Here is a 123256-nt window from a genome sequence, read left to right as displayed (position 1 = left end):
AAGGACCTACTGTATAGCAAAGGGAACTCAACTCAGTATTCTGTGATAACCTATATGAGAAAAGAATCTAAAAAAGAATGAATATATGTGTATGTATAATTGAATCACTTTGCTGTACACCTGAAACTAACACAACATTGTAAATCAACTATACTCCAATAAAATTCAAATATTAAAAAGACAAAAAAAGCAAGCCTTGATCACAGCTGGGGCAAACAACAGATTAACCAAAAACCTTAAAAGGGAAAAGCTGAAGAATGAATTGACCATAGGGGCTTTGAAAGCTTCAACATATTCCTGGAATCTAGGAGGCCATGTGCATGAGTCAGGCTGTGCACATGCTCAGGAAAGACAGTAAGGAAAAAAAGAAAAGAAAAGAAAAAGGGAATTCCCTGGCCGTCCAGTGATTAGGACTTGGCACTTTCACTATTGTTGTCCTGGATTCAATCCCTGGTGAGGGAACTAAGATTCTGCAAGCCACACCCCACGACAAAAAAAAAAAAAAAGGAAAGACCTGAGAAGGCCCTAAGCTCTCACCTCTGACTGACCTTGAGACTCTGCACAAGCAGGAAGTGAAGGCTAAGATACTGTTGCAAACTGCCTGGCTAAATTTGAAGATATGCTCCCATATAACCACAGAGCTCCTCAGCAAGACTGAGAGATTTATTGGTTTAAGGACATTTTTTGCCTTAAAGAAATCTCTCTCCAGTTATTAGTTGACCACTAAGCTAACTGAGTAAGGACTTTGGTGGCTGCACACAAAAAGGAATATAGACTTTACAGAATCAGTACAGAAGAGTCACTAAACCATCAACAATTACAAGAAGAAACAACAACGAACTGGGAAGAGGAGAGACTGCCTGCCAGAGTTGCTACATTATATTACTTGAAATGCCCAGTTTCTGACAAAATGTTAGGACACATTAAATCAGCTATTTAAAATATTCAAAGAACTAAATGAAAACTTTGTCTAAAGAACTAAAGTTTGAGAACAATATCTCATCAAATAGAGAATACCAATAAAGAAATAAAAATTATAAAAGGAGCCAAACAGGAACTCTGGAGTTGAAAAATATAACACCTGAAAGGAAACAAGCACTAAAGGAAATCTGAGCAGGAATAAGAATCAGCAAACTTGAAGATAGGTCAATTGAGATTATACAGCATAAAGGTAGGAGGGAGTGGAGCTACGTAAGAGCAAAGGTTTTGTAAACTGTTGAAATTTATATTAATCCAAGTTAGATTGCTACCAATTAAGGTGTTAATACTAATCCACAGAGCAACCACTAAAGACATAATTTAAACATATGCTGGGACTTAGTGAGAGAGTAGCATTGACATATATACACTACCAAATGTAAAATAGATAGCTAGTGGGAAGCAGCTGCATAGCACAGGGAGATCAGCTCGGTGCTTTGTGATGACCTAGAGGGGTGGGATAGGGAGGGTGGGAGGGAGACACAAGAGGGAGGGGATATGGGGATATATGTATATGTATAGCTGATTCACTTTGTTATACAGCAGAAGCTAACACAACATTGTAAAGCAATTATACTCCAATAAAAAAAAAAACATGTAGTAAAGAGACAAGGAAATTTAAGTGATATCTACAACAAAAAGGAATGCAGTAATGGAGGAATTGAGGAACAAAACGACATATAATAAGCAAATGGCAAAATGGCAGACATAAATCCTAACATCCTTTTTTTTTCCTTTTAGCTTGTTTATTTTTTAATTTTTTCTTTTTTTTGGAATTTTATTTTATTTATTGTTTTATACAGCAGGTTCTTATTAGTTATCCATTTTATACATATTAGTGTATATATGTCAATACCAATCTCCCAATTCGTCACACAACCCCCCTCCACCCCCCACCCCAGCCGCCTTCCCCCCTTGGTGTCCATACATTTGTTCTCTACATCTGTGTCTCAATTTCTGCCCTGCAAACCGTTTCATCTGTACCATTTTTCTAGGTTCCACATATATGCGTTAATATATGATATTTGTTTTCCTCTTTCTGACTTACTTCACTCTGTATGACAGTCTCTAGATTCATCCATGTCTCTACAAATGACCCAATTTCGTTCCTTTTTATGTCTGAGTAATATTCCATTGTATGTATGTACCACATCTTCTTTATCCATTTGTCTGTCGATGGGCATTTAGGTTGCTTCCATGACATGGCTATTGTAAATAGTGCTGCAGTGAACATTGGGGTGCATGTGTCTTTTTGAATTATGGTTTTCTCTGGGTATATGCCCAGTAGTGGGATTGCTGGGTCATATGGTAATTCTATTTTTAGTTTTTTAAGGAACCTCCATATTGTTCTCCACAGTGGCTGTATCAATTTACATTCCCACCAACAGTGCAAGAGGGTTCCCTTTTCTCCACACCCTCTCCAGCATTTGTTGTTTGTAGATTTTCTGATGATGCCTATTCTAAATGGTGTGAGGTGATACTTCATTGTAGTTTTGATTTGCATTTCTCTAATAATTAGTGATGTTGAGCAGCTTTTCATGTGCTTCTTAGCCATCTGTATGTCTTCTTTGGAGACATGTGTATTTAGGTCTTCTGCCCATTTTTGGATTGGGTTGTTTGTTTTTTTAATATTGAGCTGCATGAGCTGTTTATATATTTTGGAGATTAATCCTTTGTCCGTTGATTCTTTTGCAAATATTTTCTCCCATTCTGAGGGTTGTCTTTTCGTCTTGTTTGTAGTTTCCTTTGCTTTGCAAAAGCTTTTAAGTTTCATTAGGTCCCATTTGTTTATTTTTGTTTTTATTTCCATTACTGTAGGAGGTGGATCCAAAAAGATCTTGCTGTGATTTATGTCAAAAGAGTGTTCTTCCTATGTTTTCCTCTAAGAGTTTTATACTGTCCAGTCTTACATTTAGGTCTCTAATCCATTTTGAGTTTATTTTTGTGTATGGTGTCAGGGAGTGTTCTAATTTCATTTTTACCTGTAGCTGTCCAGTTTTCCCAGCACCACTTATTGAAGAGACTGTCTTTTCCCCATTGTATATCCTTGCCTCCTTTGTCATAGATTAGTTGATCGTAGGTGCATGGGTTTATCTCTGGACTTTCTATGCTGTTCCATTGATCTATGTTTCTGTTTTTGCACCAGAACCATATTGTCTTGATTACTGTAGCTTTGTAGTATAGTCTGAAGTGAGGGAGTCTGATTCCTCCAGCTCCGTTTTTTTCCCTCAAGACTGCTTTTGCTATTTGGGGTCTTTTGTGTCTCCATACAAATTTTAAGATTTTTTGTTCTAGTTCTGTAAAAAATGCCATTGGTAATTTGATAGGGATTGCATTGACTCTGTAGATAGCTTTGGGTAGTATAGTCATTTTCACAATATTGATTCTTCCAGTCCAGGAACATGGTATATCTCTCCATCTGTTTGTATCATCTTTAATTTCTTTCATCAGTGTCTTTGAGTTTCCAGCATACAGGTCTTTTGTCTCCCTACGTAGGTTTATTCCTAGGTATTTTATTCTTTTTGTTGCAATGGAAAATGGGAGTGTTTCCATAATTTCTCTTTCAGATTTTTCATCATTAGTGTATAGGAATGCAAGAGATTTCTGTGCATTAATTTTGTATCCTGCAACTTTACCAAATTCATTGATTGGCTCTAGTAGTTTTCTGGTGGCATCTTTAGGATTCTCTATGTATAGTATCATGTCACCTGCAAACAGTGACAGTTTTACTTTTTTTCCAATTTGTATTTCTTTTATTTCTTTTTCTTCTCAGATTGCCATTGCTAGGACTTCCAAAACTATGTTGAATAATAGTGGTGAGAGTGGGCGACCTTGTCTTGTTCCTGATCTTAGAGGAAATGCTTTCAGTTTTTCACCATTGAGAATGATGCTTGCTGTGGGTTTGTCATATGTGGCCTTTATTATGTTGAGGTAGGTTCCCTATGCCCACTTTCTGGTGAGTTTTTATCATAAATGGGTGTTGAATTTTGTCAAAAGCTTTTTCTGCATCTATTGACATGATCATATAGTTTTTTCGGTGTATCACATTGATTGATTTGCGTATATTGAAGAATCCTTACATTCCTGGGATAAATCCCACTTGATCATCGTGTATGATCCTTTTAATGTGTTGTTGGATGCTGTTTGCTGGTATTTGGTTGAGGATTTTTGCATCTATATTCATCAATGGTATTGGTCTGTAATTTTCTTTTTTTGTAGTGTCTTTGTCTGGTTTTGGTATCAGGGTGATGGTGGCCTCATAGAATGAGTTTGGGAGTGTTCCTTCCTCTGCAATTTTTTGGAAGAGTTTGAGAAGGATGGGTGTAAGCTCTTCTCTAAATGTTTGATAGAATTCACCTGTGAAGCCATCTGGTCTTGGACTTTTGTTTGTTGGAAGATTTTTAGTCACAGTTTCAATTTCATTACTTGTGATTGGTCTGTTTATATTTTCTATTTCTTCCTGGTTCAGTCTTGGAAGGTTATACCTTTCTAAGAATTTGTCCATTTCTTCCAGGTTGTCCATTTTATTGGCATAGAGTTGCTTGTAATAGTCTCTTAGAATGCTTTGTATTTCTGCGGTGTCTGTTGTAACTTCTCCTTTTTCATTTCTAATTGTATTGATTTGAGTCCTCTCCCTCTTTTTCTTGATGAGTCTGGCTAATGGCTTATCAATTTTGTTTATCTTCTCAAAGAACCAGCTTTTAGTTTTATTGATCTTTGCTATTGTTTTCTTCGTTTCTATTTCATTTATTTCCGCTCTGATCTTTATGGTTTCTTTCCTTCTGCTAAATTTGGGTTTTGTTTGTTCTTCTTTCTCTAGTTCCTTTAGGTGTAAGGTTAGATTGTTTATTTGAGATTTTTCTTGTTTATTGAGGTAGGCTTCTATTGCTATAAACTTCCCTCTTAGAATTGCTTTTGCTGCATCCCATAGGTTTTGGATTGTCGTGTTTTCATTGTCATTTGTCTCTAGGTATTTTCTGATTTCCTCTCTGATTTCTTCAGTGATCTCTTGGTTATTTAGTAACGTATTGTTTAGCCTCCATGTGTTTGTGTTTTTTATGATTTTTTTCCCTGTAATTGATTTCTAATCTCATAGCGTTGTGGTCAGAAAAGATGCTTGATATGATTTCAATTTTCTTAAATTTACTGAGGCTTGATTTGTGACCCAAGATGTGATCTATCCTGGAGAATGTTCCGTGCACACTTGAGAAGAAAGTGTAATCTGCTGTTTTGGGATGGAATGTTCTACAAATATCAATTAAATCTATCTGGCCTATTGTGTCATTTAAAGCTTATGTTTTCTTATTAATTTTCTGTCTGGATGATCTGTCCGTTGGTGTAAGTGAGGTGTTAAAGTCCCCCACTATTACTGTGTTACTGTCGATTTCCTCTTTTATAGCTGTTAGCAGTTGCCTTATGTATTGAGATGCTCCTATGTTGGGTACATATATATTTATAATTGTTATATTTTCTTCTTGGATTGATCCCTTGATCATTATGTAGTGTCCTTCCTTGTCTCTTGTAACGTTCTTTGTTTTAAAGTCTATTTTATCTGATATGAGTATTGCTACTCCAGCTTTCTTTTCCATTTGCATGGAATATCTTTTTCCATCCCCTCACTTTCAGTCTGTATGTGTCCCGAGGTCTGAAGTGAGTCTCTTGTAGACAGCATATATATGGGCCTTGTTTTGGTATCCATTCAGCGAGCCTGTATCTTTTGGTTGGAGCATTTAATCCATTCACGTTTAAGGTAATTATTGATATGTATGTTCCTATTACCATGTTCTTAATTGTTTTGGGTTTGTTTTTGTAGGTCCTTTTCTTCTCTTGTGTTTCCCACTTAGAGAAGTTCCTTTAGCATTGTTGTAGAGCTGGATTAGTGGTGCTGAATTCTCTTAGCTTTTGCTTGTCTGTAAAGCTTTTGATTTCTCCATCGAATCTGAATGAGATCCTTGCCCAGTAGAGTAATCTTGGTTGTAGGTTCTTCCCTTTCATCACTTTAAATATGTCATGCCACTCCCTTCTGGCTTGTAGAGTTTCTGCTGAAGAATCAGCTGTTAACCTTATGGGAGTTCCCTTGTATGTTATTCGTCGTTTTTCCCTTGCCGCTTTCAATAATTTTTCTTTGTCTTTAATTTTTGCCCATTTGATTACTATGTGTCTTGGCGTGTTTCTCCTTGGGTTTATCTTGTATGAGACTCTCTGTGCTTCCTAGAGTTGGGTGGCTATTTCCTTTCCCATGTTAGGGAAGTTTTCGGCTATAATCTCTTCAAATATTTTCTCGGGTCCTTTCTCTCTCTCTTCTCCTTCTGGGACCCCTATAATGTGAATGTTGTTGTGTTTAATGTTGTCCCAGAGGTCTCTTAGGCTGTCTTCATTTCTTTTCATTCTTTTTTCTTTATTCTGTTCCGCAGTAGTGAATTCCACCATTCTATCTTCCAGGTCACTTATCCGTTCTTCTGCCTCAGTTATTCTGCTATTGATTCCTTCTAGTGTAGTTTTCATTTCAGTTATTGTATTGTTCATCTCTGTTTGTTTGTTCTTTAATTCTTCTAGGTCTTTGTTAAACATTTCTTGCATTTTCTCGATCTTTGCCTCCATTCTTTTTCCGAGGTCCTGGATCATCTTCACTATCATTATTCTGAATTCTTTTTCTGGAAGGTTTCCTATCTCCACTTCATTTAGTTGTTTTTCTGGGGTTTTTCCTTGTTCCTTCATCTGGTACATAGCCCTCTGCCTTTTCATTTTGTCTATCTTTCTGTGAATGTGGTTTTTGTTCCACAGGCTGCAGGATTGTAGTTCTTCTTGCTTTTGCTGTCTGCCCTCTGGTGGATAAGGCTATCTAAGAGGCTTGTGGAAGTTTCCTGATGGGAGGAACTGGTGGTGGGTAGAATTGTGTGTTGCTCTGGTGGGCAGAGCTCAGTAAAACTTTAATCTGCTTGTCTGCTGATGGGTGGGACTGGGTTCCTTCCCTGTTGGTTGTTTGGTCTGAGGCAACCCAACACTGGAGCCTATCCGGGCTCTTTGGTGGGGCTAATGGTGGACTCTGGGAGGACTCACGCCAAGGAGCACTTCCCAAAACTTCTGCTGCCAGTGTCCTTGTCTTCACGGTGAGCCACAGCCACCCCCCACCTCTGCAGGAGACCCTCCAACACCAGCAGGTAGGTCTGGTTCAGTCTCCTATGGGGTCACTGCTCCTTCCCCTGGGTCCCGATGCGCACACTACTCTGTGTGTGCCCTCCAAGAGCGGAGTCTCTGTTTCCCCCAGTCCCGTTGAAGTCCTGCAATCAAATCCCGCTAGACTTCAAAGTCTGATTCTCTAGGAATTCCTCGTCCTGTTGCCGGACCCCCAGGTTGGGAAGCCTGACGTGGGGCTCAGAACCTTCACTCCAGTGGGTGGACTTCTGTGGTATAAGTGTTCTCCAGTTTGTGAGTCACCCACCCAGCAGTTATGGGATTTGATTTTATTGTGATTGCGCCCCTCCTACTATCTCATTGCGGCTTCTCCTTTGTCTTTGGATGTGGGGTATCTTTTTTGGTGAGTTCCAGTGTCTTCCTGTCGATGATTGTTCAGCAGTTAGTTGTGATTCTGGTGTTCTCACAAGAGGGAGTGACCTAACTTATCCTTTAGTACATTAAATGTAAGTAGATTATATTATCAAAAGGCTGAAATTGGCATATGGCTATATAAAAGGAAAAAAGTGATCCAGTGATATGTTGTCACTTTTGATTCAAAGATGCAAGTAGGCTCGAAGTGAAAGGACAGAAAAAGATATGCCATGAAACAGTAACCAAAAGAGAGCTAGAGTAACTATACTAATATTAGACAATACATACTTTCAGACAAAAATTGTTACTAGAGACCAAAAAAAGGACATAATGACAAAAGGTCAATCTATGAAGAAGAAATAACGATTATAAATATATGCACCTAATAACAGGTCTGAAAAACAAGCAAGAAATGCACAAAATTGAAGGAAAAAATAGACAATTCAACAATAATAGCTGTAGAATTTAATATCCCACTTTCAATAATGGATAGAACAACCACAAGGAAAATCAACAAGGAAATAGACTTGAACAACAGTACATCTAACAGACATCCATGGAACACTTCAACACCCAACAGCAGCAAAATACATTTTCTCTAGTGCATATAAAACATTGTTCAGGATAGAATATATGCTTTTCAACTTCAGAATCTCTATTTAGGTCCTTTAAGAACTTTCTATCCCTTTATTGATATTCTCTATTTGATGAGACATCATTCCCATACATTCTTCAGCTCTTTAGACACGATTTCTGTTAGCTCTTTGATGGTATTTAAAATAATTGACCCAAGGTCTTTATCTAGTAAGTACAACATCTGGGCTTCTTCAGGGACTTTTTCTTTCTTTCTTCCTTTCTTCCTTTCTTCCTTTCTTCCTTTCTTCCTTTCTTCCTTCCTTTCTTTCTTTCTTCCTTTCTTCCTTTCTTTCTTTCTTCCTTCCTTCCTTCCTTCCTTCCTTCCTTCTTTCCTTCCTTCCTTCCTTCCTTCTTTCCTTTCTCTCTTTCCTTTCTTTTTTCTTTCTTTCTGTTTTCTTTCTTTCTCTTTCTTTCTGGCTGTGTTGGGTCTTCGTTGCTGCACACAGGCTTTCTCTAGTTGCAGTGAGCCAGGGGCTACTCTTTGTTGCAGTGAGTGGGCTTCTCATTTCTCATTGTGGTGGCTTCTCTTGTTGCGGAGCATGGGCTCTAGACACACGGGCTTCAGTAGTTGTGGCACATGGACTCAGTAGTTGTGGCTCGAGGGCTCTAGAGTGCAGGCTCAGTAGTTGTGGCTCACAGGCTTAGTTGCTCCGTGGCATGTGGTATCTTCCCGGACCAGGGCTTGAACCCATGTCCCCTGCACTAGCAGGCGGATTCTTAACCACTGAGCCACTAGGGAAATCCCAGAGACTATTTCTATTGATTGTTGTTTTTTTTCCCCCTGTGTATAGGTGATACTTTCTTGTTTCTCATATTTTTTTTTTATTAAACATCTCAAATAATAATATGTGGCAGCTCGGGAAAGCAGATTCTCCTGCCTCCTCAGGGTTTATCATTTTGCACCTTCTTAGACTAGTTATTTGTTTGTTTAGTGGCTTTTTCAAATAATTCCAAAGAATTTTTCAGTGTCAGAGTTTTTCAAAGTCCCTATGGATATCTCATGCCTCAGCTTTTCTTGTTAAGCTTTCTGGTTAGTCTACTGTGTGTGTCAACATCTCAGGCAGCTGTGATGTTGAAACATTCCGGAAAAGCTCTTCCCTCCCTGCCTAAGGTGGTTAGTACCAGGCAAGTTTGTGTGAAGTTGAATAAAGAGCCTTTCTAGTGGTCTTCCAGGGAACTCCTAGCAGATAGATCAAATAATGACATTTCTTTGGGAATGAGATCCTTTCTGCTCCCTGCCAGTATTAGAAATACAGGCTGTTATTTTAAGGCTGCCATGGAACTGGGGGGATGGGACTAAGGTGAGTTAAAATGCCACAAGGCTCATTGCTGTTACCAGGGTTCAGCTCTTTTTCTTAACTAAATGTTCCTTGGATTGCTGAAAGCCTTAGGTTAATTTTGAATTCTAGAGCTGATTCTGACCATTCTTGCCAGGCTTTTTGGTTGCTTTTATGGAGGGACAACCTTTTGGAGGTTCTTACTGTATGATTTTTGCTGAAATCACCTTAATTAGGCCTTTTTGCTCTCATTATTTTTTTCATTCATTCTTATTTATTAAATGCCTACCACAGCTAGACACTGTTCTAAGAGGCCTGAGGATACAGTGTGTTCTTCCCTGGGGCTCACATGTTATATAACCATAGTAATAAAATAGTGGCTGGTGGTATAATGTAATTTTATCCAGTATCTTGCTGTGAAGAATTTGTGTCCTGTTGGTTAAGTAGTCAACAAAAATGTATTGAATGCTTACAATGTGCCCAGCATTGCTGACTTTCCAGGAAAACTTTTGTTCCACTCTCACATCAATCCCTTATAGTCTACTTCTCCAGAAGGAAGGTTATACTTCACAGGAAGCACTTACATCTGTTCTGCTACCTCTCCCCCTCCTCCCCCTCCCCCAAATAGTCCAGTCAGATTAAAAAAGAGTGGCTTAGTATGTATAAGACAGTGCCTCATAGTCAAAATAATATGGTTAGGCCTGAGGAGGAAGGTCCTGACTTTCAAAAAAGAAGATTTTCTTTTGTTGAGGCAGGGGGGTGGTGGGTGGGCGGTAAAGGATTTAAAGTTAAAAAGTAAGAGCGATAAAGGCATAATGAAAACCTGTATGAAAGAGGTTCCCTGAAACTTCTCAATTACACACTGTACTCCTTTGAACTTTTCCTTATAACTCTAACCCAGCCCACAGGTCTGTCTTCTAAATGAGTAATACCTGTAGCATGCTTTAGGTACTAAATCATATGCTATTTAAGGCATTTCTTTAGTATTTTTCTTATTTGTTATTAGACTTTTTGTGTCTATCTTATGTTATGAAATATTTTCTTTGAAGTCAAAGAAAAGGTCTTCAAATATTTCCCCTATTATGTCTGACATGCTGAAGGTGTTTTATATATATAAATCAAATACACACACACACATACACACACACACATGATTTATAATTGGCTCATGTGATTGTGGAGACATGTCCAAAATCTCCAGGGTCAGCTGGCAGACTGGACACTAGCTACAAACACAGTCACACTCTGAGGCACTGATTGGGGTTAGGGCTTCAACATATGAATTTTGAGGGGACACAATCCATTCTATAACATTGATCAATAGATAGTTGTTGAAAAAAAGTCCTTTTCCCAAGTATAATCTGAGCACGTGATCTCTCTGTTTCTCCTTTGCCTCTTTTATTAGGAACTTTCAGTTTTCTTTCATTTCTTGCTTAGGAAACTAAATGCTGGTTCAGGTACTGTCGAAGCTTGGGTGGGGTTAGGTGGCAACTGCATTTGCCCTGATGCATTCATATTTGAACGTTGACATATTGCATAGTTCACTTGAATGGGTTTGGGAAAGAGAGAATTGAACCTATAATTAGTAGGGAAGGGTGGAGGAGAAAGAACTCTTTCAGATAATATATTATAACATCTATTTAGGCTAACACCCTCAAGTCAGGATTCTAATACCCAAACAAAACCAAGTGAGCTAACTCTTTACAAAATACCCTTTAACACAGCTGCTTTATCTGTTTGTACCACATGATATGCCAACCATAAGACTTTATGCAGCCTAACTTTTGGAGATTTTTACACCCTCAACATTTTCCCCCGCCAAATTGCAGGCATATTATCAGGCTGTTAACTACATTTAAATAGATTTTAAAATGGATCAGAAAAGAAAAAAATAATTGGTGGGCCAATTTGACTGACAAGAGCGGTAAAGGAAAATAAACAACTTCCAATGGAAGATCAGTTAGGCTTCTACAGAGGAGCTGGTATTACTGGAGCTGGGCGATTCTCCTTACACAGAAAGCAGAGACAGAGTGATGGACAAAGGAGAGACAGAACTTGCCAAAATCAAGCTTCAATCATGTTCCTATCGCATGCCAGTGTTACGGGCAAACCACATTCATGGGGACTTCAGGGAGTGTTTATGTCTGGAGTTTATTCAAATTCAGCTGCAGTTTGATTGAAATTGAAAGCAGAAATGGAGAGGTTTCCTGATTTTAACTCAAAGTAGTGTATTTGGGCTATATTAGTATTAATATAATACTTAACTAGTGAAGCATGTTTGAAGTTTCTTTTTCTCCCCAACCTTATTGAGATATAATGGATAAATAACAATGTGTATGATGAAGGCATATAATGTGACGATTTGATAAATGTATATGTTGGTAAATGATTACCACAATAAGGTGAGTTACCACATCCGTCACCTCACATAGTTATCATTTTGTGTGTATACGGTGAGAATATTTAAGATCTGTTCTCTTTGCAAATTTCAAATAGACAATACTGTATTGCTAACTATAGTCATCATGCTGTACATTACATCCCCAGAACTTATTCATCTTATAACTGAAAATTTGTACCCTTTGACCAACATCTCCCCATTTCTCCCACTCCCCAGCTCCTGGCAACCACCATTTTACTCTGTGTCTATGAGTTTGAGTTTTTTAGATTCCACACATAATTGAGATAATATAGTATTTGTCTCTCTCCATATGACATTTCACTTAGCATAATGCCCTCAAGGTACATCCATGACATCTCAAATGGCAGGATTTCCTTCTTTTTATGGCTGAAAGTATTCCATTGTGTGTGTGTGTATATATATATATATATATATATATATATATACCACATTTTCTATATCCATTCATCCACTGATGGGCACTTAGGTTGTTTCCATGTCTTGGCTGTTGTGAGTAATGCTGTGCTGAACATAGGGGTCCAGATGAACCTTAGCGATAGTGATTTCATTTCCTTTTGATATATGTGATATATATAAGTGGAATTGCTGGATCATATGGTAGTTCTACTTTTAATTTTTTGAGGAACCTCCATACTGTTTTCCATAGTGGCTGCACCAATTTACATTCCCATCAACAGTGAACAAGGGTTCCCATTTTTCCACATTGTTGCCAACACTTTTTATGTCTTTTTGATAATAGCCATCCTAACAGGTGTGGGACAATATCTCATTGCAGGTTTGATTTGCATTTCGCTGAAGATTTGTGATGTTGAACACCTTTTCATGTACCTGTTGGCCATTTCTATGTCTTTGGGAAAATGCCTATTCAGGTCCTTTGCCCTTTTTTTTTTTTTTGGCCACACTGCACAGCTTGTGGGATCTTAGTTCCCTGACCAGGGATCAAACCCATGCCCCCTGCAGTGGAAGCGTGGAGTCATAACCACTGGACCACCAGGGAATTCCCTCTTTTGCCCATTTTTAAAATTGAATTGTTTTTGCTATTGAGTTGTATAAGTTCCTATATATAGTGGATATTCACTCCTTATCAGATATATAGTTTGCAGATATTTTCTCCCATTCCATAGGTTGCCTTTTTATTTTGTTGATTATTTCTTTTGCTGTGAAGAAACTATTTAATTTGATGTATTGTTTATTTTTGCTTTCGTTACTTATGCTTTGGGTGTCATATCCAAAAAATTATTGCTAAGACCAAAGTCAACGAGCTTTTCCCCTATGTTTTCTTATAGGAATTTATGGCTTCAGATCTTACATTTAAGTCTTTAGTTAATTTCAATTTTTGTGAGTGTCGTAAGATAGTATTCCAATTTCATTCTTTTGCATGTGAATATCCAGTTTTCCCAACACCATTTGAAAAGACTATATCTTTCCCAGTGAGTATTCTTGGATCCCTTGCCAAATATTAGTGACTGTGTATGCATGGGCTTATTTCTGGGCTCTCAATTCAGTTTCATTGGTCTATGTGTCTGTTTTTATGTTAGTACTATACTGTTTTGTTTACTATAGCTTTGTAATGTAGTTTAAAAATCAGAAAGTGTGATGCCTCCAGCTTCGTTCTTCTTTCTCAAGATTGCTTTGGCTATTTGGGGTCTTCTGTGGTTTCATGTAAATTTTAGGAGTGTTTGTTCTATTGCTATAAAAGTGCCATTGGAATTTTGCTAAAGATCACATTGAATCTACAGATTGCTTTGGATAGTGTGGGCATTTTGACAATATTAGTAATTCTGATCCATGTATATGAGCTATCTTTCCATTTATTTGTGTCTTCTTCAATTTCTTTCATTAATGTCTTATAGTTTTCAGTGTACAGATCTTTCACCTCCTTAGTTAAATTTATTGCTATGTATTTTATTGTTTTTGATGCTGTTGTAAATGGGATTGTTTCGTTTTTTTTTAGATAATTTGTTTTTTGAAATTTCTAAAGTCACGACTGGCCCTATCAGCAGTTAGAAAGCTATCTGACACTACCCTTCATGTTCACCTCAGGGAAGGGTAGATAGAAAAGGAAAAGGTTCGTTTAGGATAGAGGCATATACTTAAAAGGAAGTAGTTATTAATAATAGAAAGAAGATGAAATATAGTTCAGGATATCTCAGAATTCTGATTTCATGTTTCTCTAAATTGGTATTCATTATCATATAAACTTTCTGTAGACTATGACTGTATTTGTAATAAAACTGATTATTTACTTAAGAATTTATTTAATGTAGAATAAAACGTAAATTGGATGTACTGGTTTTCCCTTCTGTCCACATCAGTCAGAGCCTGCAAGAATCAACCACAAAACGTTCCATACCTAACAAAAAGCTTTGGCATGTGCATGTATGTGTGTGCCTATTGTGTGTATTTGTCCTAGGATCCCACAAGCCACGCAGTGGCACGGCCCGGGGGAAAAAAACAAAAAACAAAAACCAGCAACAAATACAAAATTGCAACTGAGAAAAGTGTTACAAAAAACTTGTAAGAGATTTTATTAAAGGAATTTGCACAAATAAATGGATGTCAGAGGAGGTCTTTGTGAGCAGAACTTCCCTCAGACCCTGGGAAGTGGGCTCCTGCCCAGGTTCTGTGCCTCAGTGGACCCAAACTTTGGAATGCTTTCCTCAAAAATTTAGAAGTCCCGTTCTGATGCCTGGGACAAGCTGAGGCTGTAGGAATGAGGGGAACATGGACGGATTATTTTAAACTGTAGATAGGAGTTCCCTAGTGCATTCCTAACAAGGAGCTGATGGGATATTTTTGGACGATCCAATCATGATCTCATCAATACCCACCAGTATTGACTGATTAACTGAAGGTTCCTAGGTGCCAGGTACTATATTAAATGTGGGAGATACAATAATTAGCAAAACAGAGTCCCTGCCCTCACAGCCTATATAGTCTGACTGTGCACACTGGAGAGGTTTCCAAATGAATTTAGATGTGACTCTTACATTCTGGGCCTTCGAATGCTAACTACTCCAGGGTGTAGGTTTAAGTTAATGTTCACTGTTTTCCTTATGCATCATTGCTTATATGGATATATCTTAAAGAAAATTGTAGACAATAAAGCACAGAGGCAGCCCTTTGTATTTTTTGAGCAATTCTCCTTTCCCATCAAGGGAGAGTTCATTTGGATTCATTTCACAAAGACCTCATTAATATTGGCATCTTATTTCTTCTATCCCATATGGTTACTATTTTCATTTTATTCCAGGTAGCAGAGTACCAAACTAGAGAAGTCCTGGGAGGACCAAACTACAAGAGACAGAGGATGAAGAGAGAAGGAAGACAGTTTCATGGCCTCTTTCTTTTTTAAAAAAATTTTTATTTTTTAATTTTTTATTGAGGTATAGTTGATTTACAATGTCAAGTTAATTTATGCTGTACAGCAAAGTGATTCAGATATATATATATATATATATATATATATATATATATATATCTTCTTTTTTAAAAATATTCTTTTCCATTATGGTTTATCATAGGATATTGAATATGGTTCTCTGTGCTATACAGTAAGACCTTGTTGTTTATCCATTCTATATATAATAACTTACATCTGCTAATCTCAGCCCCCCACTCCATCCGTCCATCCCTCCCCCAACCCCCTCCCCCTGGAGTCTCTTGGCCTCTTTCTATTGGGCTTTGGTGGGAGCAATGCAGAAGAGAGCTTGACATTCTGTGCCTTTATTATCAGAACTTTGCTCTGAACTCCAGGAAGCCTTTCTGACTAAACTACTCTTAGAGCCAACATTACAGTGCAGTTCTCAAAGTGTGGTCCCTGGACCAGCAGCATTGGCATCACCTGAGAACTTGTTCAAAATGCAAATTCTCAAGCCCAGCTACAGACCAATGAATCAAAAACTCTGGGACTGGGGCCCAGCAAGATGTATTTCAACAAACATTTTTTTGTGTCTCCCTTATTAATAAATCAATTAAGATAGGGTTCTTCTCCCTATAGTATATGAAGTATGTGAAGTTACCTATAAGAAAGAATAATTAGTTAATAATGCCACAAATCATAAAGTCATACCAAACAAGAGCCCCAAAGAGGGAAGGACCATTGAAAGGGTTTGGGAGAGCAGGAGCCAAGTGAATTATTTTGAAGGTAGTGAAGAGATAGATAGGATGAGGGATAATTTTTGCCCTTTACTCCTCATTTATGTGTTTATACTGAGTACCCAGGCTAGGAGAAGGAAGACGGATAAGCTTTAATTCTCACTCTAAAGAGTTTGACAGTATGGGTGGGGAAAAGAGGCATGTAAGTAAGTGACAGGACAAGGTAGATAGTGCTGTGGTCAATTCACTAGGTACTGAAGTTTGGGGTAGAGAAGAAAGGAATTAGTTCTGTCTGGAGCAGTGGAGTATATGAGGTGGATTAGAAATGCCTTCATAGAGGTATTAGTTGAATCTGGAAGGACAATGAGAAATTCCCCCAGTAGAGAAGAAAAGGCAATTCAGGCAAAGGGAATGGCATGGACAAAACCATACGTATGAAGAAACAGTCTTTCAGGTTTTTTCCATCTGTTTGCTGTGTCACTCTGCCTTCTGCCGATCATGTGGAACCCTCAATGCCCCAAACAGAAGTAAACATCTTTCTACAAATCTTTTTCTTTTTAATGAAAGTTGCAAGTTTTTTAATTTAAGAAATACTAGAACTAATTTAATTTGTCCTATTTTTTCCAACCTCCAGATCTTTATTGATTATCAATTATTATATTTTAATTTTTAATTGCATTAAAATACATAATATAAAATGTACCCTCTTCACCATTTCTAAGTGTACACAGTTCGGTATATTCACATTGTTATGTCACAAGTCCACAGAGTTTGCCTTATTTTACTCTTCAAAATGTTAATTGCTTGAATGTTGCTAACCCTACGAAAGGGTGCTCCATCATAATTTTTAATAACACTAACGCAAAATTTGCAGAAAGCTTACTATGTGCCAGACACTGTGCTAGGCACTTTCCATTCATCAAGTCATTTGATTTTTATACCAACTCTATAATATAGGTGCTATTATTGTTCTCATTTTATAGATGAGGAAACAAAAGCACAGAGAGGTTAACAACTTGTCATGGGTCACACAACTAATAAATGGCATCCTCTGTACAGATTCTTTGCACAATTATCTTTCTTCTGCAAGATTGGTGTCTTATGGTTGCTGGAGCAGTAAATAGATGTTTTAAATCTCCCTTAGCAGTGAAGTTAACTTCCTAGGTATCCAAGTTAAATACATGCAGTGTAAATAAGCACCCCTCCCTAGCTTAGGTATTACTATTTTTTCATTGCATAGCTAATATATTATTGGACGTGCATAGCTGGAACCATACCTGTCTCCATTCTCACTTCTCTTTTAGATCCACATGGTTGGAAAATGTTCAGCAGAATCCCAAAGTTAAAAAATCTTATAAACTAAAATCAAAGGGCCAGGGTAAAAGAAGATTCTTGGCTGAAGAGAATGAAGGTGTATTTCTGTGATTTTAGAAAAGCTGTGAGAAGTAGACATGTGTAGTGGTGGGCCCTGAACATGTTACAAAGGGAAGAAGAGGGGAAAAATTTAGAATCAGAAAATTCAAAGTAGGAGGAGAGAAGGAAAAGGTGCCAAAGGAAGTATGCTAAGCAGGTTCTAGAAACTTTCTTTCTTCATTTTTCAGTTCCTTTATTTTGACATGTAAAACATTACCTCTACATTACAGCTCAGAATGAATTATATTTTTGCTTTAGGCAGTCATTTATCTTTTAGAGTGATTAAAAATTGATTTAAATGCCTTTTATATTTTATTTGATATCATTTCCAGAGATCTTCATTTATTTGTGCAGTTTCTGTATGGTGTGTTATTCCAGGGATTGGCATTTACTTTTTTCTGTAGATAATCAGATAGTAAATAATGCAGGCTTTGCATACCACATAGTTTCTAATAATCCGGCAAATCTACTATAGCACAAAATAGACACTGATAATATGTAAACAAATGAATATTACTGTGCTCCAATAAAACTTTATTTACAAAACCCGTGAAAGGCTGGATATGACCAACAGGCCATAGTTTGTCAACTCCTGTTTTATTTTCTGCCTTAATTAAGAACTCCCTTTAATATTGCTTGTAGCATAGATCTGCTGGCAGTAAATTCTCTCAGCTTTTGTTTGTCTGAAAAACTCTTTTTCCCCTTCATTATTGAAAGATATTTTTGCTGGGTACAGAATGCTGATTTCTATTTTTTTTTCCCTTCCTTTTAGTACTTTAAAGATGTCAATCCACTGTCTTCTGGATAATATTGTTTTTCATGAGGAGTTTGCTGTAATTCTTTTTTTTTTTTTTTTTAATGTAATGTGCCTTTTTTTCTCTGGCCACCTCCAAGACTCCCTATTTATCTCTGGTTTAGAGAAGTTTGAACATGATGGATTAGGTGTGTTTTATTTTAGCATTTATCCTGCTTGGACTTCTCTATGATTCCTGGATCTATTGTTTGATGTTTTTCATTACTTTTGGAAAACTCTCATGTGTTATCTCTTCAAACATTTCTTCTGCTTGTTCTTTCTCTCTTCTTCTAGGATTCCAATAACTTATACATTAAACCATTTGATATTGTCCCACAGCTCTTGGATACTCTGTTCTATTTGTTTCTCCTCTTTTCTCTTGATGTTTCAGTTTGGGTAATTCCTAATGACCTATCTTCAAGGTAGATATTGGTTTATTATTTCCTCAGCTGTGTCAGGTTTACTAATGAGCCTTTAGGAGGAGCTGCTCATCTCTGATACCATAGTTTTTATTTTCAGCATTTTTATCTGACTTTATCACTTATGTCTTTATTCTCAAATTCCCTATCTGTTCATGGATGTTGTCCACCTTTTTCATTAGATCTTTTATTAAGATTGCTCCCAGCCATTTGAAAGTCCTTCTTTGATACTACTAACATGTAGATCATCTCTGAACCTGGTTCTGTTAATTGCTTTGTATTTTGAAGACAGGTGGTTGTCTTCTTTGTTATTTTTCTTTTGGTAGATTATATAATTTTTGATTGAATGCCAGACATCTTGTGTAGAATAGGAGGGATTTAGGTAAACACTATTTGTGCCTCTTCTCAGGCAGTTTAGCATGGTGGATAGAGTCAATCTAGTTAAAAGGTGAGGTGGAGTTAGGTTTTGCTATTGCCAAGATTACTTCCAGTGCACCATAAGCTTCAAATTCCTCTTACAGTATCTTATGCTTAGGGTGGGGTCTGGAATGCTGGAAAGATTTCTCAGTGTTTGTTCTCTGCCCTCAACTCTCAACCTTCTTTATACACCTTGTAGGAGTATACAGAGGTAGTTTCTCTCCATATTCTTGCTCCTCTGCCAGTGGCAGACTGCTACTACCTGTTACTTGGTGTTTGCTAGGGTAGTGGTGAGGGGTAAGGTGGTTCTCTGTGGTCCTCTTCATTTTCAGTCTTAGGTAGTTTTTATATACCTGGACATTGGAGAATGAGATTTCTCAGGATTCCTGCCTCTACTCCCTGCCTACCTCTGCTGTGTATCTGTGGCAGGTCTTGTGTGGGAAAGATTTTCCTGCCCCTCCTTCAGTTTTAGGAGACCTCTGAAAGTACTGGCCTAGAACTCTTGGCTGAGGACTGTTTCTTTTCCCTCCCCCAGGGTAGATTTTTTCCCCCTCTATCCTTCTCTTGGCAACAATGGGTTTTTACCTGTGCAACAATGGGGGCAACAGTATTTGCTGCTCCTCCCCAGAGGCTTAAGACTTTTGAGAGAAGAGTATGGGCATCTGGGCCCTTTCCTGCAGTGATAGATAATATTGTCCACTCTGCCTGTACTACTAAGAGAGGCTTAATTTAGTCTGTCATCCTCTCCTAGTCTTTCTTGTGAGCACCTGGTCAAGGTCTTGGAAAAGAACCCGTGAGTAACTACAAACTTCCCTTGCTTCTGTGGCACACAGAGGTTTTTTTGGTAGTTACTCAAGCCCACATAGACCTTTAGTAGTTCATCAAAACTTTAGCTGTATTTTTCTTACTTGCTTCTATGATGGCCCAAATACTTCCCATGTTCTGGCACAGATGAGACAGTCCACACATCCAGTCTCTGCTCTGGAGGAACTGTGTCTCCTTAGATTTCAGGCTACTTAGCTGAGCTGCAGCCTTGACTCAGCTCTCAGATTCAACTTTTTGGTTCAAGAAAAGTTGTGATTTTGCAGTTTGTCTGGCTTTTCCTCACTGCCAGGGAGACAGAAATGCTGTCTCCAGTTTTTTACATCTATAAAGGAAGTGGAAATTCCTAAAAATTGTTTTGTATCATATTTCCTCCCCCCACCCCTTCAGTTAGTATTGCAAACAATTCCTTTTGTCCTGAAAACATTATTTTAAATGGCTGAATAGAATTGCTTTGTATTAATATGGCAATTTATTCAACCAAGCTCATTTTATTGGGCATTGTAATAGACTTAATGTTTTATTTTCCCAGCATCTTTACCCCAACTCACTTCTTTCTTCCTTTTTTTTAAACTGTGATTTTCTTCCTCCCTCCCTTCCTTTCTCCCTCCCTCCCTCCCTGCCTCTCTCCCTCCTTCCTTCCGGCTGCACCGGGTCTTAGTTGTGGCACACAGGATCTTTTAGTTGCAGCATTTGAACTCTTAGTTGTGGCATGCATGTGGAATCTAGTTCCCCGACCAGGGATTGAACCCAGGCCCCCTGCAATGGGAGCATGGAATCTTACCCACTGGACCACCAGGGAAGTCCACAACCCACTTCTTTCTTTAGAGAATTTCTCCTCCCCAATTCCATGTGGCTCTATGGGGCTGTCAATCACAGTAGCCTATCACTCAGGCCTCAGAATGACCCAGGAACTCCCAGTCATAGTAGCCTGGCTACAATGATTGATTCGGAAGTGAGCATGTGAAAGGAGGAACAAAATCTTCAGAAATTTCTCTAACTTAGATGAAAATTTTTATCTACCGGGATCCTAGAGCTGGAGATTCTGGATTGAGGACTCACAGCTGCCATCTTTCCCACCACTTGAAGGAAATCCTATGTGCGGCAGGAGATGAGCAAATAAGACAGAAAGATTGGCGGGGGGGGGGGTGGGGGTGGGGGAATGAGTCCTGGCAGGATCAAGACTCTAATTCCAGGTCATAAAGTTTTCAGAGTTTCTCTGGTTCATTTCTTTCTTTGTCTGATCCTCCCCAGTTATTCAACACTCTTTTTTTTTTTTTAAATCAGTCATCAATTTTATACACATCACTGTATACAAAACTCTTTTTTGTTTAAGTTGGCTTGATTTGGGTTGGTCATTGGTCCTAGAAAGTATCCTCACTAATTTATACTTTAGGTGGCTTTCAAGTCTTGCCATTATAAAGAACACTGGGAAGAATCTCAGAGTGGACACATTTTCTGCATACGTGCCTGCTCTCATTCCCCATAAAACTACATTCCCAGAATAGGAGTGACTAGGTCAAAGAATATGCAAATCTGAAAGGCTCTTGATGTATATTGTGAAATTGCCCTTTAAGATTGTCCCCTTTGTATTTCTTCTATGAGTTTGTATGTTCCTATTTCCATACAGTCACAATAATACTTATTATTAATTAAAAAAATTCCCAATTAAATAAATGTAGACTACTTTTGTATTGATACTGCTCCCATTCCTGTGCTCCCAAATATGTCTTTTTTAAAATGATTTATTTATTTATTTATTTTGGCTGCGTTGGGTCTTCATTGCTGCGCATGGGCTTTCTCTAGTTGCAGCGAGTGGGAGCTACTCTTCGTTGCGGTGCGCGGGCTTCTCATTGCAGTGGCTTCTTTTGCTGGGGAGCACGGGATCTAGGCGTGCAGGCTTCAGTAGTTGTGGCTCGCGGGCTGTAGAGCGCAGGCTCAGTAGTTGGGGCACACGGGCGGGCTTCGTTGCTCCGCGGCATGTGGGATCCTCCCAGACCAGGGCTCAAACCCATGTCCCCTGCATTGGCAGGCGGACTCCTAATCACTGCGCCACCAGGGAAGTCCCCCAAATAAGTCTTAATAGAATAATAAAAAGAGAAAAAAGATCCAATGGGGATGGGAATTTGGAATAAAGCCAGAAAAAAGGGAAGGATCTAAAACGTGTTCTGAGAGCTTTACCACTATGAATACTCAGCACGGTTTTTTTCCCCCAAACAGGTTTTATAGACTGGCTGAGCCAGTGTGAATGTTTCAGGGAGAAAGAAATTTGAGGAAGTGAATAGAAGCCCTACCCTGGTATACCACCTCCGCCTGAGGCCCCAAAAGGTGATTGGCTGCGGCATCAGCCATAGCTCCATATATATGTGGGTGAGCAGACCTCTGGTTCCTGGTCCTGAGGAGTCTATCCCACCCACAAAGATGTGGGCTCAACTCCTTTTAGGAGTATTGGCCTTATTGCCAGCCATGGCAGAAAAATGCCTCCTGTAAGTGGATGGTGTCAGCGTTGATTTAGGGCAGGCGGCTTCTTCGTCTATCCTTCTCAAATATAACTATGGGGAACAGGAGATAACCTCTGGTTTATTTTAATTTCCTTCTCATCTTTTCCCTTCTTTGGTTTCACTTGTCCTTTACCCAGAGAGAAAAGGTAAGATGACAGGAAGAAACTTAAAAAAAAAACGATATTAAAATATAGTAGCCTCCCAGTACCCTGTTCTCTGTAAGAGAACTAATTTCCTCCTTGGTACCCTAGGTCCAGGTTCTCAATGATGGTCTACTGGTGGGAGGTTTAAGGCTGTACACTGAGTTATTTGTTGCTTTTCTGCTTCTCCCTTATAGAAAATAAGGTTCATAAAGACAGGGGCTTGGTCTGTTTAATTCATTGCTATATGCTGAGTGCTCAGAAGAGGGATTAATTTTGTATCAAATAGATGAATCATTACTGCCCTGAAATCCTTTTGCTTCTTCAATAGAAACTACCTGGTGACATTACCAGCCCAGCTTAAGTTCCCTTCTACTCAGAAGGTTTGTTTGGATCTGAGCCCTGGGTACAGTGATGTAAATTTTACTATTAATCTGGAGACGAAGGGCAAGATCCACAAATTGATAGAACATTCTGGATCGAAGACGGGGCACTTACATTGCAAGTCCTTTTTGGTAAGTACAGGCGTAGCCCAACTGTAGTCCTCAACTTTCCTATTCTCCTCCCTGGGTATTCACTATAATTTCTCTTTAAGTATGTTTTCTGTAATTTTACTTTTGCCATGGCCTTTAAACCTATCTCTCCTAAACTTCAATTCCTGGACATAACTTCTGATATTATCCCCTGGCAACTTTTTAATGGCTCTACCCTTGCTACCCCCATCTAACTCATTTCTTTCCTTTGATTCTCCCTCTTGGGTTGAGACGGGTTGATTCTGTTCCCCCAGTCTCCTACTCCTCCCAGAGCTCCCTTTTCTTGGCCAGGTACCAGCTCCTTCTGGTGGCATAGAAGAAGTAGCCACGGTCCGGGTGAGAGGAACTGGAAATAAAATCAACTTTGAGGAGAAGAAAAACGTTCTAATTCAGAGGCAGCGGAATGGCATCTTTATACAAACTGACAAACCTGTCTATAACCCAGGGCAGCAAGGTAAGAGGCACACAGATAGGATGAGACAAAAGCCTGGGAAGAGCTGCACCCATCGGTAGAGGGGCTTTGCAGGTTGGTGGCAGGCCGATGGACCAAGGAAGAGAGGGGGGTCTGGAGGGATGAAGGGTTATGGGTGTTGAATACATGCAGTACTACAAACGCAAAAGACTAGTTGGTGGAGTTGCTACTGTGTGTGTGTATCTAAAACAAAATACAGGGAATTCCCCTGGTGGTCCAGTGATTAGGACTCGGTGCTTTCACTGCTGTGGGCCTGGGTTTGATCCCTGGTCGGGGAACTAAGATTCCACAAGCCGAGTGGTGCGGCCCAAAACACAAATAAGTCAATAAATTAAATAAAACAAAATACACATTTCTCTTGGAATGGAATTTGGCAGGTGTTAACTGGATCCCTGGTTCTCACAGAAAGCTGCTTGTGTACAAATCAGAAAACATCATCAAGGGCATTTGGCCGGAGCCCTGTGATTCGTATTTGTTCCTTCTGCCTTAGAAGGGGATTCCATTCTGAGCTTTCAAAGTCAGGAGCCATGAAGAAAAACTGTTTGGGGCGTGAGCTCTCTCTCAGACTAGGTTTTATTACAAAAGTAAAACCTGATGGGATTTTGCTGACTAAGAAGTATGTGTGAGGAAGCATAAAGGGTGGAAGAAAGAAAGATTCTGAGAGGGGAAAAAAAATCCCCTTTGCTAATGATGCCTGTTTCCTTCTAGTGCATTTTCGCATCGTCACCCTCACCAGCAACTTTGTTCCAGTGAATGACCAGGTGAGAATTTAGTTGGGAAGAGGGACAGGGAAAGGGAAAGGGGTGGGGCTGACTGAGAGAGAACCGGGAAGAGGAGAAGAGATTCTTTCCAGGGGGAGAGGCCCTCTAGGTGCAGAACGCTTGTGGGAACTGGAGTTCTAGACTCCCGGCACACATCCAAATCGTCCCCGCCCTTGTCTGCCTGAAAACATGCAGAGGCATCTAGCTGTCATGTTTGATAGCTGAGAACATCAATTAGGTTAACATTCCTGAGAGATGGTTCCATTTGCTGCTGTTTTTTAAAAGAGTTTCTTGCAAACGTCAAGACTTTCCCTCCAGGAGTGACACCTAGTGGCTTTGCAGTTCAAATACTAAGAAATAATTCAGGAGTGTATTTAATAGAAGGAAGAAATAAGAATATCCACCCCTACCATCTTTTTTTTTTTTTTTTTCTTGCTATGAGGCAAGGTAATTTATAGAGCAGACAATTCTTTTAAGGCAAAGTTCTGTTGCCAAAGGTAAAAATGTGGTAACATTTGGTGAATACTTAAATTTTCCTTGAACTACCTGATTGCTAGAATCATTAGCCTTATGATAGGTTTGCTCTCAATTTTTTTTTTCTTGTGTGATTTCTAAGTGCTTTTGAAAGACCTCTCAGACACTCCTGGCTGTCTTCTTTTTCCTTCAGTTACAGCCCATGTATTCAAATGAAAATTTTAAAGATAATTTTGGAGAAAGCATTACTTATATTTCCATCTCCATGTTTTCAGAACTGCTGTTTCCTTTCCCAGTGCACAGGGAAACTATAAGCTTATTATTAATTGGTAGCCTCCTCCAACCACTACTTTCTTTCCCGATTTAGAATTCTTTTCAGTTTCTTCTTCCTATCAGCTGTATTCTTTATCAGTTGGGTGTAATATTAAGTACTTACTTCTTAAACAGAGTGTTGATTCCAGAGCTGAAAAGAGGGTATGCAAGGGTTAAAGTGTAGCCACAGCCAGTTATTTTAGACTCTACTGCCCCCTGGAGATTGATCTCATTAGCTACCCCTGTTACATGATCTTTCCTCAGCTCAAATTGGGCCTAATTGCTGAGAGGTGCCCTGATTTCCATAGCTATGCTCTATTTCTGTTGTCAAATTACTCCTTCCTCCTCACACCATTTCTTTAGTCAGCCCCCGCTCCAAGTTCCAACTTGAAATACTGAAAACTTGAAACACTGAATTTGAAACTCCAAATGAAACACTGAAATTAACTAAACATTTTTTACTAGGTAACAGAGTGGCAAAAATTGTGAGTTTACAAAGCTCAAGATTTTATCCTCAAGCAACTGAAGCATACATGATACTAACTGATTCTATCTAGCTTGGTTGCTACACCCGTTTATTCAGAAACCTCAGGCAGCTTCCAGTGCAAATGCTATCTTCCTAGTTGAACACTTGTTGCCTTCCAGAGACTGCCTGACTGGTGTCCAAATCTGCTTCTTGACTCCCTGTGTGAGAAAAGTACTTTGCTATCTGAGGAACTGGTTTTTTTTTGTTTGTTGTGTTTTTTTTGGAGAATTTATAGCAATCCACAGTAATCTCAGTGATACTTGCCTCCTTATTGTGTAAAGAGCCCGGTTTGTACATGTCCTATTCTTCCCTTCAGGAAGGAGGGCAGAATATTCTCCCCACCCCTTAACTGCCACCCCAAATGTGCCACTTTGGCATGTGGATTATTTTGAGCTGAAGGCAATCAAGGTCCCAGAGAGTCAGGAGAAACTTTTACTTCTTTCTTAAATGCCTAAAAGAATGTAGATGGGGGTGGGGGTGTGTGTATGGGTGGGATTGGGCCAGAAAGAGAGCTATTACCTAACTTTTTTTTACTTTCCAGTTTTATTGAGATGTAATTGGCATACAGTACTGTGTAAGTTTAAGGTGTACGATATAATGATTTGACTTACATCATGAAACAATTATCACAATAAGGTTAGTGAACATCTATCATCTCATATAGATACAAAATTAAGGAAGTAGAAAAAAATTTTCCTTGCAATGAGAACTCTTAGGATTTAATCTCTTAGCAACTTCCATATATAACACGCAGCAGTGTGAATTATATTTATCACGTTATATATTACATCCCTAGTACTTATGTTTCCTGTAACTGGAAGTTTGTACCTTTTGACCATCTTCATCCAATTCCCCATCCCCTCATCCTCTGACTTGGTAGCAAAAAAATCTGATCTTTTTCTTTGCCACGCCTCATGGCTTGCAGGATCTTAGTTCCCTGACCAGGGATTGAACCCGGGCCTTTGGCAGTGAAAGCGCCGAGTCCTAATCGTGTACCGCCAGGGAATTCGCAAATCTGATCTTTTTCTATGAATTTGTTTGTTTTTTAAGTATAATTGACCTACAACACTATGTTAGTACCTGTTACATCACATAATGATTTGATATTGCTAAACATTTCAAACTGATCTCCATAAGTCCAGTTGTCATCTGTCACCCTACAAAAATATTACATAGATTTGGACTATACTCCCCACACTGTACATTTCATACCCATGACTCATTTATTTTGCAGCTGGAAATTTGCACCTCTTAATCACCCTCACCTATTTCTGTCCTTTCTGCACCCCACAGCCCTCTGACAACGACCGGTTTGTTCTCTGTATCTATGACTCTGTTTCTGTTTTGTTATGCTTGTTCATTTGTTTTGTTTTTTAGATTTCACATATATGTGAAATCGTACAGTATTTGTCTTTCTCTGTCTGGCTTATTTCACTTAGTATAATGCCCTCTAGGTCCATCCATGTTGTTGCAAATGGCAAGATTTCATTCTTTTTTATGGCTGAGTAATATGCCATTATATATATATATATATATATATATATATTACATCTTCTTTTTAAAATTTTTTGGTTGCATTGGGTCTTCATTGCTGCGTGGGCTTTCTCTAGTTGTGGCGAACGGGGGCTACTCTTTGTTGCGCTGCACGGGCTTCTCATTGCGGTGGCTTCTCTTGTTGTGGAGCACGGGCTCTAGGCATGCAGGCTTCAGTAGTTGCAGTGCGTGGACTCAGTAGTTGTGGCTTGCGGGCTCTAGAGCACAGGCTCAGTAGTTGTGGCACATGGGCTTAGTTGCTCCGTGGCATGTTGGATCTTCCCGGACCAGGGCTTGAATCCGTGTCCCCTGCATTGGCAGGCGGATTCTTAACCACTGCGCCACCAGGGAAGTCCTGCCCATTTTTTGTTTTTTTTTATCGGGTTGCTTTTTTTGATGTTGAGTTGTATGAAATCTTTGTATATTTTGGATATTAACCCTTTATCAGATGTATCATTTGCAAATATCTTCTCCCATTCAGTAGGCAGCCTTTTCGTTTTGTTGATAGTTTCCTTCACTGTGAAAAAGCTTTTTAGTTTGATGTAGTGCCATTAAAAATTTTTTCCTTTTTCTTCCCTTACCTGAGGAGACATATCCAAAAAATAATTACTAAGACCAATGTCAAAGAGTTTACTGCCTATGTTTTCTTCTAGAATTTTTATGGTTTCAGGTTTAACATTTAAGTCTTTAATCCATTTTGAATTTATTTTTGTGTATGGTGTGAGAGAGTAGACCACTTTGATTCTTTTGCATGTAGCTGTCCAGCTTTCCCAGTGCCATTTATTGAAGAGGATGTCTTTTCCCCATTATATATTCTTACCTCCTTTGTTGTAGATTAATTGCCCATATATGTGTGGGCTCATTTCTGGGCTCTCTATTCTATTCCATTGATCTATGTATCTGGTTTTGTACCAGTACTATACCATTTTGATTACTATAGGTTTGTAGTATAGTTTGAAATCAGGGAGCATGATGCCTGCAGCTTTGTTCTTCTTTCTCAAGATTGTTTTGGCTATTTGGCGTCTATTGTGTTTCCATACAAATTTTAGAATTATTTATTCTAGTTCTGTGAAAAATGCCATTGGTATTTTGATAGGGATTGCATTGAGTCTGTAGATTGCCTTGGGTAGTATGGTCATTTTAACAATATTAATTCTTCCAATCCATGAACATGTTATATCTTTCCATTGTTTGTATCATCTTCAATTTCTTTCATCAGTGTCTTATAGTTTTCTGAGTACTGGTCTTTTACTTCCTCAGATTTATTCCTAGGTATTTTATTCTTTTTGATGTGATTGTAATTGGGATCATTTTCTTAATTTCTCTTTCTGATAGTGTGTAGAAATGAAACAGATTTCTGTATATTAATTTTGTATCTGTAACCTTACCAAATTTATTGGTGAGTTTTAGTTATTTTTTTGGTGGCATCTTTAGGATTTTCTATGTATAGTATCATACTGTCTATAAACAATGACAGTTTTACTTCTTGCTTTCTGATTTGGATTCCTTTTATTACTTTTTCTTGTCTGATTGCTGTGACTAGGACTTCCAATTCTATGTTGAATAAAAGTTTTGAGAGTGGGAATCAATGTCTTGTTCCTGATCTTAGAGGAAGCGCTTTCAGCTTTTCACTGCTGAGTATGATGTTAGCTGTGGGCTTGTCATATATGGCCTTTATTATGTTGAGGTATGTTCCCTCTATACCCACTTTGTTGAGAGTTTTTTTTAAAATTATAAATGGATGTTTAATCTTGTCAAAAGCTTTTTATGTATCTATTGAGATGGTCACATGATTTTTATTCTTCAATTTGTTTGGTGTTTCACATTGATTGATTTGTGGGTATTGAATCATCCTTGCATCCTTAGGATAAATTCCACTTGATTATGTTGTATGATCCTTTTAATGTACTGTTGGATTTGGTTTACTAACATTTTACTGAAGATTTTTGCATCCATGTTCATCAGTGATATTGGCCTTTAATTTTCTTTTTTTGTGATATCTTTGTCTGGTTTTGGTATCAGGGTGATGCTGACCTCATAGAATTAGTTGTAAAGCATTCCTTCCTCTGCAATTTTTTGGAATAGTTTGAGAACTCTTCTCTAAATGTTTGATAGAAGTCATCTATGAAGCCATCTGGTCCTGGACTTCTGTGTGTTGGGAGTTTTTTTAAAATTACTGATTCAATTTTATTAATGATAATTGGTCTGTTCATATTTTCTATTTCTTCCAGTTTAGTCTTGGGAGATTGTACAGTTCTAGAAATTTGTCCATTTCTTCTAGGTTGTCCATTTTATTGAAGGGTGATTATTCATGGTAATCTCTTACAAACCTTTGTATTTCTGTGGTGTTGATTGTCACTTCTCCTTTTTCATTTTTGGTTTTATTAATTTGGGCCCTCTCTTTTTTTTCTTGATGAGTCTGGCTAAAGGCTTATCAATTTGTTTATCTTTTTTGAGGAATCAGCTCTTAGTTTCATTGATCTTTTCTATTTTTTTTTTTTTTTTGCCTCTATTTCATTTATTTCTGCTCTGATCTTTATAATTTCCTTCCACTAACTCTGGGTTCTGTTTGTTCTTCTTTTCTAGTTCCTTTAGATGTAAGGTTAGGTTGTGGGTTTTTTTTTGAGATTTTTCTTATTTCCTGAGGTATGCTTGTATTACTATAAACTTCCCTCTTAGAATTGCTTTTGCTGTATCCCATAGATTTTGTATCATTGTGTTTTTGGTTTTGTTTGTCTCCAAGTATTTTATTTTTTGATTTTTTTCAGTGATCCATTGGTTGTCTAATAACATGTTGGTTAGCCTCCATGGGTTTATGTTTTTTGTTGTTTTTTTCTTGTAGTTGATTTTTAGTCTCATAGTGTCATGGTTGAAAAAGATACTTGATATGATTTCAGTTTTCTTAAATTTATTGAGATTCTTTTTGTGGCCTATCATGTGTCTATCATGCTATAATGTTCAATGTGCACTTGAAAAGAATGTGTATTTGGCTGCTTTTGGATAGAATGTTATATATTATATTATATATATAAATATATATATGTTCATATATATGTTCATTTGGTCTAATAAGTCATTTAAAGCCAGTGCTTCCCTACTGAGTTTCTTTCTGGATGACCTGTCCATTGATGTACATGGGGTGTTAAAGTCCCCTACTATTATTGTGTCACTGTCAATTCCTCCCTTTATGTCTGTTAATATTTGCTTTATTTATTTAGGTGCCTGCATCTTTTAAAAGTGTATCTTAAATAATCATCATATTATTATAACACCTTAGAAAATTAACAATAATTATTTAATATCATTTAATGTTCAGTTCTAATTTTTCCAAATAACTGAGTTTTTTTTTTCCAAACTATGATCTGATCAAATTCATGCATTACATTTGATTGTTACATTTTAAAAATTTCTCTTAATCGAAACAAATCCCCCTTATTTTCATATTAGATTGCTTTTTTTTTTTGAGAGAGAATGAGAGAGAGATCAGACTAGATGACTTATAGAATGTCCCCATTCTGGAATATGATATTGACTTTTGAGGAAGCCTAGTTGTCTTATGGAATATTTGATATTCTTGATTTGCCTGATTATTTCCTTACTGTGTAATATAACTTGTTCCTTTATCTTCTGGAAGTAGCTCTGAAGTCTTAATTAGGTTTAAGCTAAACTTTCGGTAAAAATATTTCGTGAAAGAAAAATAGGTAATGCTGTGAACCTCAAATACATCTCTGGAGGCGCATAATGTCAGGTTGTCCCATTATTAGTGATGGTGAGTTTGATTACTTAGTTAAGGTGATGGCAGCCTAATTTCTCCAATGATAAGGTGTGTCCTTTTTTTTGAAATTAGCAAGTAATTTTGGGGTGACACTTTGACAACTAGCACAATGACTCATTCTCCAATTAAACTTAGTGGTTTTAATGTCCATTTGCTTGAGGAAATGGTACATGATCCTTTGATGGAGCTCTTTTAAACATTTTTTTTAAAAGAAATTATTTTGCAGTACTTGAAAGGTTCTTGCCCACTGGCATTCAGAAAGTGGAGGAGGAGGCCAGGAGAACGTCAGCTACCAAGAAGAGGTTTAAACATGGTGGAGCCTCCAGATGCTAATATTTTCTCTTAGGGCATGTTGTGGAAGAGCTCAGTCACAGAGCACTGACAGATGCTGAGGGTCTGAAGTTCCATTTCTTCAAATTTTTTGGAGACTGGCAATCCCTTTAGGAAAGCTCTTCTTTCTCCTCCCCCAGCCAATAAGCCTTTGCCCCACTGTTACTCTTACCAGGGCACAAAAGAGACATTTAGAAAGGAAGGAGTGGGCAACAGAGAAAGAGAGAGGCCTTCGTGAACTTTTTGCTTTCAGCAAGCCTATCCTTATTGATAGTTCTTCTTTAACCCATATTATCTGGTTTTCCTTTTCAGTATGCCGTTGTGGAACTGCAAGTAAGTAGAAGTTTCTTTTTCTTTTCTGTCAGTTGTGGAGAAGGTGGTTGGTGCTAAAGCTTGAAGTCAGCAACGACTCTGAGATCTTGGCCCAGAGCCTGAGACTCTGCACCAGCACAAAGTACCTGCAATCCCGCCTAAGCTGTGCCTGTTCTCTTGCCTCTGCCCACCCTGCCCCTCTCAGTGTTAAACCTCTGTAAATAAGGACACCAACCTCTATAGTGATGAACCTTCCTACTCTGATGCCTGTAACTTCTCTGCACTGTGTCAATTCAACGAGGGTTGGTTCTGTACTCTTAGTCTTTGGGTTGGCTATTATCACAGACACTCAACCATTGAACATGACAAGAATACCTGTGAGAAGTATTAAGAAGGTGAAATTCCTCACAGCTTCCCCTCCATTTTTCTGTCAAATTACCTATCATTCAGGTATCTTACAATCAGTCCCCTCAGCATTGCCCCACTTAAGGGACCAAGAATAATCACTCTTTGTAAAGGGCATCCTAAAGCCCACTTTCTGAAACATGATAACATTTTAAAGGACTCAGTCTGATCGTTTGAATCCACAAGGGCCCTTTTCTTCCTGGACACAGACCATGGGGGTCACGAGCAATGGGTGGGATTCTTTAGGTTCTTTTTGCTTCTTTACCTGCTTTCTGCAGTGCAGGGTGGGAATCAAAGGGGCAGGCACGTCATGGGATTTCTTTTTAATGGACACAGGATCCAAACAACAATAGGATTGCACAGTGGCTGAACGTGGTGCCCAAGGAAGGCATTGTAGATCTGTCCTTCCAACTGGCACCAGAGGCGACGCTGGGCACCTACAGTGTGGCCGTGGCAGAGGGCCAGACCTTTGGCACCTTCAGTGTGGAAGAATATGGTAGGTGGGAGAATTAGTAGGTCAAAGTGTTGGACATAATCTTGTGTCAAAAGCAGCAAAGGTCAAGTAAAATCTACTATGGAACTAGGTCCAAGATGGCGGAAGATTTGACTTCCAGTGGACCTTGAGCCTCCTTATACGCTCATTGTAATACATTAGCATAAGCTAAGTTGCACACCCACCAGAGCCATGACAGTTCCCAGGCCGACCATCAGAGATCAAAAAGTGGACAGTGGCCCAATTCCTGGAAATCTCTGCCCCATCCCCAAAATAGTTGGAATAATCCTCCCACTCATTAGCCTATGAAATTACCCAGCCCATAAAAACTAACTGCCCCATATTCTTGGGCCTCTCGCCTTCTGAGATGGGCCACACTCTATCTGTGGAGTGTGTTTCTCTCTAAATAAATCCACTTCTTACCTAGAAACAAAAAAAACCCAGAGGGATTATTTATTCATTTTAGTGCTAAACCGGCTAATAACTTCAGGAGCATTTTACCTTAATAATGCCCCGTTAATTTAACTAGCTAATTAATTATCACTGCTTTATACCCCTCTACTTTAAACTACCTTTTGGACCACTACCTATATGGTCAAACCTTCTTCCTCTTTGTTTTCCATCTCTCTCCAGTGCTGCCTAAGTTTAAGTTGGAAGTGGTGGAACCCAAACAGTTATCAATGGTAGAAGACTCTTTCTTAGTGAAAATTTGCTGTCGGTAAGAATAAAGCTCTGGATCCAGTGAGGATTAAAGCTATATTGAGAGATGTTGTGAGGAAGTGTTATGGAAAGAGGGATTGTGGAGGTAGCAGCTAAACCTTGGGATGCCTTATGTAGTCCAGAGTCACGAGTTCTGCAAGAACGCATGTTCTAATTGTGCTTCTGTCCTTACTTTCCACTGCTCTCTCAGCCAGCATGACTGATTTAGTGTCTCCTTTGTACAGAGCACAATATTGAATCCCATGGGGAAATAGGAGTAAGGAAAAAGAAAGACACTGTTGTTGTCCTTTGGATGGTATTTATTGTGAAATGGCAATACTCTTAAGGTTTTGAGCAAAGCAGGGATGTGAATGAGAGCTGGAGAAGGCTAGGACTGTCAGAGTGCTTCCAGAGGTGGGAATGTGAGAGAGAAGGAAAAGTGGTGTTTGGGGGAGGAGGGTTGGATCGTAAATAGAATTGCCCAACTCTGACTCCTCATGCTTTTCTGGGTTAGGTACACCTATGGAAAGCCCGTGCTAGGGGCAGTGAAGGTATCAGTGTGTCAAAAGGTATATGCTTACTGGTTTCGAGAGCCAGAAGGGGAACACCTACCTGACAGATGCAAGAATATCTCTGGAAAGGTGAGTAAATGGAATGTAGAAAAGGAACCTTAATTCCTATGTCCTAAAGAGTAAGTAAGCACCAATATAGAAAAGTGGTTAAAAACAAACAAACAAACAAAAACCCAAAGTAGAAAGCATTTCACATGGTTATTATCCCAGTTCCAAAGAACAAGGCAGTCTTTTTTTATCCCCACAAAAGATAAAGCCTTTTAGAATCTGCCTTGGAATCAAGAAATTAACCTAAACCGTTGGGAGATAAAATTTTCCTGTTCTGAAGTGGGTTCTTTTCTCCTCATATCTTGGAACTTCCAAGTTGCTTTATGATTATATATGTGTGGGTGTATACTTCATGTTATGGGATGGGGTTTCTATCTTAAAAATGGAGAAATGGAAGTAGAGAGACGAGAAATTATTTTCTTCTACAGGAAGAAATGGAAATTTCTTCCATCATGAAATGGAAGTAAAGATTAGGTTATTCATCCTCTCTCTCTCCCTCTCTCTCTCTCTGACTGTGTCACTAGACTGACAAAGCAGGATGCATCTCAGCTTCTGTGGCCATGTCTACCTTCAACCTCACTGATCATTCTTACAGACAGGACATCAATATCGTGGCTACTATCGTGGAGGAAGGGACAGGTAAGTGAGATGCTCCTTGGTTCATTAAGAAAAGAGAAAGGAAAAGAGCTGTCCCAGAGACAGACCTACTCAGAGGACTCAAGACCCACCCTCATTGCTGTTTGGAAGGGACTCTGTTCCTAGTTCACAGTCAAAGGGAAGTGCCAGATTCCCTCTGCCATCCACTCCCTGTTTCTCCAAAAGTTTGGGGAGGAGGAGTTGGTTTGAATCTTTGGCCAGAAATATATTCAGCTTCCTACTTCCAGTGACACCATCCTTTCAGGGATTTTATGTTAAACACGAAGGTGAGGATATCAGGTTTTTAGATCATCATACATCTGGTTTCCCTCTGCAGGAGTGGAGGCCAATACCACTCGGGATATCTACATTTCTTCACAAACGGAATCAATGACCTTTGAAGACACCAATGATTATTATTACCCTAATTTCCCCTTCAGTGGAAAGGTATGTTAAAACCTGTCTCTGCACAGACAAAAAAATGCTTAACCATCCACTGTCACCTCCTTCCTGTACACATATAATAATAGCTAACTTAGCATTGTTCGAAGTACTTTATGTGTATTCACTTGTTTAATCTTTACAACAGTCCTGAGTTAGGCACTCTTATTGGCCCTATTTTACAAATAAGGAGGCTGAGGCACAGAGAGGTGAAGTGATTTTCCCAAGGTCATAAGCTCGTAAGTGTTAACTATGATCAAAGCCAGGCAACCTGCCTCTCGAGTATGTGCTTAACTCCTTGCACTGTGTGTCCTTAATCTCATGTGAGATGTGCCTTGGATATTAATGTGACTTCAGTGCCCTTCCTAATGCCAGGGGTTCACATTCTCATGTTTAAATCTTTGAATTTTAGAGCTGCAGGTTATCTGGAGAGATCATCTAGTCTGAGCTTCTGCATCTAGGCAAGGTTAATATCAAGCTTCCTGTGACAGAGAGCCATTTATAGCTCCTTAAGCATTGTTTTTAGCGATTTAAAAATTGGTAGTGTTTTCTTGCTGATTCCTAGCAATCTAGCCCTCTCTCCAGCTTACTTTCTTCACTTCCCAAACAACTGCTGAACACACGAATGTTGTACATATTTAGATCCATTTATTCCTTAGTCATCTTTTCTCTAGACCAAGAGTAGATGCGGACTTTCTTAGAGCCTAAGGATTATACAATTTAGGAGTGGAAGGGGACTCTCTGTAGGAAAATGAAAGCATAAAAAATGTACAGAGACTTGGCAGGGGTGTATGCAAATGAAGGGCCCTGACGCTTCATAAGCCATGTGGCAAATCTACTTCTGCTCCAGGCCAAGCTACTTCTGTGTGTTTCTCAGTTCCTCATAGATCCTACTTTCCAACCCCTGAATCACATTTACCTTTCTCTGGACTCTTTCCTGAAATGTATTCTTACAGTTTCAAACTTACACTAAACCTGACTCTAATGCCCTAATGACCTTCACCCCTCAGATAAGAGTTAGGGGCCATGATGGCTCCCCCCTCAAGCATCATTCAGTGTTTCTGGTGATTGGTGACAGAAATGGAACCATCAAGCAGACCCTAACTACTGACAACGAAGGTCTTGCTCCCTTCAAGCTGGACACGGTTAATTGGGACAGGAAAGGCATTTCTCTGGAGGTAAGCACTGGGAGGTCCAGCTTTCCAGCAAGGAAGGCCTCCCTGAAGGAAAACATCAAAATTTTCCTTTTCCCCCCACTACACCACCACCCACCACCCCTGGGGAATTCCATCTCCCCCATTCACCAGTCCTGCCCTTCAGTTGACAAAAAGTTTTTCTTAGATCCCATTTTTAATACCAATCAAATAAATGACCTTCAGATAAAAATTGCTATTTCTACTAATTCATTTTATAACTTAACTCCATCTCTATCTGATCCTTTATTTGAAATCAGATTAGGGAGGAAAAAGTGGTTCAGAGTCATCTTCTTCCTCCTATTCCCCTTTTCCCTCTTTCTGTTACTCACTAAAATAACAAAGAAGAGAATTCTAGGTTTTGCATAACTTATAGGGAAGGTTACTTGTATCAGTTATCAATTGCCACACACTACTGCTTAGCAGACAACTACAGATCTTTAGTGTACACAACAGGAAGCGTTTATTGCTCCTGTAGCTGGGTAGAGAGAAGGGCAGCTCTACCGATCTTGGTGGACTTCCTTATGTCTGTGGGTCAGCTGACTGTAGGCTGGCGCTCCACACGTCTCACGATCCACCGAGCTAGCCCAGGTATATTCCCATGGCAGTGAAGAGATGCAAGAGCAAAAGCAGACATGCAAGAGCAAAAGCAGACGTGCAAGGGCTTTTCTAAGCCTCTACTTATCTTGTGTGTGCTAACACCCATTCCCAAAAACAAGTCACATGGTAGGTCCACAGTTAGACTAAAAGGGCACACTTGGTAAAGTGGACTTCCCTGGTGGTGCAGCAGTTCAGACTCTGCGCTCCCAATGCAGGGAGCCTGGGTTCGATCCCTGGTCATGGAACTAGATCCCACATGCACGCTTCAACTAAGAGTTCGAATGCCACAACTAAGGAGCACGCGTGCCTCAACTAAAGGATCAGGCGAGCCTCAACTAAGGAGCCTGCTTGCCCCAACTAAGACCTGGTGCAACCAAATAAAATAAATAAAATTAAGAAAAAAAACCTATAAAAAAGGATGTTGCTATGGGGAGGGATGAAGAATTGAAGCCTTTAATGCAATCATCCAGCTACACTACTCAAGCAAATACGTATTATTTCTGCTGTGGCTAATTTACCTATTTCTGTACTCTAGGCATTGTTCGATCACTCCACTTAGAAATGATTATTATCCTCTATACCTAGTTTTCTTACCTCTGAGATATATCCTTTAATTTCTTAGTCATAGTTATCTCTTCCCTGCATCCGTCTGTGAAGGTATATCATCCACAATTTCCTATTTCCTGTTAACTATAATTCAGCCCTTATTTTACTCCCCTTTGTACCAACATGCTGCTGCATATAACCACTCTTATGGACTCCTCAAATATTCTTGGTTGAACCTCTAGTGAAATATCTACATGCCACTCTTAGGCAGTACAGATTTGAGAATCATAACAAGTCCATGGGGTCAATACGGTTGGGGTACATGAATTTTAAGGCCTTTTTTTCTCTCTCTCTCTTTCTCAGGGCAGGTTCCAATTGGAAGAAATGGCATATCATCCAGAAAGAGGGTCTCATTACTACGAAAATGCCTACCTGTACCTGCAGCCCTTCTACAACACAACTCACAGCTTCCTTGGCCTCCAGCGGCCAAATGGCATCTTGGAATGTGGCCGGCCCCAGGAAGTGCTGGTGGATTATTACATCGATCCAGCTGATGTGGAACCTGACCAGGAAGTCATCTTCTCCTACTACGTGAGACTGGGAAATGGGGATGGGTGAGAGTGTGTTGGGAAGGAAAGGGAATAAAGACAGTGAGCTAGACGGGGTGAACAGACAGTCTGGATAGAGATATAATGCAAGCCACGTAGGTAATTTCTAAATTTTTAGAAGCCACAATAAAAAAATTAAAAGAACAGAGGAAACTAACTTTCAAAATATATTTTGTCTAACCTAGTATATCCAACATATGATCATTTCCACATGAAGTCAACATAAAAAATTATTAATAGATATTTTACATTCTGTGTTTCAGCTGCATTGCAAATCTTTGAAACTCAAAGTATGTATTTTATACTTAAAGGAGTTTGGACTAGTTACATTTCACGGGCTCCAGTAGTCACATGTGGCCAGTGGCTACTGTGTTTATATAGGTATAAAAGGTGGGGGGAAATGGGGAATAAAGAGATTTTGAACAGGAGTCCAGGGAAATTGTGTGGGGAAATAAAACTAGGAATAAATGAGACAATGTTGCTGACCAGGGCTGAAAGGGAGCCGGGTGGATGGGTAGGAGGGAGGATGGGGAGGGGATGGGGACTCAGAATAAATTTCATTCTGTGTTTCACTGGTCAGTATTTTTAAATAGATGACATAGGGTTAAAAATTAACATTGATAGCAGCTCTGCTGGGGATATAAAGTCACAACTTGTAACCTGAAAGAAATATAAAGGTAAGCAGTTTTACTGGTCATCTTGATGATCGTGAGGAACTTAGACTCAGGTGAACTTTGGGTTTGATGGTCCAGAGTCTCTTTATTCCCTTATCATCTCCTTAAAGTCTCTGAGAGAATTTCTCCCCCTGAATCATTCCAGTGTCTTCATCAAGTTAAAACAATCACCCTAAATAACAGAATGAGGAGAGGTAGGTGGGAAACAATAAGGCAGAATGATGATACATGTACTGTCTTCGGGACAGAAGTGTGGCGAGGCCTAGGAGAAAAGTGGAGTTGGGACTGGTCAGTGTGGAGGATAGTCTGAGAAACTGGCCATAGGGCCCTTGACTGGAGCCTGAGATGCCTGCCTGCTTAGAAACCATCTCAGTGAATTCAGTTTCAAGGGAGAGTGAAGAGGAAGGGAGAGTTAAAAAGAGATTTCTCCTCCAGAGAGTCAAATGTCAGAAGGACTCAAGACAATTTCAAGGTATACTCATTTCCACTGAATTTTTAAAAAAAATTTTTTATTGATGTCTAGTTGATTTACAGTGTTGTGTTAGTTTCAGGTGTACAGCAAAGTGATTCAGTTTTATATATATATGTAATTTGTATATATATAAATTCTTTTTCAGATTCTTTTCCCTTATAGGTTATTACAAAATATTTATAGTTCTCTGTGCTATGCAATATGTCCTTGTTGGTTATTTATTTTATATATAGTAGTGTGTATATGTTAGTCCCAAACTCCTAATTTATCCCCAACCCCTTTACCCTCCACCGAATTTTCAATTGAGTGATAATTTTTAAAAGGTTGTAAGAAACAGAAACAGACTCACAGACATAGAGATCAGATTTGTGGTTGCCAAGGAGAGGGGGGAGGGAGAGGGATGGACTGGGAGTTTGGGGTTGGTAGATGCAAACTATTACATTTAGAATGCATAAACAACAAGGTCCTACTGTAGAGCACAGGGAACTATATCTAATCTCCTGCGATGAACCATAATGGAAAAGAATATAAAAAAAGAATGTCTGTATGTGTATAACTGAGTCACTTTGCTGCACAGCAGAGATTGGCCTGACATAGTAAATCAACTACACTTCAATAAAAAAAAATTTTTTTAAATAAAAGGTTGCAAGGATGGATTTTAGTAGACTTTATGTTACAAGGATTATAAAAGAATAAAACTTAGAGATCTTCAAGAAATGGTGTCAGCTGTCTATTCTCTCTGGCTCCGAGGCAGTGGTGGCCTTTGTCTCCTCCCACCCACCCCATGGTTCTCGCAGACCTCCAACTGGAGGAAGAGTCATCAGGGCTCTTGGTACCATCCAACATTTGACAAGCGGAAGGATGCTCCATGAAGTACTGACCTGGGCTCCAGAATGACGAAAGGAGCCTCTCCTTACGGAGAGATGCAGGGATTGGGCCAAGGCTAAACTCCTCTAACTTCTATGTTGTTGATGACTTCTTTTTCTCTTCCTTAGTTAATAGGGAAAGGGAATTTGGAGATGGAGGGGCAGAAACACCTGAAGTCTAAGAGGAAAGGTGAGTGTTCATGCATCTCTTGGAAGACTTAAACTTTACATTTCCAAGAAATAGTTCTTATACTAGAAGCAAGAGTAAGAGCAATGAGAACAGACCATAACAGCAACCACAGAAGAATAGGGTAGTGCGAAGCAACCCGCACCATGAGGCCTGCAGCTGGCTCAGGAAGAAATGCAAACACAGGGTTGGATGTCATTGGTAGGTGAGTGTGTACTCCCATTCCTGAATATCCCCTCTTCCCTTTCAGGACTGAAAGGCTCCTTCTCCCTCTCATTGACCTTCAACTCCAGACTAGCCCCTGATCCTTCCCTGGTGATGTATGCCATTTTTCCCGGTGGAGGTGTTATAGCAGACAGAATTTGGTTCTCAGTGGAGATGTGCTTTGACAATCAGGTAAAATGGCAGTTGAAGAGGGTGAAGGAAATGTCTGGACATAGAGAGAGAGCCTGTGTATGCTGGGGTTGGAGATAAGGCAGGGGCGGGGAAAGAAGGAGTTAATATTGAAGCTGGATATCATGTTCTCTATCTTTCGCATGGTTTGTTGAACTCTCTAGCTCTCCCGCTTCTTTTAAAAGGTCATGCTGGGAAGTCACATGTTCTGTATAGCTATTCCACAAATTCTCTTTCTTTCTACTTTCTGTCTTTGAAACTTTCTACATTATTCTACCGTGCTGCTTAGTTTTTCCAATTGTATTACAAGACACTGTTTCTAAAGGGCAATACTTTACAAAGAAAAATCAGTATAAAAATGAAGGAGTGGGCTGGGGACCGTACTTAGGGCATATGGGTGATGACTGTTTCTCCTCCTCTCCAGGCTGACCTGATCCCCACATTATCCTTTTCTCTTCCCCAGGTTTCCCTTGGCTTCTCACCTTCCCAGCAGCTTCCAGGAGCAGATGTGGACCTGCAGCTGCAGGCAGCTCCCCAGTCCCTGTGTGCGATCCGGGCCGTGGATGAGAGCGTCTTGCTGCTTAGACCAGGGAGCGAGCTGAGCAACAGCTCCGTGAGTGGTCTGCTGATGTGGTGGCAAGAGGGAGTCAACAGAGAAGACAGACTGACCGCATAAGAATTAAGAGATGGATTCCAGGCAGTGGGAAAGAGAGTCTCAGGGAAATATTGCATCTCCACAAGGTGGTAGCAAAGCTGGTGTGGAAATGAAGGTAGAAATGATGATATGGGGACTTCCCTGGCAGTCCAGTGGTTAGGACTCTGTGTTTTCACTGCCGTGGGCCCGGGTTCAATCCCTGGTCAGGGAACTAAGATCCCGCAAGCCATGCGGCATGGCCAAAGGAAAAAAAAAAAAAAAAGAGAAAGAAATGATGATATGAGAAAGACACAGTTAATACGGTCACAGCGGTCAGTATTGGGAAAGATGAAATAGGAGATAAGGGTGACAGATTATGAAAAAAGATGAACTAGAGGAAGGGGTTATGATGGAAGAAATTCTGGAATAATGACGAGAAATAATACAAGAGCAGTAAACTGTGCCACCAGAATCAGAATCTGAGAGAAGTTTCTCAACTGATTTCACTATGTCAATATTTTGTTTTCTTAAGAAAAAAAAAATTTATTTCCTTTTCTGTCTTTTCTCAGGTCTATAACATGTTCCCATTCTGGTACGGTCACTACCCCTATCAGGTGGATGAATATGATGAGTGTCCAGGGTCTGGCCCATGGGACTTTCCCCAGCCCCTCATTGAGGCAGTGCCCGAGGAGCGTTGGCGCAGGCGTTCTACCAGATGGAGGCCTTGGTTCTCTGAAAGCACAGATGTTTTCAGTTTTTTCAAGGTAGATGTTCTTACCCATTTTGTTCTCATAGAAACAATTGTGGTGGGAGGGGGAAAGGAAAGCTCACATCTAATAAAGCGGGCAGAGTCATATGGGCACTGGCAGGGGCAAAATCTTGAAAGAAACTCCTGACGGGTAAGGCAGCCTCACTTGGTCCTCATGCTTGTAGAAGTCACCTACTGTCTGAGGCTATACACTAGTCCTCTCTCTGGGGTCTCCAAACATTGACTTCCATGGGACCAGCCAAGAAGGAAAATGAAGAAAGGTAGACCAGAAGTCTCTATTATGAAAGATACTGCACCTATTTTATCCACAGAAGTTTGGGATGGTTTGGCCCACATCTGACCGGGAGGTCTCCGAGGTCAGGAAGTGGGTCTTGTTCATCTTTGTATTCTCTATAATGCCTGATCCTTCATAATGCTCAATATATTTTTGTTGAATTGATTGAGCTGATATGGTCTCTGCCCTTAGAAAGTTCAGTCCAAATCAAATAATAAGGATACAGTGACTAATATTTGGAAGAAGTATTAAACATATTGAACGATGAAATAAGTGGAATACTACTATTCAGCCAAAAAAAGAATAAAATCTTGCCATTTGCAACAACCTGGATGGACCTTGAGGGCATTATGCTAAGTGAAGTAAGTCAGACAGAGAAAGACAAATATCGTATGATCTCACTTATGTGTGGAATCTAACAACAACAACAACAACAGCAACGAAACAAGCTCATAGATACAGAGAATAGATGGGTAGTTGCTAGAGGTGGGAGGTGGAGGGGGGTAAAATGGGTGAAGGTAGTCAAAAGGTACAAACTTCCAGTTATAAAATCCATAAGTCTTGGGAATGTAATGTACAGCATAGTGACTATAGTTAGTGATACTGTATAGCATACTTGAAAGTTGCTAGAGAATAGATCTTAAAAGTTCTCATCACAAGAAGAAAATTTTTTGTAATTATATATGGTAATGGATGTTAACTAGACTTATTGTGGTGATCATTTTGCAAAAACGTATGTATATGTGTGTATATACATATGCATAATACATCTATCTATCTATCTATATATAAACACAATGAGATAAGTTTAATTGAAAAGCTTTCACACTAGCTGGAATAGAAGTGAACCAATCTTGGTGGCTGAGTATTGGTCTCACAATTAATAGGCAGTGAATGTGTTGGTTTAACCCTTTGAGGGTGAAATTTCTAGGCTGTAGCCCTTGTAGTAAGGGAGAGGACCCCCTTAACTCTTCATTCTCTGGTTCCTTTGGTGCCTATCAGGAGGTGGGCCTGAAAATACTGTCCAACGCCAAAGTCAAGAAGCCAATAGAGTGCAGTTACGAAATTTCAGAATACAGCACTGCAATGGGAGGTAAGCTGCCTCTGTGGCTTGCAGATTCACTGAGATATTTAGCATCATGGAACTCTGAAAGCTCCCTCTTTGCCTCCTATTCTTGCACTGAGCCAGTAGCCAGAATGATAATGGATTGTGGGTTATAGATGAAGGCAGTTTCCCTAGGATCTCACTCTCTCTCTGTCTCTGGGGAGGGCTTTTGAAGCCTGAAGCCCTTATCTACTCATTCCCTGGCCAGACGTCTGTGTCTGTCATTTCCCCTGATAGTCTCATGACCAGTCAGTTCCTCAGTGGTCCTTCCTCCTCATCTCTCTCTTTTTTTCAAAAAAACTAATTAATTTATTTATCTTTTTATTTTTGGCTGCGTTGGGTCTTCATTGCTGCTCATGGGCTTTCTCTATTTGCGGCGAGCGGGGGCTACTCTTCGTTGAGGTGGCTTCTCTTGTTGCGGAGCATGGGCTCTAGGCGTGCAGGCTCCATTAGTTGTGGCACGAGGGCTCCGTAGTTGTGGCACGAGGGCTCCGTAGTTGTGGCTCTCGGGCTCTAGAGCGCAGGCTCACTAGTTGTCCTCATCTCAGACTGGATGTTCTCTGCTTCCCTCTGAATTTCTTGCTGGTTTTCTCTCCACTTCAGTTTATCACATGACATGAGTCTTCTGCTTTTTCCCTTGTTCTTGGTCTCCTTAGAAATCTATGACACTCCTGAAGTGACTTTCATGAGAACTTCAATTGAGCCAGAGGATTCTCAGGTTCGCCAGTACTTCCCGGAGACTTGGCTCTGGGATCTGTTTCCTGTTGGGTAAGTGATGCCTAAAAGGTATAACAAAATTATATATACAGTGTAGATTCAGCAGAGAACTCAGACTCAGATAATTTCTAATGAACCTAAGTCTCAAGCCAAGAAGGTTTAATGGGGATATGAGCACGTGTTTCTTTCCCTGGATTCTTAAACAGTTGTATACAATCACTCAAAACAAATTCACACGTCTTCACATTTGCTCAGTGCAGACAGTGCATGCTCACTGCAGGGCCACGCAAACGGAAAGGCACATCTTGACATGAGTTTGGTTCTTGCCCACTGCTTACCCACTCGTTTTGACAAACCCTAAGAAGGCATATTCTCACCGATTCAGAGGGCACTGGGCTCTCTTACAGATATGTTTGCACACAGATGCCCACCCACACATACTCCCTCTCCTCACATCCTCAGACACCCCCCCTTCTCCCATACTTGTACATCCTCACTCGAAGATTCACACTCTGAGATTCATGTGGGCCACCATTTCGATTGCCTTTTTGCTTTTTCCCCCACGCACAACAGCAACGAAATATTCACTTCTGCAGACAGATTTGTAGCTTAATTCCCAAATGCCTTTCTCCTGCTGTCTGCTTCACCTGGGTTCTTGTATTCTCACAGTAACTCAGGGAAGGAGTCTGTCCACGTCACAGTTCCTGATACCATCACCACATGGAAGGCCATGACTTTTTGCACTTCCCAGTCCAGAGGCTTTGGTCTTTCACCCACTGTTGGACTGACTGCCTTCAAGCCATTCTTTGTTGATCTGACTCTCCCTTACTCGGTAGTTCGTGGAGAATCCTTTCGTCTTACTGCCACCATCTTCAATTATCTGAAGGAGTGCATCAGGGTAAGAGCTGGGGATGCAAGAAGCAGGTGTCAGTCCCTAAACTGGAAGCATACCAATTTTCCCCGAGAAAGAAATGAGATGTCGGTGTCTCTGCCCCCATATTTTCCTAAACCTCTGTGTATTGTCTCCTTTACTCCGACCCTTTATCACTCAAATATCCTCTTCAGGTTCAGACTAAGCTGGCTAAATCAGAGGAGTACCAGGTGGAACCAGGGACAGACTCTCAGGCCTCCAGCTGTCTCTGTGCTGATGAATCAAAATCCTATCACTGGAATATCACAGCTGTCAAACTGGGTAAGAGAAGGAAGTGGCAGATGGGCAAGGAAAGCACAGAGACTGAGAACTCTACCCTTTCCTCTACTGTATTTGCTTTGTTTTCTCTTTCCTCTTTGTATTTGCCTCTATTTTTCTCCCTCCTAATTCTATGTTATAAAAAAATAAGCGAATATTCTTTGATAGATGACCAAAACATTATCCACACTGGACTATTTTGAGAGTGAAAGAGGGAGATTTTAATATTTACACCAGGACAAGAGATATGTTACTAGTCAAATACTTACTATGGGCCAGGCACTGTCCTAACTGTTTTACATGAATTAACTCATTTAATCATCACAATAATCCTATGAGATGTCATTTGCTCTTGGATTAAGTCCTTGCAACTCAAAGTACAGTCTTTGGGTGTATTAGTTATCTACTGCTGCTTAACAAATTACCCTAAAATTTAGCAGCTTAAAAGAACAAACATTTATTATCACACAGTTTCTGTGGGTCAGTAATTTGTGCAGTGTAGCTGGATGCCTCTTGCCCAAGGTCTCTCATGAAGTTCAGCCAGGGCTGTGTTCTCATCCAAAGACTTGCCCAGGAGAGAACCCACGTCCAAGCTCATTCCAAAGCCTTTGATCCTCATGGACTGTTAGACTGAAGGCTGCAGTTCTTGGCCTCAGGTGTTGGCTAGTGGCCTCCTTCAGTTTCCCATCACATGAATCTCCCCACTGGGCTGCCTCATGACATGACAGCTGGCTTCCTCCAGAGTTCGTGGCTTGAGAGGAAGAGTGCACCTGAGACAGAAGCTGCAGTGTTTTTTATAACCTAAGCTCAGCCGTGACATCTCATTGCTTCTGCCCTAGCCTCTCCATTAGAAGCGAATCACTAAATCCAGCCCACAGGCAAGAAGAGGGGATTACACAACAGTGTAAATATCAGGAGGCAGGGATCACTGGGGTCCCTTAGAGGCCACCTACCGCAGAATGTGGGCTCCACCTCAGATCTACTGAAATAGAGTTTGTATTGTAACAGAAAAGAGCCGCAGGTGATTTGTATGCCATTAAGTTTAAGAAGCACTAATCTAGAGGGGAAGAGACCTCATTGGTACCTCTGCCAATAGGGCTGATGTCTTCCTTTTGCCGTCTTTCTTCTCAGGTCATGTAAACTTCACTGTGAGCACTAAGATTCTGGACAGCAATGAACTCTGTGGGGACCAGAAGGGGTTTGTTCCAGAAAAGGGCCAGAGTGACACACTCATCAAACCAGTTCTGGTCAAGGTGAGTTTTCTGCAGGCCTAGCTTCAGAGGTAGAGGCAGCAACCAAGCCAGGGATGTTCAGTGTGTGTCTAACCACGTCAGTGTCTTGCAGCAGTCTTACTCCAACTCCAATCAGGCAGCTCACCTTTATCCTTCCCTGACCCCCTTCTGCCCTTAACTACTTGCTTAACCCATACTGATGGTCTATGGAAGTACCTAATACAGTAGCTGTTACTTTGTAGACACTCAATGAATGTTAGGTTCTCCTAAGAAAATCCCTAATGTCATCATTCGCTGCTTCCTGTCATCATGAACCCCATTGTCAATCCTGTCTCTTAGAAGTTTCCTAAACTTATCCTTAGCTCTAGCCCAGAAAGAATTTTACTGAGAGGCCCCTCCCTGGGTTGAAATGGAGTCCTTCTGAATGTCAAAGAGAAGCTCTGTTCTCTCCAGTTCTGAGTGAAGCCCTGGAGCACAGGCAGGGCCTCTTCTCCCCATTTCCCTTCCCCTTCCTATTCCTTCAGTGCCACCTGCCCTGATACTCATCTATGTTTTTTCACCCATCCTTGTCTCTCTCCATGTCAGCCGGAAGGAGTCCTTGTGGAGAAGACACACAGCTCACTGCTGTGCTCCAAAGGTGGGTGAACACAGAGAGGGGTTGGTGTGAGAATTCCCTTAGCAACAGGAGATCTTCTTAGGCAAAAGGAGGAATATACAGGACAAGAAGAAATAGGAGAGTCTAGGGGTGCCATTCCCAATGGGGCCAAGTAGCTGAAAGGCAGGATGAAGAAGAGAAAATGTACAGCACAATTATGGCTCTCGCTGGAATTTATTTTCAGCAAAGACCACTGTGAATAGGGTAAAAAAATCTACCTCCAACCCACGGAAAGCACTGGGTACAGAAAACCCTGGATTATGGCATAGTTTTTCTGTGGTTTGGGCGTGAGAACCCCCACTATTTCCACCTTTTATTGTTTTACCTTTTCTCTGCCCCTCATAGGAAAAGTGGCTTCAGAATCCATCTCCCTGGAGGTCCCTGTGGATGTTGTTCCTGATTCAGCCAAGGCTTATGTTACTGTTCTGGGTAAGCAACCAGAGATTCTTGGCTCCAGAAGGAAAAATGGGGCCAGAGGCTGCCAAGGTGTGGCATGGGTTGAGGCCTATGGCCCTATCTGGAGGAAGGTATGGTAGATTAGAAGTGATGAAGGAAGAAGAGCTTATTTTACAAAGTGGGCAAATACAGCCTGTGCAGTGCAGATGGGATTAGACAGATGTATACTCTGGTTAAAAACAGAAAAGAGTCTGGGCAGGAGGAAGTTAAAGGTCGTTGAAGCTTGATATGTATTTAGGTTTAGGTCTATAAATTGGGTGGAGGGGAGACGAAATGTTTGCAGGAACCATTTAAAAATGAGGACTTCATATATTTGAATACAGTTTTGGGAAGATTCAACCATATTTACATAGGACATGCCACTTCTTTAGGCAAGGAGAGGGAGCAAATAGAAAAACATGAGCTTGAAAGTTGTATCGAACTGGCTTAGGATCCCAGTTCTGCCATTTAATAGCCATGTGACCTTGGATAAGTTAATGAACAATTCGATCCTTCTTTTCCCTTCTGTAAGACAGTGATAATAACCTACCTTTCAGGATTGGTGTAAAGATTAAATATAATAAATTTCCCAGCACAATATCTAGCCCATAGTAGAAGGCCTATACATGTTAGGTTCTTTCTGTACTCTAACCCCCTACCCAGATCCCTTCCAGGTTAAAATGTCTCCATTTTGGCTGTATTTGATTCATACCTCTGGAATAGCACTCACCTCACTGTATTATAGCTCACTGTCTCTGTGTGTCTTCCACACTGCATTGAGGGATCCCTGAGGACAAGGGCCATGTCTTTTTCATTTTTGTTCTTAGTACAGTTCCTGCAGTTGACTTTCAGTACATATTTGCACATTTGAATTGAACTCAGTGACTAAAATGCAGATGTTCATGAGTCACTTATGTCAGGCTTACTGGCTTGTGAAGTATATGGAGGGGTCAAGAGACATAACGAGGAAAAGCGTATCAGGAGTGTGTGTGTGCTTGGGAGAGACTTGGTGATTTGGAGGGTGATGTATTTATATGCAGTGGAGGCACTTAGAGATTGAGGCTAAGCATTGCAGGTTTTATTACAAACCTCATCAGCTTCTTGAAAGCCATGAACGCCCTCAGGTGGCCTACATACCTCTCTGTGTACTCCAGCACCTTGTACATACCCGATATTATATATGTTATACTTGCTTATAATAAATTAGCATTGCAATGTATTGTAACTGTTTGCCCCCCCTGACTATGGGCTCTTCGAGGTGGAGACTCTTGCCCCCCAGGTCACAGAGTAGAGACTCCCTAAATGATAGTGAATACGTGTTTGTTAAATGTATGATAATAACTCTTAAGGGTTCCTTCTTCTGCCACCACCTTCCTTCCCTCTCCTTTTGGATCCCAGGGGACATCATGGGCACAGCCCTGAAGAACCTAGACAGTCTGGTGCAGATGCCACGTGGCTGTGGGGAGCAGAACATGGTCTTGTTCGCTCCCATCATTTACGTCTTCCAATACCTGCAGACGACAGGGATGCTGACTGAGGAAATCGAGTCTCGAGCAGTGGGTTTCCTGGAGCTGGGTGAGTTGGTGTTCACTCTTGGACACCTTGTCTAGCGCCTATGATCGGTGATAAGACTCAGGGAAGTTCAGCCCCTGAAGTGTCCCTCATCCTTGAAGGCCATGGGGGTGTTTTTTGAAGTTATCACTGTCATCTAAAACCACATCTGGCTTCCCAGGGTACCAGAGGGAGCTGATGTACAAACACAGCACCGGCTCCTACAGTGCCTTTGGGGAGGACGATGAAAGTGGAAACACATGGTAATGTTGCCCAGTTCCCCATGAGTTCTGTACCCCAGAGCATAATTCCTGAACCCTCTGGAATTATTCCTCTACCTCTCCCCTTAACCCCATTCCTTCTTGCTTTCTATCCTCTACCACTTTAATACTGTTTATTTCAGCTTCATGTATGGTCAAGCCCCTTACCCTTCTCTCTGACCTTGTACCTCCCAGCTCTTGTCCCCATGAATGCCAATTAATGCCTCCCTTTTCCAAGCTTCCTATGGCATTATGTTTCCTCAACTCCCCTTCTGGAACCATTCAACAGAATAAACTGTAGAACTATTGCACCCTCCCCTGGAAATCCACCGTCATGCCACATTTCCCTCTTTACCCATACAGGCTGACAGCCTTTGTCACCAAATGCTTTGGCCAGGCTCAGGAACTCATCTTCATTGATGACAACAACATCCAGGATGCTCTCAGGTGGATGGCAGGAAACCAGCTCTCCAATGGCTGCTATGCCAACGTGGGAGAGCTCTTGCACACAGCTATGAAGGTGCGGACCTGCCCAGGGGCCCACAGCCCACTACTGTGTCTGGGAGGAACTCGCACCTCTGAGTGAGCAGAATCAAGAGAGCACCGGCCTGAGAGTCGGTTCTTCAGGTCTCAGGCCTGGCTCTGGGTGACCTTGGTCAATATTCTTAACCCGTCTGAGCATTCAGCTTCCACATCTGTAAAATGAGAATATGTACTAGAATATGGTTCTCAAAGTATGGTCCCTAGATCAGCAGCATCGGCACCACCTGAGAACTTGTTTGAAATGCAAATTCCAGGGACTTCCCTGGTGGTCCAAGTGTTTAAGACTTCGCCTTCCAATGCAGCGGGTATGGGTTCTATCCCTGGTCGGGGACCTAAGATCCCACATGCCTTGCGGCTAAAAAAACAAAACATAAAACAGAAGCAATATTGTAACAAATTCAATAAAGACTTTAAAAATCTTTTTTAAAAAAATCAAAAAAATCTTAAAAAAAAAAAAGAAATACAAATTCCAGCTCTCACCCCAGACCTACTCTGAGGAACTCTGGGAGTAAGGGCAGCAATTGTGTTTTAACAAGCCCTCTGGGTGACCCTGATACTTGCTAAAGTTTGAGAACCACTGGACTAGAAGATCTCTGAGCCTTTTCCTATTTCCCTAAGTCTGAAGCAAAGCCATTTCCTCTGGTGGGGACTCCTAGACAGCTCAGTGTCTTTTGTAAGGGGTTTACTCTCTGGCAGGCACTAAGTACTCTATCTGATATTAATATTTAATGTTTACAACAAATCAACATGCTAAGCACTGGCATATCATTATTAATTCCATTTTACAGATGAAGAAACTAGGTGCAGGGGTTAAGTAAATTGCCTGAGGTGAATGCTAGTGGGCGGCAGGACTATAATTTGAACCACAGCACTTGGACTCCAGAGGCACTGTTCTCGCCCATTCACTGCACTGCCTGACCTTTCCCAACACAGGGCAAGGTGTCGGGGTTCGGGCAGCTTGTTCAATTCAGAACAGACCGAGTGAGAGAAAGACTGTACCAACTTTCCTAGAGGAATCATTATTGCTATTCCAGGACCTGGATTAAAAATCTTGAGCACTGGGCCTTCCCTGGAGGTCCAGTGGTTAGGACTCTGCGCTTCCACTGCAGGGGGCATGGGTTCAATCCCTGGTCTGGGAACTAAGATCCCGCATGCCGTGCGTTGCAGCCGAAAAAAAAAAAAAATTCAATTAAAAAAAAATCTTGAGCATTGAAAACCAAATCTCTATATGATTCATTAGTGTTCCTTATGCAGGATCTTCCCAGTGTCCCCCATATGGGGGAGTAGTACAAGCCAGGACGTGACTAGAACAAGATCCTAGAGGTTTTTCTTCCTCCTGTCTTACCAGAGCCAGCCAGTCTCTCAAGAAACCCATCATTTATGTTGTCAAGCTTGGTGGTTCGGTCCTTACCGGGAGCTCCAGAGTTAAACCCAGCTTATTAGTTGTGTATTTTTTTTAAAAATAAATTTATTTATTTTATTATTTTATTTTGTTGACTGCGTTGGGTCTTCGTTGCTGCGCGCGGGCTTTTCTCTAGTTGTGGCGAGCGGGGGCTGCTCTTTGTTGTGGTGTGCAGGCTTCTCGTTGCGGTGGCTTCTCTTGTTGCGGAGCACGGGCTCTAAGGTGCATGGCTTCAGTAGTTGTGGCTCGTGGGCTCAGTAGTTGTGGCTCGCGGGCTCTAGAGTGCAGGCTCAGTAGTTGTGGCGCACGGGCTTATGTTGCTCCGCGACATGTGGGATCTTCCCGGACCAGGGCTTGAACCCTTGTCCCCTGCATTGGCAGGCGGATTCTTAACCACTGTGCCACCAGGGAGGCCCACAGTTGTGTACTCTTGAACAAACTATTTAACCATTTTAAGTGTTTGTACTCTTATCTATAGAACAAAGATAGTAATTTAGATTACATATATTTTTAAAAAATTGCTAATATCCTTCTGTGAAAGGCATTAATCAGAGAAGGTGTTACCTATTCTCCTCTGGAGAAGAAGCTGGGCTTTATGCCACTCGAGGGGAACGTCCATTTGGGGGAGGCTCAGATTCAGTAAAAAATCTGAGAATAAGAGATTTTCTCCTTATCCCAACTCCCCCCACCCCACTTTTTAAAAAACCTGTTATCCTTCCTAACACCTTATCTTGGGTTTCCTAAATACCCACTCAGAGCTGAAGACCTCATGTTACTTCTTGCAGGTTACTGTATAAGGCTGTGCAGTTATTGAAGTCCAGCCAGTTTTCCCCTCCACTGTGTGTCCTGGAGGCTTGGGGCTGTGGTCAGCCTGTGGAAAGGAGCGCTTTTTTTTTTTTTTTTTTAATATTTATTTATTTATTTGCCTGTGCCGGGTCTTAGTTACGGCACTCAGGATCTTTGTTGCCGCGTGCGGCATCTTTAGTTGAGGCATGAGGGATCCAGTTCCCTGACCAGGGATGGAACCTGGGCCCCCTGCGTTGGGAGCTCGGAGTCTTAACCACTGGACCACCAGGGAGGTCCCAGGAGCGCTTTTTAAAAAATAATAATAATAATTCATCCGTTCAGAGGGGACACATTTTTGCAATGTGCATGCAATTCTTCATGTGCTGGCTGCTGCCCTGACTTCCTGTCTCCGTTTCCATCCAGGGTGGAGTTGATGACGAGGTCTCCTTGACTGCCTACATCACGGCTGCATTGCTGGAGATGGGAAAGACCACAGATGTGAGTTTCTCTAGCTCCTCCCCTTGACACTCTCCTGATCATGCCTGTTTCTAGAGAAAGTCACCTATTTTTGTCCCTAGCCAGCCTTTTAAACTCAAAAGAGGATATGATGATTTCCTTATCACTGCCCCTTTTAAAAGGAATGCCTTATAAATTCAGTTCTTCATCTTCACTTTTTAGGACCCGATGGTGAGCCAGGGTCTGCAGTGTCTCAGTCATTCCATCTCCTCCACCACCAACCCCTACACACAGGCCCTACTAGCTTATACTTTCACTCTGGCTGGGAAAATGGACATCAGAAACACTCTTCTTGAAAAGCTAGATCGACAGGCTATCATCTCAGGTATGTTGGCCATGTTAGGAATTTTTTGCTTTCTTGTTTTTATTTTATTTATTTATTTTTGGCCATGCTATGTGGCTTGTGGGATTGAACCTGGGCCCACCGCAGTGAAAACGCTGAGTCCTAACCACTGGACCGCCAGGGAAATCCCAGGAGGTTTTTGAAATTGTGAAAATATGTGAAAAATTTCCCTAGTCTCCATAGTCCCACATATATTCAATTCTAGGATTCATTTTAGTAAAAGTTAAGTCATAAAATCATTGTTAACAGTTTTACAGGAGAGCCCCTGAAAGTCCTCAAAGGCATGTTATATTTTTAACATGAAGAGAAAATAGATGGTAGAAACTAGTCAGAAAACGTATTGGCATTGGAGAACCACCCTTTTGCAGATATTTAACAATTCTTTGGTGTAAAATCATGGCGTTTGATGGGGTACGACTTGAACTTGGAGATTTCTCAAGGTCCTTTTCAAACTTTTGGATGTATTTAGAATAATATTTGATATTCTGGGAATTCCCTGGCGGTCCAGGGGTTAGGACTCGGCGCTTTCATTGCTGAGGGTAGAGGTTCAATCTCCAGCCGGGGAACTAAGATCCCGCAAGTGACGTGGTGTGGCCAAAAAAAAAAAAAAAAAAAAAGTATTCGATATTCTAACAGATCTTGTAAATACAATATTAATGAATTTTATTTACCTAGCTGTTTATTTAAAATTATACTTCCAGGCAGAAATTTAATCTCAGCTTTCATTTATACGAATGTCATTGCCGAGTTGTCTTCTCATATGGGCTCTGGGTAGTTTTTTGGCCTGTGTATAAGCAGCTCTAGTCGTGGAATGGGGATCTCAGACAGTGGGTGGAGTTATATCTGCTCAGGTGTACATCAGTTTAATGTGATTAACTCTTCTCCATTACCTTGCATTGCAGGCTGACATGTTTTCTTTTGTTCTTCCACTTAGATTGCCTCCTGTGGGCTATGTATTTATTATCTCTAACCTTATATTTAGTTAGACTTCTAGCTTCCACTCTTCTCATTTCTACTTGCTGTTCTTTGTCTTCGAGTTACCTGCCATTGTGGCTGTCATAGAGTCGGGACTTGGTCTCATATTTTATTTGCTCGCCCTCATTAGCATTTCTTCTATGGTTTCTCAGAGTTCTTATGCATGTTCTGCCATTTTTATTCTTCTTAAAACGTTAGACCTTTGATTAAGGAAAATAAATGCTGAAAATTAATAAAATTTTGTAAGCCAAAAAAAAAAAAAAAGACCCCAAACACATAAAATTCTTAAAAGAAGTTTCTACTTACCTATCTCCATTAACATAAGAATTTATAAATTAACAAGGGAGGTTCTGATATCATTGCTGGAGGCATTTATTGATGCTCCCAGCTTTACCCTGGGGAATTATGTGCGGGTGTACACACACACACACACATCCTTGCATAGACATGGTGGCCAATAAATCAGAAGATTTGAGAAATATTTTTTTCTAACTCACGATTAATTTTTGGTTGGTACTTTCTCTGGTTTAAGGTGTAGCGTTTACAAAGTGAATATGGGAAAGTCATTTCCTTCTAAGACTTTCCTAAGTATGTGTTTTTCTCCATAGGAACGTCCTTTCACTGGAGCCACAAACCTACTCCGTCATTGGGTGCCAGCCCTTGGTCTGAGCCTGAGGCTGTAGATGTGGAACTTACGGCATATGTGTTGTTGACCTGGCTCAGCAAAGCCAACTTGACTCAAAATGAGATAAACAAGGCCACTGGCATAGTGGCTTGGTTGATCAAGCAGCAAAATGCATATGGAGGGTTCTCCTCCACTCAGGTAAGTAGCCTGCTCTCCTGCCACTCATCAGGTAGGGTTAGATCCCATGTGGAGAGAGAGGAAAAACTAGGATTAGATCTCGTGTGGAGAGAGAGGAAAAACTATCGCCCTTGCCCTCTAGGTCCAGGGACTAATCACTCTATAGAAAGGGAGAAAATCATGCGAAAAATATATAGAAGGGTTCATAAAATTAGGTCATTTGAGCACATAAATAGTACTCTATGCATTTAAGTCTCTTTGCAGAGTATGAAACATCATGAAATCTATGTTCTACATGTAAAGAAGACATGTATAATTATGGCTAGATTTACATAGTCACAAACTAGAAAGCCGGTTATGGGGTCTGTAAGCATCAAAGCAAGATTTTACGGGTATACCTCCTATTTCAGGTATTGGAAAGCTGGTAAGATAGAGTCTTTAAAAAGTTTACAACCTAGAAAGAAAGCTAGGAAAAGTTGTATATATTACATAGCAGGATCTGGTTACAGAACAAAGATACAAAAGTTACAAAATATTGAATTTCAAGAGGGAGAGCGACCTCATATCAGCTTGAGGGATAAGAAAAGTCTTCACAGGGATAAGAAAAGTCTTCACAAAGATACAAAACGTACAAAATATTGAATTTCAAGAGGGAGAGAGACCTCATATCAGCTTGAGGGGTAAGAAAAGTCTTCACAGGGGAATGGCACTTGAGGGAGATCTAAAGGGACACGTAAAAATTTTAGGCAACTATTGAAAGGAAGGGGGAATAGTCTGAGCAGAGACACCCATTTGCAAAACCGTAGAATGGCTGTTGGGAAAACTGGTTTAGCTGAAGCATAAAGGGACTTAGTTGAAAAGGTAAGGTAGCTTCATATTATGAAAGGCCTTGCATGTCAGACTCAGTTTCTGCCTAATTCTGAGGAGCCATTAATTTTTTTAAACTTTGTTTCAGAAAGATTAATCTGTCCCTTGGATATGGGATGATTTAGAGGAGAGAGACACTGGATTTGAAGAGATCAGGAGACTATTTCATTTGTCTAGGTTAGGGGTAAAGAGAAATCGAATTGGTGGGGTGGCAGTAGGGAAAAAAGGAGGTGGAATTGTATGATAAATTCAAATAATGTCATAAAAATCATCTTAGATGATCACAGAGAGAATAGCCATTAATTCATTTGTTCTGTAAATAGTATTAAATCCCTACTCTTTCCACGTCACTGATGATACAGAGGTAAACAAGAAAACACATTTTTTGTTCTCATAGCAATTATGGTATGACTTGTTGAAATTAGGGCCAGTTTCACTGAGGATGTAACATGTAAAGTAGACCTGGAAGAATGAACAGATTTTAATAGATGGAGTGCCTGGTGTAGATGTTAAGAGATGATGTTAAGACCTTGCATATGGCAATGACTTAATTGGAATTTTAAAAAGTAATATGGTACTATGTTTCCTTGTTTCAGGGAAATTCTTGGCCAAAGATCAGGAAAGATTTCCTTCTTCTTGCTGAGCCCTAAATAATTATAATATATAATTTTAGAAAGCAGAGGATGGAATGTTTAGAATTCTCCGTGACAGATATATGCCAGAGTTGCTTTTCAATAAAATCCTTGGCTATTACAAGAAGTCACATATCACCCACTTTGGTTTTTAGGTGATGGTGAGGTCCCATTCCTTGAATTGTCTCCACATGTCCAAGGAATAAAGAAAGCCCTCCTGGGCTCCAGGTCACAGAGCATAGACAAAAAGTTGTTTGTAGATGGCCAAGCTGCACAGATATAACTTGTTCACAGCTTCCCCTGGGTTGATACCTGTCTTCCTATCTTTATATGACAGTGTGATGTCTAAATATGAGTGTTCTTTTTTGTTTGGGATAGGGAGAAGTGGGGTTCCTTTATTCTGCAGTAGATATTTGACAAAGTTTCGAGCATACAGAAATTCCATAACACAGAGTGAGATATGACAATTTTGCAGAATATCTCATTCTTTTTTTCTTTCCTCCGGTTGTAATTTATATAAATCATGTTTTCAGAAAGGAAAGGCTCACACTTTTTACGTGATGCCATGCTCTCTTAGAAACGGTTTATCTGTCTTATTCCCAGATGAAGAAAAGATTGTCACATGTCATAATGGCTAAGAAGCTTTGTCCTTCAAGGAGGGGTTTTCCAAGGATCCCCTGATACCCTGTGCCACAGAAGATCATTATGCAATTAAATAACTTTGAAGAGCATGCAATTTTTAGGGTTATCAAGTTACTGCTGTTTCTTCCCCAAATAAGGAAATTGCAAAATATATATTGAGCAGTGATCCACTCACTTTTTGTTTTTGGTTTTTTTTTTTACCAATTAAAAAAAATTTGGAGTATAGTTGCTTTACAATGTTGCATTAGTTTCAGCTGTACAGCAAAGTGAATCAGTTATACGTATAGATATATATATATACTCTTTTTTGGATTCTCTTCGATCCACTTACTTCTAATAATAGCCCGTTCTGAAGCTAGGTTTCATTGCTGAATATAAATATATGAAATTAGCCTAACGACCCGTGAGTGTTCAAGAATGACTTGATGGTGATTTTCTATGCAGGTAAGATATTATGATTTCTACGTTAGCTTCCCCAGCATTGGTGAATGTGGTTCTTAGATACTTAGAGGAGGTATCATCCAAGCTAGTGAACAACAATCAGGTGTGTAGGTTACAGGGTTGTTGGAGGTTAGTTCCAATGGCCCACAAAACAGTAAGCATATGCCTGATGCCTGATTGTTTTCCTCAGGATACTGTAGTTGCTCTCCAAGCTCTTGCCAAGTATGCCACTACTGTCTATGTGCCGTCTGAGGAAGTCAACCTGGCTGTAAAATCCGCTCAGAATTTCCAGCACACTTTCAACATTCAAGCTGCCAACCGGTTGGTGTTTCAGCAGGAGCCTCTGCCCGATATCCCCGGGGTGTACACCTTGGAGGCCTCAGGCCAGGGCTGTGTCTCTGTGCAGGTAAGCAGGGCTCCAGGAGGACTAGTGTGCGTTGGGAAGGAGAGTCTGAGGGCATCTCTGCCTCTAGTAGAACCTTCTCTCATCTACCTTATTTGCAAGGAAAGTCATTCGAACCGTACCCTCTTTTTATTTTTTATTTCTTTTTTATTGGAGTAAAGTTGCTTTACAATGTTGTGTTACTCTCTGCTGTACAGCAAAGTGAATCAGCCACATGTATACATCTATCCCCTCTCCCTTGGATTTCCTTCCCATTTAGGTCATCACAGAGCACTGAGTAGTGTTTCCTGTGCTGTACAGTCGGTTCTCATTAGTTATCTATCAAACAGAACAATCTTTAAAATCCTTCCCAACTCTGATCTGGTTATCTGTTTCCTCCAACTAGACGGTGCTGAGATATAATATTCCGCCTCCTATAAGTGTGGAGGCCTTTAGTCTTAGTGTGGAAATAGCGAAAGCCCGGTGTGAGCAACGTACTTCACCTCGATCCTTGGCTCTGACCATCCATACCAGGTGAGGACAGCGGAGGTGCAGTGGGGGGCACCTAGACCATGGAAGCTGAGCTGGAGAGAGAGAGGGAGAGAGAGAGAGAGAGAGAGTGTGTGTGTGTGTGTGTGTGTGTTGCAGATGCACAGTGTCCCAAGAGGGAAGATAATGGACTCACACAGGTTTGCTTCTTTCTGCCCTCAGTTATGTGGGGAGTCGCAGCTCTTCCAACATGGTTATTGTGGAAGTAAAGATGCTTTCCGGGTTCAGGCCCATGGAAGGCACCAAACAGTTGGTAAGTTGCTTCTGTTTTCTATCTCTGAGGGGGGCTTATTATTATAGCTTTTAATTATCATTAAAAAGCTGGTGAAATGGGCATCATGGTTTATACATACAACTCATGATTGTATTATCTAAATGGGCTACAAAGGTGCACCGGATATATGATATGGAACCTGTTATAGTCTTGGTTCCTTTTTCTTACCTTTTCCACAGTATATATTGTTTTTGCAACCATGGCAGAGCTTTGGAAGATTACTCTAGGGGATAGGGAAGGCTCTGGCTCTCAGTCTCCTTTCTTTTCTCCTTTCTTATTCAGCTTCTCCAGCAACCACTGGTGAAGAAGGTTGAATCTGGACCTGACACACTCAACATCTACTTGGAAGAGGTAGGGATCAGGAACCGAACCAAAGAGCTTGATCGCTTATGTGTCTTTTCAACTTCCCTTCTAATGTACATGTACTAGTGTCACACACACGAGGACGAGGAACCTGGGAGATGGAGTTCACAACCACGAGATGAACTCTACTGGTGTACCATAACATACCCCTTTGCATCTCCAGGACAGCGCTATCTAACAGATACAAAATGGGAGCCATCTGTGTTCTTTAAAAATTTCTAGTAGCCACATTAAAAAAATTAAAGAGAAACAGATAAAATTAATTTAATTATATATTTTATTCAATTTTATATACCCAAAATGTTTTTTTATTTCACCATGTAATTAACATACACAAGTGTGAATGAGGTATCTACATTTTTTTTTTTCCTTACTACATCTTTGAAATCCAGTACGTGTTTTACACCGACAGCACATCTCACTTCTGACTGGCCACATTTCAAGTGCTTAATACCCACATGCAACATGACAGCTCTGGAGAATAACAGAGTGGTTAATAGCTGAGGCTCTGATGCCAGAGTGCTTGGGTTAAAATCCTGGTTCTAACATTGGCTGCAATTGTTGGATGATTGTTTCCTCATCTGTAGAATGAGGGTAGGTAGTGGTAAAAATAGTTACCTATCTCACAGAGTGGTTGAAAGAATTAAGTGATTTAAGACATGAAAAAATATTTGGAATTGTACCTGGTATGGAGTAAACCCTCAATAAACATTAGCAATTATTATTATTATTTTATAATGTAATGTTAATGTTAATTAATTTTCATTAGACATTGTATGTAACTTTTCATTTCAACCAAATAAGGAGTTCTCAAGGACTAGTAGTATTATAAAACTTACGATGCTTATTTCATCATACTCTATTTAGCACAAGGAAGAAAGGTGGCATTATTATATAACTGACAGACAAGACTATCTCCAATTAAAATTTACTGTTGTTAGTAAGGTTTTCCGCTCCCACACCAACTAATTCATCTAACTGTAGTTTTCTTATCTGCCAGGGGGTGGCTCTTTAGGGTAAGTCCTGTACAGTTTCTTTTGAGACAACTCTGGTTAGCGTATCAGGAAAAACCCTGAAATCATGATATTGTAGTTGTTTAAACATTTTGCAAAGTTCATGATGCTTTCATACACACCTTCTTTGAGTCTCACACGGCACCCCTCCTTCTACGTAAGGAGGCTGAGGCTGAATTGATAGAGTGAGTGTGCTTGTCAAGTCATCCTGTTTGTCAGTGTCCAAGCTGGGAGTAGCACCTGGGGATTCTAATTTCCATGACACCATTCCTGAGACTGCAGTGGCGGGCCGGTCAGTGTATCCAGCCAGCTTTGTCAGCTTCTAATCTGAGACATCAAGTCGAATGGTCTAAAAGCCAACCGTCATGATTATATCTGTGACTATTTCCTTTTTCTATGTATCTTCTCCCCTTTTGTCTTGATCAGCATCACCAGAGGACAACCTGATTCACATTTAACAAGTTATTCTTGGTTTTATTCCTCTTCTCTGTTGTTTTTTGTTATTTGCTTGCTTGGTTTGGGGGGGTCTGTTTCATTACTTTCTTCATTATTTCTTTTCTTTATTTTGGGCTGAAGGGAAGGGGAAAGGACATTTTTTGTTATTCTTTGTCTAACTTCTTAAGTTGAATGCCGATTTGTTTATTTTTAGTCTTTCTTATTTTCTGATGAATATGAACTATAAATTTCCCTCTAAGTATATTCTGTCTTTGTCCCACAATTTTTGACAAGCATTGTTTTTATTACCATTTAGTTCTATATCTTAATTTTTGGGGAAATTCATGGGATATTTAAAGCCATCTTTTTGTTACTAATTTCTAATTTTATTGCATTATGGTCTGAGATCATGATAGTGAGCCTCTGAAATGCATAGAAGTTTCTTTTGTGACCTAATATATGGTCTTTTTTGGAAATGTTCATTGTGTGCTCCAAAAGAATGTCCATTCCCTTTCTCTTGGGTATGGATTTGATCTAGATCTAAAAGTCCAAGATGATTATTTCTGTTGTTCATGTCTTTGTTAACTCTGCTTATTTTTCTGCTCAATCTATCAGTTTTGGAAAAGGGCTTGTTAAAATTTCTAATTACAATTATTGATTTGTCCTTTATCCATTTATCTATGCAATTCTGTCAGTTGTTTCTTGATATATTTTTCAACTATATATTTAGGTATGTATATGTTATGAACATATCTTTTTCAGTTTTCCTTTTATTAGTATACACTGTGCTTCTTTTACACTAATTATATATGTGTGTGTGTGTGTGTGTATATATATATATATTTCTCTGCTTTAGATTTCTACGTACACATGCACTTTTTTTTTTTTTTTGCCTTAGATTCTATTTGGTCAGATATTAAGGCTGCTATCCCAGCTTTCTTTTGGTTTATATTAGTCATTTACTTTAAATCTTTATGGTAACTAAATGATCAACGAGAACAGTGGTTCCAAAGATTTTTTTCCAGGACCTTTCTACTCTTAAATGACCTCAAAGAGCTTGTGGTGATGTGGGTTACATCTACTGACATTTAACTTTTTAGAAATTAAAACTGAGAAAAATATTAAAATATTTCTTGTCATTTAAAAACAACAAAAATAAACTCACTACATTTTAATATAATATTTTATGAAAAATGTATTTCCCAAAACAAAAAAATTGAGAATAGCAGATTGTTTTATGTTTTTGCTTTAATATTTAGCTTAATCAAAGAGAGTGAAATTCTCCCATCTGCTTCTGCATTCAATCTGTTGCAATATCACACATCAGGTAGCTCCCTTACACTAGTACAATGAAAGAGAATGAGAGTGAAAAAGGCAAATAACGTCTTAGTATTATTCCAAAAAGAGTTCTGATCTCATAGGCTGCCAGATACAGTCTTAAGGATCCCTGAGAGTTCCTGGACCATGCTTTTAGAAGCACTGTACCTAAAGAAATCTCTTTGGAAATATCTTCCAATTAGGTGTTTCTAACTTCCTATTTAAATTTACAACATAGGGACTTCCCTGGCGGTCCAGTGGTTAGGACTCCACTCCTCCACTGCAGGGGTCACAGGTTTGATCCCTGGTTGGGAAACTAAGATCCTGCAAGCCACGCTGTGCAGCAAAAATAAAATAAAAGTAAATAAATACATAAATTTACAACATAAATCTTATTTTCTTTTTATATTAGATTAATTTATGCAATTGTTTTGAACTCTCCATTTATTCACTTATTCAACAAATATTTATTGAGCCACCAATATATGCCAGATACTCTTCGACGTGATAGAGATGCAGCAGTAAAAACAGTAGACGTGACCCCTGCCCTCATGGATTTGATATTCTAATGGAGAGACAAGCAATATGCAAATTTTAAAAGTACATATATATGTGCACACACACACACATATTCAGGAATAATTTTAGTAGTAATCAGTACTACGCAGGAGTGTGGTGGGGCTAGGCCAGGATGTGATTGTTTTAAAGTAATGTGGTCAGGGGACTTCCCTGGAGGTCCAGTGGTTAAGACTCCGCCTTCCAATGCAGGGGGTGCGGGTTCCATCCCTGGTCGGGGGAGCTAAGATCCAACATGCCGCGGCCAAAAAACCAAAACAGAAAAAAACCCAGAAGCAATATTGTAACAAATTCAATAAAGACTTTAAAAATGGTCCACGTCAAAAAAGTCATAAAACCATAAATAGATAAAGTAAGGTGGTCAGGAAAGGCCTCTCTGAGGAGACGTCATTTGATCAGAGACCTGAATGAAGAGAGAAAGGCGATCGGGAGCATACAGGTGTTGGAGTGAAGTGGAAGCCTCCGTTCCTTTGGCCACTTCACTTAATTTAGTGGAGGAGCCACGGGTTAGAGTAGACCAAGAACAAACCCATTTTACAGAAGGACCAGGAAGCGGTAAGATGCTAAGAAGAAAAAGCCAGGAAGACAGCAGGAGGCAATATTAGGAGTGGCATAGAGCAGAGGTAGAAGGGCTTCAGAAAATCTGTGTAAAGACAGCAAGAGTCTTTTAACCTCCACCTGACAGAGATGTTATTTTCACTTTTGTTTTAATGTGATGTTTGTCTGTCTTCCCCACAGCTTAGTAAGAAGACTCAGACCTATACCTTCACCATCAGCCAAAGCCTGTTGGTCACCAACCTCAAACCATCAACCATCAAAGTCTATGACTACTACCTACCAGGTGATGGCCAAGATTTATCTGCATCTCGCAACATACTTCTACCTCATTCTTCATGATATCTTTCTTAATTTTATGGATACTCCTTTCCAAGCCAAGTGCACATAATTACATTATCTGATCTCCTAAAGCATTTTAAATCAATTATATGCCACTTAAAAAAGTCTTCTGCACTAGACATATTTTATACAACGTGGTCCATAGACTGAAAGAACGATGTTCTCTAAAGACTAACTATTCTTAATATTTTTGCTGCAATGACTAATTTACTACAAGTGTGCAAATATTAGTCCTTGGAAACTTGCTGTAATTCTGAATGTGCTCATAACCTGTAGAAATCTTTTGTAGAGGGTTAAAGCAGTAACTTTTATGTAGTATTTTTTCTCTGAATGTATTAGGCCTGCAATATAATAATATATGTCATTTAATTTTACAGATGAACAGGCAACAATTCAGTATTCTGATCCCTGTGAATGAGGTAAGCCCAGAAGAAAGAAGGCTGGGCTTTTGGGGTAGGGTGGCAGTATTCAGAAGTTAAGGAGACATTCTTCTGAGTTAAGGGTATTATCTTTCGGAAGCTTATTTTTGATAAAGTGGACTTTACTTTTTTGTCCTGAACTCTTTTATTAAAAAAAACTGAGGTATAGTTGTTGTACAATATGTCCTAAACTCTTGAAGAGAGAATAATCATCTCCACAGTTCACATCAGAAAAAGTTAATAGCGGCATTTGTATGAGGGGTTCTGTGTGATTTTTAAAAACAGTATTTTCTTTTTTTGGCTGAAAATTTTCCTAATTATTACATTATATATCTTTTTATATAAAAATACTAAGACAAAAGTACAGATTACCCGATTCTACTTCCCTGAGATAACACTCTAATAATCCCATCGTGTGTTTTGTGAGATTTTTTTTTTTTACTAGTCAGGAAAAAACTCCTCTATAATTGTGAAGACTTTCTGTGTATCATGATGTCTTCTGTCTTTGTTTTTTCCCTCCAGGATAGAAGATGGAAAGAGACTAAATGAATTCTCCACGACATTACTGGACAGCATTCTTCTGTCTCTTAAAGCAGAACCCGTTCAATCAAACAATTTGGTTTCTCTTGTTAAAAAACAAAATGCAGGACTTCCCTGGCAGTCCAGTGGTTAAGACTCCACGCTTCCACTGCAGGGGGTGTGTGTTCAATTCCTGGTCAAAGAACTAAGATCCCACATGCTACGTGGTACGGCCAAAAAAAAAAAAAGCAACCAAATAAAATTGAAGATCGAATGGGCTCTATTAGGTGATTTATGAATTGAGCAGCATTTCTTCTAGCAACCAGAAGGGTGCTCCAAGGGGTTGTACAAAATTGAAGGTGTTTATATAAAGAAGGGTAGGGCAAAGGAGCTCTTAGCAAAAGAAAAGAAAGAATTTTTTTTAGGCCACGGCATCTTTTTTGGGGGACTGATGGGGAGGGAATGGCAAGGGTTTTATGGCATAGATTGCCTCTTCTTCCTCTGGGGGATGGAGAAGGCCCACGTGGCAGATGACCTTGTTGGTGCTGACTGGAAAACTCCAGACTAGTTGATTAAGATTACATTCCTGGGGAAGGTGGAAATGGCAGTTAGGTCAGGTATTAAATCTAGGTTTGGTATCAGGGGCTTTAGCACAAGTGACACCATTTTGGGCCTGTGGTTTTTCTCTTTAACACTCTGATTGACTAATGAGTGGGTAACAGATGGGTAGGCCTGAACCTCAGCTACTTTCTACGACTTCACAGATGCATAGGTGCCGGAATAAAGGGCTGGGGAGGATGGGCTAGGAATCATCACACAAAGGAGGAATTATATGGGAAAGCTCCTTGGGGTAGGGTCATTGGTTTAACCATTCTGTTGAGCCATTTAGGAGACTCTCCAGAGAGGAGATGGTGGTAGAGAGTGCTCCAGGGAAGATAAAAATGTCTTCCTGGAGGTTAAATCTAAGGGAAGATATAATTTAGGTCTTTGGGAATAGACTAAAAAGATTTTTTTCTTTTCTTTGAAAAGAAAATCTGTGTGCTCGACTCTGTGCATATTTCTGTGGTTACCAAAGGTTCTGTTTAAAGATATGGTTATTCTTTAACAAAAACTCACGATTTGGCTTCTTCCTTAAACCTTTTGACCCAGACTTCGCAAAGAATCGAGTCAAGTATTCAGAGAGAGGTCCAAAGAGAATCCTAACTAAGGGACTGTGTTCAGTCAGTCTGTCACTGCGGGGCAAGCAGTGATTGATAACAAGAAAAGTGGCTGGCCACAATTCCCTATCATCTCTGCTTTTCTCCGGCCTGATCCCCCCAGCCTTTTCCCACTTGGGATACCTATCATGGTGTAAACTCTTCCTTGGGGCAATGCTTTTGTTTTGGAAACAAGTTTGGAGGCAATGGGATGGGGGTTGGGGAGCGATAAGTGATATTTAAACAGAGAAGATGCTCTAGGTAATTACACCCTTTTACTTTGGATGTCCACACACTGATCTTGCTCTTCTTAGATCAGAAACTCTGACCAGAAGAGTCAGGGAAAAGTAAGTCCATGATGTAGATATTTCCCTACACCCAAGGCCACGCTTGCATAAACTATTTGTTCCTTACCTCCTCCACCCTAGACTTTGCCCTGCTCCTCTTAGGAGTTCCCAAAGTGAGAGAAGATGGGGAACATACCCAAAGGAGGTCATCCCTAAGCCTGCCTTACCCTTCGGTATGATGGGAAGAGAACAGAGAACTCTAGAGAAAAGAGAGCAGTCATGAACGCTCCTCCCACACAGTGAAAGCCCCACCCCCCTGTACTTTTGGGTCTGTAGCTCCTGCCAAAACTTCCCATTTTTTTTGCAATGGAAGGAGGTGGTGGTCCTCAAGATTTAAGAAGTTATATCTGGCCAAAAAAACATATCAAATGATTACAAAAACTATTCTTGTGTCTTTGGGGTTGAAAGAATATCTTATGATTTAATATTATCAACTACACTGAAAAAAGGAATGTTCATGAGAAAATTTACATTCTTCAACTTACTGAAATATAAACGTTTGTGCATATTTGAGAAGCAAGGTGATTTTAAGGTTTAAGTAGTGTTTAGCATTAAAGTGACACTTAGTGTTCTAGTATTTATAGTTAAGTATTCAATACAGGCATTTATTGTATGCCAGGTACTTTGCCAGGCCTGGGAATACAGAGATAAATAAAGTAAGGTTTCTGGGACTTCCCTGGTGGTACAGTGGTTAAGAATCTACTTGCCAATGCAGGGGACATGGGTTCGAGCCCTGTTCCGGGAAGATGCCACGTTCCGCGGAGCAACTAGGCCCGTGAGCCACAACTACTGAAGCCCGCGCGCCTAGAGCCTGTGCTCCACAACAAGAGAAGCCACCGCAATGAGAAGCCCACGCACTGCAACGAAGAGTAACTCCCGCTCACCGCAACTAGAGAAAGCCCTCGTGCAACAACAAAGACCCAACGCAGCCAAAAACAAATAAATAAAATAAATAAATTTATTTAAAAAAAAAAAAGGTTTCTATCCTCAAGGAGCTCACAGACTATTGGAGTGAGAAAAAAACCAAATCAACAGTCATGATATAGTGAGACAAAAAAATAATGATAGAAAAAAGTACATAAAGCTATGGGAGTACATAGGAGAGGTACCTTCCCAGACTGAGGTGATGGGGTGGTCAGGAAAGGCTTCTCCAGGTTGGTCCCTGAGCTGGATGAGCAACAACTGGAAAAAGAGGGAGCAAGTTTGGGCAAAGTGATCTATGTGTGAAAGGCAAAGAGGTGGAAGAAGGCTGGTATTTCCCCAGAGTAGTTCAATGTACTCCTGGATGATGTGTGTGTGTTTGTGTGTGTGTCTGTGTCTGTGTGTGTGTCTGTGCGTAAGTAGAGAGAGGTTAGGTCACGAATTGCTTTTTAGAAAGATTATTCTAGGGACTTCCCTGGTGGTCCCGTGGTTAAGACTCTGCACTCCCAATGCGGGGGGCCCAGGCTCGATCCCTGGTCAGGGAACTAGATTCCACACGCTGCAATTAAACGATCCCATGTGCCGCAACTAAGACCCAGTGCAGCCAAATAAATAAATAAATAAATAAATACTGGGGGGGAAAAAACTATCAAGGAATTCCCCAGTGGTCCAGTGGTTAGGACTCCATGCTTCCACGGCCAGGGGCCCAGGTTCGATCCCTGGTCAGGGAACTAAGATCTCACAAGCCGTGTGATGTGGCCAAAAAACAAAAAAAAAACCTATCAAACGTGTGTATTCTATTGATAATACATCATCTTTTTGTGGGAGGTATAGCTTAACTTTAGTTAACAAGTGTCCACAGGAGACATGTTTTCTGTGTGTGTGTGGAGGTAAGTGGATTGGTGGGAGTGTGCATGGAGGGTTAGAAAGGTGGAGAGAAAGAGAAAAAAATTAAAAAGATAGAAAAAGACAACTATAAAATTACAAGGCTTAGATAAGAAGTCATCTAAAACTGAGGTTTTTAAATCGTTTTTCTACTATACCATGAATGAGATGACATTTTCACATGCCATCCTTGCCCTGACTCATCTCTATAAGGAGACCCAGGATTATCTCTAATTCTGGCTTCCAGCATTAATTTACCCACTTAACAAAATATAAGAGTACAACCTCTATGGACAGCAATTTTGCAATAGTTACTGAAATATAAAACATGCACATATTTTGACCTAACAATTACACTTTAAGGAATTCATTTTACAGTTATGCTTGCATCTATGTGTATTGATACATGTTTAAGAATATTGTGGCTGTAAAATACTACAAATAACAAAAATGTTTATCAATGTATCTATATTATATAACAAAGATGCCCATTCAACATAGCTACACAAGGGAATACTATGCAATTGTTAAAGAAGAATATGGCAGCTCTACGCAGCCTCTTATAGAATAACCTCTAAGGTCTATTCTTAGGCCCCAATCCTTGGAGGTACCTTTGTTTTCTTTCTTTTTTCTCACATCCCACATCCATTATGTCAGTAAATCCTATTGGCCCTAGCTTCAAAATATATCCAGTACCTGACCACTTCTCACCTCTTCCACTGTTATCACTCCACTCTACTGCAGATGCTTCCTGACTGGTCCCCATCCTTGTCTCTCATGCCTGTTCTTATCACAGCAGCCAGAGCGATCCTGTTAAAAATGTAAATCAGATCATATTACTCCTCTACTCAAATCCTCCCAACATTTCTCAGCCAGAGTAAAAGCTGATGTCAGGTTTTATAATCATTACTTGCTTCCTCCCTCCCTCCTCCAGTCCTCCCTTGGCACTCCCACACTTCTTTACACCTCTGACCTCATCTCCCTCTCCTCTCTTCCTGTCTCACTCTGGTCCAGACACACTGCGCTTGCTCTTCCTGTAGGGGAGGGAAAGTTTCCTTGATCCTCTTGAGGTTCCTGGCTGGGTCTGAAAGTTAAACTGACAGATTAACAGAAGAAAAGCATACACATTTATTTAATATAGTTTTGATGTGACTAGGGAGCCTTCATAAGGAAATGAAGACCTGTAGAAATGGCTAAACCCACATATTTTTATGCTAGGTTTGATGAAGAGTGGACAGTCAGGGAGAAATCTGACAGGTCAAAGGGTATGAGGGAAATGTTGAAAACTGGGAGGAACTCAGCAAGACCTGTTTGTTCGGCCCCTTCTTGGCATCCCTGGCTTCAGAGGTAAGGATGTTCCTTTCCTCCAGGTACAGTATAGGGAGAGCGCTTCTCAAATGAGGGTTTATAACTTGTTTCAAGGGAGAAGGGCAGGGAGAAGTTCACTCTGACCTTCTTGTTTCTGCTGTTTCCTTCTTGTTTTCTGCTGACCTTCTTGTTTCCGCCTTCAGCTTAAAATATTCAATATGCCAAGATGTCATATTTTGGAGTATCGTGCCCTGAACCGCATGGTTCCTCTAACGCACTGGCACATGATCCCTCTGCCTGGAGCAAATATACACATGGCTGCCTCTCTTCCCTTCATCTCTCTTCTCAAGTACCGTCTTCTCTGTGAGGTCTTTCCTGACAACCGTATTTAAATTCTAGCCCTATACCCAAATTCCCCCAACGCTTTTCCATTTAAAAATTTTCCTCTATTGCACTTGCCATCATTAACATTCCATAGATTTTAGATTTTATTTGTTTACTGTTCTTCTCCCCCACTAGAATGCAAGCTCCATGAAGGTAAGAATTCTTGCCTGTTTTGTCTACTGATGGACATGCATGAGAGAAAAAAGTGACTGTCTTATAGTAGGTCCTCAAACTATTTTTTGTTGAATACTCGATATATGGAGGACTTAGATGTAGGGTATAAACTACAGAAAAGAGTTAAGGATGATTCCAACATGTCTTTGTCTTGACATCTGGGATTGCCATTTTCTAAGCTGAGGAAGTCTGAGGGAAGAACAGGTTTGCTGGAATTGCTGGTGGTCTGCCGTCCATGTCTCTAGAATGCAGTCAGGAAGGAAAACTCAGGCAGGGAGCTTGGATGGGGAGATCTGTTCTCCCTGACTTTGCCAACTCTGACAGTTTCTTTACTCGGATTTATAGTTGTCAAAAAAATGATCCGAAAATTAGAAATAGAGGGAAGAGGTTCCTAGGTGTCCTTTCAGTTTAGTGCTGGGCTTGTGCCTTGCATTGATTTCCTATTGACTGAGTTATTTTACAACCCTGAAGAGGCAGAGGTTAACTCAAACCTGCAAACAGTTCCTCTCCAGTAGTGGAAAAGATAATCCTTAAGGTTATGGGTCATGGTCGAATATGACATTCACCAATTTTCTATTCAACTCAGCAATCTTCTCTAACATACCTTTATTAAATTGCCGCTAAACATCCAGCTTCTCGAATGCACTTTTAACTGATTTTAGTACCTCACTGGTTCTTTCATTAATTAACAAGTGATATGAAATCTTTGACACATGTTCATTTTATTTTTGTATGAGAGTTATGATTCTACCTTTTTGAAAATTACACTTGAATGGCGTTTTCACAGAACTGAAAAGCTGCCACTCAAAATGATTCCTGAGCACTTTCTCATTGATTAGCCCAAGCATGTGATACAATAACTTCTCCAGTTGTTAGCAAACAAAGGAGTAAAGAAGTTGGCAGCTGGCTGGACTTTAGGCAGCAGAAAAGGTGTTAAGATTAGCTTCTGTTTTTTGAAATACCGGTTAGCTTCTGTGTTCACTTTCTATTGCTGCTGTAACAATGTGCCACAAGCTTAGTGGTTGAAAACAACACAAATTTATTATCTTACAGTTCTGTAGATCAGAAGTCTGACATGCATCTCACTGGGTGAAAACCAAGGTGCTATCAGGAGGCTTTTGTGGATGCGCTAGTGAAGAATCCATTTCCTTTTTTGTTGGTTTGTTTCCAGCTTCTAGAGGCTTCCTGCATTGCTCAGCATATGGTCCCCTTTCACCTTCAAAGCCAGCAATGGCAGGATGCGTCCTTGTCCCATCACATCTCTCAACCTGTCTCTTCTGCCTCTCCATTAACACTTTAAAGGGCTCTTATAATTACATTGGGCTCATCCAGATAATCTAGGATAATCTTCCTATGTTAAAGTCAGGTGATTAGCAACTGTCAACCAATAAAATAATGTAGGAGGCTGCAAATAAAAGTTTATTTGGGGGACTTCCCTGGTGGCACAGTGGTTAAGAATCCGCCTGCCAATGCAGGGGACATGGGTTCGAGCCCTGGTCCAGGAAGATCCCACATGCCACGGAGCAACTAAGCCCGTGTGCCACAACTACTGAGCCTGCGCTCTAGAGCCCGCGAGCCACAACTACTGAGCCCACGTGCCACAACTACTGAAGCCCACGTGCCTAGAGCCCATGCTCCGCAAAAAGAGAAGCCACCGCGATGTCCGCATGCAGCAACGAAGAGTAGCCCATGCTCGCCTCAACTAGAGAAAGCCCGCACGCAGCAATAAAGACCCAACACAGCCAACAATAAATAAATAAATTAATTTAAAAAAAAATTTTAGTTGGGGTCTTAAGAATTGCAATTCAGGAGACACAGGTTATTCTGGTAGTCCCAAAAGGATGTTCCAAGGAAGAGAAAGAGTCAGGGGCTTTTAAAGACAAAAAGTCATGAGATTGTTAAAAGTTGCCTGGCGAGAATCGTGATTGGCTCTGATGCGAGTCAGAAAATCATTGTCCTTTAGGAATCATGAGTTGTTTTAGGCTGAGGGCCCCATAAGTATCTTGAGTTTCTAGCAGGTGTTTTGGATGACTTCATCAGGTCAAAAGGTCAAATTCCATCCAGGCGGAGATGTGCATAAGTCACACTTCCTAAATGACCTCCCAGTTCCATTTCAGAGACCTCTCTTAGCAATAGCAACCCCATTTTGATTTTCCTTTCACACAGCATTATATCCATCTGCAGCTTTAATTCCCCTTTGTCATACCATAACACAGTCATAGGCTTCATGGACGAGGACATCTTTTGGGGCCATTACCTGCTTATCATAGTTTATAAGCCGACAAGGGAGAAAACAGAGAATTTAGGAAAGTGATATATATGTCTCTCTTCTTTATTTTTTGCTTCGACATCTCCCCAGTATCTATGTAGACTGATCACCAGAGTTATTTCCCTTGTTAACAAAGGCAGGTGGGCCTTCCATTAAGGGTATTTACGATGGCAAATGCCAAACATCTTTGTTCAAATGTTTATGTGTGTGCTAAGCATTTTAAATAGATCTTTTGCACTATTCTATTTTTCACACTGAAAGACGTGATATAGTTGAGCTTTGGAGTCAGACAGACCTGAATTTAAATTCTGACTCAATTACTTACAACTCCCATGAACTCTGAGCAAGTTACCTGATCTTCCTAGCTTTAAATTAAGGATAAACTGTAAATTAAGGATTAACAATAGCTACCAGAAAAGGTTATGGAGAGGGCAGGAGAAGTTCCATCTTGGGCCTAGAAATTTATTTCAAAAAATTTATTTAGTATAATTCTGATGTGACATGGGAGACTTCATAAAGAGATGAAGACTCAAAGAAACAGACGGGTATATTTTTAGGCCAGGTTTGATGAAGCGGCGACAGGCATGGAGGGATAACATAGGTTAAAGAGTACGAGGTAATTGTAGTGACTGGGCGAAATTTAGCAAGGCCTGTTTGTTAGGATTCTTCTTTGTGTCCTTTTGTCTTCAGAGATAAGGATTCTCCTTCCCTCCCAGGGCACCTCTCACATGAGGGTTTTATTACCTGTTTTAAGGAAGAAGAGAGAGGAAAGAAGGAAATCAGACTGACTTTCCTGCTTCTGCCATTTTCTCAGATTCCTTCAGCTTAAGGTACTCAATATGCCAAGATGCTATATTTTGGGGTAGTGTGTCCTGAACACCACTATGGGTATTAGTGATGAGAAGTGAGAGGTATTCTTTTTTTTTTTGCTTAACAGCAAACGTTTATTTCTCAAGGTTCTGAAGGCTGGAAGTCCAAGATCAAGATGCCGACAGACTCAGTGTCTGGTGAGACCCCTCGTCCTGGTTCATAGACAGTGTCTTCTCACTGTGTGAGAGGTATTCTTATATCTTTTAATTCCACATATTTTTTTTCAGTTGAGAGAAGGGCAAGCACCTAGAAAATTAATTCAGTTAATCAATATTTATTGGATATCTTCTATTTGCCAGGGATTATGAAATGCCCCTCTTCTATATTCATCTTTTAGCCTTCAATTTTTTCCACTTAAAATTGAGGGGATTGCATAATTTTAAAGTTTTTTTTTTTTGCTTTAAAAATATTAGCGTCTATAAATTTTCTTAATCTTCATTTTCTCCCAACTAGACCTAGAAGTGGTATACAGAATTGTGGTGGGATAGGGGTGGGATGTGTATGGTGGTTCACATCCACAATTGGTTAAAGTTTGATTTTTTTCCCTACTTCCTCCCATCCACATTTGCATAAAAATGTGATCACACATGCTTACTTACTTGGTTATTTGTAAGTACATGGCAGTAACACCTCTCTTCCTTCACAATTCATTGAACATTGCTGGGCTTAGAAGAGAAGCTTGAAGAATGCTCATTCAATGTTCAGTTGATGTGCAAAATTATATTACTTTCTATTTGTTTTAGTTGCTGCCAAACAGTTGATTTCCTTCAAATCCTGATCTTTCTTTATTCAGATAAGTTTGCAGGGGGAGGGCTTCCATTTCTACACACCAGATAGAATGCATTTCCTTTTCACCTATTTAGGCTAATGGCTTTTCAGTGTTATGCAGAGTAAAGAAATTATTTGGCTTCTATTCAGAAGACAATTTGGTTTGAAAAAGAAAAGGCTAATTCCAGCATAATCATTAAATGAAAATGACAAAGTTTAGCACAAATTTAAAAAAAAAACCAAAAAACAAAAAGAGAAAGAAAGAAAGAAAAGTCAGTTGAAGACTTTCTAGGAATCACAAATTGTTCTGCTCTGTTTAGGTTTAGATAAGCTTTTCAGTATTTCCCAAACTGATAGAGTCTTTGACAAGGATTTTCTTATGGGTGGAGGTTTTCCTAATACTTCACTTTGCTGTTAATAAATTTCTTCTTTAAGCTGAATTTGTCTTTGGAAAATTGGTTAGACTTATGACCCTGGAAGTCTGGTCTGTCTTGGAGAGAGAAATGAACTTGAAAAGAATTACTGTGAAGTGAGGGATACAAGCCTTTAACATATGAAAATTAAAATAATGGCCCATAATCAATACAGCATGCTTTGTGACAGAGTATTTGTAGACTAGATTTATATCAGAAATTCAACAAAATTACACATCATCACTACCTTATCCCCTAACATCATCTAAATGTATAACTTTTAGTAAATGTAGGGGTCCATGACCCAGGAAATAAAAAAAAAAATCTTTAGAGATGGAATGAAATTATATGCAATAGTAGTGATTCTGTTCCACTTCTAATGGGGCTGAAGTGGCCATGTACCCTCTAGGTACGAAATCCCATAGGCTATTGGAAAAATGAGTGCATACCCTCTGGCATCTGGATTCCTTCTCCTTGGGATATGTTACAGGCCTTCTTTAAACACTTCACAGTGATAATTCTCCCATGGAAACATGAATAATGTTTCTTGACCTGAATGTCATATAATCTAAAAATTGTCTATAGATAGAACTTTTTCACTGGTGCCAGGAAATCAGCTTAGGCTCACTATATCCATTCTAAGCCTCCGAAAGAGAGCTTTAAACTTCTATGGCATGCCAAAAATCTAGGTTTGAATTAAATGACTAATGCTTTACCTAGTTTTTACCACGACTTCTCTCTGCCAGAATCTTTTCAATTCATCCTCAGCCAAAGCTGTCATCCATCCTGGCAACGTACCTTTTCACCTCCCCACACGTCATGTCTTTGCTTTTCCAGTCCTTTGGCTGCCCTCCTGTTTCTTCCCTCACATACTTGTCTGACTGGTTCCTAGAAGCTTGGCTGAGATTTTTCTCTGCCATAAATCTGGCTACCACAAATTAAGGGCCCGGTGCCCAAACACACCTCTCTCAATGAAAATCTGAATAGATCTAATATATAAACAAAGAGAATACTTCTATTTTCTTTCTAAAAATAAATCATGCCTTGGCTTTTAAAGGAGAGAATGAAGAGCAGGTTGACGGAGAAAATAACTGGTTAGAACAGAGGTTAGGAAAAGACTTGAGGTAAGAATAGTTACTCAACCATGATAATATCAGAAAAAGCAACAACCGTATTTATCCACAAGGCAGTCCCTCGCCCCATCCGTAAAGGCTAATGAGGGCAGTTATCTTTGTTCTGTGCACTGATGTAATCTAAGCCTTCAAAACCGGGGCTGCACATAGTAGGTGCTCTAGAAATATTTGCCGCATGTTCAAAGACTAAGAGAATTAAAAACTGATAAAAAATGACAAAGGCCACAGCTTCACCAAATGTTTAGCCTTCCCAAACACAGCCCCATTGTTCTATTCTCTTTATACCCCAAGGCTTCTCCCTTGTTTTTGTCGTTCTCTTTTACATACATATTTAAATCTAAGAACACACACACCCACACACACACACACACCCCCCCCACACCCCAAATCCCTGAAATAACAGGCTGAAATGTGTTATTCAAAGCAAGTTATATTGGGCTGTTGCTTTTAAAGGAATGTCAACTCCTAAAGGGTTTACTGTTTCTGTACAGCTTTCCCGCCTTCTCCGAGTGGAGGTGAGGGATGAGGAATGAAACAAACAACATTCTCTCTCCTTTTCCTCAATCTTTTTCTGTCCTTTTCTCTCCTTTCCTCGGCTTTATTTCCTTTCCCTGTCTGCCGTTTCTCTAGGGTCGCTGCTTGGTTTTCTCCCGCTCAGCCTGTTGGTCTCTTTGATCCTTTCTTTCTATCCCTTATTCCCAGAAGCTCCAGAAAAATACCTTCTTTTTTCCCCTTTTCCACGTCACTTCCCTCCCTTCTCCCATCTCCCTCTCCTTCTCTGTGAGAGGTGAGGTCCCCGCTAGAGGCCAGCACTTTCTCCGTTTCGTCCCGCCCACCGGCGAGCAGGACTCGGAAAGAAAGAAGGGGAAAAAAGAGGAGAAAGAACGAGAGAGGGGGAAAAAAACACAAAAAACCCCGGGGCCTAAGCGCGGAGGCCCGGCAGCAGCGTCGTCATGGCAACGGGCGCCGGCAGGAAACGAGGGACTCGCGGGAGGGAGGGGGGAGGGCGCCGAGGGGAGGGGGAGGGAGGGGGGAAGGGTCCGGCTGCCCCGGAAGCACCTCCCCGCCAGCCCCCTCCTCCAGCCCGGCCCGCAGCCCCCGGCCTGCAGCCCCCACCCTCTCGGCCCGGCAGGAAGTGACAGGCCCCGAGCGAGCCCCGGAGGCCTGGCGGAGCCGCGGCCGGCCCGCACCCGGAGCGGCGGGAGGGGCGGGGAGCCGCGGCCGCGCCGGGCGCCTCCCACCCCGCTCTCGGCGCCCCCGCCCCTCCAGGAAGGGGAGGAGGCGAGGGGAGCCCGCCGCGGAGGCCGAGCGAGCCCCCCGCCCAGCCCGGCGCCGGGGGACCCCGGCACGTGAGGTGGACGCCCCCCCGAGAGCGCTCGGGTGCAGAGCCAGGCGCGGAGGTAAGCGGGCGGCCGCGGGCCGGGCAGGGGCAGGACCTCCGGGGGCTTGGCTGCGCGGGGATGTTTCTTCCGCCACCTCGGGCTGTGGAACGCCCCAGGTACCTCCCCCGGCGTCTTTCCCTGCCTACCTCTGGCGCCCGCTCTGCGGTCCTTCCCTCTGCCTGTCCAGCCTCTCGCTCTTCTGTTCATTTCTCTGTGCTCACTGCTGTTCGTCCGTCACCCGAGTTGCTTCTGACCGCTCATTCTCTCATTCATTTTCCCGTCTCTGACTTTGGCTTTCCCATCCAGGCATGCTGTCTAGTTATCTCCCTGCTTTTTCTGGTCCGCTGGGTTCCTCAGCCTCCAGTTCCTCGACTTCTGTCTGTCTCCCCGCTATCAGTAAGCACATTTCTCCGCTCACTTGGGTCGGTTCACTGCTGGCACCGCTCAGTCGACCCCCCTCCCGCGGTGTGATTGATCCCTCTTGCGAACGTCGTTCTCATCCAGGTTCTAGGTACAACAGGGACCCCTGGGGCGTCTCCTCTCCCTCTTCTTCACATGGCTTCCATTTCTTTGGCACAGCCTTCCCCGAACCAACCCCTCCTCCCGCCCCCCTTCCTATGCCCCATCCTTCCTACGAGACAGTTTCGTGCTTGGGGAAATTGATTTCCTCCAACTCTTGGCTCGGTAGGCCCAGTACCGGGTCCACTTCAATATCCTCTCCCAGCTCCGTGCCAAAGGTCTGCTCCAACCCAACCACACACACCCAAATGCTGCCTTTCAGGATGACCGTGGTTTAGTTACTTTGGGGACCTCTATGGGTCAGCTTCTCTTTCTCTTCCAGTTAAATTCTGAAAATTTAAATTCACTGTGCTTCCCAAACTTTTTGTTATCTTCGCTTTCTGTATTTAATTTTACAGTCCCAACACTGATCACTGATGAATAGATTTTTGTGCCTGGGATCCAGGAATCCTGGTTTTGATGACAGTTTCTCCTGATTTTATTAAAAACTTTAAGCTGGTCCCTTTCCACCTCTTTTCTGTTTCTCACTCTGAAAAATTAGTAAGACTTCCATTTTGGGGGGAGATGAGGGATCATACGTTTGATTAGCATTTTCACCCATGAAGAGAATTAATGTCCCCTCCAGCTAGTAAAGGGGTCTCCTCCTGTCTCTGGGTCCAGTGAACTAAGTCCGGTGATCTATATAGCTATGCCGTGCTGCCTCTAACCCTTACCCACTTTTTTTCTTCACATGCTGATAATGAGGATTCATGGGTCTGTATCTGTTTAGTGCTTTAATATTTTGGCAAAAGATGTGGGGAGAAGATAGACTAGACTTGAAGCCAGTATGATTTCTCCTGTGTACTTCTTGGGTTATATCCATGTTTGCAATAACATTTGCTATTCGTGTGCAACTGAATTCTTGGGGGATAACGATGCAATCAGATGATACTGGGAATGGAATCATAAAAAATCTCCCCAACTTTATTTCCAAGCCCAAGCGTTTTGATTTTATTTACTTTGTTTTGAATGCAGTCATTAAAATAGATCCACCCTAATAAAACTGTTGACACCCCTTAGCAGAAATTCTGGTTTGATGTTTACATTCCAAAACCAAATTGTGCTGTGCTGACCCGATATTTATAGTGGCTCCACGCCTCAAAAGTAGACAATATAGTATTTAGGTTTAACAGAAGAGGGGAAAAAAAAGAATGAACATAAAAACCTTATTGTCATTTAGTGCTGCTTCGAAGGCATGTTTCTTCCTACTTCTCATCTGTCTCTTTGCTTGGTTCTTAGCAATGTTTTCATGTCTTTTTGCAAATTTTAGTGTAGACCCCAGAGGGTAAATTCTGAGTACTTTAGTGGACTCAAAAGTTGAATCTTATTTTCTTGAAGATTTTCATTGTTGTCTTTACTATGTTTAATACCTGTAAGTCATTTGTTAAAATGATGTATTATACTTATTTGTGAAGCCTTCCTTGCAAGCAGGGAAACTGAGGTTATAAGAAGGGAAAGTGACATGTCCAAGGTGTTACTAGTAGCCTGAGTGGGAACCAGACAGCTTTTCGGGCGATATGGGCTGTAGGCTAGTTCTTCTGTCTCCTAGTTTTATGACTTTCTATGATGCATTCAATGTATTGATATCTGTATCTTAAGCCCCTCCTCCATAAAATGATGACAATGAGTACTCAAAGTGAGTGACACTGCCTTAATCATAGATTGTTTTTGGTTTGAAGAAGCATGTCCTAGTGTAAAGGTTTGATACTTAACTGGGACAAGTTTAACTTCAGAAAACCTCATTTCCACAATTGTAAAGTGGGGATAATTATATTTACTGTAAAGCACTGAGAGATAATGGAGGTGAAGAGCCTAGCCCAGTGAGAGGAGGCACCTAGTGACTTCTCAGTAAATGGTGACCATTGTTAATAAGATGATGCTGATAATGGTGTTGCACATGTGAAGAGAGATGAGATAACAGTAAATTTTAAATGGGACGATTTTAAACTATTTAAAAGTGTTATGGGGATATAAGGTGGCCTTACTATTATGAGGAACCGTCTTACATTCTGGCCATTTTATATTTAATGGCATGAGGGAATATGTAAAAGTTGTTTATTTTGAGACACTGCTTAGCTTCAGAAGATCGTGTGGGGAAGTTATGGTTATAAGAGTATATTGAAGATTTGGTAGTTATTAAACCGGAGAAATCATGGTTTATGGAAGAAGAGGAAGGTTCTTAGATAACTTGAATAATAACATGAAATGGTAGTTTGCGATCAGGTGTAAATTTTAATCCTCTGCTGCTTCCATCTAGGTCTTGAGTCAGAGCGCCAGCCTCGGGCACCCTGGACCTCTGTCATGGAGACTGAGAGTGAGCAGAGCTCCAGCTCCACCAATGGGGGTTCCGGCTCTGGGGGCAGCTCTCGGCCCCAGATAGCGCAGATGTCACTGTATGAACGGCAAGCAGTGCAGGTGAGGCTTAGCTCTGAGGGGCTGTGATCTGTGAGCATTGGCTTGGGGCGGGCAAGGATGCGGGAAGATAATTGCCCTTGGTTCCTTTCCGGCAAACGGGGGCAGCTGGATTAGGTGACAACTAAGGTCCCTTCCAGTCCTGAGACTCCTAGGAGTTCGCCACAGTTTGAGCAAGCAGGCAGAAGGAGAGTCAGTCTTTAAGGTTTTTATACCATTCAGTTCCTGTTGCTAGGTTCTAACTAACCATTTCTCTTCATGGACTGTCAGGTTTTTAATTTTTGGTCTTTCTTGAAAATCACCCTGAGTAATGGAAGTTAAGAACTTTTACTTAAAATATTTTAGCTGCTAGAATAACTATGCACATCCTAAGACTGGTTCTAATTATGGAAAAAAATACAGTAATATCCTGAAATTAATGTTAAAACTGAATTTACCAGTATCATCTTGATAAACACCCATTAGTATTATGCTGTAGATGTTTGAAAATGCCAGTTACTTGAAAATTTTACCTGATACAGTCTTTCATAAGTCACCATTTACTCTATTTTTCATCATATCCAACCCCTTAGGATTCTGTCACCTTTATTGTATCCCTAGAATATGGTCTTTTATTTTCTTTTTCTCTTTACATTAATCAACATCCCATTTATTTTCAAACCAGTTTAGTCCTAATTCTTTGTTATATCGTATATTTCCAGATTCCGTTTGGGGAAATAAGAGTTCATGTGAGTTACACTGCTTTACTTTTCAAGAGTAGAGCACAGCAGAATTAACTGCTTGTCTACTTTTTAAGGACTTACTGGTTCTAATATAAAAATGGACGAATCAGATGTTGACAATTTAACCAGATACCCATCTTCCTTTGTTTCCCTCCTTCCCATATGTCCCTTTCAGAGGATCACAGTGATTTCCATAGAATAAGAGTTAGGAGTGATTCTTCTTTCTTTCCTGGCCACACCGTGCGGCATGCGGGATCTTAGTTCCCCGACCAGGGATCGAACCTGTGCCCCCTGCATTGGGAGCACGGAGTCTTAACCACTGGACCGCCAGGCAAGTCCCAGGAGTGATTCATTCTAAGTGGATTGATCCCTGCTCTTTCTTCCTAGGCTCTGCAGGCACTGCAGCGTCAGCCCAACGCGGCTCAGTATTTCCACCAGTTCATGCTCCAGCAGCAGCTCAGCAATGCCCAGCTGCATAGCCTGGCTGCCGTCCAGCAGGTGAGAGGTCAGCAGCTAGCTGGCCCAGGAGGGAGGGAACAGGCGCTACAGGTGGGTCGGGGCACGCTACATCCTCCGCTGAGCCAGGCTGGAAGCAGTCTCCTCTGCCTCCTGTCCTCCTGTAGGAGGACGAAGGGACCTTAGTGTCTGGGCTCGCGGTAAGAACTGTGGGGAAACTACCTTTTAGAGGTAGCATGGCTTTGTGCTAGACCTGTACCGTCTAGTATGGTAGCCGTTAGCCACAGGTAGCTATTGAACACTTAAAATACGGCTAGTGCAAATGGAGGTGTGCGAAAAGATTTTGGATTTCAGAGACTTAGTATGAAAAAAAAATTTCAGTAGTTTGTTTATGTTGGTTACATGTTGAAATGAGATAGATCAGCTTGAATAAAGTAAATTATTAAAGTTTACTTCTCCTGTTTCTTTTCACTTTTTGAGAAATGTTCATACTAGATGATACATGTGGCTCGTATTCTATTTGTATTGATGGGGCAGCACTGGGCTGGACTTAGCAGTGACTCATGACGTGACCTGACCAAAGTTTCTTGCAGCTAAAAGAAAGTGGGAGGAAGAGAACGGGTTGCCTGCCTGCCCCGGGCGGGTCCTGTGGGAGTTATTGGGTTAGCATATGTGACAACATGAGGGTAATTGGGATTGTGAAGACACTCGTCCTCGCTCCATAGTAGAGGCTCTCAATTCTTACCTGAAATCTCTATTATATTTTGTGCCTGTGATCTATTACTGGCAGGTTCAGAGCCTTTTCCTTCATTGTCTCTGCTCTTTCTTGTCTTCTTTCCCCTCTAATAGGCCACGATTGCTGCCAGTCGGCAGGCCAGCTCCCCAAACGCCAGCAGCGCCCAGCAGCAGACCACCACCACCCAGGCCTCCGTGAGTACTGCTCCTCCCCTCCGAGGGGCTTTCCTCTCTGGGTTAAACTACTTTGTGCTGCTGATCTGAGAGTGTTTATTGAGCCATCAATGGTATTTACTGCCCTTATGTAGAGAATATTAGTAAAATGGAAAGTAACCAGCTTGGATCTATATAGGAGTCTTAACGAGGAGGTCTAAGATAGGAGGAGGAAAGTCCTGCGTAGGCAGTAGCAAAGCCTTGAATGAGAAGTAAGATCGGTTCCGTTTCGTCCCTTTGCCTTCTCAACTGTTACGCTGGTGGTTAGGGACTGGTTTGGTGATACCCTCCAGTAGCTGGGATGACAGTAATGGATAGCAAGGTATTATTCATTTCCTCCTGACTCTATGAAAGTGAGATACTCTGTTCTTGACCGCGTCACTCTGAATTTGTCAGTCGTGTATATTTCCTTTTATATCTCCCCAATCCTGAGTCCTGGTTCCTTTCTGTACCACACAGATCAATCTGGCCACCACGTCGGCCGCCCAGCTCATCAGCCGATCCCAGAGTGTGAGCTCTCCCAGTGCTACCACTTTGACCCAATCTGTGCTACTGGGGAACACCACCTCCCCACCCCTCAACCAGTCCCAGGCCCAGATGTATCTACGGGTAAGCCAAAGCCACAGCCGCTATTGCCCCAGGGGCATAAATGTCCTATGACTTATTGAGTGAAAGCTATTTTTTTTTTTTTTTTTTGGCTGCACCACGCAGCTTATGGGATGTTAGCTCCCCGACTAGGGATTGAACCCGGGCCCGCAGTAGTGAAAGCGCCGAGTCCTAACCACTGGACCACCAGGGAAGGCCCAGAGTGAAAGCTGTTTTATTTAATCATGGTTACCCAGATGTTTTAAGACAAGCTGATCTACTTCCTATGCCTTACGTAACCTCTAGAAGTGATGCTTAGTGTTTACAGGTAGCCTGCAGATTATTGAGATGCTAAGTTAGAAGATGTTCACCTTAGTATTTGAGAAATTTGCATCAGATAGTAGTCTAATCTTTAAACCTATGACTCAAGAACACGAATCCTAAGTGTTATCTCTTGGCCTGTCTACTTACTATATATAAACACTTGCTCCAGAATCCTCATTGTCTCAACCTCTTTGATGTTTGATTCTTTGTTATCAGTGTATAGTTTTATACACATTCTAGGTTTTCTTCGGATGATTCATCACACGTGGAGAATGAGGGTCTCCTGGGTTGGTGTGGAAAGGGACAGGGCTTAGCTGTTTCGTATCTTCTGTTTATTTTGTCTTGTGGTCCTTCCCTTCCGTTTCTTCTGTCTCTCTTCTTTTCCTCTTGTTCTCTTTCCTCTGCTCTTCCTCTTCCTCCTCTCCTTGCCAGCCACAGCTGGGAAACCTATTGCAGGTAAACCGGACCCTGGGCCGGAACGTGCCTCTCGCCTCCCAGCTCATCCTGATGCCTAACGGGGCGGTGGCCGCGGTCCAGCAGGAGGCGCCGTCTGCTCAGTCTCCGGGAGTTCACACAGATGCCGATCAGGTCAGTGGCAACCACTTGACCTGTGGACGGACACTGGGGAGGGCGAAGGGAATGGCCTCGGACCAGGGCCCACCCTTCCACCCCATTACCACTCTACCACTTTTCAGAATCCTTTTGTAAAAAAATTTCTGTACAACTTGAATACCTTATACCTTTTTAGTTCTTTGAGTTAGGAAGGGAAGTAGACTTGACTGAAAACAGCCCTGTGGATGTGGGAAGCCTTATTCTTAATACAGGACAGATGTCCTTACCCTTCTTTTAGCCCTCCATGGCTCAGTTTTATTCAGGAAGTCTTAGTTCTCTCTTCTTGCAGTACTGTCTCTGTAAGGTAAGGGATGGTTGAGGGAATTCTAGTTAGACACACGCGAAGCTGACCTGGCTGAGTTGCTGGCAGAACACTTGATTCCTTGTCTTTATGAGTTACTGTAGCTCTCAACCTTCAGCAGTCTGTTTCTGCTCACTGTGTTCCCAGTAAAGTCTTCCTCACCAGTGCTTCCCATGCCTTATCTCCAATATATGTGTGTGTGTGTGTGTGTGTGTGTGTGTGTACACATATATATAGAGCCTGAATGCTTTAGCTTCTTATGGGTGGGATATAAACTGGGATCGCATAGTACTCGTTTCATTCTTTTAGTTTATCAGTCAGCAAGTAAATATTGAGCTCTTTCTGTTGATGTGCTCAGGTATGTACTGGAAACTGGGGGATTGAAAAATGAGTCAAGTCTTCAAAGAGCTTAGAGAAGAAAGAAGTGCAAAAGTAAACAGTACCAACTTTGAGTGATGCAGGAGTTTAGGGAAGAGTTGCCTGTATTTCTTTTCAGTGACTTTTAGGAACATGAGCAGATTCTTAAAGGACGGGTAGGATTTGATTTGGAGTAAGAAGAACACTGGAGAGAGAACAGTATGTGTAGAGGCCTATCTCATGTACGTGACCGTGATTTGGGGATGAGTGAATAAAGTGGAGACAGCAGGCCTGTGGCTGGAAAGGTCGTTGTTAGGGAGAAGTCTGAAAGCCAGGTAACTTCACAGGTAGCAGTGGCACTGCTGGCTTGAACAGCAGATTGATAGGGTCAGGAAACTCCTTGAGAAAGAATCATTTAGGAACACGTGCCTGGAGAAGAAAGAGAAATGAGGGAACCTGCTGAGAAACTGTTGAGGTCATCTAGTTAACAAGGTAAGGCCTTTGGTTTAGACTACAGTGATAGCCGTGGAATCAGAGGATGAGGTGGAGCCTGCTTCCATAGCAATTCTTTCATTTATCCATCTATTTATTCATCAGATATTTGTGTGTCAGTGTGTGGAGGGACAGAGTAGTGGTTGAAAGTGGGAATCTGATGTTTGGGTCAGATTCTAACTCCATGACTTAGTGTGACCCCTGCAAATGGCCTAACATTTTTGGCCACAATTTCTTCATCTATTAAATAGTTATAAAATACCTACCTCCGAGTGTGTTGTGAGGACCAAGGGAGTTGATGTGTGTAAGCGTTTGAACAGTGCCTGGACACAGCATAGTGAGGGTTTACGAGTTTAGCCCTCGTTATGATCAGATATCAGACATTCCTTGGCCTTGAATGTCCAAGGTCATGATCACTGGACTGACGGAGATGACACATCATCGAAGCACATTGAACAGATAATCACCTGAATAGTTTAATAATTGCTTCATTAGAAAGCACAGAGTGCTGGGACTTCCCTGGTGGTGCAGTGGTTAAGAATCCGCCTGCCAATGCAGGGGACACGGGTTGGAGCCCTGGTCCGTGAAGATCCCACATGCCGCGGAGCAACTAAGCCCGTGCACCACAACTACTGAGCCTGCGCTCTAGAGCCCGCGAGCCACAACTACTGAGCTCATGTGCTGCAACTACTGAAGCCCGCCTGCCTAGAGCTCGTGCTCCGCAACAAGAGAAGCCACCGCAATGAGAAGCCCTCGTACCACAACGAAGAGTAGCCCCCGCTCGCCGCAACTAGAGAAAGCCCGCGCACAGCAACGAAGACCCAACTCAGCCAAAAATAAATAAATAAATTTATTAAAAAAAAAAAAAAGTACAGAGTGCTCTGAAAACATAGAAAGGGACTTAACTTAGCCTTGGGATGGGGGTAGAAGTCAAGAAGGCCTTCCCGAGGAGATGGCAGTTAAATGGGGGCCTGTAGAAGTTAGTCAGGGGAAGACATGGAATGAGAGTGAAGGCAGGGTCCCCCCCATGTCCAGAGACCTGAGGAGGGAAGAGACTTTGTATATTTGAGGCACTAAAAGAAGACCCGTGTTCCTGGAGCCTGGCGCTGGGGGATGGAGACGGCACTGGGGAGGTGGGAGAAACTAATCTTGCAGGGCCTTGGGGACTGTGTTTAGGATTTGGGGCTCTATGTGAAGGCCAGTGGGAAACGGCAGTGACTTGGAGAGTTGCGGGTTTAAAAAAATTTTTTTTTTATTTTAAGGACTATGTTGGCTCCTCTGGAGAATAAATGGAAATGGTGCGAGTGTGAATATAGGGAGAAAAACGGTGTTATAAGAGTTTAGGGGAAAGATGGTGTTTGGATTAGGTGGTAGCAATGTAGATGGACAGAAATGAGTAGATTGGAGAAAAACTTAGAAGATCATTGGAAAGGGAGGCCTGACCCACTGGATGGGGGGAGTGGGGGGAGATGCCAGCGCTGGGATCTGACACGGCCGTGAGGGGCCAGGAGTGCTGTGAATGCGATGAAAAACGCTGGGGAAGTGGACGCAGGGTGAAGTTCACTTTAGGATGTGCTGACCTAGAAGTGCTTGTGAGCCGCCCACGAGGAGGTATTGGGTCAGCAGTGTGATGTGCACAGTGCCCAGCTCAGAGGAGAGGTCTGACTGAGTTGGAGATGAACAGACAGGAGTAGCGTGCATGGAGATGATAAGAGAAGTCAAGCACCGGAAATCGCTTGGGGAGCTGGTACGGATTGAGAAGAGAAAAGCCTTCAGGCTGGAGCCCTGAGGTTTAGAACGAGCCCTTAGAAAATGGAGCAGCCCCAGGTGGAGTAGAGGGTGGTGGGCTGGCAGAGGGGAATAGGCGAGAGTGACAGAGACAAGATCTGGATTGTGCAGTGTCACGAAGACAAGGGCGCCGAATGTTACGAAAGTGGAGGGGGTCCTCTGTCCAGTGCAGTGGAGAGGGCGGGAGAGCTGGACTTAGGTCTGTGGGTGGAGAGCCCTTCCAGGGGAGTCGGGGGCTGAAGCCAGAGGAGCAGTGTGACTTGAGGAATGACTGTGTGGTGGGAATCGGTGCGGTGATTGTAAACAATTATTAAGAGATGAGCAGGAGCAGGAGAGGAGGGTGAAGCTGGGGTTGGGAATGGGGTTCAGGCTTGGTGATGGGAGGGAGCCAGTAGAGGGGAGGCTGAAGAGAAGGAAAGACTTGAGAAGGAGGAGGGGATGGGATCCTTAGCCTGGAGAAGGACGGCCCTTTGATAGGAGGAAGGAGAGGAGGAGAGGGGGTGGTAAGTGATGGGAGCAGGTGCAGGGGCAGGTTTGGTGGAACTGCTGAAGCATCGTGCACATCTAGTGGTTTTATTGTCTCTGCTGGAGTGAACAGTGACAGGGGAAAGAGGAAGTGGTTCTGAGGTACAAGGAGAGGAGGAAAGTTTTATATAGCCATTATGGAAAGAAAGCTGATTAGAAAAAAACAATATAATTGCCAGGTAGTATATAAGCGCCCCAGCACCCAATCCTGATGATTCTTGTAAATCTCTCTCAAAAGCTATTACCTCTTCTTCTTTATTACTGTTGTCTGAATTCGGGTTCTTTTTGTTTTTCACCTGAATTACTGTACTAGTTTCCTAACTGGTCTCTTGACTTCAGCCATATCTACTTCTAATCCTCCCCCACATTACTATCAGAATAAGTTTTTTAATAAGAAGATATATGTTGTCACTAACGTTATTTTTAATTGTACCTCTGGTATACAGAATGTGATAAATCGTAATCCTTGGCTCACGGCCTCCTCTCATCAATGGTCCATTAATGGTCCACTTTTTAAAAATATTTACTCAGTAAGTTTTAATCATGCAATAAGCCATCCCCAGTTCCATCCACTGCCTCCCCTTACCCATGATTCCTAGGTTCATCCTTCCCTGTGTCCCTTTTTATATAGTTTTACTGCCTTTATGTATATTTCTAAAATGTACTTTTATTATGGAACATTTCAGACATAAACAAAAATATAAAGAAATATGAACCTCCATGTACTTAACCATCCAGCTTCAGCATTTATAAACATGTGGCCAGTCTCTCCAGACCCCTTCCCTTCACCTGTGGATTACTTAGAAGCAAATTCCAGATACTATATCATTTATATATATATATACACACACACATATATATATACACACACATATATGTATAATTTATATTTAAATTTATAAGGTACTTGTGTTGTGTTGTCTACAGTCTTTTTGGGAATGATTTCTTAATAGCTTACTGTCAAAATCCATCTGTATTGTTGTATGTCATTGTACTTTATTCATTTTGATTTCTGTGTAATATTCCAGTGTGTAAATATACTACACATCTTCATTCATCTTCTCTTCTGATTATGGCCATTCGGTTGGTTTCCAGGTTTTTATTATTATGACTAGTGCTGCTGTGACCATTCTTACACAAGCCACCCATTGTATACAGCGAGCATTTCTCTTACGGGATTCCTGGGTTATTAGAGTGTGTGTGAATATTCACCTTTGGGATATGATGCCAAACTGTTTTCCAAAGTGGTTGTACTGATTTATACTTTCATCAGCAGTGTTGGAAAGAATGGTTTCAACTATAGATTTGACCATGATGATTCTGACGCATATTCTTCAGTGGCTTCCTGTAATGCATTAAGTGCTCATCGTTCCTTCTCTCCGTTCATACCTTGGAGCACTTACTGTCTGTCAGGCACTGTGCTAGGTGCTGGGGATATAGCAACGAAGAAGATGGAGAAACTTTGTTTCCAAAGTAAAGTTCAGGCTCTCTTTATCTTAACACACCAGGCCCTTGGAGATCTGGCCTCTTTCTAGCCTCAGCCTACCTTCCTAGCTTCATTTCTTGCCATTTCCTCTAATTCACCCCAAACATAATGAAATATTTATAATTTCCAAAAATGCTGTGCTCTTTCTTGGCTCAATGGTCTTGCAGTGTTGTCACCTATGTCTTCAAACCCCTGCCTTCACTATTACCTGTTGGTTCTCAGCTCGGACATCACCTGTTTTAGGCCGTCTTCGCTAATCTCCCTAGTCTGAGTTAATCTCCTCTCTGTGCTCGTGTAGCACTGTGTGCCTATCTGTGCATAGTGTAATTTGGTTTTCTTGTCTTTTTTAGTAGAAAGTACTCATTAAAAGCAGGGGCTCGTGTCTTTCATCTCTGCATTCCCAGTATCCAGTGTGGTACCTGAAGCATAGTAGATGTTTTGTAGATGTTGAATGAATGAATGGAGAGGAAAGGGAAAATCGGAGACATTTTGAAGGAATAAAATAACCAAACTAGATGATGGATTTGATAGTGAGTGAAGGAGACTGAAAAATCAAATATGACTTGAGTCCCTCCCTGGGAAGGCCTTCACTGTGTACATTTGTACAGGAGTGGGTACGAGTTGAGGGGGGCTGTGGAATATCTGTAGCTGTCGTCACTGCTTCGGAATCAGTCACAGAAATCTTTGACCTGAGTGCCCCCTGTTCCCCTTTTCTCAGTCTGTCTTTTACTTCTTATCTTTCAGGTGCAGAACTTGGCAGTCAGGAACCAACAGGCCTCAGCCCAAGGACCCCAAATGCAAGGCTCCGCTCAGAAGGCCATTCCTCCTGGAGCCTCCCCTGTCTCCAGCCTCTCCCAGGCCTCTAGCCAGGCCCTCGCTGTGGCTCAGGCTTCCTCTGGGGCCTCAGGCCAGTCCCTCAACCTTAGTCAAGCTGGTGGAGGCAGTGGGAATAGCATCCCAGGGTCCATGGGTCCAGGTGGCCAGGCACCTGGGGGCTTGGGTCAGTTGCCTTCCTCAGGAATGGGTGGTGGTGGGAGCTGTCCCAGGAAGGGCACAGGAGTGGTGCAGCCCTTGCCTGCAGCCCAGGCAGTGACTGTGAGTCAGGGCAGCCAGACAGAAGCAGAAAGTGCAGCGGCCAAGAAGGCAGAAGCAGATGGGACTGGTCAGCAGAGCGTGGGCATGAACCTGACACGGACAGCCACACCTGCTCCCAGCCAGACCCTTATTAGCTCAGGTAAGCTGTCACCTCTCATAACGTCATTGTTCTCTCGGCACTTGTTTGAAATCGTCAGAGTACATATCTTTGCCTTTTTTCCTGCTTGTGTTGGTCCCGGACTAGTGGAAGGAAAGAGAATCACATCAGCCTTGATCCAGGGAGACAGGACGACAGGTAACAGAGATGGATCTTGTCTGTTTCCACCAGGCAGCAGTCAGTTTACAAGTTGCCTTGTCCTCTCTTTCTTAGGTCCTGAGTTCTTCAGTTTACTCACCCTACCCATTCATTCACTTGGTTCCTTTTGAGTTGCCTACTGTGTTCTAGGAGGTGCTGGGACACATCTTTGGAAAACAGACTCCTGCTCACAGAGCTTACAGTTTAGCATAAGGGATGCGTTTGATGCTGGTTAGTTGGCCCAGTGTAGAGCAGAGATTGTATAGGTGCCTTAGAGCACTTAGGATGAGCAAATAGAGCCATGGTTTAATACAGTCAACTTGTGATCATCTGTATCAATGATGCGGATAAAAAAGAATAAATAATAATAATAACCCAAAATAGTTCTTGCTTTCAGGCTGTGTATAGAATTAGATGTGTGCACCTTACTTGGTAATGTTTATTTTTGCCTTCCTTGTTTCTAGTTCTTCAGTTGTTGCTATATTTGAGTAATGTACTCACAAAACGTAACAGTCAATTACCAGTTTAATACCTAGTTATTTACACACTGTAGCACTTCTGTTACCGAAGTGCTTTCATTTCACATATATCCTCTGGACACTCGGGTAGAGTATGGAGCGGGGAGATCCCAACTCCAGTTTACAGTGGAGAAAACTGGGTAAAGCCCGAACTCGCAGCTGCTGACTCGTAAGACTTGTTCTCATAGGCGGTGACCCAAACTGATAAATCTTGGAGACCGAGGCATTCACGGGAAGATGTTGGTATCCTTACCTCTGTGGACGTTTATTCTTTCAGTGACCGCTAAGTGTTTCTCATGTGTCAGGCCCTGGGCTGGGTTCCAGGGATGTAAAAATGAATGAAACATGGCCTCAGTGCTTGAGGAGCTGAGTCTAATCATGGAGAGGATGGGGCCCGCCGTTGTCCTTGCTGAGTGCAAAGTAACAGGATTTAAGTAAAGCAAAAAAATAAAAGTTAGATAAATGCAAGAAATTACCGAGGACTGTTAACTGCTCGAGCAAGAGTGGTCTGTCGCGGAAACCTTGCAGGCTGGAGGTAGCTGGTAACGGCAGACTCGGAGCCAAGGGTGTGAGCCAAGCAGCCGCCCGGGCCCCTCCAGGCTCGCCTCCCATTCACCGTCTGGGTCCGCCTCGGAAGGGTGCTCTGGCTTCCCATTCCTGGTGCTGCCGCTGATTTTCTGCCCCCTCCCTCTCTGTCGCTTCGGGCTGTCCCCGCAGCCACCTACACGCAGATCCAGCCCCACTCCCTGATCCAGCAGCAGCAGCAGATCCACCTGCAGCAGAAGCAGGTGGTGATCCAGCAGCAGATCGCCATCCACCACCAGCAGCAGTTCCCGCACCGCCAGGCGCAGCTGCTGCACACGGCCACCCACCTCCAGCTGGCCCAGCAGCAGCAGCAGCAGCAGCAGCAGCAGCAGCAGGCCGCGCCCCTCCCTGCCCCCCCGCCCCCGCAGGGCCCCCCCGCCCAGCAGGCCCCGCCTTCGCAGTCCCAGCAGCCGGCCCAGACTCTGGTTGTCCAGCCCATGCTGCAGTCTTCGCCCTTGTCGCTCCCTCCTGACCCAGCCCCCAAGCCCCCCGTCCCCATCCAGTCCAAGCCACCTGTGGCCCCCGTCAAGCCGCCTCAGCTGGGGGCTGCTAAGATGTCAGCCACCCAGCAACCTCCGCCCCACATCCCTGTGCAAGTCGTGGGCACCCGACAGCCAGGTACAGCCCAGGCCCAGGCTTTGGGGCTGGCCCAGCTGGCAGCTGCCGTGCCTGCTTCCCGGGGGATGCCAGGCACAGTGCAGCCTGGCCAGGCCCACTTGGCCTCCTCGCCGCCTTCATCCCAGCCCGCTGGTGCGCTGCAGGAGTGCCCGCCTGCATTGGCCTCGGGGATGACCCTGGCTCCTGTGCAGGGGACGGCACATGTGGTGAAGGGGGCGGCTACCGCCTCCTCACCTGTTGTGGCCCAGGTCCCTGCCGCCTTCTACATGCAGTCTGTGCACCTGCCGGTGAGTGACGCCTGATGACTTTGAGGGCACTATCGTCCCTGAGAGGACCTGAGCTTAATTTAGGAGGGGAATAAGGAGTTAGGCAGGTTAAGATACTGCTATTGATCACTGCTGCTTTTGCAAGAGAGAGACATTAGTGTAGATAATATCTGAAGTTCATACTCCTAAATTTGCCACTGAAATTCTGTGTTTTGGGATCTGTACTAAGTTATATCAAGATATAGCCTTAACCACCAAAATTGATTTTTAGAAAAACAGTAGTTCGTGGTTGGGCTGTTGATGAACCCAGGGTCTCCAGGTCTATGTGAGGACCTGGAGAAAATGTTGTATTTTTTGTCTTGATGTAGAAGTTACACTTCTTGGGAATGACCAGAAATTTCACTGTACTGTGGGAAGTATACAAATTGGGGAATCTAGAACTAAGAAAATTTTCTCTGACAGTATGGCAATAATTGTGTTTCTTTATTGTCCTTCACTCATAAATCTTTTCTTTCCTGTTCTTCACTGTACAGGGCAAACCCCAGACATTGCCCGTAAAACGCAAGGCTGAGTCAGAGGAGGAGAGAGACGATATCTCCACGTTGAGTTCAATGCTTCCTGCGAAGGCGTCTCCGGTAGTAGAGAGCCCGAAGGCCATGGAGGAGAAGGGCGGTCTTGGAGGTGAGTAACTGACTTCTGCAGTGCTGCTGGAGTACACAGAAATTAGAGGAAAGTTCTGAGTGAGCTGAAAGATCACTCTGCCTCAGTAGGCTTGGTGGAATAGATCCAAACACAGGGAATCCAGGGTGAATGATCAAAAGGGAACATGTATTACTGTGGAAGATCAGGCTGACTTGGCTCATAGATGGATCAGCTAGGTCATCCCCTATCTGTTCCTCAGTCTTGTGTTTATTTTCCAGACAAAGCTGAACCAGTGACCAGTGTGAATGCTAGTACCCCGAGCAGTGATGTAGTAGCCTTGGCTCCTGCCCCGTCAGCGCCGCCTCCCACGCTGGCCATGGTGTCCAGACAGATGGGTGACTCCAAGCCCCCACAGGCCATTGTGAAGCCCCAGATTCTCACCCACATCATTGAAGGCTTCGTTATCCAGGAAGGAGCAGAACCTTTTCCGGTGAGGGCAGGGCCAGAAGGTGGGGCTTGGTCGGGTTGTTGTCTTTTCAAACTCCACGAAATCAAAAGGCTCAGAACTATTTAATTATTAGCGAATGGTTCAATTCTGTTGTTTGTATGGTTAGTTGTAAAGAAGGAAGTGAAGAGAAGAAAGAATATGTAGACTAGAAAGTGAAAATATTGGGAAGAGGAGAAGAAAAGGAAAAAAGTGACCTCTAAAGCTGTCATGTTTAGTTAGACAAATTAGGTTGTTTTGTAGTGAAGAAAATTGTGGTAGAGAAGTTAAGAGGCTTTTCTGGATACCATGAGTTGCAGAACCAGGACTTAGAACATAAGTATCTTGACTCCTAGTATGTTCCCTGCAATTTAGGAAGGAAAAGGACAAAATAGGGAGCCCAGGTAGGAACCTGTTCTCCAATGGCTTATCTGAAAAAAGCCAGTTAGAGGCTCTTGATTGCTATATTGAAAATGGTTCTCTCTGCATCGGACTTGGTCATTAACTCAGAAATCTGGGCAAAGACATGGTGGTGAACAATGGTGGGGAAAGCTATAGGGAAGCAGAAAGGAATTAGGCTAACTTAACTAACCTTTTTCTGGGACAGGTGGGTTGTTCTCAGTTACTGAAAGAGTCTGAGAAGCCACTGCAGACTGGCCTCGTGACAGGGCTGAATGAGAATCAGTCGGGTGGCCCCTTAGGTGGGGACAGCCCATCTGCTGGTAAGTATTTATTTAGAGACCCCTCTGGGGAAGGAGGCTGATGGAGATGTGTTTGAGGACTTAGTGTAAAATAGGAATTATCTATTTAAAGTGGGAATTACGTGAAGTCCATCCACGCTGAGAAACCAGAAACCACATCATATAACACAATACGTAGACTCACACAAAAGTTGTTCCATAGGATAGAATTAAGGGGAATTTTATCAAGCTAGAGTAATCTGTTGAATTATTTACTATAAGGATATATTTTCCTTTTTTTTTTAAAAGTAATTAATTAATTAATTAATTTATGGCTGTGTTGGGTCTTCGTTTCTGTGCGAGGGCTTTCTCTAGTTGCGGCGAGCGGGGGTCACTCTTCATCACGGTGCGCGGGCCTCTCACTATCGCGGCCTCTCTTGTTGCGGAGCACAGGCTCCAGACCCGCAGCCGCAGTAATTGTGGCTCACGGGCCCAGTTGCTCCGTGGCATGTGGGATCTTCCCAGACCAGGGCTCGAACCCATGTCCCCTGCATTGGCAGGCAGACTCTCAACCACTGCGCCACCAGGGAAGCCCAGGATATATTTTTCAAAAGACGATCTAAAATAGGCTATTTCTGGGAATTCCCTGGCGGTTCAGTGGTTAGGACTCCGCGCTTCCACTGCAGGGGGCACAGGTTTGATCCCTGGTCGGGGAACTAAGATCCTACATGTCGCAGGGTGCGGCCAAAGGAAAAAAAAAAAAAAAAAAGGCTATATCTTAATTTCCAGTTCTCCTTATTCTAGATTCTGTAATACATGTTAAGGAGTCCTGTTCACACTTCCCCCCCTGCTTTTGGAAACTTCTGTGGGAGGGAGGTCTTATGTCTTTCCAGGCATTAGTAATCTTTTCCTCTCCCCTGTTGAGAAATGCAGTCTTGTCTGAAATCTGAGATTATCAGTCAGGATAAAATTAGTCATTTAAAGTGGAAATCGTCTGGCTTAAGGTTAGGAAGACTGTGATGTTCTTGAGGGACAGTTCTTTACGGTTTTGGATCTTGAACTCTGTTTTAGGGATCCTCAATTAGGTTGAGTAGGTCTTTGGGGGGAACCCTGAGAGTAATTAGAGTCCAGCGCTGGGCCTGATGGGGGCCTGAGTGGCAGCAGCAACCGATGCAGCCCTCCCGCGCTGCCTTGTTTTCAGAGCCAGATAAGAAGGCGAACCTCCTGAAGTGCGAGTACTGTGGGAAGTACGCCCCTGCAGAGCAGTTTCGCGGCTCCAAGAGATTCTGCTCCATGACTTGCGCGAAGAGGTACTGTAGGCACCGCGCCTCACCCACCTCCATCTAACCTCACACCCCTTCCCTAGGATCTGCTCAAGGCTCGTAGTTAACGTCTCCTTTGCTTTCATTCCCTTCCCCAAATCGGCCCTTAAAATCCCAATTGACATTTAGTGCAGGGGAGCAAGGCGGTCTTCTCTGGCAGCACTCATGACCTCCTGTACGTGCCCTGACCCATAGGTATAACGTGAGCTGCAGCCACCAATTCCGGCTGAAGAGGAAAAAGATGAAAGAGTTTCAAGAAGCCAACTATGCCCGCGTTCGCCGGCGCGGACCCCGCCGCAGCTCCTCCGACATCGCCCGTGCCAAGATCCAGGGCAAGCGTCACCGGGTGAGCTGCCGGTGCGGGGCGCACTACCTCAGAAATGGGCCTTTTTCCTTCCTCTTCCCCACAGGGCAGTTCCTTTGCCCAGCTAAAAAGAGTATGAGACCAGAACTCCGGTTTTGCGTTGATTGCCTTACTCCAGATTCCAAGAGATCCTGACCTCTTTGTCTCTTCTCACCTTACGGGTTGCCTGTCCGTTAATCCTTATGCCGTGTTTGAGGAGGGAAAATCTAGGGCAGTCGTTGGCAGAAGGGGAGAACCGAGAGAGGGATACAGTTCACACCTGAAAGGCACTCGAGAGCGGACTGGGGACTTCGGGCCTTTGCACGTGAAGTACAGATTATTTCACTTGTGCTAAGATTAGTTTTTCCTCTGTGCCCAATAGTAATCCAAACCCAGGGTGGCTGGGGAGAGGAGAGGGAAACCTCATGACACTGTTACTCGTGACCTCACTGTTTTGCGGTTTTTTCTGTAGGGTCAAGAGGACTCTAGCCGGGGTTCAGATAATTCCAGTTACGATGAAGCACTCTCTCCAACATCTCCTGGGCCTTTATCCGTGCGAGCGGGGCATGGAGAACGTGACCTGGGGAACCCCAATACAGCTCCGCCTACACCAGAATTACATGGCATCAACCCTGTGTTCCTGTCCAGTAATCCTAGCCGTTGGAGCGTAGAGGAGGTGTATGAGTTTATTGCTTCTCTACAAGGTATCGCGGGCCTGTCCACCAGAACCCAGGTCACCTATATTGCTTCATTTTCCTAGTTTTCTTTAGGTCATCCCACAGGGGCTTTTGTAACTGGAAATGTAACGGACTTAAGCAGGAGAGGCTTAAGTATGGTATGACGAAGGCTCTGCTCTTGGTATTTATTCCGGTTACTTGTCCACAGCCTGGTTTCCCAGTTTTCCTGGGTTGACTGTCCTCTGCTATGTCAGTAATTTTGCAACAGTTGATTTTCATCTATGATTCTTACTAATAATTTTTAGATAAAGTATTTTTTTATGTGTGATTAACTGTGATACCCACCATGGATAAAAGACTTTTCTCAGTGGAGAAGGGGATTAGGAAATAATGGGCCATTGTTGCCCTGCTCTCTTCAAGGCAGGATTGTTTATAAGCTATTCTTTTTTTTTTTTTAAATAAATTTATTTATTTAATTAATTTATTTATTTTTGGCTGCGTTGGGTCTTCGTTGCTGCGCACGGGCTTTCTCTAGTTGCGGTGAGCGGGGGCCGCTCCTCGCTGCGGTGCGCGGGCTTCTCGTTGCGGTGGCTTCTCTTGTTGCGGAGCATGGGCTGCTCTAGGTGCGCGGGCTTCAGTAGTTGTGGCTCGCGGGCTCTAGAGCGCAGGCTCAGTAGTTGTGGCGCAGAGGCTTAGTTGCTCCGCGGCACGTGGGATCTTCCCGGACCAGGGCTCGAACCCGTGTCCCCTGCATTGGCAGATAAGCTATTCTTGACAAAGGGATGGTTTTCTCCAGCAGGAAAACCATCCTACCCTTCTTGGTATTTTGTCTGAATTCTGGGCCCTTAAAGATGTCATGACGGCTCTTAACTTTGATTTTCTTGCCAGTGTCAAAGAAAACATATATATATTGCTCCCTCCCTTTGCCCTCCTCAGGTTATCTGAATGAAGGTATCTCTCTGGTTAAAGAACAACTTAGTTGTTCTTTTCTTTATCTTGGCTCTTTCTTAAAAAAAAATTAGTTAATACTTCGGCTGCGTTGGGTCTTCGTTGCTGCGTGTGGGTTTTCTCTAGCTGTGGCGAGCGGGGGCCGCTCCTCGCTGCGGTGCACGGGCTTCTCATTGTGGTGGCTTCTCGTTGTGGAGCACGGGCTCTGGGCGCGTGGGCTCTAGGTGCGTGGGCCTCAGCAGTTGCAGCGTGTGGGCTCAGCGGTTGTGGCTTGCAGGCTCAGTAGTTGTGGCACACGGGCTTAGTTGCTTTGCGGCATGTGGGATCCTCCCGGACCAGGGATCGAACCCACGTCCCCTGCATTGGCAGGCGGATTCTTAACCACTGCGCCGCCAGGGAAGTCCCTCCCTGTCTTGGCTCTTTTTGTTTTTATAAACAGCCAGTTGCTCTGATTTCATTTTGCTTCCAAAGCTTGCCATCTCAGGCCACTGTATTACTGAATTTAGGACAAGTACTTTGGTGCTACCGTGTAGTTTCTCATACATATTCCCACCATTTCCTTCTAGGCTGCCAAGAGATTGCAGAGGAGTTTCGTTCCCAGGAGATTGATGGACAGGCCCTTTTATTACTTAAAGAGGAACATCTTATGAGTGCCATGAACATCAAGCTGGGCCCTGCCCTCAAGATCTGCGCCAAGATAAACGTCCTCAAGGAGACCTAAGGTGGCCCTCTTGGACGAACCAGCCTAAGGCAGACACTCCCCACTGTCCAGGTTATAACCTGGTGCCAGCAGAGACTTCACAGGGAAGACAGAGCTGTTCCAATTATGTATGTCTTCTGTAGAGGGGATTACTGAGACAGGGAAGACAAGTGCAAGAATTGGTCGCTGGTGCTACATGGTGGCAGCTTTGACATTTCTCTGGGTTCTACTTTACTTTTTAAATCTTTACGATTCTCACCTACCCTAATCCAATCTTTGTAACAGAGGCAGTCTGGAGAACTAGGACTGCTCGGCCTTATCCCGGAGCGGAGTGTCAAGCCAGGGTCAGAATTCTCCTAGAGGAGGAATGTACAGTATGGTGAGGCGAGGAAATGGGTGGAGTGTAGTAGGTGTGCCTCAGCAGTGGGGGAGCTCGGGTTTTCTAGCTTGTGTGACACAAGCAGCAAAATCTGGCACTCCCTCTTTCCTCTGGATCGTCTGACTGTAGCTGTGGCCCAGAGTTTTGTTGTCACTCCCTTAGTATTGGATATTTTCTCCTGCATCCACGGCAGGGTCACCAGCCAGGGTAGAGACTGGGTTGGCATCATTCTGATTTGCTGCAGGGACTAAAAGTTTTGGGCACACATGTGGCTCTTGTCTTTCTTTCCGCATCCCCCTGCTCCTTTCCAGTTTATCTGTTGTCTCCTACCCCACATTTCTTTTCCATTCCAACTCTGCTCTGTCCTATAGCTTTATAAAGCAGGAGCGCGTGGGACTGAGGTCAGGAATAGAAGTACCTGCCTTAGGCGCTATACCTTATACAACAAAAATATTAAATATTTTTTTTCCTCCTCAGTAAAAGGATGAAAATTGGTCTCAGTTGTCTCTTACTCCATCATTCCAGTGTATCTACCCTCTTCTTTCACGCAAATGACTAGGCCAATGTGTTTTTTTTTTTAATCATCTTTTAAGTGTTGTTTTTGTACAAAAAAATGTATATATTTTTTGCATTTTTAAAACACCAGAGTGTGGGGGAGGGATGCAAACAAATAACAAAAAAGATGCTTTTATGACATTATTTTCCCTGTTTAGAAAGAAAAAAAATCATTCCAATAGTATTTAAAAGTCCAAAGATGAAATCATTTCATTTCCTTCTCTAAAGGCTAAAAAAGGCCCCTGCCTGTTGATTCCATCCTCCTGTGTCCAGCGGAGCCATGTTACTCTTCAGTGGCCCAGGCTCACTATCACACAAAGATCAGGCCAGGTTTCTGGGCACATGGCCTGAACAGAAAGGTGGAAGCATCAGAAGATTAAGACCGTCTCCCCACAGAAATAAGATCGTGGGCGAGAAGACACGTCCCTGAGCCAGAAAAAGGGACACGTGCCGCAGCCGCCGCAGCCAGGGCGGAAGATGGCAGAGCCCTGGATGTCCCACTTCTGCTTCCATTCCCTTTCCAGAAGACTGGGGGCAAAAAAAAAAAAAAAGTCAAAATGACATGCCTATGAAGGAAAGTGCAACATGTTTAGACATACTGATTGATAGAGGGAACGTTTTAGGAATAAGAAAAGCTTTGCCAGCTTTGACTGCAAGTGGGAGAAGAAAGCCATCAAGGAGATCCCACTACAAGGTAAACAGACTTCCCTTTTCTGGAACCCCGGCAGCATAGGAGGTCAATTTCAATATCCCTTTCCAATGGACCGGACTTCTGGATTAGGCATTTTGGCTGCAGATGGACCAATAACCTAAGACTACAATCCAGGTCCTAGCTCCAGCTATAAAGTCACTCCAATGCCAGCAAATGATGTATGGTACCTCGTCATCCTCTAATTGGGAAATTTCAAATTTTCCCATCCTAATCCCAGAGGTGGGAGAATTAAGTCTACGACATCACCAGGCTCAAAGCAAATGGCAGTACTTGGATCACAACCAAGTAGTCACTGCAGAATAGTTCCAAGCAGCAAGAAACGACATCCAGGTTCTCACGGAGACTACTGTAGGGTACAGAGCAACAGCATGAAAGCAATCAAACCTTGTATAAATAATGTTTCTTTGCTTTTTTTTTTTTTTAAATTAAAGAAATCCAGTGTCTCAAAAACTTGTGAAAATGTGTTTAAAAAAGGAAGGGTCAGGGAGCCTGCCACACCCTTTTGCTCACGATAACTCCCCTACTTGTACTTTCTGATACCAAGAGACCGTGCAACAGCCTCTGCTGTCATTGGCCCTATTATATTATCTCTGTCCTACAACTAACTGTACCTCTCAGGAGGGAAAACAAATAATAGGGAACAAAGGGAAGGCATTTCTACTACTGACAAGTGGATGCAAACCAAGAGCAAACCGGAAAGCAAGAGCAATATTAAGGGGGAGATGAGAGACTGGAGCGGAGGCTGCTTAAGAAACCTGGCTGAGGATGCTTTGGTTTGGGGGCTGAAGAAGCTGGACATTTAAAGTGCAATCACATCGGTAATAAATGATCATCCCTTTCTTCTGACTCCTCCCCCAGCTGGTCATCCCCCACACCACGATATGCAGCAGGCACGTTTCGGGGTTTAGATCGGCACACAAAGTCACAACCATCCTGTAGGGGGAAAGGAAAGGAAGGAAACGATCATTTGAAATCAGCAGCTTTCAGGTGGGCAGAGTATGTTTATGGTCCAAGAATGTGGCAGGAACTGGTTTTCTCCAGGGATAATGAAGAGAAAACCCCAAAGCTCCAAGGATCAGCCTGAATCGAATGTGGGGAAGAGCAGACAGGTTCTAACTTGGCCTCACCCTTTCCTCACGTAGGCCCCTTAAGAGCTGTATCAGGTTCCCAAGTCTCAGCAAAAGGACTGCCCTTCCAGCCAAGCCTTAGCAAGGCCAGACACTAAGATGCTATGTTGCTTATCTGTACTAGGGCAACCAACTGTCTTGGTTTGCTGGGACTTTTGTGGTTTTAGGACCCAATGTCCTGTGTCTCAGGAAACCCCTCAGTCTGAGCAAACCAGGATGGCTGGTCATTCAACCTTGTCTGTAGGCCATGGACTCAGCCAGCTGCCCTGTTACTTACTGCTACCAGGTTGCCAAGATCCTGCCAGAAGGCCAAGTGGGGAAACTGCTCCATTCCTTTGGCTCCCACCACCAGTCGCTGGTACAGGAACCCCCCAATGATATAGACAGCGATCAGCGATGCAAACCTGTTGAGGGAGAAAGACATCTATACCCAAAAACCAAGAAATAGTAAGACTCAGATACTAAAGATAATCTCTGTATTCATTGTTACCTGTTTCCTAAGCTGTGTTCCATAAAAATGAAAGAAAAAAAAAAGGGGGGTAGTCAGTTGAATGAACAAGGGGGCTGGCAGGTCCTTAGAAAACCAATTAGAGTGTCAGTCTGAGAAAACCAAAATGATCAGAATAAAATAAGACAGAGTTTGTGACTCTGACTTAGGGCTGAGAACAGTCACCATTAGATATACAACTCCATTTCTTTCAAAGTTCTAATAATCTAATGGCAGCATATTAAAAACTGTCCAGCCCTCCAGTAGGGAAAAAACCCTACCTCCAAATGCAAATATTTATTGGGGACAAAACATTAAGTCATTTTTTTAAACTTGCACAGAGTTTAAAGAGGATTTTTACAAATTATAGTATAACATATACATGCACACACACTATTTGTACCTATAGACCTACAAGTAATTGTGGAGTTTAAAAAAAAAAAAAAAAGGTTTGGACTGATAAAGGAAAAAGTACTCACGTGACAAGTAAGATAGAACCCACGCTGAGGTGGGAGATCTCTGGGGAACAGGCCAGGCTACTGTCTATCTCAAAGAGGTAGAAACAATCTTGGACTTTGCCTCGCTCCTCAAACACAGGATTAAAATTGTCCTGATGACAAGAGGACAGAACACAACATTTATGTTGTGTCTGACACCTGTCTGAAAAAAGCACAAACCCACAAAACCCCCAAAACATTTGCCTTCTCCTGGTTCAAAACCTTCTCTTCCATGTATGATGGAACATGGGTGCCTATGACTCAGGGAAAAGCTGAACTTCTCGTTTTATCTCCTCCGTCCCAATTATCTTGTTCCCTCTGGACAGTCTCTCCCACCTCAGGCCAGTCCTTTCATCTCCTCTCTAGGCTCCTAGGCCCCAGGGTGCCTCACCGCTAGGGTGTGTCGATTGCAGGAGATCATCACCACTGCCCGACGCTGCTCCTTGCCACAGTGACTGTCATATTCATCACCCCCTTTATAGATCAGCATGATCCAATTACCTGAGGAGGGACAAGGAAAATGGAGCTTCGGGGTGCGGGAAAAGCAGAGGCAGACCTGGGCACTGTGGTAGAGTGGAAGTGAGTTCAATGAAATTGGCTGTAATTAAAATAACCCGTTCAGGATGAGCTCTGTATACCAGAAACAGCAGCTAATCCTTGCTCCTTTATAACAGCTGTGTGTTCCCTTAGTAAGACGACTAAGAATCAGACAGTCATACAAGAATAACCTTAATTTTCCACAAAAATTAAGGCAACTGATAGTGCAAATACAATTATGATCCATACCTTAATCATGACTCACATTTTCCGAATACCTGCTAACATCAAAAGAAGAGGTTCCATACAATTACTGGGTGGCAAGGGAAAGCCTAAGATCATAAAGTCGCCACAGATAAATTCAAAGTGGATGATTTTGAAGACTGGGGGGCATTTTTCCTTCTTTAGTATTTACTGTGTTCAAATTTCTTTTGCAAAGTATCATTTGATCGATAATCACGTGAGGTGAATCAGGTAAGGACTGTGCTTCCAATTTTGCATATGAGAAAACAAAATCAAAAAGGTGAAATGACTTTTCAAAGTCACAGGACAAATAAATATGAGCTGGATCAAAAATCCAGTCTTCTGACCCCTAGCCCCAAACTCTTGACGTTGTTTTTTATTATGTTATTTACAGGAGCAACAATGTGCAATGAATAATTTATTTATCTGCTTAAGGGAGGAAAACAGACCATAGTTGCTCACATAGTCCTTTCCAGCAATATGATTTTATGACTTTTGAGAAATATTATCAACATAACTCAAGATGGTGGGGAAATTTTTGTAGACTGACTGGTTTGCAAAAAAGCTTGATCTCACTTTAAAACAAACACATAAATGTCCTGAGCCTTGGCTGTGGAGGAGCTGTGGAACTAGGTATCCTGTGGTTTGCAGGTGTCTCAGGTGAACTGAACCACACATACCGTATGGTATACACTGAAGAGACTGGGAAGGGCTGAGACATACAGGATTATCAGAGGGATCAACAGGGAGAATCTTACTTCCATTGAAGATCTGAGTCTCGTTGAGTCTCCCTACTACTGTCTCCTTCCCATTACTTTTGTTGATCTGCACCAGGCCTGCCCCAGAGGTGCGGTTGCCAGCTTCTCGGCACACCCGGAACATGTAGATATACACGTCTTGGCCCTGGCCCACGGTGCTCTCAAAGCTGTGAGGAGAAGTGAGAAGGAAGAGGACAGTTACAGCTGTCAGCCTTAGGAAGAGCAGTTTCCTTTTTAACAACAACAACAACGGTGCACTCAACTTATTTATCTGACGTCATGGCTAAACGTCCTAGTGCATAATATCTGTTGCATCATGAGATATCCATGACCCAGACAGAACACCCTAACTGTTGATGATGACTGATTAAAATACAGCATCCGGGGGCTTCCCTGGTGGCACAGTGGTTGAGAATCTGCCTGCCAATGCAGGGGACACGGGTTCGAACCCTGGTTTGGGAAGATCCCACATGCTGCGGAGCAACTAGGCCCGTGAGCCACAACTACTGAGCCTGCGCGTCTGGAGCCTGTGCTCCACAACAAGAGAGACCGCAATAGTGAGAGGCCCGCGCACCGCGATGAAGAGTGGCCCCCACTTGCCGCAACTAGAGAAAGTCCAGAAACGAAGACCCAACACAGCCAAAAATAAATAAATTAAAAAAAAAAAAAATACAGCATCCGACAGCTAGTATTCTAGATATTTCTAGAATAATTGCTCTAGACTATGCTAAAACATTAGCTACTACGTTCCCCTGAGTAAGGGTCTACGTTCATGAGATACACCCTCCTTCCTTAAAGATTATCTTCAGATTTATATACCAGAAGATTCCTGACACTTATGATGACGCAGTAGGCCTAAATATGTTCATCTGATACTTCTAAATATCGAGGCATCAAATAATGCTTTTTAGTTCCTATGAGCTGGTTTCTTGTATCCAGTCTTGGAAACCGCTACTCTTCTGCCTAAGGTACCTGCACACGGCTGCTGAACCGTGGGCTGAGCACGTGCTCTATATCATGAAGGAAAGCAAGACAGCACGGCCAAATAAGACTAATACTGCTGAAGTTCAGATTAGAACCGTCTCTCAGAGGAGGTTACGATACACGTATCCCCCCTATGTTTGGTAGTAATACTAAGATAAAATCAGTAAGAGGACGAAGAGATTCTTTAATGAAGTTATCTCCTCAAGCCCATTAAGATTCTTCTCATTTACCTTTTGTTGAACAGCGGCGTCAGCCTCTTCAGTAGAGCCAACTCTTTCTCTGACTCTTTATCCTTTTCTCCTACCAGGTCGCATGTTTTTTCTTCGGTCTGCCAGGATTCTCTTACTGCCACGGCCAGCAGCAGCAGCAGGAGCAGGCCAGTCCTCCAGGAGCTGTAGAGGGGGAACATCCTTTTGGGAGAGGGAGTGTGTGTGTTAGGGAAAGAGGGAGAGGATCGGGAGAGAAGGGAAAGAAAGAAAGCATATGAATGTGTCATAAATGAATGGTATTTTTTTAACCTTTTAATCTTCCACCCACCACCTATTATTTTACACTAGCCAGTTTTCTTCATTATTATATTGGGCTTTATTTTCTTGTCTCCATTTCAAGTTCTGTTTTCCCCATTATTTAATATTCAGAATTGGAATCTTAAGTCTCCAGGTTTCTCTTTTTCTTTTTTTTTTTTAAACTTTTTTTTTTCCCAATTATTAATTTATTTTATTTATTTATGGCTGTGTTGGGTCTTCGTTTCTGTGCGAGGGCTTTCTCTAGTTGTGGCAAGCGGGGGCCACTCTTCATCGCGGCACGCGGGCCTCTCACTATCACGGCCTCTCTTGTTGAGGAGCACAGGCTCCAGACGCGCAGGCTCAGTAATTGTGGCTCACGGGCCCAGTTGCTCTGCGGCATGTGGGATCTTCCCAGACCAGGGCTCGAACCCACCAGGGCTCGAACCCGTGTCCCCTGCATTGGCAGGCAGATTCTCAACCACTGCGCCACCAGGGAAGCCCTCTCTTTTTCTTTTTAAAACTTATTTCAAAAGCTTCTTCCTAGCTGACTCCCTTGCCTGACACCACTGGTCACCTCCTGTCCTTCTCGTGCCCCTTTCATGTGCATTCAACAAAGAGGACAGCATTGGCCTTGGTGAAGAGTTAGTGTCTACAGATTGTTGTTGAGATTTCTGCAAGGTGCGCACAAAAAAAGAATATCTAGACTTCTAAGCTGTATTGGGAGAAAAACACATTTTTGGTCCTAGAAACTGTCAGAAGAACCAATCAATAGCCTAGAGAATAATTAAGTGTGACCAATGAACAGTATTTTGATTATGCAGAAACTATAAGATTCTTTGGCGTATGCAACAAATATTACCTTTTAATTTTAATATCTCTATGCCAAGAGCACCTGTGTTAGGAAACCCATATATAGATATACATATATATACACGTATATACACACATGCACATATATATCTATCACCCATGTCGGGAAACTCTCTCTATATATCAATCACTTTCAGTCTAATTCATAGGTAAGTCCTTCAGAACAAACTATGGGGGTGAGAAGAGGGAAAGGAAAGAACAAAAAGAATTAAATTATGACAGCCTGGTGGAGACATCCTTGCCTCTTTACCATTTGGTGAGAAATTAGATTGAGATGTCTCATTATTTAGAGTTCAATACTAGTTCATAAATACTGCTTAAACCAGTGGCCCTCCATAAGATAATACTCGAATTACAATTGACACTTGATAAGGGCTAGTTGGAAGTTATTAAGAAAGATGTAAAATAGAGAAAGAGACTTGAATACTTTGGGACCTAAGTCCTCATTTTAATATTCAGGAGCATCTAACAGTCTTTGTTCATATTCACCATAAGAATGATGAACAGAGATAAACACAGCCACAGCACCTAAAACTCGACATCTACCTGTTCTGATGTCTCACCTCTGAAAAATCATTCAATCATTTAAATGACAGAAAGAACAAAATTCACTAGGTCCAAATGAGTGGTTTGAATAAGTATTCCAAAACCCACCTCAGGCTCTACAAGTCATGAACCTCAAGAGTTTCTAGCTTCCAATTGCTGATGACTCTTGGGAATCATCACGTCACTTTACAATTTAGCAAATCCAATTCATCTGATGCTTGTACTGCTTTAGGAATGGAAACATGCGGCTCTGTTTCCCAAACTCATTTTCTTTTCTCTAATTCCATCTTTACACCCAGGATACACTGATTTACCCTTTCAAAAGAATTCACTTTGGTATCCATTAATGATCCCTTAGGCCATCGCTACTTGTTAATTTTATAACAGTATCACCAATTTTTCTGATACAAAGATTCAATTCTTCCAAACTTTTCTCACTTATGATAAAATGCTTCCATACTACAAGTCTGGACTTTGGTTTGAATACTCTTTTAAAGTCCTCTAATTCTTTGTCATGCTGGGCCACTGACTCCACTGCATTTTTAGCATATAAAACTTAAAACAGGCAGAATTTAATGGGTACTAATAGGTACCTGAATAAATTTTCTCCACTCTCCTAAACAAACTTACGTGTTTTTTTTTTTTGGATGTCTGATCTCATTTATTTGTTACTCTTAGAACATCTCGTTTTTGACCGGACTCAGACTTAGAGGTAGAAGCTCTCAGAGGACAGCCTCCGTCTCTTGGCAATCTGTTCCTGGTGTTCTTCTTTGGCCTCCTTCATTCTCTTGGCCAAGAGTTTAGCATATTCTGCAGCCTCTTCCTTATTTTCTTAGTATGCTGTTTCTTCAGAGCAATATGCTGACGTTTGTGCTGCAGAATACGTGGAGTAACAAGACGCTGGGTCTCGTGTGCTCTGGTCCTAGGTTTCTTACCTTCTTTGTTTAGGGGTTCTCTCACAATATACTGGCGGACATAGAGAGAGACTGAAAAGTTTGCGGATTCTGCTAGCTCTTTTGGGCCCCAGCTGACGAGGTGAAGTTGTATCTGTGAGTCCAGGAATATGCTTCTCCCCTTTTTCCACTATGACCAAATTGAGAACACTCAGATTGGCATCCACAATGCAACCCCGTACAGATTTGTGCTTTCTTTCTCCAGTCCTCCTTGGTCTGTAACAGGAATGCCCCTTACTCAGTAGCGGGTAGACTCTACCATGGGTCCAGACACCTGCTTCATGGCGAACACCTTGTTTGTTGTTCCCACCGATTCAGACCACATAACCCTTCCATTCTTCACCCAGAGCATCAACGGCAACTTCTGTGGCCATATGCTTCTCACAAAAGGTACGAAGTTTTCGTTCATCATCCACTTCAATGAGTTTCTGGCAGCCATTGGCTGGGAAAGAGATGTTCAACTTCATCCTGAAGTGGCCAACCGCCTCTGAGGCACCATGATAAAGAGCTTAACGAACTTACATTTGACATTCTTTTTTTAAAATTTATTTTATTTATTTATTTTTGGCTGTGTTGGGTCTTCATTACTGCGCGCGGGCTTTCTCTAGTTGCAGTGAGCGGGGGCTACTCTTTGTCGCGGTGCGCGGGCTTCTCATTGCGGTGGCTTCTCTTGTTGCAGAGCACGGGCTCTAGGCGCGTGGGCTTCAGTAGTTGTGGCGCACGGGCTTAGTTGCTCCGTGGCCATGTGGGATCTTCCCGGACCAGGGATCGAACACGTGTCCCCTGCATTGGCAGGCGGATTCTTAACCACTGCGCCACCAGGGAAGTCCCACATTTGACATTCCGTTTCCCACATTCCACCAGGGCAACCAATACTTGGGAAGTCATCTCCCCGACTTGGTGTACTCCAAACATCAATTCATTGTAGTAATATTAATAAGGTGTTTCCATAGAATAAGTATAGCTAGCCACAAAGTCTGAGGCCCCCATAAACACATACAAAGCATCAACAGGAAACACTAGAGTGCTTGCCTTTTGCTAGGCATTAAACATACATTAACCAATTAAGCCTTACAAAAACCCTATGCAGTAAATACAATGACTGTCCTTATTTTACAGAGGAGAAAACTAGACACAGCTAGTGGAGTGAAACAGACAGTGCAGCTCTGAGCTCATGGTCTACACTTAACCATTCCTTTCACATTAAGTTTTTGGGGGATCAGAGTAGGCAGCCAAAGTCTTGCTTTCATTTTGACAAAGCAAGAAGGGGAAGTGACCCCTCACACAGTTCACTAAACAGGAGGCGGAATAAAGAACCCAGACCTCAAACTCCTACCTTCTCTAAATTAACTCACTGCTCCACACAACTTGACCAGCTGACTAAAATGAAATAAGAGGCTCCTTTTATTAGATTGATTAAGCATGACATTTTCTTTATATTCTCTCAGGACCCAATTTGAAATTTCAACTTTCTGTGCTTTCAATATTCTTTTATCCAGGACCATTTTCTGGAGGGATGCTCACACAGAAGGCTGTGTTCTTTGGCTTCAAAGTTAGTTCCTTATCTGTTAACAGTTGATGATTTCTTTTCCCATATTAGAACAAAGACTCTCACAAAACTGGGAAAGGATGAAGGGCTGAACACCCTGCAGTCAGCATTAGTTGAGTTGAACTAGCTTTCCTTTAATTATTCGTTCAAAAAGATAGGAGATAAAAAGAGATATATTCTTCTCTTTCCTGCTTAAGGTTTGGCTACATTTGAGCTGCTTCTCTTTGATTCAGTGGCATACGCTCTAAGTGCTTTATCTAGATTATGTTCGTCAATCTTCACAACCCAGAAAAGTAGGTATAATTTCTTCCATTTTATAGATGAGGAAACTGATTCCTACAGAGCTTAAGTTACTTGCCTTAGGTTATCCAAGTATTAAACATGTATGAAGTTATTAGTAAGGCAACTTGAACGAGTCATGGTATAAAGCTATTTTCTGATAAATAAAGGAGTGCACAAATGTATTGGTAAAAGTATGAAATCCAAGGGCTGGGTAGTTCCTTTTTACATCTAATTGTGCTACAATTAGATTCTCAAGGTGCAAGACTTTGTCCTAGATACTTTGGAAACAAGCGGCAGGACTTAAAGATTTTGAAAAATCCCTTTCAATTTTCTTGTTCTACAACGATAGATCCATACGGTTAAGGCTAAAAAATTCTCCAGTGGGATGACCAATGACTAAGCCAGGAATTGGGAAGCACTTTACATCACTGGGCCTCTGTACCACTCACTTCCCCCGCTCCTTAAGACTAGCCATGACCATTTTCTGTTTTGCGGTGGAATTTCTACTTTCTTCTCTCTGGCTCATTTCTGATGCGACGGCCCTTATCTCCTGTCTCTAGCAGCCCACACTTTCAGAAGAGCAGCCCTAACTAGCTGAACCGCCCAAGGTTGAAAAGCCTTAAGGAAGCAGCTCTATGGCCCAAGGGCGGAAGCTCCCTCCAAAGAGGAACGCAAATCCCTCTATTGGCGACTCTTCGTACCATACACTCATCTCCCTCAAACTTCTTCCAAGCTTCCAGACATTTGCGTCCCGTCTAGTCTCCCGACTTTCCAAATGCTTAGGGCCATACCCTCTACAAATGATGCCACCTGACCTCCCTCTACGATGCGGGCCAAAATCCCGTCTAGGGGTATCCAGTAACACCTCGAACGGACTCCAGACTTAGCGACCTTCCTTTCCCTGCCTTCCAAACTGTGGTCTTGGAGATCCTTTCTCCCTCACTCCCTTGGCGACTCTGTAACTCCCCAACCTTACGCCTCCGCCTTTCTACCCTCAGGCTCCTTAGCTGGATTTTTGGGCTAGAACCCGGGCCAAGGGAGACTTAGCGATCCCGGCCCCCGTCACAGCCACGAGGGGTGAGCGCTCTCCAGCCCACTCCTCCTCCACGCCCCTCATACTCACGTGTCACGGGCAAAGGAAGCAGCCACAGCTCAGAATCCCCGGCCGAGTACCTGCTCGCGGCTGGGAGACAGGACCAGAGAGGGGTCGGCCGCAGACCCCGGTTCCAGAGCTCGCGGCAGAGCCAGCGACCCCACGAGCGCCTCTCTGGGCTCCACTCCGGGAACCGGAAACAGGAAGTGCCGGGCGGCCGCTGGGCAACTGCTCCTCCCACTAGACCCCGCGGCATGTCACCGTAGAACCGTTTCGCCCCTTTCCCCTTCCCGGCCTCTCAGATCATCCCGGACGCTGATTGGCCAGGACCGTGGGCGTTAGGCTCCGCCCCCGCGGCATCAACTCCAATCCCTATCGAGATTTGCAAGTTTAGTTCCACCTTTGCGTGTCGCCTTTCTAGTGACTGGGGTCCCAGACTCCCACCTCCTGGCCTCTCGGCTCGGGCCCCTGTCACGCGGGGTCACGCGGGGGTCACGCGCGGTCAGGCGCCAGGCTCGCTCCCTGGTAGGTTGGACCGGAGGGCGGCGGAAGTGGAAATGCGGGGCGGGGCCCGATCCCCAGGCCGCGGCGGGAGCTGTAGTTCTCCTGCCGGTTGCTGCGTCAGGACGTCTGCCGCCTGAGGGGGACGCTGGTTCGCTGTGTGCTGGCCCCGAGTCGCGTTGTCCCTAGAGGATAGTGGAGAGCGACTGGGTCGTGGTCCTCCTGGCTTTCTTACCGTCACTTTTGTTCTTTACGTCCTGTCTCCGGTTTAGCACCTTGAGGTGCGGCAGGGGTTACTATTCCAGTTAGCCTTATCATCCCTCCGGCATTTTGTTCGATTAACACTCTGCAACCACTTCTGCAGACCGAGACAAGTCAATTTTTGGTCTTTGCGCCTTTGCTAAGATCCTTGGCGGTGTCTCTCACATGTGGCGTCTTAGCCGCGTGTGGAAGTCCTACCCGTTCATAGAACTCGGTTCAGAGGCGCCTGTGACTCCTGGACTCACCCTCTTCAGCTGGAACCGTTCCGTCCTCCCAGTGCCCGCTGGCTGCTCGCACCTGGCTTTAGTCTGGTTTCTTTCTGCTTTGATTCCTCCGTTGCATTTGCGTGTGCCTCCCACCGTCTCCTCGGATGGGGACTGGATTTTGATTCCTCCGTGTGCTCACCAGAGCTAGAACAGCGTCTTGAATCGAATAATAATAGAAGCTGACGCTGTGAGAAGCCCGCCCTGTTGTACGTGCTTTAAACGAGTATCAATTCACTTCACCTTCACGACCAGCTTACTGAGGAGGTATCTTATCCCCATTTTACAGATGAATAAATTAAAGGCGACAGAGGCTAAGTGACTTACCCTGGGGCCCACAGCTACTAAGTTATGGAGTCAGTATTCCGGCTCCATCATTTAGGGATAAGTTAGTTATATAGGTTGTGTATACAGTCCAGAGTTCATGCTCTCGACACTGCGTTATACTGACTCTAGGATCCTGCATTTGTTTATTAACTGGTACATTCAATTCAGGCTAGGTGGTATATTTGGGTTGGGTTTGGATGTGTCTTCAAGTAAAAAATACGAAAATTGAAAGATGAGTTGCTTTCTAATAATAAAAGTAACTTGTCTATTGACACATACACACTACTATATATAGATTAGATAACTAATAAGAATCTACTGAATGGCACAGAGAACTCTATTCAATACTCTGTAATGACCTATATGGGAAAAGAATCTAAAAAAAGAGCAGATACACGTGTGTCTATAACTGACTCACTTTGCTGTACAGCAGAAACTAACACAACATAAATCAACTGTACTCCAATAAAAATATTAAGAAAGCGGTTCTAGGAGGTTCCTAAAATCAAATGTTGAGGCTGCCTCCTCTTTAGTATATGCAGAAAAGGGAAGGGTGCTTGAAAGAGCTAGGTATTTTGAATGCTTGCTTCAATTCATGGCTTTGAAAATTGTCCCAGACCTGCTCTTTTGTCGACTCTGAGGTGGGAGCTCTGTTGGGAATGCCTTTTTTAACCTCTCAAGAGCTTTGTCCTGAGGGAGTTTTTTTGTTACAGGTTTTGCTGTGGTTTCACTGTCAAATACACTCTACCTGCTCACGTTTTCTGATCTGCTTAGCAATCTTTTGATATTTGTTTGGTAGTTTCTCAGTCCCATTATGCATGTATTCAATTTGCCATCTTGAACCAGATTTCAATTTTGAACTTTTATTGATGCCCTCCTTTAAAAAATGATCATATTTAACATATTTCCAGGGCTAAATATATTTTTGTTTTTGGTAATTTTCAATTTTAATATATCAATAAATTAAAAATTTTAGAAAAGATGCAAGAAGAGTACAAAGAACTCTTGTATACACTCTACCTAGATTTGCCAAGTATTTACATGTTGCCCCATTTGCTTTACTGGTCTCTCTCTCCCCCCCATCCTCCCTACACAGACATGCACACACACACACACACACACACACAAACACACTTTTATTCTGAACAATCTGAGGGTAAGTTCCCCATTACCACTAAGTACATCGTGTGTATTTCCTAGGAATAAAGACATTCTTACATTACCACAGTATAATTATCCAAATTAGGAACTATAGCACTTTTTTACCCTTTCCCAACCACAGAAGCAAAGCCAGAGTCACACACTGCAATTAGTTGTCATTTTTCTTTATCTTATTTGACCTTGAAATTTGGAAAAGTACAGGTCACTTATTTTGTAGAATGTCTCTCATTTTGGTTTGGTCTGATGTTGCCTCCTGATTTAGGTATGCATTTCTTGATAGGACTAAGAGGGAAATAATGATCCTGTATCACTCAGCATCCAATCAGAAGACAGATACCACATGAGTGATTTTAAGGAAAAATTTAGTATAAAGAATTGTTTTTTAGTAAAAAATAATTACTAAAAGGGGTAAGAGAGGACTGTAAGTTACACACAAGTCTTATAGAAGTAGGAACTACAAAATGCAGCTACTACCTTGAGGGCTGAAGATGGGTTAACAAGGAAGTAACTTAGAAACTTAAAGGAAGTGCTACCTTTCCACCCACAGGGGAGAGATTCAGACCTCTGAAGAAAGGGTGTGGTTCCTGCCACAGGAACATGCAGCCCACTGATGAGATGAGAGAAAAAGTGCTGGAGGCTGTGGGTCACTGGGTCACTGTTGAACTGTCAGTGGGAGCCTCTTTATGGTGGCTTCTTTGTCGTTTGGACTTCTCCCCATCATTTTTTGAGCAGTTCTTTACTTATGGGCACATAGATGTTCCATGTGGATCTTGAACTTTTCTTACCCCAGAATCAGTCATATCTCGAAGATGGCCTGGTTCCTTTTAGTGGAGAAGGGTATTGAGAAACCAAGATCTGATTACAGTGTGTGTTTATTGCTACTTGTGTGTCCTTGCTTTGGTCCCTCTCAGCAGACAGTTAGGAAATCTATGTATCTTTCCAAGAGTGGGAAATCAGCTCCCATTATATTCAATATATTTATATGTTTGTTCACACATGAGAAAACACAGGAAGGAACTTTATAACTGGTAAAGCAAGCCTACTAATTAGAGTTCAATGTTTGTTTAAAGTTTCATTTTTTGTTGTTGAGGTAAAATGTATAAATCATGAAATTCACAACGCTTTTTAAAATTTATTTATTTATTTATGGCTGTGTTGGGTCTTCGTTGCTGCACGCGGGCCTTCTCTAGTTGTGGCGAATGGGGGCTCCTCTTCCTTGTGGTGCGCGGGTTTCTCATTGCTGTGGCTTCTCTTGTTGCGGAGCATGGGCTCCAGGCACGCGGGCCTCAGTAGTTGTGGCACATGGGTTCAGTACTTGTGGCTCGTGGGCTCTAGAGCGCAGGCTCAGTAGTTGTGGCGCACAGGCTTAGTTGCTCTGTGGCATGTGGGATCTTCCCGGACCGGGGCTTGAACCCACGTCCCCTGCATTGGCAGGCAGATTCTTGACCACTGTACCACCAGGGAAGTCCCGCAACTCTTAGGTATAGAATTCAGTGAATCTTGACAAATGCATCATAACTGTAACCTCCCTCTAATCAAGACTTAGCAGATTTTCATCACCCAAGAAAATTTCCTCATGCCCTTTTCCAGTCATTGTCCTAGGCCTAGAGGCAACTATTGCTCTGAAATTTTTACCATAGATTAATTTTGTCTCTTCCAGAATTTCATATAAAATTGAATCATATACTATGTTTGGTTTCTTTCACTCAATATGATGTCTGTGAGGTTCTGTTGTTGCATATATCAGTAGCAGGGTTTTTCTCTTTTTTTGGCTGGATAGTATTATATTTTATGAATATTTCACAATTTGTTGATCTATTCTTTTGATGGGCATTTAGGTTGTATCTATGTTTTCTTCCAAGAAGCTTTATAGTTTTAGCTTTTATGTTTGTATCTGTAATCAGTTTTTTAAAGTTTTTTTTTTAATATTTATTTTGTTTATTTGGTTGTGCTGGGTCTTAGTCGTAGCAGCTGGGCTCCTTAGTTGTGGCTCGCGGCCTTCTTAGTTGTGGCATGCGAACTCTTAGTTGCAGCATGCATGTGGGATCTAGTTCCCTGACCAGGGATCAAACCTGGGCCCCCTGCATTGGGAGCACAGAGTCTTAACCTCTGCGCCACCAGGGAAGTCCCTGTAATCAATTCTGAATTAATTTTTTTGTATTGTTGAGGTAGGGCCGAGGTCAGTTTTTTTCCCACATGGATGTATAGGTCTTCCAGTAATGTTTGTTCACTTTTCTTTCTCCCTTAAGTTGCTTTGGAACTTTGTTGAAAATCAGTTGACTATATACATGTGATTCTGTTTCTGGACTTAATTCTGTTCCATTGATCTCTTTGTTCATTATTATGCCAACAACACACTGTCTTGATTCTTCTAGCTTTATAAGTATTGTAGTAAGTTAGTGTAAATCTTCCTTGTTTTTTCAAGATTGTTTTGGCATTTCCATAAATATGTTTAGAATCAACCTGTCAATTTCTATTTAAAAAATCTTGCTGGAATTATAATTGGGATTAATGTGAATCTAAAGGTAAATTTGAGGAAAATTGACATTTTAACAAAGTTGAATTTTACAATCCATGGATAGGATACATTCCCTATTTATTTAGGTCTTATCTAATTTCTTTCAGCTATGTTTTATAGTTTTCAGTGTAGAGGTCTTACATGTCATTTGTTACATTTATTCCCAAGTACTCATATTTTGATGCTTTTATAACTGAAAATATTGTGAAAATTTTTTTTTACTAATGTTTGCTAGTAGTGTATAAAAATGCAGTTGATTTTTGAATTTTGACCTATATCCTGTAACCTTGCTAAATTTACTTATTTTGGCAGTTGCTTCTTTCTTTTGAACTTCTGGCCATCATGGTGTAGCTGGGACTGGATTTATTTTCTCATCTGAAACAACGGGAAAACGAAAATATATGAAACAGTGGTTTTCAGATACTGGACAACAGGCAGTGCAAGACAGTAATTCCTGAGAGAAGGAAAATAAGGTGAGCCCCTGCTTACCCCTGCTGACAGTTGCCTCTGCTTACTAATTCTTGTCAAAAAGCAAGCCTCAAAAGGATCAAACTGGTACCAAGTAACTTAACTGTGTCCAATAACAAAAGCCAACAATTTTGAAAAGAGCTCAAGACAATTTGGCACCAACAGCATAAAATTCACAATGTCTGGAATCCAGCAAAAGATTATCAGGCATGCAAAGGAGGCAAATATAACCCATAACCAGGAGAAAAATCAGTCATTAGAAACTGAACCAGAAATGACAAAGATGAAAGAATTTGCAGAAAGGATGTTAGAATAGCTATTATAAATACACTTCATATGTTCAGTAGATAAGAGGAAAATTGAACATTATAAAGAGAAAAAGGCAAGATATTTAAAAAATAAACCAAATTATGCTTCCACAGATGAAAAATACAATATCTGAAATGATGCAATGAAAATATACTGAATGGAATCAACAGTAGACTAGAAACTACAGAAGGAAAGGTTAATTAAAAAAAAATTTTATTTATTTATTTATTTATTTATTTTTGCTGCCTCGGGTCTTAGTTGCGGCATGCAGGATCTTCGCCGGGTCTTACGGAATCTTTCGTTGCGGCACACGGGCTTCTCTCTAGTTGTGGCGAGTGGGCTCCAGAGTGCATGGACTCTGTAGTTGCAGCGTGCAGGCTCTCAAGTTGTGGCACGTGGGCTTAGTTGCCCCATGACATATGGGGTCTTAGTTCCCCGACGAGGGATTGAACCCGTGTCCCCTGCATTGGAAGGCAGATTCTTAACCACTGGACCACCAGGGAAGTCCCAGGAAAGTTAATTAACTTGAAGACATATCATTAGAAAATATCCAAAATAAACACATGAGGAAAAAAGACCCTCCCCCTCCAAAAAAACCCCCCAAAACCCAGAACTTCAGTTACTTATGGTACAATATCAAGCAATCTAATATATTTAAAATTAAAGCTTCAGAAAGAGGACAGAAAATATATTGGCCAAAATTTTTCAGAATTTGATGAAAACTATAAATTTACAAATCAGAGATACTCAATGAATATCAAGCAGAAGAAACATGGAGACACATTATTATCAAGCTGTTGAAAATCAGTGATAAATAGAACATCCTAAAAGCAGCCAGAGGGGAAAAAAACACAGTGGCATAGTTCACATCAGAAACTATGCAAGTCAGACAAAATTAGACACCTGTAAAGTACTTTTGTGGGGGAGGAGAACCCTGTCAACCTAGAATTGTATACATACAAAAATACCTTTAAAAAATGAAGGCAGGGGCTTTGCTGATGGCACAGTGGTTAAGAATCTGCCTGCCAATGCAGGGGACATGGGTTCAAGCCTTGGTCCGGGAAGATCCCACATGCCACGGAGCAACTAGGCCTGTACGCCACAACTACTGAGCCTGCGCTCTAGAGCCTGTGAGCCACAACTACTGAAGCCTGCGTGCCTAGAGCCAGTGCTCCGTAACAAGAGAAGCCACCATAGTGAGAAGCCCATGCACCGCAACGAAGAGTAGCCCCTGCTCACTGCAACTAGAGAAAGCCCACGTGCAGCAATGAAGACCCAACGCAGCCAAAAATAAAAATAAATAAATTAAAAAAAAAATGAAGGCAAATTAAAATTTTTTTCAGATGAACAAAAGATGAGGAATTCATTGCAAACAGACCACTAAAATACATATTAAAGGAAGTTCTTCTTCCAGAAGGAAAATTATACTACATGGGAATTTAGAATTATGTAAGGAAAGAAGAACTTAAGCAATGATAAATATGAGTATAAATATAAAACACTTTTGTTCTAATTTTAAAAGATACCTTTAAAAGATTAATGCCTGATTAAAAGAAAAATATTAACAATCTATTGTGGAATTTATAACGTAGGTAGAAGTAAAATGTTTGACAATGGCCAGGGAGAGGGAGAGAAAGTATACTATTGTAAGGTTCATTTGATATACATGAAGTGGTATAATATTATTTGGAGGAAGAATGTGATTAAAGATATAATGGAGACTCTAGAGCATCAAAAAAAAGAAAAAGAAAAAAGAAAAAAAAAGAAAAGGGAGTTCCCTGGTGGCCTAGTGGTTAGGATTCTGGGCTTTCACTGCCATGGCCCGGGTTCAATCCCTGGTCAGGGAACTGAGATCCCGCAAGCCACGTGGAGCAGCCAAAAAAATTAAAAAAGGAAAGAAGGAATGAAGGGAGAAGGAAAAGAGGAAACAAGGAAAGAGAAAGTTATAACTGATATACCAATAAGGGAGATAAAATGGAATCATAAAAGACATTCAATTTTATAAAAAAGATTAGGAAAATAGGGAAAAAATGAACAAAGAATAAATTAAACACATAAATAGCAAGATAGTAGATATAAGGTTACCTATAATGATAATCACATGATCTAAAATGGCCTAAATACTCCAATTAAAAGGCAGAGATTATCAGATTAGATAAAAGAAAAAAGTAAGACCCAAGTATATGCTCTCTGGGAAGACAGACAAACAAAAAATAAATAAAAAGATGGAAATAATTATACCATGCAAACACTAATCCAAAAAAAGCTAGAATGCCTATATTAATTAGACAAAGTAGATTTTAGAACAAGGAATATTACGATGGATAAAGAGAGACATTTCATAAGGATAAAAGAATCAGATCATCAAGAGGACACGTGTTTGTAGCTAATAACAGCTTTAAAATACATGAAGCAAAATCTGAGAGAATTTGAGAGAAAAAGACAAATTGACAATTATAGTTGGAGATTTCAATATCCTCTTCTCATAATTAACATAGTCAGAAAATCTGCAGTGATATAGGAGACTTGAACAACACCATCAACTAACTTGACTAATTGACATTAATTCGCTTGCCACCCCTTTTGTGAATAAAGTTTTATTGGAACACAGACACACATACTTGTTTATATTTATCCGTGTCTGCTTTTGTACTATAATGGCTGAGTTGAGTACTTGTGAGAAGACCATATTGCCAGAAAAGCCTGAGATATTTACTATGTGGCCTTTTACAGAAAATGTTTGCTGACCCCTGACTTAGATGAAAAGAACAAATTTATTGAAAGACACAAACTACTGAGGTTTACTCAAGAAAAAATACATAATTGAATATCTCACTATCCATTAAATAAATTGAATTTATAGTTAAAAGCTTCCCATAAAGAAAACTTTAGGCCCAGATGGCTTCACTGGTAAATTCTACTATCTTTTGATCTTTTATTTATTATTCTTGTCTAGTTCTTTCTGTACAGTGTTGAATAGAAATGGTAAAATTAGACATTCTTGCTTTGTTCTTGGAAAAACCACACTTTGTCATGATGAATTACCTCTTTTATGTTCTTCTGGATTTGATTTGCTGATAGTTTTTTTTTTTTTTTTTTTTTAAGGATTTTGATGTCTATATTTATGAGGGTTGGGGCCTGTAATTTACATACTTGTAATTTTTTCTCAGGGTCATGATGGCCTCCTAAAATAAGTTGGAGGGTGTACTTTCATTTTCTGTCTTCTGAAGGGATTGTGTTATTTATTCCTTAAGGTTTGATGTAATATGCTGTTTGAAGTCATCTGAACATGAAGCTTTCTTTTTCTTTCTTTTTTTTAAATTGAAGTATAGTTGATTTACAATGTTGTGCCAGTCTCTGCTGTACAGCAAAGTGACTACAAAACAGAAGCTTTCTTTTTTTAAAATTAAATTTAAATTTTTATATTATTTTTTAATTAATTTTTTTTTATTGGAGTAGAGTTGATTTACACTGTTGTGTTAGTTTCTGTTGTACAGCAGAGTGGGTCAGTTACACATATATCCACTCTTTTTTTAGATTCTATTCCCATATAGGTCATTACAGAGTATTGAATAGAGTTCCCTCTGCTGTACAGTAGGTTCTTTTTAGTTATCTATTTTATATATAGTAGTGTGTATATGTCAATCTCAATATCCCAATTTATACCCCCCCCTTCACACTTGGTAAACAGAAGCTTTCTTAATGGGAAGGTTTGTACTAACAAATTCAATTTTTTGAGTGAAAAGAGAGTTATTCAAAAATTTCTTCTTGTGTCAGTTTGGTAAATTGTGTTTTCCAAGGAATTTTTCCATTTTATCTACATTGTTAAATTTATTGGTATATAGCTATAATATTCCTTTATTATCCTTTTAATGTCTTTAAAATCTATAGAGATATACTCTCTTTATTCTTGATATTCATAATTTGAGCCCTCTCTGTTTCCTGATCAGTCTTGTTAAAAGTTTATCAATCAGTAATCTTATCAAAGAACCAAATTTTGGCTTTGTTAATTTTTCTGTTGCTTGGTTTTTAAAAATTTTATTGATTTCAGATTTTAAAATTCTGATCTGCTTACTTTGGTTTTAATTTGCTCTTCTTTTTCTATCTTCTTAAACTTGATTGTTTATTTAAAATCTTTCTACTTTTGTATTCATTTAAAGCTATAACATTCCCTCCAAGCCTCTGTTTTAGCTGTGTTCTACAAATTTTTCTATTGTGTTTTTATAATAATTTAGTTTGATATATTTTCTAATTTTCACCCATGTATTATTTAGAAATGCGTGTATTTTTTTTAGATGTACAAAAAGTCATCTTAATTCTTCTAAGAGAACTTAATTTTCTGTTTTTTTCCCCCTTTTAAATTATTTTTATTATTATATCAATGGAAAAGTCTCAGGTTAAAAATAGTGGATTTTTAACACTACTCTCTAACACTTTAATTTTTTATACTTATTTTTTTGAGATATAATTGACATATAACAATTATATTAGTTTTGGGTGCACAGTGTATGATTTGATACATGTATACAATTTGAAATGATTACCATAATAAGTTTACTTAACATTCATTACCACACAGTTACAATTTGTTTTTCTTGTAATGAGAACGTTTACAATTTACTCTCTTAACAACTTGTAAGTATATAATACAATATTGTTAACTATAGTCACCATGCTGTATATTACATCTGCAGGACTTCCTTGTAACTGGTAGATTGTACCTTTTGACTACCTTCACTCATTGCCCCCATCTCTACTCCCCACCTCTGGCAATCCCCAACCTGTTCTCTGTATCTATGAGTTCGGGTTTCTTTTTTCTTTAGATACCACATGTAAGTGAGATCATACAGTATTTGTCTTTCTTTGTCTGACTTGTTTCAGTTAACATAATGCTCTCAAGTTTCATCCATGTTGTCACAAATGGCAGGGTTTCCTTTTTTAATGGCTGAATGATATTCCATTATATATATAAAATCATATTTTCTTTATCCATTCATCTATCAGTGGACACTTAGGTTGTTTCCATGTGTTGGCTATTATGAATAAAGCTGCAATAAACAGGGGCGTACAGATATTTTTTTCAAGATAGTGATTTTGTCTTTTTTGGATAAATATCTAGAAGTGGAATTGCTGGATCACATGGTAGTTCAATTTTTAATTTTTGAGGTGCCTCCATACTGTTTTCCATAGTGGTTGCTCCAATTTTTGTTCCCACCGACAGTGCACAAGAGTTCCTTTTCTCCACATTCTCTCCAACACTTCTCATTTCTTGTCTTTTTGATATTAGCCATTCTAACAAATGTGAGGTGATATGTCATTGTAGTTTTGATATGTATTTCCCTGATGATTATAATTTCCAAATACTTAGGAATGTTTTAATTTCTAAATACTTAAGAATTTTCTAGACTTTTTGTAATTGATTCCACTGTGGTCATAGAACATATCTGTAGTATTTCAATATATTGAAATTTATTAAAACATTATTACTCAATATATAATTTACTTGATGGACATTCCATTTACACTTGAAAGTCATGGGTATTTTGTAGTTGTTTGATATCATTTTGTTGGGTAAATTTCAATTAGGTCAAGGTGGTTGATAATATTGTTTAGATCTTTTATATTTTTAACTGATTTTTTTTGTCTAATTTTATCAGTTACTGAGAAAGGAATGTTTATATCTCCAAATGTGATTATGGATTTGTTTATTTCTCCCTTTAATTCAGTCAGTTTTGCTTCATATGTTTGGAAGTTTTATTCAGTGTTATTAGGTGCATGCTCATTTATAGTTGTGTATGCTTAATGCTGTGATTCACATAATTATGAAATGTACTTCTTCATACTTGTCAATTTTGTCTTGTAATATAACCAATTGTGGTAGGCTGAATAATGTCCCCCTCTCCCATCCCCCAAAACATGTCCATGTCTTAATCCCTAGAATCTGTGAATATGTTACCCTATATGGCAAAAGAAACTTTGTAGATATTAAATTAAGAATCTTGCAAGAGAGATTATGTTGGATTATCCAGATGGGTCCAGTGTAATCACAGTAATACTTATAAGAGGGAGGTAGTAGTGTTAAAGTCAGAAAAAGATGAGGCAGTGGAAACAGAGATTGGGATGATGCCCTTTGAAGACGGAGAAAGGGGCCATAAGCTAAGGAATTTGGGCAGCCTCTAGAAGCAGGAAAAATCAAGGAAATGGATTCATTTTACACTTCTGACACACAGAACTGTGAGAGAATAAATATACATCATTTTAAGCCGCAGTATTTGTGGTAATTTATTACAGCAACAATAAGAAACTAATATATCACCCCAGGTTTCTTGTTTACTGTTGCATGGTATATCTTTTCCAATATATTCCTTAAACCTCTTTGTGTCATATTTAAACTGTGTGTGTTATATAGAGCGTATAGTTGGTTCTTGCTTTTTCATTTAGTGTTACAGTCTCATTGTCATTTATTTGATGTATTTAGTCTATTTATTCATTTATTTAAAAGAGTAGTTCACTATGCAGTTTGTTTGTTTTAATATTTATTTATTTACTTATTTATTTGGTTGCACTGGGTCATAGTTGTGGCACGTGGGATCTTCCTTGCCGTGTGCAGGATCTTTGTTGCAGCATGTGGGATCTTTGTTGCAGCATGTGGACTCTTTTAGTTTTGGCATGTGGAATCTTTTAGTTGTGGCATGAGGGATCTTTAGTTGTGGCACATGGGATCTAGTTCCCTGACTAGGGATTGAACGTGGGCCCCCTGCATTGGGAGCGTGGAGTCTTAACCATTGGACCACCAGGGAAGTCCCACTATGCACTTTGTTTATTTATTTATTTACTTTTATTATTATTTTTTTTTGGCTGGGCCCTGCGGCTTGCAGGATCCTAGTTCCCTGACCAGGGATCAAACCTGGCGCCCTGGCAGTGAGAGCGCTGAGTTCGAACCACTGGACTGCCAGGGAATTCTCTGTTTAGTCTATTTATGATGAATTAAATTATTGATATGGTTGGCTTTAGGGCGTTCCCTTTGCTATTTGTGTACAATTTATCTTATCTATTTTGCTTTTTTTCTTTCTTTTAAAGAAATTAAGGGGAGGAAAAAAACCGCAATCTTTTATATGTATGTAAATATTTACCATTTCTTCTTGTCTTCAGTCTTGTAGATTTAAATGTTCATCTTGTGACATTTTCAGTATGAAGAAGTTTCTTTAGCATTTCTAGTAGTGCCGGACTGCTTGTGGCAAATTATCTGTTTTCTTTACTATGAAAATGTTTTTTTTTTTCCTTTTCATTTTGCTGGATGTTTTTACTGGATATAGAATTCTGGATTGGGAGTATTATTCTCCTCCCGACCCCTACTCCAGCTTTATTGAGATACAATTGGCGTATAACACTGTGTAAATTTAAGGTGTACAACCTGATGATTTGATACATGTATATATTGTGAAGTGATTACCACAGTAAGGTTAGTTACTACAGCCATCAGCTCACATACTTACCTTTTTTTTTGTAGTGATAACATTTAAGATTTACTCTCAGCAAATTTCAAGTATACAATACAGTATTGTTAGGTATAGCCACTATGCTGTACATTAAATCTCTAGAATTTATTCATCTTATAACTGGAAGTTTGTACCGTTTGACAAACGTCTTTCCATTTCCTCCATGCCCTGGCCCCTGGCAACCACCGTTCTACTTTCTGTTTCTATGAGTTCAGGGTCTACCAATGTTGTCACAAATGTCAGGATTTGCTTCTCTTTTATGGCTGAAATATATATATATATCTGTCTCACATTTACTGTATCCATTCATTTATCAATGGACACTTAGGTTATTTCCATGTCTTGGCTATTGTAAATAATGCTGCAGTAAACATGGAGGCACAGATACCTCTTTGAGATTGTGACTTTATTTCCTTCAGATACATGCCCAGAAGTGGAATTGCTGGATAGTATGGTAGTTGTATTTTTATTTATTTATTTTAAAGTCTTTTCTATTTTTAAAAATTAATTAATTAATTAATTTTTGGCTGCATTGGGTCTTTGTTGCTGTGCATGAGCTTTCTCTAGTTGCTGCGAGTGGGGGCTACTCTTCGTTGTGGTGCGCGGGCTTCCCATTGCGGTGGCTTCTCTTGTTGTGGAGCATGGGCTCTAGGTGCACAGGCTTCAGTAGTTGCAGCTCCTGGGTTCTAGAGCGCAGGCTCAGTAGTTGTGACGCACGGGCTTAGTTGCTCTGTGGCATGTGGGATCTTCCCGGACCAGGGCTCAAACCCGTGTCCCCTGCACTGACAGGCAGACTCTTAACCACTGTGCCACCAGGGAAGCCTGGTAGTTGTATTTTTAATTTTTTGAGGAACCTCCATACTGTTTCCTATGGTGGCTGTACCAACAGTGTTATTCTTTTACCTATCTAAAAATGGCATTCCATTGTCTTTCTCCTTTTAGGTTTCTGATGAGAATTCAGCTATCATTCATGTCATTGTTCCCCTCTGTTAATGTGTTATTTTTCTCTGGCTGCTTGCAGTATTTTCTCTTTATCTTTGGTTTTCAGCAGTTTTGTCATGATGTTCTTTAGGTGTGGTATTCCTTATATTTATCCTGATTGGGGTTCATTATCTCATAGCTGCAAGTTTTACACTAAATTTGGGAATTATTTGACCATTAATTCTTCAAATTCTTTTGCTGCTGTATTATATTTCTCCTGTATTTCTGGGACTTCATAAATATAGCACTTATATTATACTA

At 41.5% G+C, this 123256-nt stretch overlaps 3 protein-coding genes and 1 pseudogene across 5 annotated transcripts; 2 read left to right on the top strand and 2 right to left on the bottom strand.

Moving 5' to 3' along the window:
- Positions 1 to 22245: 22245 nt before the first annotated feature.
- A2ML1 (alpha-2-macroglobulin like 1) lies at positions 22246 to 64080 on the top strand. Its single transcript, XM_061204729.1, has 36 exons — positions 22246 to 22310; positions 22797 to 22980; positions 23290 to 23452; positions 24179 to 24231; positions 31494 to 31514; positions 32235 to 32394; positions 33025 to 33109; positions 33605 to 33731; positions 34235 to 34349; positions 34684 to 34793; positions 35798 to 35965; positions 37490 to 37717; positions 39876 to 39936; positions 40184 to 40329; positions 40790 to 40939; positions 41530 to 41724; positions 43006 to 43096; positions 43765 to 43876; positions 44495 to 44723; positions 44891 to 45017; positions 46146 to 46267; positions 46832 to 46883; positions 47247 to 47330; positions 48735 to 48911; positions 49069 to 49150; positions 49511 to 49667; positions 52302 to 52376; positions 52557 to 52719; positions 54321 to 54535; positions 57287 to 57502; positions 57885 to 58012; positions 58190 to 58280; positions 58584 to 58652; positions 62744 to 62846; positions 63280 to 63321; positions 63844 to 64080. The coding sequence occupies exons 1-35, from the start codon at positions 22246 to 22248 to the stop codon at positions 63318 to 63320; spliced, it is 4365 nt and encodes a 1454-aa protein (XP_061060712.1). The 3' UTR covers position 63321; positions 63844 to 64080.
- An 8283-nt stretch (positions 64081 to 72363) lies between these two features.
- Positions 72364 to 97549, top strand: PHC1 (polyhomeotic homolog 1). 3 transcript variants are annotated; one of them, XM_061205539.1, is made up of 15 exons: positions 72364 to 72382; positions 78706 to 78863; positions 79970 to 80080; positions 80888 to 80968; positions 81446 to 81595; positions 82328 to 82483; positions 88201 to 88690; positions 90082 to 90854; positions 91367 to 91514; positions 91754 to 91965; positions 92567 to 92681; positions 93841 to 93949; positions 94157 to 94307; positions 94777 to 95008; positions 96496 to 97548. In XM_061205539.1, exons 2-15 carry the CDS (start codon positions 78750 to 78752, stop codon positions 96648 to 96650), a joined length of 2997 nt encoding a protein of 998 aa, XP_061061522.1. In that variant the 5' UTR covers positions 72364 to 72382; positions 78706 to 78749; the 3' UTR covers positions 96651 to 97548. The 3 variants fall into 3 exon arrangements, with proteins under 3 accessions (XP_061061522.1, XP_061061521.1, XP_061061520.1); XM_061205538.1 differs by lacking the exon at positions 72364 to 72382 and adding an exon at positions 75534 to 75908 and having other exon boundaries at positions 82352 to 82483; positions 96496 to 97549; XM_061205537.1 differs by lacking the exon at positions 72364 to 72382 and adding an exon at positions 75534 to 75908.
- Positions 97550 to 97691: 142 nt separating this feature from the next.
- M6PR (mannose-6-phosphate receptor, cation dependent) lies at positions 97692 to 109132 on the bottom strand. The gene is made up of 7 exons (XM_061205546.1): positions 108738 to 109132; positions 103139 to 103318; positions 101925 to 102091; positions 100778 to 100887; positions 100369 to 100499; positions 99680 to 99806; positions 97692 to 99208 (listed from the first exon to the last, which is right to left on the bottom strand). Exons 2-7 carry the CDS (start codon positions 103315 to 103317, stop codon positions 99086 to 99088), a joined length of 837 nt encoding a protein of 278 aa, XP_061061529.1. The 5' UTR covers position 103318; positions 108738 to 109132; the 3' UTR covers positions 97692 to 99085.
- Positions 105507 to 106250, bottom strand: LOC133100958 (small ribosomal subunit protein eS6-like; annotated as a pseudogene).
- Positions 109133 to 123256: the final 14124 nt, after the last annotated feature.

The sequence above is a fragment of the Eubalaena glacialis genome, chromosome 11, assembly GCF_028564815.1.
Source record: "Eubalaena glacialis isolate mEubGla1 chromosome 11, mEubGla1.1.hap2.+ XY, whole genome shotgun sequence".
In the NCBI taxonomy this organism is placed as follows: Eukaryota; Metazoa; Chordata; class Mammalia; order Artiodactyla; family Balaenidae; genus Eubalaena; species Eubalaena glacialis.
The sequence above is the reverse complement of the archived record's forward strand: the minus strand, read 5'-3'. Positions and strand labels throughout refer to the sequence as shown.

What these genes read in the sequence shown, in the direction of transcription:
- PHC1 (XM_061205539.1), top strand. Translation starts at nt 78,750, where the DNA reads ATGGAGACTGAGAGTGAGCAGAGCTCCAGCTCCACCAATGGGGGTTCC. An exon ending in TTCACACAGATGCCGATCAG is followed by an intron (nt 82,484 to 88,200) that starts GTCAGTGGCAAC and finishes CTTATCTTTCAG; the next exon opens with GTGCAGAACTTGGCAGTCAG. An exon ending in GGAGAAGGGCGGTCTTGGAG is followed by an intron (nt 91,515 to 91,753) that starts GTGAGTAACTGA and finishes TTTATTTTCCAG; the next exon opens with ACAAAGCTGAACCAGTGACC.
- M6PR (XM_061205546.1), bottom strand. Translation starts at nt 103,317, where the DNA reads ATGTTCCCCCTCTACAGCTCCTGGAGGACTGGCCTGCTCCTGCTGCTG. An exon ending in ACGCCGCTGTTCAACAAAAG is followed by an intron (nt 102,092 to 103,138) that starts GTAAATGAGAAG and finishes TTCTCCTCACAG; the next exon opens with CTTTGAGAGCACCGTGGGCC. An exon ending in ATCTTGGCAACCTGGTAGCA is followed by an intron (nt 99,209 to 99,679) that starts GTAAGTAACAGG and finishes TTCCCCCTACAG; the next exon opens with GATGGTTGTGACTTTGTGTG.
- A2ML1 (XM_061204729.1), top strand. Translation starts at nt 22,246, where the DNA reads ATGTGGGCTCAACTCCTTTTAGGAGTATTGGCCTTATTGCCAGCCATG. An exon ending in TTAGTGAAAATTTGCTGTCG is followed by an intron (nt 33,110 to 33,604) that starts GTAAGAATAAAG and finishes TTTCTGGGTTAG; the next exon opens with GTACACCTATGGAAAGCCCG. An exon ending in GCTCTGACCATCCATACCAG is followed by an intron (nt 58,013 to 58,189) that starts GTGAGGACAGCG and finishes TTCTGCCCTCAG; the next exon opens with TTATGTGGGGAGTCGCAGCT.